General features: G+C 47.4%; 2 protein-coding genes and 1 pseudogene across 19 annotated transcripts; 1 reads left to right on the top strand and 2 right to left on the bottom strand.

Moving 5' to 3' along the window:
• Positions 1-3,882: 3,882 nt before the first annotated feature.
• On the bottom strand, positions 3,883-43,996 carry TESMIN (testis expressed metallothionein like protein). Of its 15 annotated transcripts, none has more exons than XM_081531778.1 (12): positions 43,622-43,996; positions 42,828-43,343; positions 36,057-36,215; positions 33,710-33,830; positions 31,513-31,589; positions 29,386-29,421; positions 28,598-28,692; positions 23,892-23,963; positions 11,265-11,367; positions 8,583-8,759; positions 6,666-6,841; positions 3,883-4,917 (listed from the first exon to the last, which is right to left on the bottom strand). In XM_081531778.1, the coding sequence occupies exons 2-12, from the start codon at positions 43,302-43,304 to the stop codon at positions 4,725-4,727; spliced, it is 1,686 nt and encodes a 561-aa protein (XP_081387904.1). In that variant the 5' UTR covers positions 43,305-43,343; positions 43,622-43,996; the 3' UTR covers positions 3,883-4,724. The 15 variants fall into 15 exon arrangements, with proteins under 15 accessions (XP_081387904.1, XP_081387903.1, XP_081387906.1 ...); XM_081531777.1 differs by having other exon boundaries at positions 43,939-43,996; XM_081531780.1 differs by having other exon boundaries at positions 8,622-8,759; positions 43,939-43,996.
• Positions 43,997-45,224: 1,228 nt separating this feature from the next.
• On the top strand, positions 45,225-45,570 carry LOC145522809 (cytochrome c oxidase subunit 7B, mitochondrial pseudogene; annotated as a pseudogene).
• A 1,630-nt stretch (positions 45,571-47,200) lies between these two features.
• Positions 47,201-106,581, bottom strand: CPT1A (carnitine palmitoyltransferase 1A). 4 transcript variants are annotated; one of them, XM_081531774.1, is made up of 19 exons: positions 106,531-106,581; positions 87,981-88,134; positions 84,804-84,943; positions 79,976-80,147; positions 77,095-77,196; positions 76,000-76,137; positions 74,660-74,737; positions 72,527-72,634; positions 70,681-70,768; positions 69,719-69,914; positions 67,082-67,270; positions 65,492-65,597; positions 62,303-62,419; positions 60,483-60,647; positions 54,174-54,308; positions 53,263-53,415; positions 51,628-51,741; positions 51,204-51,296; positions 47,201-49,297 (listed from the first exon to the last, which is right to left on the bottom strand). In XM_081531774.1, the coding sequence occupies exons 2-19, from the start codon at positions 88,119-88,121 to the stop codon at positions 49,211-49,213; spliced, it is 2,322 nt and encodes a 773-aa protein (XP_081387900.1). In that variant the 5' UTR covers positions 88,122-88,134; positions 106,531-106,581; the 3' UTR covers positions 47,201-49,210. The 4 variants fall into 4 exon arrangements, 3 of the variants coding, with proteins under 3 accessions (XP_081387900.1, XP_081387901.1, XP_081387902.1); XM_081531775.1 differs by having other exon boundaries at positions 60,483-60,641; XR_014066175.1 differs by having other exon boundaries at positions 48,725-49,297; positions 62,303-62,440; positions 65,415-65,597.
• Positions 106,582-121,896: the final 15,315 nt, after the last annotated feature.

Raw genomic sequence — 121,896 nt, 5'->3', positions numbered from 1 at the left:
CCTGTAGATGATTAAAAAAAATAAGCCTTCGGTAAACAATGAATAGATAAAGAATATCTACAACTTGATAAAGAATATCTAACAAAATCCCTACATGCATGCATGCTAAGTCGCTTCAGCCATGTCCGACTCTTTGCAACGCTATGGACTGTAGCCTGCCAGGCTCCTCAGGCAAGAAAACTGGAGTGGATTGCGATGACCTCCTCTAAGGATCAAACCTGCATCTCTTAAGTCTCCTGCACTGGCAGGCTTGTTCTTTACCACATTATACTTAACAGTGAGAAACTAGAAATTTTCCCACTAAGATGAGGAACAAGACAAGGATGTCCCTTCTCGTTACCACCTTTCAACACCATACTGGAAGTTCCAGCCAACGTGAAAAGACAAGGAAATCAAAAATATACAGATTGAGATGGAAGAAATAAAACTTCCTTTGTTCAAAGATGACACAATTGACCATGTTAAAAATCAGTCCCCAAACTCCTCAGACAGAAAGACAATTATAGCAAGGTTGCAGGATACAAGGTTAATATATAGAAGTTAATCTCTTTCTCATATAGCACTAATGAACAAGCGGAATTTGAAATTAAAAACACAATACCATTTATGTTATCACTCCCAAAATAAAATACTTAGGTATAAATCTAACAAAACATGTACAAGATCCACATGAGAGGCTTCTGTGGTGGTCCAGTGGTTAAGAATCCTCCTTGCAATACATGGGACACTGGTTCTATCTCTAGCCCCGGAAGATCCCACATGTGGTTCAGTTTGGTTCAGTCGCTCAGTTGTGTCCGATTCTTTGTGACCACATGGACTGCAGCACGCCAGGCTTCCCTGTCCATCACCAACTCCTGGAGTTTCCTCAAACTCATGTCCATTGAGTTCGTGATGCTATCCAACCATCTCATCCTCTGTCGTCCCCTTCTCCTCTTTCCCAGCATCAGGGTCTTTTCAAATGAGTCAGTTCTTTACATCAGGTGGCCAAAATATTGGAGTTTCAGCTTCAGCATCAGTCCTTCCAATGAATATTCAGGACTGATTTCCTTTAGGATGGACTGGTTGGATCTCCTTGCAGTCCAAGGGACTCTCAAGAGTCTTCTCCAGTACCACAGTGCAAAACCATCAATTCTTCGGCGCTGAGCTTTCTTTATAGTCCAACTCTCACATCCATACGTGACTACTGGAAAAACCATAGCTTTGACTAGACGGACCTTTGTTGGCAAAGTAATGTCTCTGCTTTTTAATATGCTGTCTAGGCTGGTCATAACTTTTCTTCCAAGGAGTAAGTGTCTTTTAATTTCATGGCTGCAGTCACCATCTGCAGTGATTTTGGAGACCCCCCAAAATAAAGTCTGTCACTGTTTCCACTGTTTCTCCATCTATTAGCCATGAAGTTATGGGACCAGATGCCCTAATCTTAGTTTTCTAAATGTTGAGTTTTAAGCCAACTTTTTCACTCTGCTCTTTCACTTTCATCAAGAGACTCTTTAGTTCCTCTTCACTTTCTGCCATAAGGGTGGTGTCATCTGCATATCTGAGGTTATTGATACTTCTCCCAGCAATCTTGATTCCAGCTTGTGCTTCATCCACCCAGCGTTTCTCATGATGTACTCTGCATATAAGTTAAATAAGCAGGGTGACAATATACAGCCTTGACGTACTCCTTTTCCTATTTGGAACCAGTCTGTTGTTCCATGTCCAGTTCTAACTGTTGCTTCCTGACCTGCATACAGGTTTCTCAAGGGGCAGGTCAGGTGGTCTGGTATTCCCGTCTCTTGAAGAATTTCCCACAGTTTGTTGTGATCCACACAGTCAAAGGCTTTAGTGTAGTCAATAAAGCAGAAGTAGGAGCAACTAAACGTCTGCAGCACAACTATTGAGCCTGTGCTCTAGAGCCCGGAGCAGCAACTACTGAGGCTCGAGTGCCCTAGAGTCCATGCTCTGAAACAAGAAAAACCACTGCAATGAGAAGCCCACACACCATAACTAAAGAGCAGCCGTGCTCTCCACAATTAGAGAAAAGCCTGTGCAGCCAGAAAGACCCAGCACAGTCAAATATGTAAACAGTCAAAGAAACATTTTAAAAAAGCAAAGAACTAGATAGATATTCATGTTCATGGAGAGAAAGACTCAGTATTTCCAAGATGTCAGTTCTTCTCAACTTGATCTATAGAATCAACACAATCTCAATCAAAATCTCAGCAGGTTATTTCGTGGATGTCAAAAAACTGATTCTAAAGTGACATGAAGAGGCAAAAGACCTAGAATGGCCAACACGATATTGAAGAAGAACAAAGTTTGAAGACTGACAGCACCCGACTTTAGGCCTTACTGTAAAGCTATAGCCATCAAGACAGCGTGATATTTGTGGAAAAATTAACAGATCAATGGAACAGAACAGAGAGACAGAAACATACCCACATGAATACAGTCAACTGATAGGAATTCCCTGGTGGCCCAGTGGTTGGGACTCGGTGCTTTCACTGCCAGGGCCTGGGGTTTGATCCCTGGTCAGGCGACTAAGGTCCCACAAGCTGTGTGCTATGGCCAAAAGACAAACAAGCAAACAAAAAAGGAAAAAAAAAAACCAAAGAAAGAAAAACTATATATAGTCAACTGATCTGTGTCAAAGGAGCAAAGGCAATACAATAAAGAAAAAGTAGTCTTTTCAGCAAATGGTGCCAGAACAACTGGACATCTGCATGCAGAAAAATGAATCTAGACACAGACCATATATTCTCCACAAAAATTAACTCAAAGTGGATCACAGACATAAGTGTAATGCGAAATGCAGGGCTAGGTGAAGCTCAAACTGGAATCAAGATTGCCGGGAGAAATATCAATAACCTCAGATATGCAGATGACACCACCCTAATGGCAGAAAGCAAAGAGGAATTGAAGTAAAGAGCCTCTTGATGAAGATGAAAGAGGAGACTGAAAAAGCTGGCTTAAAACTCAGCATTCAAAAAACTAAGATCATGGTATCCAGTCCCATCACTTCATGGCAAATAGATGGTGAAACAATGGAAACAGTGACAGACTTTATTTTCTTGGGCTCCAAAATCACTGTGGACAGTGACTGCAGCCATGAAATTATAAGACACTTGCTCCTTGGAAGAAAAGCTATGACAAACCTAGACAGTGTATTAAAAAAAAGAGATATCACTTTGCCGACAAAGGTTCATATAGTCAAAGCTATGGTTTTCCAGTAGTCATATATGGATGTGAGAGTTGAACCATAAAGAAGGCTGAGTGCCAAAGAATTGATGCTTTTGAACAGTGGTGCTGGAGAAGACTCTTGAGAGTCCCTTGGATTGCAAGGAGATCAAACCAGTCAGTTGTAAGGGAAATTAATCCTGAATATTCATTGGAAGTACTGATGTTGAAGCTGAAGCTCCAATACTTTGGCTACCTGATGCGAAGAGCTGACTCATTAGAAAAGACCCTGATGCTGGGAAATATTGAAGGCAGGAAGAGAAGGGGTGACAGAGGATGAGATGGTTGGATGGCATCATCGACTCAGTGGACATGAGTTTGAGCAAACTCAGGGAGATGGTGAAAGACAGGGAAGCCTGGCTTGCTGCAGTTCCTGGGGTCACAAACTAGTCAGACACAACTAAGTGACTGAACAACAACAAATTCCCCCTTTGGTTCCCCATCAGAGCTAGGCTGTTCCAAACACAGCTCTACAAATCTCAACTTACTCCTCGGCTTCTTGCTCACTGATGTGCCCAGTGACCAGATCCTAGGACCCCACTTTTTTAAGTGATGTGTTTGTAAGTGAGCTTTTTAAACATTCTCCAAGGGGCCAACACGCTTAATGAACACAGAAACATAACAAATATATGTTGAGTTATTAAGTTAATTACAATAATGGAAGACATTTGAAATTTTTATTCCTCTTTGCTTTTACAATAGAACCAAAAGAGAGTCAACTTAATAACTTATCTTTCCTGCTGACTTCTGCACATTAGTTATTTTAACCATATTTTACAAACAATAGTAATATTATAACAGTAATTATGGAGAAGTTAATTGGATAATAGAGCTTTTCCACAATTTAAATGGAAACGTATAAGAAACTAGATAATTTCCGCCCCACAACTCAACATGCTACTGATCAAAGCAACCCCACTGTGTGCACTTCATGGTGACCCGAGAGGAGACTAGTAATTTCTGAGACTCCAGGGGAATATTTACACTCAGAAATTCTCCAAGGTATTTAGTAGTTCTCTACAGATTTTACGTTGTACGTTAGCAGCCTATCTGGGGAATTTATTTCTAAACAATTTAGAGGAAAAATCATTATGGCTTTTCATACAGAGAAGCCTCCAGAGGAGGACAATTCCCTGGAGAGGGTGAAGTCAATAGGAAAGGACTTGTATTTCTCTCCAGGGCCTGCTCCCACCCTCCATTACTCAATGTTAGTGCAGACCATTCTCCCAGGATTACAGGAACCCACGCTGTCTCCTTGGGTCCAGACAACAACAGTAGGGTCATGCACGTCCTCAGAAAGTGGGGGAGGATTTTAGTGGCCAGATCCCTTAGAGACTCTGAGTAGCCCCTCAGTGTCCTGATGCAGAGAGAAAATTTGTTCCTAATGATGAAGCTATTGGTGCAGACCTAGCCTCATGTTCCTTAAAACAACCTTTCAAACTAGAGATTTCCTTCAGAATATGGAGGCAAAACCTACATGCATGTGTATTTCACCATGCTGCACTCTACTCCGTTTTCAGGCCTTTGGATTTAAACTCAATATGGAGAATCTGTGACAAGCATCTCCCGAACTCCTCTAGGATCATTTGCTCTGCCAGGCACTCGGAGCAGTGCTCCTTCTCGGCCTCTTCGCCCTGGGCCAGCAGGCAGGCGCACGTGGCTTCCACCACCTCCCAGGAGATGCACGAGGTCGACCGCCTGTCGGAGCAAACCGGGTGAAGGCCACGATCAGTCACTCCACTCTTTTAAACACCTTCCACAGTCCAGAGGACATGCTTGTTATAGCACTTTAAAGACTGCCACTGGTAAAATCTGATGTTTTCTTAATACTGGAAATTGCATGACCTGTGACCATATGAAGGACTGCTCTCAGAAGAAGAATGCAGAGCACAGGTGAGTGTCAGCTCCTAGACATCCTTTTCCCTGAAGATTCTAAATTTTCTCAAACTTAGATCCACAAAGGAGCCCAGAGATCTGAGCTGCAGCATCGAGCCTGCAGGCTGGGCAGGGGTTGAAGCAGCAGGAGTCTTGGCTAAGACAAGCCGGGGTCTGGGCTCCGTGCACAGGTCTGTCTGCCTGAGGAAAGCGGCCACAGCCCAGCGGGCTCTGGGCACTGGCGCCTCCTCCCCAGGGGCCCAGTGGCTCTGAGGACTCGCCTCCTGGAGGGTATACTGTCAGCTCGCCTCTCAACAGCCCCTGGATCCCTGAAGCAGTTCTGAAAGTCAGCTGAACCACGTCATACAGGACCAGTCACTTCCTCACTGGGCTTCAGGGGCAACTGTGACTTAGCTAGATAGTTGCCCAAGTCATGCTCAAACTGAAAAAATTTAGCAAAACTATAGATTATGAAAATATAGACGTTGGGATTGGTTTAAATCTGTCAAGGCAATACACAATGACTTTTGTCACAGATGAATAAACAGGGCTGGCCTCAGGTCGAGAGTCTTAACATTCTGAGACCAGACCCCCGGGTATGGAGTCCCTGTCACATTCCCTCAGACACTCAGCACCACCATGTCAGGCAATAATGTTTCCACATGTAATTTCACAGAAGATGCAGCCACGTTTCAGTAAATTTTTACCAATAAAGACCTCTGCAGGTCACAGTGATGAGTATTTCTGATATCTCTAACCAACAAAGCATGAGTGTGTCTTTTCTACATGCTATCAATTAATTAATGACATCTGGTAGTTTATCATGAGATGACCCATCCCATCAAACTCAAGGAAATTTTTTAAAATGGGTGAATCTAGTCTGATATCTAATAAAATTATTACTCAACCTTTGAGACTTCCTAGGAGTATAATAATTACAAATATTTTTTGTAATTATTACAAAATATAAAAAAATGGCCTCAACATAATTACATGGGAAGACACCCCCCTAAAGTGGACTCCGTAAGCCCTTTAGTGAGGCGCCCAACACGCTGAGAGCACTTCTCCGAAGTCACTTCCTGTGGTGAAGAGCGGTTCAGGCCTTTGCTGTCTAGGGATCAGGCCTTTGCCACCTGAGGCCCTGGAGGCCCTCTGCTCTTGTACCAAACAGGGGTAACTCAGGCAGTGAAGACTGAAAGGGTGAGCTAAGAGGACAAATAGGACCAAGGGGTTTCGGCAGCAGGGGCACCTCTGGGGTAACACAGTGTGGGATCAAGGGCTGGTCACGACAGAGAAGCCGGAGTCTCCCTTCCCTATCCCTCATCTCCTGCCCTCCCGCAGACAAAAATGCTTTCCTTCCAGTGTGGAAACTATTTTAACTCTCCTCTTAAATTGTTTCTTGGCCGTGAGGTGAGGCTTACAGGATCTTAGTCTCCCCAACCAGGGACTGAACCCATGCCTCCTGCAGTGGAAGGGCTTAGTCCTAAGCCCTGTTTCACCAGGAAGTCTCAACTCCCCTCTCAAGTTAACCTTGAATTCCCTTATTAGGAGGCTGAGTTCAGAGTACCTACCTATCTTTTCTGAATTTTGGCGGTCCTGAAAATTTCGTTGGTGACAAATGATGGCCGCCTTCAAAACCTCCAATTTCCGTGTAGTTTGGCATGTTCATTAGTGTTTTTCGTTCTGGGCTTTCTTCATAATTTTTGCAACCAATGCATTTGCAAATAGAAGAACACATAATTTTGGCCTGGTAACATAAAATGCTTTAATAAAATTAGGTTGCCCTACAATTCATCAAAAACTGACAAAAACTATTTTGGACCTTAAATAATGTTTTATATTTGTGTGTGCACACATGTAGTAATCGCAGTACTCATACCAGAAAAAAAGGGGGTGGGGAGAAGTGAGGATGGATGAGTGACGGTGATGTAAAGAGAAAGGCACATTTCCATCCATGTCGCTGCCACCAGGGGTGAGGTAGGGAGGGGGCTCCTGAAGGCTGGTGGGTGGGTGTGGGCATGAGCCCTGAGCAGAGAGCCAGGTCTCTCCCTCGCCCAGGGGACACACAGTGAAGACTCTACTTGAGCCCTGTTCTGAAGGAAGCGTGCCCTGACCGATTCTAGAACTCCAGCCGCCCAACCACCCTTCTCCTTCAGCACTGAGAGTGTGGTGCTGGCCCTGTGGTCGCAGAGAACGTGCTCATGGGTAAAACATGAAACCCACCCGAGGCCAGGCCTGTGGTGGGCGTTCTAGAGGGAGGGCCTTCTTTCTTCCTCGTGGGGGGGGGGCATTGTTTCTTGTCACATGGTTGTGTGACACTCAGGGCCGGGGGCCCACCTCTTGTGCCAGCCGGACCTGGGGACAGTGGGAAGACTAGCTCGTTTCTGGCCTCCTGGTTGTTTCAGCCGGGGGTTTCCCTTTGTCTTTTCCAACTCAGACCTGCGTCTAAAGGGGTATGCTTTCTTTTGCACCTCTGCGAGTTTTGAGCAGGAGGTTTTTCGGAATTCCTAGTCTGCTGTAATATCAGGCGCTGCAGGACCTCTGCTCGGCTGAGGAAAGCGGGCTGACACATTGCCTCGGGGCAGCAGTGAGGACGCTGAGAAGAGCAGAGACACTGTGAGGATGTTTGAAAGCAGCTCCACTGGGGTGAAGCCACTGCCTTCCTGTATCTCCAGCTCTGCAGTACTTTTTACTCTATTTTCAAAATGTGAGCTAGGGGGTTGCTAGGTCTGCTGGATCTCCAGAATCAGGAAGACTTTACTGAAGCCTGACCTTCTATGACAGTCTTCTAAAAATAAAGTTCACAGGAACATCCCCAAGAGACCTCAAGCAAATCAAAGAGAGCCTTTGCAGGAGGGGCCTCTCGGCTGCTTCATTGACAGGGCCTGAGGGTTCCCTTCCTCTCTCTTTCTTCCTTTCCCTTCAACACAAAGAAAGACAGAGAGAGACAGAAAAGGGAGGTGAGTGAGGGATGAACCTAAAGGAGGAAACCAGTCCCTCTACTGCCTTTAAATCTTTTGAGGAAGAAAACAAAGTTCTGTCTGAGAACTGGTCAGCATCTCTCCAGCAGCAAAGGCAACTGTGCATTCTGGTCTCTGTCCACTCAGAAGTTGCCCCCTCAAAGCACCCAGGGGAAGGCTCATCTGGGGACAAGGCTTCCCTCACTGCCCCTCCCAGAGCATCTCTGCTCTGCTCAGCGGGGCAGAAGCCCACCTCAGGGAGCCAACAGACTGCTAGCCCCTGAGGGTGGCTCCAGCATCAGATCAGCAGCCGTCGAGCGGGCAAGGCTGCGGCACTGGGCACCCTCCCGGGACACTTGGGGCGAGCTCAGCGGGGACAACATGCTCCCAAAGGAGCCCATGCTTCATAAAGTGAAATTTATATTTAAGACATTAAGGTAGATTGATGAGTGCTCTTTAGAAGCCCTGGAAGGAAGAAAATTAAATCTTAATTAAATTTTTAACCACAAAGTTACTTAGGCCGTTTACCTGGCTTTTAAAAATCATGCTCGGCAATTGTTGACTGACCTCATAGCACTCACAGTAGTTCTTAAGGCAGCCCGACCTCTTGCAATTACATCCTTTGTTATGGCGAGGCTTCACATCACCCAGTTTTCCTTTCCCAATTTTTGGCTGGAAAGCTTCTGGATTTCTATCAAGACATGCCTAAGACAGAAAATGCAGAACTCCATCAAGATATATTTTATTACTGAAAACAATGCTTAGTGCCAGGTATCTGGCTTGCCCATGACTGGGTCTAGCTGTTACTTCAGAAGGGGCCACAGTGAGCAGCGGGCCTCTACCCCCACCCTGTTCCATTTTCATTCACTTGAATACTTCAAGGTGGAAAAGTAATGGATGGTAAAGATGCAAAGAAAATCACTGTGTCCATGTGAACACAGCTCCTTCCCGGCTCCTGTGGACACTGTTTCCTCAGATATTAATAGTTGGAGTCACGGCACTCTGCTACCAGCTCACATTTATTAAACATGCACCGCGTTCCAGGCATCTTTCTGTGTGATGTAAGCGTTCTCTCACTGAATCCTCACACAACCTGTGGAGCAAACACCACCTCTCCTCTTGGTGTCTGATGGGTGAAGAAGCTGAGGCGCCGAGGGTCAGAAGATTGTGGCCCAGGGATGGCATCTGGTCTCTGAGGTCGACCGCAGTCAGCCCTAGTCTCAGCCACCTCTCTTTATTAAGCTGGGTTGGGGCAATGTGGACGTCACAGCAGCAGCCCCATGCTCCCTCTCTCCTCACCATGAGCGGGGTGGCCTGGCTCTGCAGAAAGGCCTTTGCAGTGAGGACGCTTTGGGGTGTGTTCTACTTTTTACTAAAGCAGAAGAGATGGTGGAATATGATGAACTTGGGCATTTGTTATCCCCGTGTGACCCCCACCCAGGCCAGGTCAGAGGACAGTCCAGCTCCCCACCCCGAGGTCCCTCATGTCTCCTCCCCATCAACATACCCCCAGTGGGAACCCATCTTCTGACTTGGGCCGCTTTAGTTTTGCTGTTCTGGAACTTCAGCTCAGTGGAACCACTCAGCGTGTACTCTTGCTCATCTGACTTCTTTCATCAGCACAGTGTCTGTGAGGCTCTCTGGGCCGTGGCACAGAGCTGGAGGTCTTTCTTTTCCTCTGATGTGTGTAACCCATTATACTATACACTGCAGACCTATCCAGTCCACCACAGAGAGGCACACGGCTTGTTTCCAGTTTGGGGATATTAAGAACACAGCTGCAGTGAACATTTTTGTACAAGCCCCTGGTGGGCATGTCCACTCATTTCTAGGGGTTGTATTTTCAGGAGTGAAACTGCCGGGTTACAGCACACACAGAGGTTTAGCTTTAGTAACTATTGCCAAACAGTTTTCCAAAGTGCTTGCACCAATTTACATTGCTACCAGCAGTGTGCATCAGACTTTCCATGATTTTTAAATAAAACTTTTTATACTTTTAATTGCAGATAGTCTTCTTTACCCCTAAAGAAAATACAACTATGTTGAGCTTCAGATGAATCGCTATTTTTTTCTGTCCTGTGGATCTGCCGGTATCAAAACTGATTTCCAATTGATTTATCTATAAATCGAGGCAAATTAAATTATTTTAGGAAAAACCAACAGACTAACCATGGCACAGTATGAGAGCCTCAAGTCCAAGTTTCCTCTGGTAAGTGAGAGGGCGCCAAGACATGCCCTGGGCAGGTGGGCTGTGCTCCCTTCTCTGCTGGTCTTTCGTCACTGGGGGTCTGGGGGGGCAGTTCACCTCTCTCCTGCATTTAGTCTTTAGCAGGTGGCCCAGGGGCTCCCCAAGGTGCTGTTCACCTCTAGATGCTCCTTTTCGCCCAAAAGCCAAGGAGAACAAATATCAGCCAAAACTGACAATGGCTGAGCGCTTTCATCAAGGTTTCTTCACACAGTGAACCATCTACACCTTTTCAGACTATCCTCTTTGAACTTAGGCTTATCTGCTACAGAACACAATCTAAGTTTCTAAACCCCAGATCAAGACAAAGTGAGTATCCACATGTCCTTAAACCGGAAGCCTCTGGGACCCTGCTGCCCTCTGAGCCTCCTGACACCGGTTGGAGAATCAAGGTCTTTCTCTGGCTGCCCCTCTCACAGCAGCTTCTGGTCATGGCCAGTACCCCCACCTTCATGACTAGAGTCCTATTGAATGCATACTCTTCAACACTTTTGGGTTTCCCCAATATTGAAGTGAGAAACCTGTAGAGATTGTTTTGTGAATATTCCTGGAACTTTTAAATGCATTTTTTTACTGGAGTCTAATCGCTTTACAATGTTGTGTTAGTTTCTGCTTCACAGCAAAGTGAATCAGCCATATGCAGACACATATCCGCTCCCTCCTGGGCCTCCCTCCCACTCCCACTCCCCGTCCCACCCTGCTAGGTCATCACAGAGCACAAAGCTGAGCCCCTTGTGCTATACAGCAGGTTCCTGCTAGCTACGTGTTTCATACATGGTAGTGTATATACGTCAAGCCTAATCTCTCAGTCTGTCCCGCCCTCCCCTTCCCACATTCCCCGTGTCCACGTGTCCACTCCCTGCATCTGTATCTCTATTCTGGCCCTGCAAGTAAGTTCATCTGTACCATTTTTCTAGATTCCACATATATGTGTCAACATGAGTGTATTTAAAGGAAATTTTTACCTTAATGGCCTTAAACCGTTCGATTTCATGACGTAAATTGTTGCAACAATTATTACAATTGCAGTTGTTGCAAAAGTCCCCACTAGCAAAGCAATCGCAGTACCTGTGGATAAAACAACACAGCATGTCAAAGGCACCCAGCGAGGAGATGAAGACGAGCGTGCAGGTACCTATAGGGAGCGGGCTGGCCGGCACGCTGGGTCAAACATGACCTTTAGTTACCTGATTCTCCTCTTTATGTGAAAATAGATCCACTGGGATGATGTTCTCCAGTGACCAACACAGAAGAGAAAGACTAGTGAAAATCACTGGTTTCATAACACGGCAGTTGGCAGAATAAACAACTTCCCAGTCAATGTCCACTGGCATCCATTACCTCCTTCCCCTAATGCCCAACGCCCTTGTTCCAGGAGAGCTGTAAGTTGGTGAGCACAGAGCCATTTTCCCATCAACCATCCCAAACCAGCCAACACCACTGAATGCCAGTTCACTTCTCAGCCAGACCTCGCCTATGAGAAAAACCTAAGGGACCTGGAGGGGGACCCAGGCTTTGTCGCACTTTCACTCCACGTCAGCGTGTGCAGGAGGGAGACACGACTGCGGCAGAAACACAGGTGAGCGCTGTCACACGTGACAGCACAGGTCTTCCGTGTGCTCAGCATGTAGACCTGTCTGAGCATCACCTCCCACCCTGAGGTCCTGGAGCAGACAGGCAGTACCCTGTGGCTCAAGGGCAGTGGCCAGCACCTTCTCTGTGCTGATGACCATGAACCGCTTCACGTGCTCCTGGAGGAGCTTGCTCTCGTGCCCCACGACTGAGGCATTTACAGGCCTGAGGTTTTTCCAGGGGAAGAGGGAAAGGACACGTTTCAACTCATGTAAGAACTCAGTGTCTGGACAAAGACTTCTAACCACCTACCTGTAATCTGCACCCCCGAGAGGCTTTGGGAGGCCCATCAGCCACCCCATGGCTTCAGCTTGTGGCTAGAGAGGACCCATAGTGTTCTCTTCCTGAGCGCAGTTCATGGAAAACAGCTTCACATGCAGGTTTAATATCAGCTCTGCTACGAGTTTCCCATGTTACCTGATCCAGGTTATTTATGTCAGCGTCTAGAGCCAGGACATGGGAATTCTGCCACTTGACTGCCTGGTCTCTGCTGAGGGAAGGCCTGAAGCCCTGGTGTGCTTCCTCCGACAGAGTACTGCATGAAGACTAGATGCTTGCAGAAACCTTCCTGTTATAGAATTCCTAAGTACACTTATTTTAACATTTATTATTTTAATATTTTAAATAACGTGTCAAAATTCATGCCAAACAAAGAGGAAAGTAAAGGAGATTGTTGGATGTGAAAAGATAAGAAACTATGACCCAGAGGGGTGAGTTCTATAGCTGCCAAGTGTTGTCCTGGGCCCTCTGCCAGTCCCTAGTGGCCCGGAGCTTGGGTTCAAACTGGCCACTCCTGCAGGAGACAGCGTCAGAGCTACAAAAGGTGGGAGTTGGATCAAAAAACCCCTTATAAAGGGTAAGTCCTTGAAAGGCAATCTTCCCACAAATCTACTTCATGGAGATTTCAGAGCACAGGGACCAAAAAGAAGATCCCAGAAGGTTCTAGAAAGAATAACACAGGTTTCGTACAAAAGGTGAGAAAAAAATTCATAACAACACCAGAAACTAGAAGAAAATGCAGCAAAGCCCTCCAAACCCTAAAGGAAAACTTAATTAATTAAAGTTGAAAATCCTACCATCCATCCAAAGTGATCATCTCAGTGTGAGGACAGACATCACACTTTCAGACAAGCACAGTCTGAAAACATTCTCTCCCATCACTCTTGGTTGGCAAGCTGCTGGAGGACATGCTGCCTGAAAACAATGCAGCGAATCAAGAATGAGGAAGATAATGCTGTCCAGGCGCCAGGGGGTCAGATATGAGGAAGAAGCAAAGGAAACCCTGGGACCGATCCACATCTTTCATGGCACAAAAACAAGAGATCATGCCGAAACTGAAAAGCCAAGAAGCAGCAATACAGGCACGTTATTTAGATTTTTGGAGGCAAATACTAAAAGATTTGGTTAAGGGCTGAAAGCATCTGGAGATCAGAAAATGAGGAACAATTATCAGGAACTACATTTTTTGTCATAAACCTTGTATAATTATTAGCCTTTTTTTTTTTTTTGACTGAGCCACAGAGCTTTCAGGATCTTAGTTCCCTGACCAGGGCTCAAACCCAGGCCCTCGGCAGTGCACATGCAGTGTCCTAACCGCTGGACAGTCAGGGAACTCCCTATTTGGCTCTTTAAACTATGTACATATGACATGGATAAAAGCAACAATTAAGAGTCAGAAAGGGTAAACTGAAAGATAAAGGAGTTCGATGCAGATTCAGCATAAAATGACAAAGAAGTTAGAAACATGGAGAGATGAAGAGAAATGGCCCCTCACTGGGGGGTCACGTGTGTCTGATAAGCTTACAGGACAGAAGAGAGAAACAGGAGGGAGTGATACTTGGAGTAAGGATACCTGTGTTTTCCAGTCGTGGGTCCTCAGATTTCAGAAAACTAATGAACCTCAAAAAAGCAAATAAAGAGAAAAATCAAAGATAAAAAGAAAATTGTAAAAACATCAGAGAGAAAAGACATCACCTAACTGACCACTGACTTTGTGTTAGAAATAATGGAAAAGAGTAGAACAATATTTTTAAAGCATGGAGAGGAAAAACTGACAATCTAGAATTTTATACCTAGTCAAGCTATGTTTAGTCACTGACATCCAAGCTAGGCATACTTCTTTTCTCGCTCTACACACTTTGCTGCGTTATTTTATTTATTGACTACTTTTTAAAACTTTGGGCTTCCCTGGTAGCTCAGTTGGTAAAGAATCTGCCTGCTATGCAGGAGGCCCCAGTTCGATTCCTGGTATAAGAAGATCCACTGGAGAAGGGGTAGGCTACCCACTCCAGTATTCTTGGGCTTCCCTGGTGGCTCAGCTGGTAAAGAATCCACCTGCAGTGCAGGAGACCTGGGTTCAATCCCTGGCTTGGGAAGATCCCCTGGAGAGGGGAATGGCCACCCACTTCTTCTGGTCTGGAGAATAGGCCTGCAAAGAGTCAGACATGACTGAGTGGCTTTCACTTTCTTTTTAAAAAACTTTTATGTATAAGATTTGTAAATCTGTGTCACCAAAGTCTCATTTTCTTCTTTCACAAACATCAGGAAAGGGTTTCCACACTTGCCGCTCATCCTTCCTCATCCCCATTCATTCTTTAACCTACTGCTCTCAGACCATCTTCTTGCCTCCCTCTAACTCTCAAAGGGGGTCAACAGCCTCCTTAGACACTATTAGGCTCCAGAACCATTTCCCCACTGCCTATCAGACATTTCCACCTTCAGCTCAGGGTGTCCACACCTTAACTTCTGACCTTCACCTTCAGCCTTCACCCTGCTCTTGCTGTAGTCTCTCTGCATTTGTGGTGTCATCACCCACCCAGTGACATGACCCTGAGTCACTTCTGATGACTACCTTTCTCTCTTTTCTCATATCCAAGGGGTTACCAAGTCTTCTGATTCTGGCTCAGAAATGTCTTTGCTAATTGTATTCTTGATACAAGAAAATAACATTTGTTGTAGTTTTTTAGAATATAGGTAAAAAGAAAAAATTAAAATAATTCACCATCCTGCTCCCTAGAGATGACCATTTGGTGAATATATTTCAGAGTTTTTCTGTGAAACTATGCATGTTATCAATAACTATATGTTGTTTGGTTACATATAATACATAAATAAAAACAATTCTATACACTTTTTCAATGTGATTTTACTATGTATCAAAGTCAGTAATCAATATGATAGCTTGCTTTTATTACTTATCAATATGAGAGTTAATATTACATGTAAATAGATTTATGTCACTGTAACGACTGCACTGTATCCCACTCTATAGTAACATCACTATAGAGTGATCAATAATTCCCCTTAAACTGAACATTCAGATTATTTTGTACACTCTGGTATAATGAACAATACTATGCAAATGGCACTGGTCTCCTTTCTGTTCCCAGAACCCTGTGCCCTCTCTCTTTTGCCACATGGCCTTTGTACCTGTTATTTCCTCTGCCTCATTAACTCCTGATTAACTCCTCCTCATCCAAAACCCCTCCCTTCCTCAGGAAAGCCTTCCTGGCTCTCACACTTGGTCAGTTCCCCCGTTGCCCTCTGCCCATTGCTGTTCCTTTGCCACATGTCCACCATGATCTCTGTGTATGTGACTGTTCTATTCACATCTGTCTCCCCAGCTGGACTGTGAATGTTGAGAGGGCAGGGACCATAACTTATCTTGTTAATTTCTGTTTTCTCTATCCCTGAAATCACAGGAATCAAAAATATTTGTGGAATGAATAAATAAAAGTGAAAAATGTATATGTCTCTTTACATACATTTGAAATGTCTCTTAAATCTGTGGGTTTTCCTCATCCTGCATCTCTGCCCTAGTTCAGGTCATCATCATTTTTGTCTATGCTGTTGTGATAGTCTCCTAACCTTCAACTTCCTCCGTTTTGCCATTAGTTTTTTAAAACATATATCAGGCAAAAGCAAGCAAGGAAAAAGCAGTAATCAGAAAACACAAAAGTGGTACTCTGTATTTCTGGTGGGAATATAAAATGGTGTAGTCACTGTGAAAACCGGTAATGTGTTTCCTCAAAAAGTTAAATAAAAAATTACCAAATAATTCAGCAATTCCACTTCTAGGTATATACCCAAAAGAAATGAAAGCAAGAACTCAGACAGACATTGCACACCCACGTTCGTGGCTGCATTGTGCACAATAGTCAAAGGCAGAAACAACCCAAGTGTCTATCAACAGATGATGGACAAACAATCAACAGATAAACAAATGTGGTCTATGATACAGTGGAATATTAATCAACCTGGAAAAAGAATAAAGTACTAATACATGCTACAACATGGATGAACCCTGAAAATATTATGTTAGTGAAAAAAGCCAGACACAAAAGCACAATACTGTATGAATCCACCTATATGAGGTGCCTGGAACAGGAAAACTAAGAGACAGAAGGTAGAACAGAGGTTTGCAGGGGTTGGGGGTAACAGAAACATATTTAACGGGTACAGACTTTCTGAGATGACAAAAGGGTTCCAGAAATGAGCAACGGTGATGGTTGTACAACATCATGAGTACAGTTAATGCCACCGAATTGTGTATTTAAAAATGGTTAAAATGGTAAATTTTATGCTTTGCATATTTTACCATGATTAAAAAAAAAACAAGGTGCAGATTGCACATATGAAATGCTGCCATTTTGGGAAAGAAAAGAGCTTAAATAAATTTTAAGACTTCAAAAAAAATTTATGAAAACTTTTTGTGATACAAATAAGTCCACATATGTCAATAATGAGACAAAGAATGCAAATAGATTTTAAAGCCTATTGAAACATGGATTATTAGATTTGCTTTTTAAAAACCCAACTATAGGACTTCTCTGGCAGTCCAATGGCTAAGAGTCTGTACTTCCACTGCAGGAGGGTTCGAACCCTGGTCAAACCCTGGTCACTGGTGGGTTCGAACCCTGGTCACTGCTTGGCATGGCCGAAAGAACAATAGTCATACAATAAGTAAATAAAACAAAATAAAAACTCAAATATATTTAGATGACAGAAGACACACCTAAAACACTACCACACAAAGTATGAACATATAAGGATGTTAGGAGCACAATTTGCTAATACTAACCAAAGAAAATATGGTGTAGTAACAGTAATATAAAAAAAAGATTATAAAGCAAAAAGCACTAGGATACAGAGTCACATTTAACAGTTGATGGAATAATTCACAAAAAAAGATACAACAATCATGAATTTGTACACCTTTCACTATAGACTCCAAGTATATAAACCACAATGGAATTATAAGGAAAAAAATTAGCAAATTCACAATCATAATGAGACATCTTAATGTACTTTTATCAAAAACAGATAAATCACACAAAATTTAATAAGCATTTAGCAAATTTAAAAAACAAAACTAACAAACTTGAACTAGTGGATAGCAAATGCATCTAACAAATAGAGGATATACATTTTTAAGTTAATATAGAATATATTAAAAATTGACCAAACATTGTCATAAGGCAGTCTTCATTAATTTCAAAGTATTGCCATCATACAAACCATATTATCTCACCACATTATAATTAAACATAAAAATTGACAATAAAATGTTGCTTAAAAATATATATACACAGATACATGCACATATATGCATACATATATATATGGATACTTTGAAATGTACACCTAAACAATTCACGCAGTGAAGAGAATATTACAATGAAAATTACAAAATATTTTGAGTGAATGACAGTGAAAGTAGCACATAACTCTTGGAGGATGCAGTAAAGCAGTACACAGAGCAATTTCTAGCATTTCCTAAAAAAAAAAAAAAAAATTGTAAATAAATAAGTATTTAACACAAAAAAGCTATTAAAACCAGGGAAAAAAATGATAAAGGTATGAGGGAGAAAATGGGCTTCCCAGGTGGCACAGTTGTAAAGAACCCACTTATTGATGCAGGAGACGCAAGAGACTCAGGTTAGATCCCTGGGTCAGCAAGATCCCCTGGAGAAGGAACTGGCAACCCACACCAGTATTCTTGCCTGGAAAATTCCATGGACAGAGGAGCCTGGCAGTTTAGTCCATGGGGTCACAGAGTCAGACATGACTGGGCATGCAGGCATGCATTGTAATAATTATTATATGAGGGAGAAAAGAGTAAAGAGTAAGAAGTAATGTTTTTAAAACAGGAATACAAGCAAGAAAATCAATAAAACCAAAAGCTGCTGCTCTGAAATGACTGACAAAACAGACAAATCTCTCATGAGACTGATCAAGGAGAAGAAAAGATACAACAAACAATAGTAGGAATTAAAATTAGAAAAGTTTACAGGCTCTAACTGCAGACATTACTTTGCCCACAAAGGTCCATCTAGTCAAGGCTATGTTTTTTCCAGTAGTCATGTATGGATGTGAGAGTTGGACGGTGAAGAAAGCTGAGCGCCTAAGAATTGATGCTTTTGAACTGTGGTGTTGGAGAAGACTCTTGAGAGTCCCTTGGACTGCAAGGAGATCCAACCAGTCCATCCTAAAGGAGATCAGCCCTGGGTGTTCATTGGAAGGACTGATGTTGAAGCTGAAATTCCACCTCATGTGAAGAGCTGACTCATTGGAAAAGACCCTGATGCTGGGGAGGATTGGGGGCAGGAGGAGAAGGGGATGATAGAGGATGAGATGGCTGGATGGCATCACCGACTCGATGGACATGGGTTTGGGTGGACTCCGGGAGTTGGTGATAGACAGGGAGGCCTGGCGTGCTGTGATTCATGGGGTTGCAAAGAGTCGGACACGACTGAGTGACTGAACTGAACTGAATTACAGATAGATAATTTTTTAAAATAACAAAAGAGTATATGAACAGAGATATACTGAGACTTGAAAATCTAAAGAAATCAATAATCTTCAAGAAAATATAAAATAAAATGGACTCGAGAGGAAACACAAACTTAGATACGGCAACAACTTGTAAAGAAAGTGAATGAGTACTCCATCTCTTACCCCCTCTCCAAATCCCAGACATCAAATCAGACAGCTTTATGCACAAAGTTTAATCAAACTTCAAAGAACTAATAAATCCTATCTTGCCCAACTTTTCCAGAGGCTAGAGAAAAAGAGGGTCCAGTGGGAATGGGGAAGACTGCTAATGCATTTTATTAGGCAATTCAGCACTAACAGCAATTTCAAACAAAGAAAATATGAGAAAGGAAAATTACAGATCTATCTCACTCATGAAAAAGATACAAAGATCCTAACAAAATATTGAAAACTAAATCTAGCAGTGCACACGAAAGATAAAATCAATATATCGTGATCAAATTGGGTTTAATCTCTGGCCTACGAGGGTGGGTGAGCATTAGAAAATGTTGTCATACATCAAACTGTAAGATTAAAAGAGGAAAACAATCTGATCATTTAAAAGAATGCAGGCAAAAAGGCTTTGATAAAATTTGTTTATATTAAGAATTAAAAAAGAAAACCACTTAGGAAACCAGGTATTCATAGAAGGACACTTCCTGAGTCCAAGGTGGGCATGCAGCAGAAAACAGCCCACACGCCCCTCACTCTGCCCCTTGCCACAACTCTAGTTGAGAATGTGGTTGACTCTGCTTCACTTCCCAGCTTCCTACACTACATGGTCTGACCACACAACTAGGTTCTGGCCAAGGCAAGCTGTGTGGAAGTGGCTGTGGCAATTACTGGTTATGCCTTAGAAGGTAAGGAGTGTGCCATTGCCCTGCTCTTCTCTCTCCCCCAGTGGCTGGAATGCGAATGTGAGGGTGGCAGCTGGGGCAGCCCTCTTAGCCAGAAAATGGAATCACTCACTGGAGGATGGCAGAACATGTGATGAAGGAGGCGGAGACGCTAATACCCATCGGCCACCACAGGAGCCCTGGCTGCCGTTTAGAGTCTTGGTTGCAGCGTCTAAGCATATCCTCTACCTACTATAGAGCATTTCTCAAAAACCTACAGCAAATATCTTATTTAGGGAATAAAATTTAGGTAAGGGAATTTTAGAAGTGTTCCTATGAAAATCAAGAGCAAGGCAGTGCCCAGCACCAGCATTCCGTCATCACAGCAGTAGAGGTCCTGGCTAAGACCATAAGGCAAGGAAAAGGAAAGGATGGGAAAGGCACCATCAAAGACTCTTTGCAGACAAGACGATCGCTTAAATGCAAAGATGAAGGAAGTTCACAGTCCAGTCATTACAACTAAGAAGTGGGACCCAGGCAAGGAGCAGGAATAAGAACCCAGAACCAGACCCACATGTGTGCTTCAAACTCTGATAGCTGACAGGGAATGCACTGCAGATTATGGGTGACCATATTAGGGTTTTGCAATAAATGGTGCTAGAAAATTAACTGTACATATTAAAAGAAAATTTAGATTCCTACCTAATGGCATTCACAACAATCAATTCCAAGTGCATTAAGGCCTCAATGACAAAAAGCAAACCTTTAAACTTTTATAAATAGTCTAATGGCATGTCTATTTAACCTTGGGGTATGGCCAGATTTCTTAAACAAGGCACACAAAGGCAGTAACAATAAAGACACTCGATAATCTTGACTATATTAAATTGAAAACTTCTGTTTAGCAAAAGTCCCTACTCATTTTGTGCCATCTGTATTAAGTGCCCAGTAGACATCAACCTTGCACTGGGCACTGGAGGTAGATTAAATAGGAAACAGACCTCCTCAGCATGAGACCTACGGTCGTGCACGCGTGCTCTCTTTCAGGGTTAGAATGAGGGTCAGACAGGGTCAAAAACCCACGTCTAGGGCCAGGATATACAACTTGGCCCCCAACCCAAATTCCACTCCCTTCTGTTACCTCTGTGGGCCCCCCTCTGAGCAGAATCGCTTTCCTCTCCTAGGAAGCTCAGACTGATCTGCCCCATTGGTAACAGCTGTAGTGGCAGCCGCAAGATGAGAGTTGGAAAAGCATCGCCCTCTCTGGTCTCAGGCTCTTGCACTTGCTGGGTCAGTTGGGACAGACATAAGGGTTCCAGTCTTCAGTGGAAGAGAATCCAGCTGCCTGCAGGTTGATGGGTGGGAGTGGGTGGTGGTGTTTCAGGGCGTGCCGCACTCCTGAGGGCTCATGCTGTGTCACCAGCGCCGTCCGCAGTCTAGCTATTCTCGTATGAGGTGTTTGCATTGTCCTCCTTCAGTCCACCCTCACCACTGCCCAGGAAACCATGTCTATAGCCCTCGCTTGGGGTTTGTGGCCCCTCTCTTGGCTGTGAAACACCAGTGCATCATCTGTTAGAGATACTGTCGCGGTACAGACTGCTTCAGTGCTGGCAAGTAGCAACATTCCAACCCTCTGTGGGTAGTCTTACTCTGTCAGTTAACGAGAAAGTGACAATACTGTTCAAGAAAATACCCATGATGCTCTGTGGTATGTTCACTTCCCGCAGGCACATTATATCCTAGAATTTTAGTTGTAGTGCTTGAAAAGACTTGAGATGATATATATTCTAAACTCATTCTTTGTTCATTGGCATCCTGGCAAATCCCTGGCTGCAAACACTTTAAAACTTTGGAACAACAATAAAAACAAAAGTTTGAAGCATACGATTTTGAGTTTCAAGGGTGAACAGCAAAGGAACTAAAAATGGTGGCTCTAGCCAAGGGGGTTGAGTGTAGAGTGTCCCCTCCTCTCCCACAGCAAGATGGCAGAAGATGATCTTTCCTGACATGGAAACAAAGTTCGGAAAGCCTGAAAACAGGTCACTGAAGTGGTGGCTTCTAGGGAGAAGTCGGGAGAGTGGGGAGGGACGGGGATTATGACGGATTTCTCTCCATTGTAATCAGATACAGCTACTGATTTTTCCCCACGTGTATGCATCACTTTGATTTTTAAAAAAATACAATAATGTGGTTTTCTCTTTATTAATGGCCAGTTAGTAGTAACCCCTCTTAACATTTATCCAAGAGAGATTCTCAAGAATGTAGGACAAATGGACTCCAAGAAAATTTGATTCCATTGCTTTGAACATGACTTAGCTGCAGGGAGTAAAAAGCTAAAGGAAGCTAAGAGCTATGACTGGTGCTGGTGCCATGCTTGCTAGTGAAGCCACAGTGGTGAATCCACCCCTGATTGGCATCAGAATGGGTACCTGTGGCACATGGAGACACAGAGTGGTGTTGCCATCAGCACAAGGGCACAGATCTCACCAAGAAGGTCCACTGGGTTGAATATGCCCATTTCTAGCCTTTCCAAAAGCAGTATTTCTGGAGATAATTGGTTTCCCAGTGGTAGATTGATACCAGCCAAACAATGATGCACTGTTCAGAGTGCTATGTGTTAATTTTTGGTGGAAATAGCATCCCCTCCGATGCCTATAATGCTCACAGCCTTTATTCAGGGCCCCCTGCTTCTCAGGATGCTGCTACTGAGAAATCACTGGTGATGAGTGTGAATTTAGAGGTGCAGAGGCACAGGGCACACAGGGAGGGCTACACATCCCCTGGACATGGTACCCACACTTCCCTGGGGTAGACGGCCCCCGCAGCCCCCAGACACAGTGTCTCCCTTCCCGGGACAGCACCCCAGACACTCTGAACCTCCTTTTCATTTGTTCCAACGCTGACCAAGCCCCCTTGTGATGATAAAATCTTTCTTTAGCACGTTAGTCACCGATAAATCTGGAAAGCTGCTTCTAGGCAAGAAGCTATTTCTTGGGCCTTTCCACTATGAGGTAATCAGTAAGTCACCCTTCTTAGAGACAGCTTATTTCCAAGTCCTTAGGAGCCGCCTCACTCTGTCCCCAGCCATCGTGTACACCTCGTTCTAGGCTTCATGGGTTGTTCACGGGCAACCCAGTCACCGACCCAGCCAGCAGCGTGGCAGCCCTTGTCCACAGGAACCCCTTCACCCCCCGCTCTGTCCACTCTAGTCTCTACCACCTCGTCCTCCACCGCATCAGAAGTTTCCATCTGGGCTGGCCAGTCTGCCTTGACAATGTCACATGGTCCAGGCTTTTCCCTCTCTTCTCCTTCCTCCTCACCCAGCTGCATTTTTAGAGTTCCTGATCAGTAGTCTCATGGCGTGTCCAATGTCCAGAGAGGTATAGGACTTGCATTCACAGACTAAACCAACGACAACTCAGTATTTACATACAGTCAACCCTAGATTTTAACATTAACTTAAAAAATCAATTTGTTCAGTTTTGTTTTGTGAACTAAGTTTCACAGACTTCTGGATTTTCACCCACTTCTGCACCCCCACATCACTGTCCCATCAATGGAGCTCTCAGTGACTTCAGCGGGGGCTCTGCAATGGAAAAATCATGTGGAGATCGTGGTTAGGGTTGTTAGACATCGGCACACAGCGGTATTCTCCCTTTCCATCACGTAACTTAAAGCTAGGCAGGCACTCAGGGCAGAAGCTGAGAGCAGACAGATCGCACGAATGAATCTCCACATGACAGGTGGGGATGGGAGCTCAAGGGCATGGTGCCACCAGTCATGGTGACCGGTCCACCTCCTATTTCAGCCACACAGTCCACCCCAGCCTGGAATTCTGCTTCACAACCTGCCCTACCACCCCCCTGACTGAGCCTCCCAGGAGCTGGCATCCCTGGGGGAGAATTGCTCTGAGAAGAATTCAATATAGAGTAAACCAATTCATCCAGCTTTTAAAAACTGAGATGTGGAAACGTTACAGTTAATGCTCAACAAGGATGCTGTGTTTAGCACTTGTTGCAGGGGCTGGAGAACATAAACCAAAATCCAAGAAAATCACACCACTTGAGGCACAGGCAGAGTCTTTTACTAAGTTAGTTGGTCAAGATAATACTGAAAGATCCCAACCAGGCTTATGCAGAAAGTGCTATTTCTTGTCGCTCTGGTTTACGAGGAACGTGAGGACATAGCTGTTGAGTCTTAACTGTAGCATATACACTACTAGCCGTTCATGTTTGTCTGGACCCTGCTCCACTTACTGACTTCTAAACAACCTTATTTCTATTTAATAATGAAGGATTTGCGATTACTTACAATTTCAGACACTGGGATTTGGTACAGTTACATGGCTTTTTAGACTTTGTGTCCAATGAACTAAGAGTTACTCTATAAAGATTAAAAAAGAAAATGTATTCAGATCATTACTCTTCAAAAAGAGAATTAGCTAAGCAGCTGGTGTGTTTGAACAAAGACTGAAAATCTCAACACCAGAGAGTTATAGGTATCATTTATCAGTGCCAGATCATAAGATGGAGCAGCATGCACATTCATGATGTGAGGAGCAAGCCTGGCCAGGTCCAGCTGCACGCCCAGGGACCCTATCGCTGCCCCCTCCCCAAGCCTGCACACACAGTCTCGGGGAGCAGATGGCCGAAGTCGAGGGCACAGGCCCCTGGAAAAGTGAAAGTGAAAGCATTGGTCACTCAGTCATGTCCGACTCTTCACGATCACATGAACTGTAGCCCACCAGGATCCTTTGTCCATGGGATTCTCCAGGCAAGGATACTGGAGTGGGTTGCCATGCTCTTCTCCGGGGGATCGTCCCAGTTCAGAGATTGAACCTGTGTCTCTTATGTCTCCTGCACTGGCAGGCAGGCTCTTTACGACTATGACACACACAGTCTTGGGGAGCAGAGCAGGGAGAGATATTTCATATCACTGCGGCCTTGGACCTTCCCCAAGTTTCTTTCATTGATCTGTTTAAACCTCTATTGTGTGTGGCTCCCCACACCAAATAGATTTTTATTTTTGTATTTTCCAGATCGGAACACTAATGAAAAGGATAAGTTAAAGAACAGATAAACCGTCGTCCGCTGTGTTAGAGCTGACCAGTATTACCACTAGTATCAAATGTGTTTTGAATGTTATCATGTGGGTGTTGGGGACTGCCCTCCTAACTGTTCCTTTGGGGATTAGCCCAGAAGCCATCTTCAGGGGCATCAGAAGGGGAGAGGTGAATGTGTGCTGGATACTGCTAAACCTGAGGGTCACTGCGGATTAAGAAACTGGGACAAGTTCCCAAGCGCTGCTCAGAGGCACTGCTGCCTGAGGGGACTTGGGATGCTGGCACTGTGAGATGTGGGCAGACCCTGGGATTGAGGAGGGGCACACATGCCCGAACCCCAGCTGTGATTGGGGCTCCCCCTCCCTGGGGCCTGTGGCCCTCGGGTTCAGCCTCTCGCTCCCCGAGATTGTGTGTACGGGCTTTGCCTCTGTAGCACTGGCTGCTCCTAAGACCGCATCTTGGTCTTGGTCTCCCCAGGAGCTACAACAGTGCTTGGCACATACAGTCTTGCTGACAGCCTCCCAGTATCCTGCAGAGCACGGGAACCAGCCTCTGCCTGTGCTCTGTGCCCTCACACACACAGCTGTCTTCAGTCAGGGGGGGTCATCTAACCTCAGCTCGGGCCCCCGCCCCACGCTCCGGAAGCTCCCCTCATCAGGCCTCCACCTCTCTTCTGTCTGTCTGTCTCAGGAGCCCCGCCCTCTCTCACTGGAGACCATAAACGGTCACCGACTCCGGCTGAGTGACCGTGTGTTGCTTCTTCTGGACATGTCCCCCGTTTTTAAGATCATATCCCCCCACACTATGTTGCTGAATCTTTATTAACTCATTCTTCATCTAGTCTAGTTTTCCCCTTCATAGAGAGGAGAGTGGCAGCCTTCTATCCTCATGGGTGCCTGCAGGTGGCAGATCTGGCTACACTGCCCCTGGTCCCCCAACCTGGATCAGATGTGGGCTGTTAAGAGAAGGGGGACATGGGCACCCATTTCACCACTCTTGCCCTCGGCCTTGCCTCTAAAATGGGGCATGGTGGGGCCTGGCACTACCTGTCCAGAGGAACCAAAACTCTTCCCTTTAAGAATGGGGTAGGGGCCCACGGAGACACTCCAATGGTGACCTGCCATGATTGTGGAAGGAGAGAGTACAATTCACTGAGCGTCTATGGTACAGGGAGGCGCCAACAGGCACCAACTATGAGGTCACTTTGTGGCTAGACTGTCAGAGCGCTTCAGGGGAAGACCGAAATATACACATATACACATATATTTCAATGTACATTGCCTGTTCTAGAGGAATCCACCAAATAATTTGGGACATGAGCTATATACAACTGAAAAATTAGAGAACAAAAGATATTATATAATCAACTATCAAATTATATGATATAGATTATAAATGATATAAAATTCGAGGGCAGTTTAATAGAGATGAAAAAACAAAACAAACTACTCCTGAAAGAAGTAGAACTTGACATTGACTTTCGAGGGTGTGAAGTTTTTTTGCTATTCATCAAAAGGATGTTTCAGTTGAAATAACAGCACAAGCAAAGATACCACATCAGGGATGAGCAAAGAGTGCCTGAAAGGACAGTAAAGGGACAAGTTCATTGCAGTGGATTAAACTGGAAAAAAACTTCCATGGCTCTAATATTAATAATATTTGTCTACTCTTCTATGCCAACCTGAAAATTAAAGGGCTAGAGGAGATCTGGACAACTCTGCCTCAGAAAAGCTTTATAAATAAACTGTACCACAGTGAGATATGACCTCATCTTTAAGAAAAAATTTCCAGAGAAGCAGACTCTTGAATTTTACAATGTTCATTATGTTACCAAAAATAAAGACATCAAGGACATATCAGAATTGACAGTAATGTCTGATTGATAATTTGATTATTAAAGGTACGCAGAATGACAGGACATGAATTTTTATTCATATGATGAGCTAGTTAACAAGTCAGCCAGTTCACCACCTGTATCTAAAGAATGGTGACTGGGTGAATTCACCCGTATGGACTGCTCGCTGTAAGGCCCAAGCTGGCCTGCATCTAAGTCATCTATCTCAGAACGTTTAAACCATATGGGCTGACAGAATGTCCTTTCTCATGTCTTCACACCTATTTTAACCTCGTTGTCTGGTGAAAGTTAAAAAAAAAAACCTAACAAAGCATCTAAATAAAGAGGTCTAGCAAATTAGTCGTGGTTGGGAACTCATACAGAATGAAACAGCCAGCAAACGGTTTTCTGACAGCTCCCTCACCACAAATAACAAGTTGGTAGAGATTCCAGTATGCCATCAGTACTGTGGATGTAGAGATAATAATCATCTGGCTGATTCAGTGGCATGACATCAAATCAAGTAATTATTTGCAGCAAAAAATACAAAAACAAAGCTCATGTTGTTCCTGGCAAACCTTCCTGGTACATCACTTATAATAGAAAAATATTTTATGGCCTGCATAACTACATCACAATAGAGAAAGCCTTGTAGAGACTGGGAAGAAGGCAGGGGGAGGGTGGGAATAAGGGAAAACGCACTGAATGAAAATTTCCTCATTGCTGCTCCTCAGTGGAAAAGTGTATCAGCTGCAACACAGAGAAACTTCAAACGGCACTCTAGCTCTGAGAGCACACACTTGAAATAAAGTATTAGAAGCACCAACTGCCCTTGGATGTGGCAGACATGCTAAAGCACATAGTGTGCAATACTATGGGCTGGATGCTCCCGGATTACAAGCAAGGTAAAGTATGTATCCTTAGAATCTGAAAATCCTGGGTCGTATGGGGTAACCAAAGATGTAATACCATCGGCAAATCTAGAAGTTGCTCACAGAGTTGTTTTGTCCACAGACGTTATGAGCCATGATTACGGAACCAGTTACAACAGCAACCACTGGTCCATCATGCCGAGATAGGGAAGCCAGGAGAATGGCCCCCACAGTCTTAGTCAGTCAAATTAAACGAGAGTCAACAACTGAGGTGGCACAGAATTACAACCCGCTCCGCCACCAGCTGCTGAGACTGAAGTAGCAAATCACGTGAGCAGCTGACACTCTGCAGTGACGACGCAGACGTGTGTGTTGACTGAATCCCACCAGGTCACCAGAGCGTCACCAAGCAGCTCGTCTAAGCCTCTCACACTTCCCCGATGACTCTCCTCACCCTCATCAAGGTCACAGTGAAGATGTGCCTGAAATCAGACACTTCAGGAGGCTGGGGGCACTAGAGACCAGCCTAAATGTCCTAAATTGCTGGCCTGATTTCTTTCAGGCCCTCAGATGTACTTTTTCATTAGGCTGTGCGCCCCAACTTCTGGAGGCAGGAAGAGATTGCCCTCCATAACCAACTAGATGGCTCCATGAACCAAGAGGGCTGCTCTATTCACTGACAGCACATGAGTGTGAACTCAAGAAAGTTTCAACCAGCTTGGTTAGTTTAATTGGTTACAATTATAGACATGATTTTAAAATGGCAAGACAAGGTCCCAGATAAGCGCAGCCATGTCCACCTGCAGACCATGTGCCTTGGACCCTGCCATTGAACGTGAGCAAAGGCAGGGGGCAGAAGCTGCCATAAAGGCACAGAGACTGCGGTCAACACTAAGTGACTGCCACACCATTACCTGTGTTGATAACAGCAAAAAAGAAACAGAGCAGCCAAGTTTAAACCAATGTGCTCTCAAGATAGCCAGGATTGGCAGCAAGCCTCTGAAACACTGACACGGGACAGCAGGCAGAGAGTGGAAGCGAATGAAGGTTACAGACCAGTCTTTCAAGCAACCACAAACCGGATACTCACAGCAATACTGTTAGTGCACTGCTGAATGTAAAAATCATATTTTAGAAGTCATGAAGGTTTGCAGGTAAAACTAACTTTAAAACTAAGAAGAAAATCACAAATGTACCCAAGAGCCTCTTAAACTTTTACATTAAAGTCACAATTGCTTTTAATTCTTACCCAGCCAAAGTTATTTTTGGTGGTGGTCCTGGAAGAGTTGATCCTGAGGGGAAAGCAGACTCGTTGATTGAAGATGGTAAGGCTCCACTCTCAAGCTGTGTAAAGTCAAAGGCAAGCATAATTTGAATTAGTATACATTTTAAAAGTTTATCATACCTCCCCCCCAGGAATAGACAAAAATGATTTTCTTCTGGAGGTTTATACCACGATCCCTTTACAGCAACATCCAGGCCGTGTTATCACCATGGTTCTGTTAACACCTGAGCAGGTTCCAGCCAAGGTTTTCAGTAGAAGTGCGAGGAGTCCAGCCCCAATCACCTCACCCACCAGACCACAGGATGCCCTGGGGTGAGAAAGCCTGACTGTAGACAAAGACTGAAACAGGGCAAGGATTCAGGGCCAAGCCATCTACAAGCTGACAAGCAGATCACACAGCTGTCAGTTGGTTGCCCAGTGTTACTGCAACGGACATCTTTTTCACTTTTATGAACTACAAATTCGGAAATAAATTCAATAACATATTTCTATAAACTAAACATGTTCTTTAATTATTATTATGTTCTTAGTATAACACAAGAGATCTTGACATTTGAAATCTCATTGGCAACCATTACTTTTTCATCTAACCATAAAAAATTGTGTAATCAATTTTAACAAATTCAAAACCAGTGTCCTAATCTCTGCATCATCCATGTCCTTTGCTTTCTTGGTTCTCATGTTCTTTTATTGTCTATTATCCATTCACACAGCTTACAGGGAAAAGAAAGGGTAGCAAAATCAACACTGACCTTTATTTTCTCATAAGAAGCTTGAAGAAATTTCAACTGTTGAATAAGTTTAGATTTTGAAATTATTTGTGTATATCACAAACATCCTATCCTTGTCCCTTCCTCCCTGAAAACTTGAAATTTAAAAATAAGCTTTATTTAAGAAATACAGTTTTGGAATTTCCTGGCAGTCTGGTGGTTAGGACTCTGTATTTTCACTGCTGAAGACCTGGGTTTGATTCCTGGTCAGGGAACTTCCCTGGTGGCTCAGATGGTAAAGCGTCTGCCTACAATGTGGGAGACCCGAGTTTGATCCCTAGGTTGGGAAGATCCCGGAGAAGGAAATGGCACCCCACTCCAGTACTCTTGCCTGGAAAATCCCATGGATGGAGGAACCTGGTAGGCTACAGTCCGTGGAGTCGCAAAGAGTCAGACACGACTGAGCGACTTCACTTTAAGGGAACTAAAATCCCACAAGCCACTCAGTGCAGCCAAAAAAAAAAAAAAGAAGAAGCATGATTTTGGGAAAACACAATTTATCTATCTTCCTTTTCTCTCTTCTGCTTCTTTTATCATTGTGTGTAATCATTCCCTGGTGGGGCCTGAAGACACTGAGAAACCACCCAAGGTCCAACTCCTTCATCACAAATCCCCCACCACAGTCTCACAGGGGAGTCACCACCAGAACCACCCTCGTGGGTCTTGTAAGAGCTGGGAGGCTCTCCGTCCCTCTCCCGTGCTTTGCTAGAGGGACGTGTTCACCAGCGACTGCAACTGTTTCCTTTACAGTCACCCAGACACCCAGTTATTGGGCCCACATCTCCTCATGGCAGTCCACGGGGAGTAGACTTCTCTGGACTTTTGCCTTCTTTTGAGGAAATGATTTCACAGTTCTTGAGGTTGAAACGATTCTCTGAATAAACCAGATATAATTTCTTTCTCTTTTGCTTATTTAGCCCCGAAGTAAAGCAGAGAAAAAGAGATGTCTTTTAAGTAAGATGTCTTCTGTCATATTCCACTTTCTCCTGCTCTCTCCCTCTCACTTGCTCCATCCCTGCCCCATCAGCCTCCTGACTGTCTCCACAGCCCGCTGAACCCATACTGCGCTCTTCCCCATGCCCGAAAGGCTCTTCCATGTGACAGTCACATGGTTCACCTCTTCCTCTCTCTCAAGACTTTGCTAAAGTGTCACCTTTTCAGTGGCGCCAACACTGACCGCTTTGCTTAAACTTGCCGCCTGCCTTCCTGCTCCCCAAGCCCCCACCTCCAGTGCCCCTCCTCTGCTCTCCTAGCGTACAGTATCATTTATTTATGTATTAGGTTTGCTTATTGTCTGTCTCCCACACTGAAATGTAAGCTGCGGAAGGGCAGAGTCACCTGTTCTGCTTTGATTTGTTTTGGGGGGTTCACTTAACATTGGCTCACTGATGTAACCCGATTGCTCGGGCTTGCTGCCCTATTGAAGGCCACCCTCTACGAAGGCCTGATACATGTTAGCTTTGCTCCAGCCCTCAGTCCACAGATACAACCAAGAATCGCAAGATCTCTGTTCTATGGAGCTTGTATTCCTGTGGGTGGATACAGGCAAACAAACAAACTGAAGAACACAAGACAGTGACAGTGTGTGCAGAGACTCAAACAGGTACTGTGACAGTGAGTGGCCGTCTACACTGGGGATGTACGGAAGGCTCTTCTGGAGAGGGGACAGTTTACGTCAAGACTTAAGGAAAAGAGTACATTTGTCTTATATTTAATCTATGCACATTATGGTGTAACCATAAAAGCATTTTAAACTGAAGAGCGTTTTCCTGATGTGGACGAAGGTGGGAAATAAATATTATAGACCAAGTGAGGGGTACGTGCTGATGGGTGTCAGGACCACAAAGGTCACATTCAGCAAATGGGGCAGAACCGGGGCCATAGGAAGGGCCAGGTCACCTCACAGAGTCGGCAGAGAAGGGGGTCTCAGACTCACTCTGCTACTCCCAGTGCCTGACATGGGGTGAAGGTGTTGGGTATTTGGTTTAACCACTGATTGTAAAACAGAGGATAAATATACTTTCTGAATAAATCAAACTTCAACAATCGAAATTTCAAGAGACAAAAATACCCTATTGTATTTTTTTTTTTATTAAAGCAATAACTCACTTGTTGTGTAATGAGATTTACTTTTGCTGGTACTGGCAAAAATCTTCCTACTAAAGTAGTCATGGGTTTAGGGACATCTGTAAGGAAGACAATTACAATTAATTGATAGCATATACTGTTCCTTTTCCACTTGCACACGGAAGAAAGTACAAAAATGATAATGTATCATGAGTTTAACCTGTGAAAAGTCATTTACACTTCTCTCGATCCTAGTTATGTTTCCTATAAAACCTTTCTGGTCAATGTTTTCAGCTTGGGTTTTTTTGTTTGTTTGTTTGTGTTTACTTATTACACCTTTTTTCTTTGTCATAATGCTACTTAACTTGAGCAACCAGGGATGTTATGCTAAAAAATGTTGTCAGTGCCCAGGTTCCTAAGCTCCATGCCCAGGTGCCCTGAGTGCTGCAGCACTCACCAGGGAGGCACAAGATGCGTCACATTTTCAAAGAAAGCTCAGCACCACCTGCAGGATGACACGTGAGCTACTTCCAGTTTACGCGTATTCCTCTTCAGATACCAATTTAATAGGACGTAAATACTTACTCTGAGAAGGCAATGGCACCCCACTCCAGTACTCTTGCCTAGAAAATCCCACGGATGGAGGAGCCTGGTAGGCTACAGTCCATGGGGTCGCTACGAGTCGGACACGACTGAGCAACTTCACTTTCACTTTTCCCTTTCATGCACTGGAGAAGGAAATGGCAACCCACTCCAGTATTCTTGCCTGGAGAATCCTAGGGACGGCGGAGCCTGGTGAGCTGCCGATCATGGGGTCGCACAGAGTCGGACACGACTGAAGCGACTTAGCAGCAGCAGCAGCAGCAAATACTTACTAGGCTACTCGGAGCAAACTACTTACGACTGAAAGCGATACGTGTTTCTTTGGCCTAAGAGCGCCATGAAGAACACCCGTGAGACGCTACAGTCCCTGTGAAATGCCATGTTTGAATTGGAGTGACAGGAGAAGTCTCCTGATGGCCCACCTGCTGAAGGCTTGTGCCTCCTTTGAGTGGTGTTTCCTTGAGATTAACGTAACTGAATGCGTCTATTTCATGGTGATGTTTAATGTGTACACAGCGACAAAGGAAACTAGGCTGGGGGCTGAGCAGTTATGACGGTGTGACAAGGAAATAGATGAGGAGAGCATTATGTAAATCTTCCTTCTGGGGATGACCTAAGGCATTAGGATTTTGTCGAGTTCCAGAAGGAAGGGAATTGGGAAAGAAGCCTTCTCTGCCTGTGTAGAGGATCAGAGGCAGCTCTGACCCACAGGGACTGGAGCCAGAAAACCCATGGCTGGAGTGCAGCAAAGTGCTCCTGGAGGCGCTTTGCATCATAGAAAAGTAAATGCCTTAGAGGCATGTTATCTGTCCCTGGATAAGGAGACTATCAGGATGGAATAGGAGTCACATTCTGTCTTTTTGCCCTGGGCTCCAAAGGCTCACTGAAATGGCATCAGGACTTAATATTGACTTAAATTATGACAAGGTCAGTGAATCATATGATAATGAAATATTCTGGTTAATTCAAGCTTTAGGGTAACACAATTATGTACATAGTACACACAGATGCCCAGTTTTTGAGTGTTAGTATCTAACTTTTGCAAACACAATCTTAAAACTATGTCATTTGACCTTCCTTTAATCTTTCATAAGTCATTTTATGGTAATCAAGTAGTTATAGATTATTTATTATTATTGCACCATTTTAAAGAAGTTTCTGAATAAATCAATGGCAGATAAGTTGGCATTTGATAGTTATTTCAGAACTCATGATGATTAAAGCAGAGTGGTGGGTCTCATTGATTGCATGAAAACATTTACATTAAAAGGTGTATAATTTTTGCCACATCTGAACAGTCAACCCACTGCTTAGTCTGGGAAAGTTTGTTTCAACTCAAGTACCTCTGGCCACACCACTCATGGGTACGAGTAGTTGCCTGTTAGGATCACAAAGCTCTCTACAGCTAGCGGAGGAAGAGGATAGCTATCTAAGAATTTGAGAGAGTCATAACAACGTCCATAAATTAACCTATAAAGATATATTTTTCTATTCTTAACTCACTAATATGGGCTGTAGGGGTTGCCAAATTGCCTAACTGCCTATTTCACTTTCACTCTATATACAAAGCCAAACATATTCACTTACCAACTTCCATGTGATATACGACATATTTTTCTATTAATTTACTTTGTACCTGATTGTAGATAATTATTTTGGTCTTGATATTGAGGAACCAAATGAAGTGCTTTTAGTTCTCTTGTGCCAGAATTGTCTATACACAGCATTTGTGTACCCCCTTTCAACTGACATATCACCTAAAATGAAAAATAATAATCAGGTTTCATTTTTAAAAAGATATCCAGTAATATGAATCTAAGTAAGCTTAAATCCTAGAACACAGTTTTAATCCACAATTTAAGTTTTAATGGAAAATGGTAAACTATAGATATAGTCTCGCTTTTTTACTCTACAATAACATGCTCTCTGGAGGGACCACAGGGCAAAAAAATCCCGGGGAAATGTCTTGTGAGCTGTGTTCTGTGTGTTAAGAGAAGCTCCTGCTCACGCCTTTCTCTACAGGCACAGGCTCAGGGTAGGGAACAGGCGACTGTGAGCCGGAGCTTCCGTCACCTCTCCATGTACTCCAGCGTCTTCAGGAATGGAGAGTGTGCTGATCTGCCCGACCTGGCCCCACTGAAATCCAGGTAACTATATGAAGGGCTTTGTCCCCCTGACTCCATCTCTGTAGGTGGTCAACTATTTAGAATAATCTTTAATGTTATGACAGTTGTTCTTTCCTGCCACATGCACATGTTATTATTTAACATCTAATGTGTTTTTAAGATACCCATTTATTTCATTTCCTACAAGTACAGTTTAGAAAGTTTAATCCAAGTACTGGAAAATTCCGAGAAGCCATGTCAATCTTTCTGGGCCTGACCAGCACCCTCAGATCATCTAGTTGGATTCTGACCACATATAAATCCTCAGCAAGCCTGGTGAGTCGGCCAGTCCACCTCACCAGTCAAGCCAAGCATGGACTCAGCCCTCCCTGTGTGCAGCCCTGTCCATGACAATGTAGAATGAACATGAAGGTAAGAGAAGTCACTATTTCTGACTGCACATAGCTTCTAATTCTGATGGTAAGACCACAAATACCCAGAGAAACTATGGTTTTTGTTGTTAGGTTGCCTTTGGGTTTCCTAGACAGGAAAACCCAAATAAGCTTAAAGGATCAATGTTACCAAAATAACACACATACAGCCTATATTAATGAGGTGTTGACCACCAGCTCAAACCTTCAGATCATCCTGACACTGGATAAGAGGCCAGTATTCATGTTCCATTGGAATTTTATTTGTACTTAGAGGATAATTATAGCCACACACGCACAGGTGCACAGACTGGGGCTGAGTGGACTGTCCAGGCCTCTGCCTATTGCACAGTTCTGGACTCCCGAGGGACACAGTCCTGTCCCTCCTGTGAGCATTCTAACTTTACTCAGGAGTCTGGTGTAATTGGAAGAGTTCTCATCCTGTTCACCTGATCTAAGTGACCTAGAAGAGCTCTGCTCATTCTCAAGTATTTTCCAGTTAAAGTACACACCTTAGGTTTAAGGTCTCCTTTCTTGGAATAGCGAGCTGAGGGTGGGGACAGCAATTGGTTCTTTGGACCTTTTGCCGAATGAATGCTTGGGGCTGGATTCCCTGGTTTCCCTCCCTTTTTGGTCCTCAACACACCACTTACAAGCAGACTGTGCAACATCTCTGTTTTCTGATCCATAAAGTGTAGATAAAAATAATGTCTACCCTACAGAGTTTGTGTGTATTAGTAGCTCAGTTGTGTCTGACTCTTTGTGACCCCATGGACTGTATCCCGCCAGGCTCTTCTGTCCATGGGATTCTCCAGGCAAGAATACTGGAGTGGGTTGCCATTTCCTTCTCCAGAGGCTCTTCCCAACCCAAGGACAGAACCCAGATCTCCTGCATTGTAGGCAGACTCTTTACTGTCTGAGCCACTAGGGCAGAGTTGATAGATTAAATAAACTGACAAACATGCAAACCTATCACACAAACCACAAATGTTACTGATTCCTATCTTACTTGAGTGTTAGTTGGTAGGAGGGATTTGGAGGCAGGCAGGGAGGAAAGCAGCTTCTGCCCTGCAGCCACAGAACCGCAGCTGCCCCCTCCCACCAGCATGCCGAACCACACAGGTCAGCAGTTGCTCCTTTCCTGGGCCAACCCTGGGTCTGCCTGGACTGAGGTGACTTATGGCTTCTCTCCTTAATGAATACAGCAGTGTCCTAATCTTTGATTTGCTAAGATCGAGTAGAAATGAGAATCTGAGATGTGAAAGAAACATTAGAAAGACTCTAATTATATCCCTCTTTTCATAGGTAAGACAACCAAAAATGCTGACTCGACAAGTAAACAGAACGCAAAACAATGACTGAAAATAGTTTACCGTGGACTTAGTAATGATAAGGGTTAAACATTTAACATAATGTTAGTCAGACACATTTTCTTTGGCATAATTACCATTGGGTTAGAGTCTTTCTTAAGAGAGCAGCCAGAGGCATCCTCTGCTCCTTGAGATGATGGGAACTTGCAACATGACTCCTGGGCCAGAGGATGCTGAAAAGTTGCTTCCTCCAGATTGTTACTTGTGATAGAACCACCTGCTTCCTTGATTTCAACCTGAAAAAGTAAACATGATCTTAGAAATCACATTGTGGACACTGCACTTTACAGCTGCATAATATAGAAAATTCTTTGTAGAAGTTACATTTTTAAAGTAAAGAACATCCTTATGCTTAGCGTCCTCTCTTCCCCACTATTAATTTGTCCTCTGAGGTGACAAGTCATCTGACCATCCTGGCTGGGGATAGAGAACATCCAGAGGATCAGGACTATCTGCCCATGAGGTGTGGGGATGTGACTTCGATGTAACTCTCTTGCTGTTTGAAAAACATGGTGTGGGTAATTTGAGAAGATTCTGTGATGGGTCAGCTCCCCCTTGAGCTTCTAGACAACCCCCTACTACAAAAGAGCTGGCTGCCTCCTGGGACCTTCCTTAAAATTGCCTAAAATGCTTCTCCTTAATCATCGTTCTCAGAGTACACTCATTAAGTTGTATTAATGTTCTAGTCTGTTTTGCTTTTTCCTCAAGAACCCAGACATCTTTGCTGATGTTTTAGTGATATTTATATTGTGACTTAGAGCTTCCCAGGTGGTGTTAGTGGTAAAGAATCCTCCTGCCAATGCAGGAGACATAAGAGATGTGGGTTTCCCTGAGTTGGGAAGATCCCCTGGAGGAGAGCATGGCAACCCATTCCAGTATTCTTGCCTGGAGAACCCATGTGTGCGACTTAGCATATATGCATATTGTAACTTACAATGTATTTATAGTTATGTTTACAATTAAACAGTAGAGCTTGCCTCACTGAACGGTAGAACGATAATTAACATGGAAACAGTGAGGGTAGAGAATAACTGCCAGCTTTGTTTAAGCTATCCTCTGCAACAACTCAGCGACACACCAGCAAAAGTACCGAAACTAAAGAGAAACACCAGTGATGTCATTGACAATCAACAGAATTTAGAAAACTAGGTAGTCTCGATGGTTTAAAAAAAAATTACCATTTAAAGTGTTTCAAAATTATACTTAATATAATATCTAGAGTATACATAATATATTATACACATATATAATATATATACTGTAATATATATAATATATATGCTCAACTAGCCAACTTCAACTAGCAGACTTCTATATATAATATATATAACATAGTGATATATAATTATAATTATAAATGGTATCTATAGTATATTATTATATATATATAACATATATATAATTTATATATAACATAAATAGAAATATATTATAAATAAATTATATATGTTATATATATAATATTATTATATATTATATTATTATTATATATAATATATTTATATAAAAGTGTTATACATATTTATTTATATATAATATTACATACATATTATATAGTATTAATATATTATAATATATAATATTATACATTAATATTACATATTAGTTTAAATATATATAGCACTTAATAATATATAATATATTAATATAACAATACATATTATACTATATATATTATATTATATATAATATAATAGTATAATTTTATAATATATCATATAATCTATATATAAAAATATATAAATATATATAATATATATTAAAATACATAAATATATATTAAATAATATGATATATTATACATAATATATATTAATTATGTATAATATATTAATTTAAATATATAGCACTTAAAATATATAATAATATATTAATATAAAATATAAAATATATATTATATATTAATATTATTATATATTGTAATATATACATATAATATATAATATAGCAAAATTATATATAATATATATTATATAATATATAATAGCATAATTATATATAATTATATGTGATATATATATTAATTATATATATTATATATTATATTTATATGTTACAATATATAATAATATTAATATATAATATATATTTTATATTTTATATTAATATATTATTATATATTTTAAGTGCTATATATTTAAATTAATATATTATACATAATATATTATATATTATATATCATATGTATAATATATCATATTATTTAATATATTTATATATTTTAATATATATTATATATTTATATATTTTTATATATAGATTATATGATATATTATAAAATTATATATATTATACATATAATATATATAATATATGTATAATATATATTATATATAATATACATATAAATAATATATATTATATATATAATACATAATATATATAATACATAATATATATAATATAATATATTATATATAATATATTAATATATATAATATATATAATATAATATATTTTATATATAAAATATTATATATATTTTATATAATATACCTTATATAAAATGTATTATATGTATTATATATAATATAATAATATTATATATAATATAACAGCATATATAAATATAATATATATCTATTTATTATATATATTATATTACATTACATTATATTATTATATATATTATATGATATTACATAATAACATTATATAATATATTACATTATTTATATATTATATAAAATGCATCAATATAAAATATGTATTATATAATAATATATATAATATGTAATGTATATAATATATAAAATACTATATTATATTACATATTATGTATCTAATATATATAATACATATAATATAATGTATATCATAATGATATTATATATTATATAATATTATATGTATATTAAATATAATATATACAATATATAAATAATATTACATATGTTATATAATATATAATATAACATATTTATTCTAATATATTACATTATATATTATATTATATATGTAATATTTATAATTATATTGTATATATAATATATATAAAATATATAAAATCTACATATTATATAAAATGTATATAATAATATAATATGATATAATATATAATACATATAATTTTTAAAAGAAGCACTTTAAAACTATATAATAATATATATAATAATATTTATTATGATATAATATATAATATATATTGTTATATTAATATATTATTATATGTTTTTAAAGTGCTTATTTTTAAAATGTGATAATGTAAGGAGATCATGAAATAGCAGTCAACCCGCTATTTACATGGTCTCTCCCCCTCCTTATCCTCCACGTGCACAGACTGCCTGTTAGAGAGTACCTGTGAATTTTCCCAAAGGCTAGGACACAGATCATAAAGTCCTTCAAAGAAGATGGTGGTTCTAAGGTAACATTCTGAAGACCTTCTGTAAAATCACAACAGAGACAACTATCTTTCAAAGTGTGGGGATTGACTCAGACTTGAAGATCATATAACTTAAAATCTGGGACCCAAACAATTAATTATTTTCATGGACTGGCAAATCCCCTAGCACAGCAGACTAATATCTAGGTATAAATCTTTTAAAAGATATAGGAAAGTTTAGCAATATTTCAAGTTATAGCTTTTTTTAGACATTTCAAATTTTACAGAGATGCAGAATTTTTCAATTTTCTTCTGCTTTCTACTTTGGGGAATTTGTCATGTACACGTCATCAAAGTTTAGAGTTTGGTTTTTAGGGAAGAATAATTTTATTTTTTAAATTTATCAAAGTTTAGATTTAACTTATCTCCCTGTAATTAACAGATACTTCTATAGTAAATACATCAGTTCCTCAACCCCATGCAACTGATACCTGGACTACTTATAGTATAGTAAAACCCTATTTTTACAGAACAGAGGCCAATACGTGGAAATGAATTTCTAGAAAAAGGAAACTGGCAACTGACCCTGAATATTTACTGAAAGATAATTCCATTCTGTTTAAATGATAAACATGTTTGTGTTAAATCTTTTACATTTTATTAATAAATTTGGAAACTTTCAAAATAGAATCACGTGACTCAGATGGTAAAGAATCTGCCTTCAGTGTGGGAGACCTGGGTTCGATCCCTGGGTTGAGAAGATCCCCTGGAGAAAGGCAGGGCAACCCACTTCAGTATTTCTGCCTGGAGAATCCCATGGACAGAGGAGCCTGGTGGGCTACAGTCCAAGGGATCGCAGAATCAGACACAACTGAGTGACTAACATTTGGAATAATTTGTCAATAAAATTTTTAAAAAAAGAAACACCATCCAAGTAGTCCCTCCTTTATTTTGCTAAAGTTGAATTACATTAAAAGAGAATTCACTATTTTGATGAGCTAATTCCCTTCCCGTTCTGGTGAACACTGAGTCCACCTGGCAAAGGAAGGGAACTGTGCTTGGACCAACAGGCAAAAGGTGCTGGGACACAAGTTTGGCCCGGGAGCAAGATGGAATGTCTGACACTTTACGCCATCTGAAAAAGATTCCGAGAAAGACCTCTGCACCGAGTGAAGTCTGGAGGAACAAGGTGTGCTCTCTGGTTTCTCCAGGCCTCAGCCTCTCTTCCCCAACTTTCCTGTGCACTAAGGAGCAGTGATTACACTAAAAGAAAACCAGAAAACAGGAATCTAAGCTCCTGCTGCTATGGTTTATGATATACAAACAAAGGCAGGTTCTAGCCATCTTAATACCAACTTAAAAATGTTCCACACTGGCTTAATTTATAACTTACTAAAATTAGTTAGTGGTTGAATAATCTAATTTTCCAAACTAGATCCTTTTGGGGGGCCAGTACACATTTCCTTGGAAATCCTTTTCTTCCTTTAAAAATTGTTTTTTAGTTTCAGCAAAAACAAAACAGAAAAGGGGAATTCCCTGGTGGTCCTGTGGTTAGGACTCTGTGCTTTCACTACCCAAAGCCCAGGTTCAAAATAAATAGAAAAGAACAAAGCAGAAAATTACCAATGGTTATCCACAGCAAAATAGGGTAGCTGGCTGATAATCAGCATGAATTCATGTAGACTCTGATTTATATTACATACACTTGAGGAACAGCTACTTACTAGCAGAGGGAAGCTCTAACATCATGATTTCACGGCTCACCAAACACAAGTACTAAGTCCTACCTAGCAGTGAGTCCTAGCTGTGGAAATTTCTTAAAGAGATGGGAATACCAAACCACCTTACCTGCCTCCTGAGACATCTGTACGCAGGTCAAGAAGCAACAGAACTGGACATGGAGCAAAAGACTGGTTCCAAATTGGAAAAGGAGTATGTCAAGGCTGTATACTGTCACCCTGCTTATTTAACTTATATAATGTATCATGCGACATGCCAGGCTGGATGAAGCACAAGCTGGGATCAAGACTGCCAGGAGAAATATCAATAACCTCAGATATAGAGATGACACCACCCTTATGGCAGAAAGTGAAGAAGAACTAAAGAGTCTCTTGATGAAAGTGAAAGAGGAGAGTGAAAGAGTTGGCTTAAAGCTCAACATTCAGAAAACTAAGATCATGACATTCAGTCCCATCACTTCAAGGCAAATAGATAAGGAAACAATGGAAACGGTGAGAGACTGTATTTTTTGGACTCCAAAATCACTGCAGATGGTGACTGCAGCCATGAAATTAAAAGACACTTGCTCCTTGGAAGAAAAGCTATGACCAACCTAGACAGCATATTAAAAGGCAAAAAGACATTGCCAACAAAGGTCCATCTAATCAAAGCTATGGTTTTTCCAGTAGTCATGTATAGATGTGAGAGTTGGACTATAAAGAAAGCTCAGCGCTGAAGAATTGATGGTTTTGAACTGTGGTGTTGGAGAAGACTTTTCAGAGTCCCCTGGACTGCAAGGAGATCCAACCAGTCCATCCTAAAGGAAATCAGTCCTGAATATTCATTGGAAGGACTGATGCTGAAGCTGAAACTCCAATACTTTGGCCACCTGATGCAAAGAACTGACTCATTGGAAAAGACCCTGATGCTGGGAAAGATTGAAGGCAGGAGGAGAAGGGGACGAGAGAGAATGAGATGGTTGGATGACATCACCAACTCGATGGACATAAGTTTGAGCAAGCTCCAGGAGTTGATGATGGACAGGGAACCCTGGCGTGCTGCAGTTCATGAGGTCGCAAAGAGCTGGACACGACTGAGTGACTGCTCTGAGCTATGAATTGCAAACCTTATAAATCTAAAGGGGAAAATATGTAAAAGGCCAGTGCATGAAAACTCACACTGCACTTGTTTTCACAGACACTAGGGCTTCTTTCCTAAAGCTGCTTTTAAAACTTTCTAGGGACTTCTCTGGTGATCCAGTGGTTAGGACTCCCACTTCCATAGCAAGGGGCACAGTTTGATTCCTGCCTGCAGAGCTAAAAAAAAAAAAAAATTCTAATTGTGTCCCTCCTCTTTTGTTTTTTAATCCCTGCTGGGTTAGGCCGTGTATTTTTTGTTTTTTAAATATTTATTTGGCTGCACGAGTTCTTAGTTGATGCACGTGGGATCTTCGATCTTCCTTGCAGCATGTGGGATCTTGGGATCTTTGTGGCATGTGGGATCTAGTTCCCTGGCCAACGATTGAACCAAGGTCCCCTGGATTGGGAGTGTGAAGTCTTAGCCACTAGACCACCAGGGAAGTCCCTGAGTCGGGCCAGATCTGACCTAGGGACGAAGGACCTAATTCACCATTAGGGAGGATGCTTGGCTGGCTGATGCATCTCGCTTTAGCAAGGGATGCGCTTTGTTGGGAATGGTGAGTCCAATAGCGATGCTACTGACACAGGAAAAATCGAGGTAAAACCCGGAAGTCCTCTGTCTCTCCTGGGGAAGGGGAGCAGGGGGCCTTGCGCGATGTGGATCTTACTGGAATCACGCGGACACCGGGGTGGGCGGTTCCTTCCCTGGCCCAAGCGCCCAGGGGCACGACGGCAGAGCTCCTGTGCGGGGTGAGCAGGGAGGACAGGAAGTGGACGTTGTAGGCCTGCGGCTGCGGGGCGGCAGGGAGAACGGCATCTTCCAGGGTGTTGAGCTCGGGGAGGTTCGGGTACTCCCCCAGGAGTCCTTCATCTTCGTTCTCATCCACCAGCAGCTCCACTTTGACTTTGCTCTGGCAGTCGCCGCCGAGCGCGGGGTTGAACGCGTGCAGCAGGGGCTCTCTGGGATCCGCGGGGCCCAGGTACGCGTCGTTGAAGACGTGGAAATCGTCTTCCTCGTGCTTTACCACCATGGGAGTTTTCAGCGGAAGGTTTTCGGGAACAAACTGACTCTCGGCGCTGAAGAGGTCTGTCACCATCTCGTCTTCGGGGCTGGACATGCTGCCCAGCAGAGGGGCGTCTTCCATGGCCACTGGGGACGCCGAGGCCCGGGCAACGCCCCGCACCTGCAACGACGCGGCCCGGTCAGCGGCGGCCCCCAAAGGGCCCTGCAGCCATTCCGGGGGGCCCGCGGCTCCTAGCATCTGATCCGGTCGCCCGCCACTCCCAGGATCTGGTCTGGGGGTACCCCTGCCCCCAGGATCTGACCGCCCCCGAGATCTGATCCGGAGGGCCCGCCGCTCCCAGGGGCTAACAAGGAAAGGGTCTTGCGGGATGGCAGGGGCAGGCTCCGCCGTTCCCGAGGGGCCAGCGGGGTCGGGGCCCGCCGCTTCGAGGGACTGGCCTGGGGGTCCCACCGTCCCAGGCGAGGACGACCGGAGAAGGGCTCCCTGCTGGCCCGACGGGCTGATAGGAGCGGTATCCCGCCGCTCCCGGAGGAATCGGAGGCAGGGTCCCGCCGTTCCCCAAGCGGCTGACTTGGAGGTCCCGCCGTCCCTGACAGGGACGCAAGGAGAGGGGCTCCCTCCGGCCCTTCGGGGCTGACTAGGGGCCCACGGTCCCCCTCCCGTCTGCAAGCCCGAGGCCGGGCCCGGGACCGCGGGAAAAGCCGGCGACGGCGCTGGAGGGGTTCCCCGTCAGGTCTCCCCTCAGACGACGCACCTGGGCCCGCGGGAGCTGTCAGAGCACCTAGCGCCAAATGTGAGGGCAGCGCGGGGGCAAGCCTTTGGCCGTTGGGAGGAGGCGGGGCCAGTGAGGGTGGGGCGGGGCCAGTGAGGGTGGGGCGGGGCCAGGGAGGGTGGGGCGGGGCCAGGGAGGGTGGGGCGGGGCCAGGGAGGGTGGGGCGGGGCCAGGGATGGGCGTGGCTCGCAGTGGTGGGCGTGGCCGTGGCGGGACAAGTGGCCTTAGGTGGGGCTGGGTGAGAGGGTGGGGCTGGGTGAGAGGGTGGGGCTGGGTGAGAGGGTGGGGCGGGGAGGGGCCGGGAGGGGCGGGGAGAGGCCCGGGAGGGGGCAGGGAGGGGAGGGGAGGGGCCAGAGGGCGGGGCGGGGTCAGGGAGGGGCGGGGCTCGCGGTGGTGGGCGTGGCCGTGGCTGGACAAGTGGCCTAAGGTGGGGCTGGGTGAGAGGGTGGGACGCGCTGGGGGTGAGGTGTGAAGGCGGGGAGCAGAAGTGAGCGAGGCGGGGCCGGTCAGTGCGAGGGAATAAGCCGGGACTGTGGAAGGGCACGTGGAGGGCTGGAGTGCGGTGTTGGGCTGCGGCCCGGGACCCGCCAGTTGAGGTGGACCAGCAGCTCTAGGCTCGGGTGGGGAAACTGAGGCCAGTCCGGGGCAGTGACTTCAGACCCCTAGACTTCACCACATACCTTTCCGCCCGGCCATAGAACACCGCAAGTGGGTGGAAGGCCAGGGGTCCGCACAGGCAGGTAGGTTCCCGCCCCAGCGTGCACTTGAGGTCCGTGGTGCCGGAGCTCCAGACGAAGACTAGGCGTCCCTCGTGGACATAAGCAACCCAGCATTGATGATGTTCTGGGGAAGAGGGAGGTGGTCAAGACCTACAGCTAACAAACGCAACCACACTAACACAACGCAAACTTAGGGTGGGTGGTGAGCTAACTACGCCTTCTTCATCAAGAAACGAGGTTGCAGGGCGGAGGGCGGGGCGGGGAGAGGAAGGAGAGGGTGGATATACGGAGAGAGTAACATGGAAACATACACGACCGTATGTAAAACAGCCAATGGGAATTTGCCGTAGGCTCAGGGAACTCAAACTGGGCCTGGGTAACAACCTAGAGGGGTGGGATAGGGAGGGATGTCCAAGTGGGAGGCGACACGGGTAAAAACCTGTGGCTGACTCATGTTGATGTCTGGCTGAATTGCACTTTACACAATACTGTAAAGCAATTATCTTTCAATTAAAAATAAATGAATTTATTTTGTTTTTCAGGACTCTGCAAGGGTACTAGACGAGGAATTGCTAGACCAGCAGCTGTAGTTGCCACTCTTTTGTGTTCAACCTCAGGATGTTTCCCGTGGCCAGAAACGCACTAAGTCATCTCAGAGCTCAAAGCATTCAGCAAGCAGTGGCAAGGCAGATCCACCAGAAACGGGCACCTGGTTTCCATGACAAGTATGGCAATGCTGTATTAGCTAGTGGAGCCACTTTCTGTGTTGCTCTATGGGTATATATGGCAACACAAATTGGAATAGAGTAGAACCCATCGCCTGTTGGCAGAGTCACCCCAAAGGAATGTGGAGAACGGTAATCATCCTAGCTGGTTTAATCCTGAATTGTTTCAAAATCAACTCATGATTGATGCCAAGTAAAAGTACTATGTACCCATTAAAGTATGGCATGTTTGAAGAAATAACGTATACTTGAAACCTTCAAAAAAAGTGAATAAATTTAAAAATAATAATAATTTAAAGAAAGGTGAAAGCTTGTCATTTAGGCCTCAGTTCTTTTTTTTTTTTAATGATGAAGTACTTTTATTTATTTTTTAATAAATTTATTTATTTTAGTTGGGGGCTAATTACTTTACAATATTGTAGTAGTTTTTGCCATACATTGACATGAATCAGCCATAGGTTTACATGCGTTCCCCGTCCTGAACTCCCCTCCCACCTCCCTCCCCGTCCCATCCCTCTGCGTCATCCCATTGCCCCAGCCCTGAGCATTTGTCTCATGCATTGAACCTGGAATGGTGTTCTGTTTCACATATGATAATATACATGTTTCAATGCTATTCTCTCAGAACATCCCACCCTCACCTTCTCCCTCAGAGTCCATAAGACTGTTCTATGCATCTGTGTCTCTTATTCTGTCTCGCATATAGGGTTATCATTACCATCTTTCAAATTCCATATATATGCATTAGTATATTGTATTGGTGTTTTTCTTTCTGGCTTACTTCACTCTGTATAATGGGCTCCAGTTTCACCCATCTCAATAGAACTGATTCAAATGTATTCTTTTTAATGGCTGAATAATATTCCATTGTGTATATGTACCACAGCTTCCTTATCCATTCATCTGATGATGGACATCTAGGTTGCTTCCATGTCCTGGCTATTGTAAACAGTGCTGCGATGAACATTGGGGTACAAGTTCTAAATCAGCATCCTTCGCAAGCCAGGTATTCTCACCGCCCACACACACACACACACACACACACACACATCTAGGAACCCCTAAGATCCTTTGAGAGGGTCTCTTGGTTCTTGACTTCCTCCCACTGGAATATGTTTTTAATTGGAGTACAGCTGCTTTACAATGTTGTGTTAGTTTCTGCTGTATAGTGAGAGTGAATCAGCTACTTGTACACATCTATCCCCTTCCTCTCGGACCTTCCTCCCACCCCTACCCCCATCTCACCCGTTCCAGGTCGTCACAGAGCACCCAGCTGAGCTCCCCACACCATTCAGCAGTTCCCACTAGCTGCTTTGCACGTGGCAGTGCACATGCCCATCCCAATCTCCTAATTCATCCCACCCCCCACCCCGTGTCCAAATGTCCCTTCTCTATGTCTGTGTCTCTATTTCTGCAGGCAAGTTCGTCTGTACCATTTCCCATGACAGCCAGAACCTGGCGGGGTTCCCGCTGTATTCCCAGTGCCTAGAACAGAGCTTAGCATACAGTAGGTGCTCAATAAGAGCCTTGGAAAAAATGGAAATTCATTTATTGAGCACCTACTCACTATGTGTCGTGCTGCTCCAGGCCCCGAGGCATGGGAGAAGATGCAAAACGAACACAGAGCGAAACCCACAGCCCTTCTGAGCAGCAGCCCTTCTCCGACACATGCATGAATCTAATGAGGTCCACTCTGCCCAACCCGAGGCCTTTTCTGCATATCTTGGCTGGTCACCTTTGTCCCAAGTGCCTGACCTTTAGCCTCCTTATCAGTATAGCAAAAGAGACAGAAAGCAGTCCTGTGGTTAATATTTTTATTAATGGTAACATTCATACTGCATATCTAAGATTTACATCCAAAAGGGCATCTTCTATTTACATGCAATGGCCAGTCCAAGATAACAAATTCAGACCACAGCTCCGTTAAGACTATGGCTTGTTCCAAATTAAATTAAATACATAATATTCTTACTTCCTGCTTTCAACACGTACAGTACAAACCCAGGCTTCTTCCTTTTAAGGAATATAAAATTGCATTGATGACTGCATGGATTAGTGATGATTACATCTGAAATATTTAAAACCTGAGAGACAAGCCCAAATAGGTTTGAGTGCTAACACGTCTGCCCTTGAATTCACTTGTGAATCATAATACAGACTGGTCAGTGGTCAACAGTGGATGATTTGGGGGCCCTGGCTTCAACTGGAAGCCACACCTGGCTGAGGTGGGGGGGGCTCCCGTATCCCCCGACGCCCCCCTGACTACATACCACAGATGAACAGGGTCTTTTGTTGCTATGGTGGTTAAATGTCCTTTTTTGCTTTTTCGTCTGTTCCCATGTCTGCTTGCTTTTAACAGAAAGAGTCTTTGGCCCATTTAGGTGGGGTTTTACATCACAACATGTACACGAATAAAATATGCTCGTACTCTGCGGCCAGCGCCTTGCTCCTGCTCCATTGGTTCAGCCTCATCACCATATCGGTGGAGTACAGGACTCTTAGAGACACGAGCCCCACCAGAACAGAGTGGTCAGAAAAATAAATACATGATTTAAAAAATGGACAGCTAAGCCTGTCATGACAGCCCAGAGGCAGTGGGTCTATTTCACTCCATGATTCTTTCTGCATTAAATACTGAAGATGATACAGCGTATCATCACGTTTTGGTCAATCACTCGAGCCAGGCACACGCATCGGAAGGGTAGGCTGTGTTAAACTCAGCAGCCCCGTCACCTGCGACATTCTAGGTCACTGAGCTGACCCACCTCCGTCTCCCTGGAAACGGGGTGATCTCCACTCTCACCAGGTGGGATGGCCAACCCGACAGCCTGAGGTTCGCTCTTCTCAAGTTTGTTGCTTCCTCAGTGGCAAGTGCTGTGTTCTCCCTGCTGACGGTTGGGTAAGCGGGAATCTGGAAGCATCTAGGATGTGGGTTCTCCAGACACGCTATCTTCAACCATCACATCCCTTGCTCCCCATTTCTGACACACGCCCACATCTTCTTTCGTAGCTGAACATTCGTGAAGCTTGAGGAAGGCAGTCTGACGGAAGGGAATCCGGCTTACAGCTGCCCTTGTAAGGGGACTGGTCCTTCTGGGACATGGGGGCACCACAGGAAAATTCCTACATAGGGAAATCCACCCAGTAAATTGAGACAGGAGTGAGACACCCACAACTCCACCTAAAGACTTAAACCTCTTATTGGTCTCCCTTACACTTAGGGCCTTCTGTTTTTAAGGCACTGGGTTTTGAAGACTTCGAACACGGAGAGGCAAATGCAGACGACCGAACTACAGTGATAGAGGGACCACAGGACAGAACAGATTCCAAAGCACAAAACTTTTCTTGGTTAGTGCATTGCATGTGCGTCGGCTATTAACTGCTAACATCTGCAACTTAAAAGATGCTTTTCTCTCGGAAGGAAACAATGTGTACACTGCTCTGATAAAATTAAATGCCCGTAAGTACCAGGTGTCCAGTGGCAGCCAAGGAAGTGTGCCGGTCTGTTTCCAGCGAGTATGAAGCCACAACCCCACTCATTCCAAAAATTGTTTGTCCCTTAAGAAATGTAAGGTGATGGGAAGACTTTAGGGGGGACTTCATCCAATGTCCCCCAGGTTAGGAGCTGCTTAGAAGGAGCAGGGTTATACTTCACGGCGTGGAGCCTGCTGTCCTAGAAAAGCAAAAACACCAAACCTTCGCTGGAAGGAAACAAATTTTCATCCTGAAATACAGTCAGGATACAGAGCTATTTTTCATTTGGTTTTTCATCAGAAGAACTTCTTTTCCTTCCTGGAACTGCTAAGAGATTTACTTTTTGGAATTGGGGCTGAACCCAAACAAACTGATGATGTCGGTCATCGCTTCTCTCAGGTTCTTCCCGAAGCGATGTGAATCCTTTCATTTAAGAACAAACAAACAAACAAAAAGAAACAGATTACAACGTGGAATTTTTCACATCTCAAGCCTTTTCACTTGTAATCTGACTCAAAGAACTAACATTCCTTTTTGCCAGTTCTCTAAGCTTTGACTCTGTGATTGAATCATTAAATTACAGAGTCTGCTGAGATGTTAAGGGTTCATAAAGATAACAGCTTACGTGTTTGTGTGGGTGTGTTTTTTTCCTTTTCCATGCTAGGTTATTATTACGAGACACTGACTATAGCTCCCTGTGCTATATAGTATGACCTTGTTGTTTACCTATTTCACATGTGGTTGTATTTGTTGTGAGATCTAAGATGCTTTATTTTTTAAAAAACAATTTATTAAGGGTAGTTTGAACAATACTTGTCTTATTCTTGTCACATAACATTACACAGAGCAAATATAATTTCTATGCCTCTGCTAATTGTCACACACCTTTTGAAGTTTCCATTAGCTTCCAACACCTTATCTTTCATAGTAAAACAGCTTTAACAGTTATTTTTTTAATTTAGTTCTTATTTTATATTGGAGTATAGTTGATTTATAATATTGTGTTAATTCCAGGTGTACAGCAAAGCGATTCAGTTATACATATACATATATATTCATTCTTTTTCAGATTCTTTTCTATATAGGTTATTACACAGTATTGAGTAGAGTTCCCTGTGCTATACAGCAGGTCCTTGTTGATTACCTATTTTATATATAATAGTGTGTATCTGTTAATCCCAAACTCCTAATTTATCCCTCCCCACTCCCTTTCCCCTTTGGTAACCATAAATTTGTTTTCTATGTGAGTCTCTTTCTGTTTTGTAAATAAGTCCACTTGTATCATTTTATTTCTACATATAACCGATAACCATATGATATTTGCCTTTCTCTTGCTTCATCTAGTATGATAATCTCTAGGTCTATCCATGTTGCTGCAAATGGCATTATTTCGTTATTTTTGTGGTTGAGTAATATTCTAGTGGTGTGTATATGTGTGTATGTGTATGTGTGTGTGTGTACGTATATATATCACCTCTTCATCCATTCATCAGTTGATAAACATTCAGGTTGCTTCCATGTCTTGGCTGCTATAAATAGTGCTGCTATGAACACTGGGACGTATGTTATCTTTTTTCCCTAATGTCAATGCATTAGGTAAAACATAATAAGCAAGTGAATGCCAAACGTCTCTGTTAACGGTGAACCTGGCACTGTCAGGCGACGTACAATGTGGAAAGGTGAGAATATAAATAAGGATTACATGTGCCGTGCTAGGAAGGAGGTCACGGGTTCCATTCAGAGAACACCACAGACCACTGCTGCATTACGTGTATGAATTTCTTAGCTCATGCACACAGATCTTGAGTCTACTCTTCAGTGTTTCCCTGTAAGTGACCCTGCTCAGTCACTTCAGTCGTGTCCGACTCTGCGATCCCATGGACTGTAGCCCGCTAGGCTCCTCTGTCCATGGGATTCTCCAGGCAAGAACAATGGAGTGGGTTGCCATTTCCTCCTCCAGGGGATCTTCCCAACCCAGAGATCTAACCAACGTCTCTTACATCTCCTGCATTGGCAGGCGGCTTCCTTACCACTAGCGCCACTGGTGGGAAGCCAACCATTCAATGTTACAGAGAGTCTAAAAGTTGTAGAAGCACTCCAACATTAAGATTTGAAACCACGGCTACCAGCAAAGATGAAGACTTGCAACCAAATAAGATGGATCCCTTTAAAACTGTTAAAAGCCTTGTTTTGAAAACATCCCAACCAAGGAAGAGTATATAACTGAATTGAAATTTTCTGTCAAATCAGGGATGTGCCCCCCACCCACCCCCTTCAAAAGAAAATTGTACAAATACTCCATCCTGGAAGGGGGGACTTTTGTACTTACCGTCTCAGGACAGGAGAACTTGGAGGATATATGGAAACTGATGAGGTCCTCACCGACGAGAATATACGACACCCCATAGCCGTCATCAGCAACCTATAGAAGAGCACGTTCAAACTGAACTTGGGGGGAATTCCCTGGCGGTCCAGTGTTTAGGGCTCCGCACATCCACTGCAGGGGACATGGGTTCGATCCCTGGCCGGGGAACTAAGATCTCACATACCATGTGACATGGTGAATGAATGAATCAACAGAACGGTGGAAATGTGGCCACAGGCAAAGGGGATTTGGACCTTAATGAGATTGCCACTCATACTGGCATGAATAACCAGTAGAAGCTCCTTCAGGGCGGGGCAGTTATAGCTGAGACAGGCCCGTCCTGCCCCAGCGCTTGCTGCTTTGTGAACTCAGATGCCCGGCCACTTACCGGCCCAAAGCCCCCTCCGCTCGACACGTAGTCTGGATTCCTATCCAAATTGAACAGCTCCACCTGCTGTGGAGGGGTCTGGCTGGTGGATAACCTCCAAGGCTCAGATAGGACCTGGGGAGTTAAACAAGGCGATGTTCTAATGACACTTCCCAGCTCCATCCTCTTCCGTCCCCAAGGAGCCCAGGAGATGAGGAAAGGTTTGCTTGGTGTTTGGACTGTTTCAGACACCAGAAGGCTATGTCCCTGGGGGCCTTGCTGACTCTCGGGGCAGGGCTTCCTTGGAGAGGGATGGAGCAGATGAGGACACCTGGACTAGAGAGGCAGACACTGGCTGACGACGGGGTCTTGGGCAGAAAAGGTGGCAGATACACGGAGTAAGATTTGGAATGGAGCGGCTGTGGTCTGGAGCAGACTGGTACCAGGTCCCCTAAGCTGAGGGTCAAACTTCCAGGAATTTTCCAAGCTGCCTGTTAAACACAGCCACTGTTAAAAAAGTAAATTTTATAAACATAAAACTAAAGCCACTATATTAAAAATGGAAGAAGTAAATACTCAGAGCTCAGGACTTCCCTGGCTGTACAATGGTTATGACCCTGGGCTCCCACTGCAGGAAGCACAGGTTTCAATTCCTGGACAGAGCACTACATCCCACATGCTCTGCAGGGTGGTCAAAAAAAAGAAAAAAAAAAACCCTCAGAGCTCATCAGTTCAGTTCAGTTCAGTCGCTCAGTCATGTCCAACTCTTTGTGACCCCATGGACAGCAGCACACCAGGCCTTCTTGTCCATCAGCTCCTGGAGCTTATTCAAACTCATGTCCATTGAGTCGGTGATGCCATCCAACCATCTCATCTTCTGTCGTCCCCTTCTCCTCCTGCCTTCAATCATTCCCAGCATCAGGGTCTTTACAAATGAGGTCAGTTCTTTGCATCAGGTGGCCAAAGTGTTGGAGTTTCAGCTTTAGCATCAGTCCTTCAGAGCTCATCACTTGATAATTATTTTAGTATAAGCATGATTTTTCCAGTAGTCATGTACAGATGTGAGAGCTAGACCTTAAAGAAGACTTTGCACTGAAGAATTGATGCTTTCGAACTGTGGTGTTGGAGAAGACTTTTGAGAGTCCCCTGGACTGCAAGGAGATCAAACCAGTCAATCCTAAAGGAAATCAACCCTGAATATTCACTGGAGGGACTGATGCTGAAGTTCCAATACTTTGGCTACCTAGTGTGAAAAGCTGACTCAATCAATGAAGGAGACCCTGATGCTGGGAAAGATTGAGGGCAGGAGGAAAAGGGGGCAACAGAGGACGAGATGGTTGGATGGCATCAGCTACTCAATGGACGTGAGTTTGAGCAAGCTCTGGGACACAGTGGAGGACAGAGGAGCCTGGTGTGCTGTAGTCCACGGGGTTGCAAGGAGTCAGACGTGACTTTGCGACTAAACAACAATGGCACGTCAGGCGTTGAAGAAATGTGGCTCAGATTTTCTAGCGTGAGGACCGCTAAGCCCTGGAACCCATCAATAGGCCAGTTCTGACTGGCAAAGCTGCACTAAGTTTTACTAAGTTTTCTCCTAAGATTGACTAAGTTTGGTTTAGCCAAGAAAGCCAAGTGGGCTGCACAGAAGGGCCTCACCTCCTTCAGGAAAGGGGAGTCGACTGCGAGGTACTTGGACACCACGTAGAGGCAGAAGAGGTGGCGGTCGATCCCCGCGCCGGTCATCGCCAGGCGGTACAGATGCTGATGCTTCTCAGACGCGATCTTGAACAACTTGAGCTTCTGTTCAACCTGAAACAACAGAGGACGGGCGGTTTCAAGTCGTGCAGCACCGTCTAAGCTCCAAGACGACGGTCACAGGCGCTTCTCCCCAGTGGTCCGACAGGGTGCTGGGACAGCAGGTCGCTGGTGGGGCGGGCAGGTGGTCTGGGTGGTTGCCAAGGCAACCTGACCAGAAACGCCCCTGCCCCAGATTCCCGCTGCGAGGCTGTGGAGGGGACAGGGTGTTGGAGAGGCAGTTTGGGGATCCTGTGTGCAGCCCTCTTCTGCCTCTCCGTGGTGTCCAAGGACCTCGCAGTCGACTCCAGCTGTGCGCCGCTCTGATTTAAAGACTCTGAGGGGGCCCTCCCTGGGGGTCCAGTGGCTATGAGTTTCCCATGCATAGAGCCCAGGTTTGATCCCTGGTCCGGGAAGTAGATCCCACATGCCACAAATAAAGATCTCGCATGATTCAACTAAGACCTGGCACAGCCAAATAATAAATAAATATTAAAAGACTCCTATGAAGTATAACCTCACCGGCAGAGGTTACAGAATAACAGGATGGATGCACGCATGGACCTTTGTGTCTGTCTAGATGGTTGCCTTTAATACTCTCTGTCCTCCCGAGACGGGTGGAGGGAAGGAAGCAGATGCTGGACATGGACTCGGTGGAGAAGTATGCATGGGATTTAATCAGGGAAGCCTGCATGTCAACCTTGGGTGTCATCCTCTGAACAGCAGAGACGGCCCCTTGGGGGCTGTTCTCCTCCTGGCCCGGCAAAACCTACCGTCTGTGTGGGGTCCACCATGGCCAGCACGAAGTTGCAGGACTCAGTAGTGCAGGAACGCACGGTCTCTGTTCTGCCCTCTCGGAAGAGCCGGGTCATGGAGGCCTCGTAGGTGAGGGAAAATTTACCCATGTCCTGGGAAAGGAGAAATATTTTAACACAAGGCTGGGTGTGTTGACAAAGACATAAGAGGGGAATGGTTCAAGTCAGCCGAGAAAAGCAGACATCATCATCAGAGGCAATTTTTAGTCACTGTCAGTTTTTACACGGGCTTATGCAGCACGCAGGTGGAAACGTTACTAGCCTTGAAAGGGGTGGGAGGGTCCAGGTTACCGGGTCCAGATGCGGCTGGTGCCATGACCCAGTTTCCGGATCTCACACACCTGCCCGAGTGCAGACGTGGTTTTAGGAAAAATACGGTACAGGACCGGTAGGGCACGCAGGAGCTGGGAATTACTTAACTCTAGGTCAGGAAGGTCCTCCTCCGAGGGGGCGGGAAGTGGGTGGGTGGCTAGTGCCTGCAGCACAGAGAGTCCCCCACCCCCACCATTAGACAAGAGGGAGAGAAAGCAGGAGGGAACGGCTGTGCAGGGCTGGCAGACGCTGAGGGGAGCAGACGGGGGTCTTTTTACAACATCCCCTTTCTTGGTGAAATAAGGAAGTTCACCTCCTAAGAGGGAGAGTATGAAGGGGAGGTGCCGGGAGTCAGCAAAGGGGTGTGACACAGGCTCTGGGGGCGTAGAGAGTGGGTGGTCTGGGACCCCCGGAGTCAGGGCTCACGTGTTAAGAAAGACGAGCTGCGGTTTGGGGGGGTTTTCTCAGGCCGTGTCGGCTTCTCAGTGCAGCATCAAAGCAGGTAGACGCTGGACTGACCCGGGGGTGTGTCCGCTGTGCTTGGGGCTCTAGGGCAGAGTTCGGGGTGATAGCAACAGGCTGTGGAGTCTAAGCCCGAGAGGCAAAAAGGGAGGCGAGATGATGGGTAGAGGGCAGGGTGGGATGGAGACTGCGATGAGGAATGCTGGTGTCAGGGACCAGAAGGGAGACGGGGTGATGGGAAGAGCTGGGACCCTGCAGGTGACGTGTGGACGGTTGAGCAAGGGCCTGAGACAGCGGCCGGGCATGACAAGGAGAGGAACAGGTCCACGGGAGCTCGGGGCGGCCCACCACCTGTGCTGCGGGCGGAGACCACCTGCAAAGCCCCAGCTCGAAGACGACCAGGTTCCCCGTGCGGACGGGAAAGTGCGGACGGGCAGCAGAATGTGGACCCGGGTTATTTCTGACCAGACAACGTCCCTCTGGGCATTTGGGTCCTGGTGGCCCCAGGGTGACAGGGGACACCTGCAATAGGCCGATACTGTTCATTTAGGAGCTGGCAAGGCTGAACTTCTGGGGTGCAGTCCAGACCCACGAGCAGCCTGCTGGGTGGGCTCTTTACCCCCAAGGCTGGCCGGCTGACTTAACACTGGCCGTCCCCACCACCCTGCGTGGTCAGGGAGGAAGCCAGCTGGCCATGGGTTCTGAGTGCCATCCCAGCCTCTGGTGGGCACCCCCCGCCCCCAGCACAAAGACCTGCCAGCTCCTAATCTACTCATCCTTTACCACACTGGCTATTAAATTTCCCTTGGATGGGGTCTGAGAGGTTCTAACCCTCATCTGGCCTACAGAGCCTATCTAAGGTCATTTTATCAAATATGCCTCTCAGAGAATTCCCTATAGGAGGGGAGCTTACTACGGGGAGCTTTCCCAGGGTCTTATCATAAAGCACTGGGGAGCCTGGAAGGAAGGAGGGGATGAGGAGAAAGTATAAACGTGCTATTTTAGTCATTTAATACAGGTTAACTTGGGGTATATGATGCAACGATTTATTTGAAGTCAACTTTCCAACATCAAACTTTAACCGTGTAAGTGGTCAGTGCAATCATGCATTACACCCACAATTTTTTAATGATCATCTAAAAACCTTATGGTCGATGAACTGAATATTAGTGTACTCAGACCCCAAGCCGGGTTATGGCTACACCCACTTAACCTGCTATGACCAGCCACCATCTCACCATCGGGAGAGCGGCCATCGCCAAAACATCTCCAGTGTCTAACCAGCAGGATCAAAAGACAAAGTCTATAAAGATATTAACACACACGGCGTGAGAACACAAACCTTTTGCATACTTGGATCGCTGCCCTGGAGCTAACTGTTGGGATTGGTGGCATTTGGGGGGATCTTTCACCTCTGTTTTCCAAGTGAGAAATAAATATGACCCCAAAACAGGAAGCCAGTAGCTATAGCCTAGAATTATGACTACGGCCCAAGGTCTTCATTAAATCAATTGCTCAGCATGTATTTACTGATGCCTCTTCCGCAGCGGCTATCACGTCCCTGGCACGGGGATGCAGTGGCGAAGGAGACAGATCACATCCCTGCCCATCTCCGACGTTCTAGTGGGAGAGACGGACACACACCTGACGTCGTGGAGTGACAGGTGCAATGCACAGAAGGAACACACAGTCGGGGAAGGGGGTGATGGGGAGGAGGGTTATTTATTTGTTTTTAACTTTTTTTAGTTTTTGGCCGTGCTGCACAGCATGTGGGATCTTTCTTCCCAGACCAGGGCTCAAACCCGAGCCGCTTGCTTTGGAAGTACAGTCTTAATCGCTGCATCACCAGGGAAATCCCAGTAGGGCTCTTTTAAATAGGAGATCTAAGCAACCCCACCTTGACCTGGGAGGTAGTGAGGACTTCCCTGGCAGCCCAGAAGTTAAGACTCAGTGCTTCCAATGCAGGGCATGCAGGTTATGTCCCTGGTCAGAGAACTAAGATCCCATATGATGCAATGCCAAAAAACTATTAAAAAAAAAAATCTGGGAGTTATTAATTGCCAGTGCAGAGCAAGTGCAAATGTCCTGTGGTAGAAACGAGCCCAGCACATTCAAAGGCAGCAAAAGGAGAGAACAAGGCCCAGAGCAGCACCGGAGAAGGTCAGTATAAGGACCAGATCAAGGGTGACTAACCCTGGGGATGTGTAAACTTGGATGGAAAATACGCACACTTTTTAAATTTCACATAGTGAAATTAAACCACAAAGTGAAATACAGCACTTAGAAGCACAGGCAACAAATCACAGGAGGTTTGAGCAGTGCCTGTGATGCTGAATAGAAAAAAATCATAGCTATTTACACATCAAATTATGGTGGCTCAGTGGTAAAGAATCTGCCTGCACTGTGGCAGACCTGGGTTCAATCTTGCGTTGGGAAGATCCCGTGGAGGAGGGCATGGCAACCCACTCCAGTTTCTCGCCTGGAGACAGAGTCCCCATGGACAGAGGAACCTGGAGGGCTACAGTCCAAAGGGTCACAAAGAGTCGGACACGACTGGGCGACTAAGCACGCAGCATGTGGTTATTACAGATATCCCTAAACAGCATCTAAGCTTATCACTGCTTCAGAGTTAAAGGCACTTATCAGACCTGCTGCTTGAAAGTCAGTGCATGAAGAATTACATCTAGGGCTTCCCTGGTGACTCAGTGGTAAAGAATCCCCCTGCCAGTGCAGGAGACACGGGTTCGATCCCCGATCCAGGAAGATCCCACATGCTGTGGAGCCACTAAGCCCGTGCGTCACAACTACTGAGCTTGTGCTCTAGAGCTTGTGAGTCACAACTACTGCGCCTACATGTGGCAACTACTGAAGCCCTGGTGCCCTGGAGGCCACGCTACCAGCTAGAGAGCAGCCTCCGCTTGCTATAACTAGAGAAGAGCCCACGCAGCAAAGACTCAGCACAGCCAAAAATAATAAAAGAAATAACATTGTATCTAAAAAAAGAATCACATCTCCTATACCACAAAAGGACGCTTACTATTTTGACACCTGAATGTTAATTAACTGGTTACTTTTGTAACCCTGTGTATTTCATCTTATGCTTTCTAAACATTACTCAGAGAAGGGATCCCCAAGGCTTTCTCCAACTGCCCAATGGGTCCAGGGCACAAAGAAGGTTAAGTGGCTGGAGCAGAACTGCCCCCCCCAGGGCCACCCAGAACATCTGGATTTGTGCAGGAGCCCCCATGAGGCCCTCTAGCCCAGAGCTGGGCAGAGACGGGTCTGATTGTGAGTGCCACAGAGAAGTCTGTTCCTAATAGAGCTGGCCTTCCAACAAGCATGCAAGAAAGAACTTTTGAACAGAGGAGTCTGCTTTAAACTATTAATAGACTTCAGTCGTTCATTTTTAATAGACTGAGTGCCACGTGAAGAACTGATAGAGAGGTGGGGGCCAAGAATGAAATTCTGGCTGTTTCTAGCCAGAACGCAAAGAATAAATATAACTGATTGGGCTATTACAACAAATAATCAGTGTCAAATAAACAAATCAGTTACATGATTCCATGGAACTATTCTGGCACCAAAACTCTACTGTGTTAATTACTATAAGCTTCCGATTTCTATATTTTCAGCTTCGAAAGAGCAAGTCTCCACCTCACCCTGCCCCATCTCCACCTGACAACCTTTCCTTTTCAAAATATTACTGGTTATTCTCAAACCTTACCCCTCCATTTGAACTTGAAGGTAAACCAGCCCAGCCCTTCTCCTAAAACCTTCTGCAGACCTCTGACGATGCTCACAGTGCTTGTGTGAACCAGGAATACTCATCTCGAAGGTGCTGAGCCCTTCTGTCCAAAATCACAGACTTCCCTCCCTCTCCAAGGGCCCATTCCTTCTCCTAGGCTCCGGGTCTTTTTCCCAAAGGTCCTGTCTGCTTTATAAACAGAGGCTTGGGGAATCCTAGGTTTTTGCTTCTAGTTTGTATCACATTTTCATACCATGTTTCCTGCTTGACTATCACAGCTATAAGACAAAGATGCTGGCCTTTGTATAATTCAGACCTCCTTACTGAGCACGCTTCCTAACCATAAAAGCTTTCTCATCTGTTCCATCTTCTGAGCAGATGTGCGAATATTTCTTCTGCCTGGTGATCCTGTTGACTGCACTCAGGCCCTTTCATGCAAAGACATTCAAGAACAGCCCCTGGAGGTAGCTTCATCCTTCCTGCTTTAATGGGGCTGCCTCCACACTCCACTTTTAAGAGGAAGACCCTGGCTGCTGGCACATGATGTGACTGTGTGAAGGAGATAGCCCCTATGCTAAGAGTTACTGCGTAGGGATGCTCCAATATGAATGCCTTGTCAGCATCTGTCAAAATGACTGGCTTCTTCTCTGAGCTTGTAACATGATTAAATCTATTATTTTATTAAAGCAAACCATCCTCCTGCCACTGGTGTTAGCTATTGCTGGCTGCTGTATTTTCCCTACACTGATTGATGCTATTTGCTATTACCTTACTTAGACTTTTTGCATTTGCATTTGTGAGCAAAACTGGTCTGTGGCTGTCTTTTTCCGTGCATCCGTCAGCTGTATTCGAGTCGATTTGAAGTACGGTTGTGGCCCATCAGTTGTCATTTATCTGACACTAACACTGCCTCTTGTGCTGCTCTGCATCTGTTGATCCTCCTGGCCTGAGTTACAGAGGAGTTGAAGCTACAGGCTTCCCCCGGGACCCACTCCCGACTCCAGGATCACCTTGGCAGCTGGTCAGCTCGCCTCTTGGAGTGAACCCTGATTTTCTCAACCAGTAAAATGGCCAACTATAGAGACTTCCTAGTGGGGAGACTGTGAGAGCTATGTGTGTAGAGCACTGAGACCAGTGAGTGGCACAAAGCAAAATTCACATAGCAGAACCACTATCCAGAAATGCTGCCCTGCATCTGTGCACAACCCTCAAGCTTTGAAGATAGAAATTCTCCATTAAAACCAGGACATATCTTGACCCAATGCCACAAGGACTTCCACTGCCCCTGGAAACCAGGGCCACTCTTTCAGGGTGGAATGCTCCTTCCAATGGAAAAAGAGTCCCACTGAGGTCCTCCAGGGCCCTGGAAACACCACAAGCTTCTGCGCGTACAGGGACCCCACCCATCCCAGAATACCTCCCATGAGGCTGGTGTATCCCCTCCTATGGAAGAGGATGTCAATGGTCAGAGACCCCTAGTCACCTGCCCTAAGTAGTTCTGCTTTTCCAAATCCTAGGATTGGGAGCTTACATGTCTAATTCCTGCTTTGTAGAATGAGATCTCACTTGCCTTCCACACATCCCCACATTCTCCCTCTCCTCCTGTGTGAAGCGGGAACCCACTGCTGTCCCAGGCACGTCTAGGTCCCATGACGGGTCTTCCTCTACTCACTGGGTGGGCATCCTTGGGCCTGCGCTCAGGGCCCCCAGGAGTGCTCAGGACAAAAAGCCCAGCTGGGGGGTCTCACCTTGTAATGAGCCAGCTGGAGGGAGAGCTGCACGAAGGCGTCCGGGCTGGTTCTACATTTCTTGATCAGCCCTTTACCGAAAGTGCGGAATGGGAAGGAGTGGAAATCCACGTCGTTGGCCAGGAGGTTGGCGCTGCTCAGTGAAGTCTCAATGACCTCCTGACACTTGGGGGAAAAAGGAGAAAAGCCTTCACTTAATGGGAGGGGAAGTTCTGACAAATACTCTGAAGAAAACGCAAGCTGGCTTTCAGCACAGCTAACAGACAGGCTTGTTTGGAAATACATACATCACGTTTACTTCTTGGTTTTTTCCAATCTTTCTAACCCAAGAGTCTCAGTAAGTTGGTAACTTGGCACTACCCCTCACCCCCCAAACAGCAATGGGGTGGCCCACACAGGAGGAACTCCTGGTCCCAATGGGACTCCCAGAGGGCATTTCAAAGAGTCACAGGTTTTGTTTCATGAGATCCACTCTTGTTATATGCTAGCCATTGAGGGACCAGTTTAAAAAAAAAAATGGACTGGGACTTCCCTGGTGGTGCAGTGGTTAAGACTCTGTGCCTCCACCGTAGGGGGTGCAAGCTTGATTCCTGGTTGGGGAACTAGGATCCCACATACTGCTTGGCACAGCCAAAGAAAGGAAAAATAAACATGAAATGAAAAAAGAAAAGGACATGGACTGTGGGACAACTGTACAACAGAAGTGAGTCTGGAGCCGTGAAGTCATACAAGGAATCTTAAATGCACATGACTAAGTGAAAGAAGTCAGTGAAACAGCTCCACACCTTTCGATTTCAGCTGTATGACATTCAGGGAAAGGCGACATGATAGAGACGGTGAGATCTGTGTGCCAGGAGCAAGGCGGGAGAGAGGGACGAGCCGACAGAGGAGAGGTTTTCGGGCAGGGACACTGCTGTGCGTGTCTTTACGTCTTTGTCCACACCACAGATGCACAGCACCAAGCGTGAACCCTAATGTGAGCTGCGAACTTTAGTGACACTGACATGTCAGTGTAACTTCATCGCCTGTAACACACGGCCCAACTGGTAGGGATGTTGGTAGTGGGGGTGGCTGTGTGTGTGTGTGAGGACAGGGAGAGTGTGGGAAACCTCTGCACCTTCCACTCAGATTCTGCTGCGAACCTAAAACCGCTCTAAAAACTAAAATCCATCAAAAAAAAATCTTTTTAATAAATGGTAAGTGACTTGGTCAGCTAGAAGGACTCTGTCACACACTTCAGCAGAAGTCATGCCTCTCTGAGGACCACAGACCAGCCACAGGGATGCAGCCTGGACAAAAAGATGCAGACGGATAAGACCTGTAGTACGGATCCAATATTTTCTCCGTCAAAAATGACTTCAAAAAAGAAAAAGACTTCTCAGGCCCTGGGAATTCCTGCTTGGCTTTGACTTGGTATTTCCAGCCGTAAAATTCCTTCCCCAAAGGGCTTCCATGGAGTGAACTGCATTGGAGAACACTCAGAGGGACGAAAATGACAAATTAGTGATCTAGCATACTTCAACTCCAAAGGAAATGACTTCGATTTTCACTTTTTCATTGTGATGTCCAGCTAAGTTTGAGCTAGGAATTTCACTGACAATCTTAGCCACAAGCTTTCAGTGAAAGAACTACTGACTGGGGCTCCCAAGGCAATAGGAGCTGTAGATCAGCTTCGAGGTCCCAGGAAGAAACGCCCAGGCAGACAGATTTCAACCGAGCTCGTGAGCACTCAGGAAGGACCACTGGAAAATTCGACTGTGCGAGTTTAGACTCGTCTCCCGTCCGAGGTAACTGACAGGCGTCTGAGGAGTGGGACTTACTTCCTCCGGGATGTCCCACTGCAGCCGGGTGGGGTATGGAATGTTCGGGTTGGGGTCCCCTTTACAGTGTCCATCCTCTGTGTAACCCAGCTGGAAGCTGTCCGTGGCCATGACGTACTGTCAAAAATAAAGACACATCTGTTAAGTCAGAGATCATCACAGGTAACAGTGTTACATACAAGTCATCTGACCTCTCAAAGCGCAACCTCGTTCTTTCTAGAAATGCAATCAAGACTTAACCATAACTACTTGCTTACGGTCTGCTGAGCATCTGACATCCTGTGAACAGCCACCTCACGAGACAGTCTGATCTCTACTTCAGGGGCAAGAAAGATGGACCTGGAGAGGTTCCACAGTGTTGGGACAGGTAAGGAGCACAGCCAGGATTCAAGCTGAGTGTATGATGCACAGAAAGTAGCTCAGAGCCTGCTTCTAGGTCCTGGCTGAGAGCAAGTACCCTCTGGGTATTACCCTGATGAATACTGACACCTCGCTTGTAAGGCAGTAACTGCTGTTCTCACTTGTATAAATGAGAAGACCGCCTCAGCGAGGTGAAGAGTCTGTCCGAGTTCACACTTCCCAGGGAGCCGGGATGTAGGCCCAGGTCTGGATGCTTTCTGCTCACTGGCAGGTAATCTTAAGCCAGTTTATTCAATGGTATTTACTGAGCACCAATTATGAGTCAACCCTGAATAGTCACTGGAAGGACTGATGCTGAAACTGAACCTCCAATACTTTGGCCATCTGATTCGAAGAGCCAACTCATTGGAGAAGACCCTGATGCTGGGAAAGATTGAGGGCAGGAAGAGAAGGGGACAACAGAGGATGAGATGGTTGGATGGCATCACCGACTCAACGGACATGAGTTAGAGCAAACTCCAGGAGATGGTGAAGGACAGGGAAGCCTGGCGTGCTGGAGTCCACGGGGTAGCAAAAAAATGAGACACGACTTAGCGACTGAACAACAGCTGAGTCAGCAATGCTTCTGAGCACCAGTGAACAAAGCAGACAGGAACTTCTGCCTTTCCACAAAAGTCTAAAGATGGCCATGACCAAGCAATTCCACTCAGGTATGTACTCAAAAGAAATGAAAACACATGTTCACATAAAACTCGTACACTGACGTTCACAGAAGCAATATTTATAGTAGTTAAAAAGTGAAAAGAACCCAAATGTCCATCAAGTTATGAACAGATAAAATATGGTATTATCATGCGAAGGTATACTATTCAGCCATCAAAAGGAATGAAGCCCTAGTGGTTAGGATTCTGGACTTTCACTGCTGTGGGTTGGGGAACTGAGATCCCAAAAAAAATTTAAAGAAAGGAATGAAGCCCTATAGAACAATATAGATGAATCCTGAAAACATTAGCCAGACACAGAAGACCATGTACTGTGTTGATTCCATTTCTATGAAATGGCTAGAATAGGCAGAGACAGAAAGGAGATTAGTGGTTACCAAGGGTTGGGTGGGTGGGGGTGGGGGAAGGTGTTTTCTTTTGGGATTGATGAAAGTGTCCTGGAATGAGACAGTGGTGATGGAAAGAACAACCACACTGAATTGTACACTTAAAGAGGTGAACTGTATGCTTTGTGAATTACATCTGAATTTTAAAAAATAATAAAAATATTTTTTTAAAGATATTTCTGCCCTCAGGGAGCTTACATTCCAGTAGGGGAAGCAAAATGAACCAACAAAAATGAGCTGAAGGTCAGATGGTGACACTGTCAGATGGTGGGGGGGGAGGGCAGCGGCTCAGGGATGGGGAAGTGTAACGGGGGGCCTCATCTCATGCACGTGCGGTGAGCGCCCCTGTGAGCTGAGCCTGTGAAGGGGCCCAGCCTAGCTGTGTCTGCTCTGCATCAGAGCCCCTGAGTCGAACACAAACACCAGAAATACACAGACAGCCAACAGGACTCAGCTTGGACCAGATTTGTTTTTTTTTGTTTTTTTTTCAGATTTGTTTTTAATTGGCACAGGTGGCATCTTTATACCAGCCCATTAACTGGCCCTGGTGTGGGCCTCCATGACAAGACGGTGGGTCAGTTCTCATCCACACAGGTAGCATCTGGGCTCCTGTCTGACCCCTGGAGTCACGGGCCGCTATGTCCACTGGGCAGTTAACAGTTAAACACCATCGCATCCAACTGGTCACCCTGATGTAAGACTAAATCCTTTTACCCTCATCTTATCCAGAGTACTGAAAAAATAAGCCTGGCCTTGTCCGTATCCTGTAGATTTCTCTACTTGGTAAGTGTATTTAATGTGATCCAGACTGCCTATGACTCAGAGATTTTTCTTTCACCAAAGTACTGCTCTGACGCTTATTACCGGGAGAGTCCTTGGAACAGGGTGTAATAGGAGTGGACCATTACGAAGTGCAAAGAGACTTAGAGTGTCTCATTTCAACATTCAGCAGTGAAGGGGGTTTGATCTAAGACAGATCTTTAGTTGAAAGGATCTCTCAGCCTTTGTCGGCATCAGCAAAGACAAGGGTGATGAAGAGCCTTTTTGACAACTTGGCTCCTTTTATCACGTGTTAATGTCTTAGGACCATGCTGCTGTCTTACAGACTGGAGCAATTTTTTCTTTCCTTTTTACAGGTTTCCCGGACAGGGGAGCTTGGCGTGCTGCCGTCCATGGGGTCGAAAAGAGCTTGAGCGACTGAACGCCAGCAATGAACAGTGGTGAGGCTCCACACTTCCACTGCAGAGGGCTTGGCTTTGATCCCTGATTGGGGAACTACGATCGCACATTTTACGGCACAGCCAAAAAATACATAAACGTAACATGTTAGGTGGAGGGAGAGGATGACAGGCTTTGGTGGGTTTTTCAGTAACTTTGGTAATTCTAAGAATTAAGTCCGAAGTGGTAAAAGGCACACTGCACTTTCATAAACCAAGATTTCAATACCCTTGCTTTTATTTGGCCTAAAACTTGGCAGCTTTCAAAATAACTTCAGTTCCGCCCTGAAGTCACTGCGTCAGCGCCAAAGCCGTCTCATTATTTTGGCTCCATCAGGATGTGACATTAAATGTTTCCATTTAAGGAACCTCAGCCATAACTTGACAGTGCCAACACCTGCTGAAAACATTATAACTGGACGGATACTATGAAATTTAATTCAGTCTGGGGTTTGGTTTTGCAACAGCAATTTCCACATTCAAGTTAAACTTTCAGACACTCACCTCCCAAAGGTGACCCATGATGGGCGCGTCGGCCCAGGAGTGCTCTGCGTTCATGCCCATCTTGCCGTTTTTAAAGACGATAAACGTGAATGATTTATCAAACCACCTGCACGACACAAAAATGTTTATGCAACTGACACATTTACAAAGACAAAAGCAAATCCAGATGATGTGTTTGTTTTCTTCTGGATGGCCTCAACTGATTGTATCCACCCCTCCTATGGTTGGTAGAGGTGAACGACTCTCCATAAGTGATAATAAAAGTATGGACAGGAGGGCTTCCCTGGTGGCTCAGTGGTAAAGAATTCTCCTGCCAATGCGGGAGATACAGGTTCGATCCCTGGTCTGGGAAGGTCCCACGTGCCTCGGAGGAAATAAACCCGTGGGCCACAACTATTGACCTGTGCTCTAGAGCCCTGGAGCTGCAACTACTGAGGGTTGCGCCCTCTAGAGCCTGTGCTCCACAGCAAGAAGCCACCGCAGGGACTTCCCTGGTGGTCCAGTGGCTAAGACTCCGCACTCCCGATGCAGGGGCCCTGGGTTCGATACTTGGTCAGGGAACAAGATCCCACATGCCACAACTAAGGTTCTGCATGTCGCAACTAAGGATCCCACGTGTTGCAACTAAAAACCAGCACAGCCAAATGAATAAATACATCTAAAAAAAAAAGAGAGAGAGAGAAGCCACTCCAGTGAGATGCCCAAGCACTGTAACTAGTGCTTGTTGCAACTAGAGAGAAGCCTGCACGGCAACAAAAATCCAGCACAACCAAAAATAAATACATTTTTTTTAAAAAGTTAAAAAAAAAAAAGGTACACATAGAACCTTAACTCATTGGTTTCTCCCCTGCTCCCGACACAGAGATAAGCATTTAGGTGCTGGGGACCAGAAGGAGAACAGGCTGTACTGCTGTAACGAGAAAGGATGCACATGACACGGGCAGAGAGATAAGAAGCCGCGAGGTTGTCCCTGGGTATCTGCTGAGGGCACGGCTCCGGGACCTGCTGGCCAATAAGGAAACCTGCGGCTGCTCCGGCCCCAGAGTCGGCCCTCTGCAGCCACAGGCTCCACAACCGAGGCTCTGAAACACGGTCCCTCACCTGCAGTTGGCGGAACCCCGCGGACATGGAGGATCAACTGTGCCTGCCCCCCCCCCACCTCGGCCAACCCTCACCCCCAACCTGACGGGCCGTTGGACCTCCCTTCACAGGGAAGGGGAAGGAGGCTCCAGGAGGTGGAGCAGCCTCACCCAGTCACGTGACCAGCGAGCAGAGCCAAAGCCAACATCCAGGTCAGGCCCCGGGCACCACCTTCTCCCACCTGCCGCAGATCACGGGCAGCCCCTTCTCACGGGCATCTCCAAATGGAGGAGGTCGTGCAGAGGGGAAAGATCTCAAGGCTGCTGCTTATGTGTGCATGCGTGCGCACGCGCGTGTGTGTGATAGTTTTGGTGGAAAGAAGAAGCTCCCCAGTCATATTTTCACATCCACCTTACTTCAGCGGACGCTTAAGGCTGGGGGTCAGCCACAGGTAACGTTTCTCCCAGGTTCACAGGCAAAGCACTGTGTTTCAGAAGGTAAGCGCGATACCTGTCGAAACAGCTGCCGTGCAGCAGGGACTTGGCATAGCTGTCCATCGACGTCTCCGGGTCCTCCTCCCTGTATCCCTGCTCGGCCTCGTCCAAAGTCACGAAGAACGCTGCTTTCTCCACGGCATCCAGAGACTGCTTGTTTTTCCCGTGTCCAAAATAGGCCTGGCGACACCTGGCCCAGGGGACCCTGCGGTGAGGATTAAGGACCATTAGACCTGCAGCAATTTGGTGACATTTCCTTCAAGGCACGTGTGAAACGACAATGTTTTTCAGTTCTCGGTGTTTTAGGGGTTTAAGGAAAACTAGGCGTTAAAAGACTTTCTCCATCTGCAACCACTGCCTGCCTGCCGGCTGGGCCGCCTTGTTGAAGGGCCGGGGTCTCACCTTCTTGTACCTGCTCCAGCTATGTCGCAGGCGGGGAACTTCATCCATCACTGCCGAGTGAAGGACAAGAAGGCAGACGGGCCCAGAGCTCTGCCGTTCGGGGCAGGCCCCAGCCAGACAGGGGCCTTCCTCATGCCCTTCTCACCCCGCTCTCTCACCTGCTCCCATGCGACCATCTCTTGGAAATCACAGCAAGGACCAAGCATGGCCCTGGTGCCGGAACCAGCTCAAGCTCACGGACCCCGACACCATCGTCCCATCTTTCAGATGAGGAAACCAAGGCACAGACAGGAGGTCATGGCTCCTTCGTGGTGGGTTGGGACTGCTACCCAGGCCAGCCGGCCCCGAGTCCATACGTCCATGCTACAAACGGCCACATGACACCCCTGTGATGAGGGGTGCCCCCGGGAGCTGAATTCAGGGGTTCTTTTCTATCCTGCCCCATGTGGGGTACACGGAGCTGATGGGACACCCAATTCCCTAGAGTCACCCCAGCTGTGGCCTCCCCAGATAGCTCCTGAGCCCCTTCACTCAGGCCCCCACCCCCCTTCCCTTCCAGGCCAGGGCCATCTGCCTCTGTTTCCCGCCCTCTTCTCCCCACCGAGCACTCAATCCAGACCCCCAGTGGCGCCAAAAAGCCCAGAAACACAACAGGTCCCATCACAGGCCCAGCTCCAACCGCTGTTCTTGACGCCTGGGGAAAATGGTGACCACAAGAATTGCTGGTATGTGCCCTGCACCTAGGTAAGTGAGTTGGGGTGATGCCCCACAGGGGACGCATGGGGGGGTGCTCACTGAGTCTGCACCCCACTCCCCTCTGCCTCACTGACTGCTCCCAGTGATGCTTGGTCAGCACTTGGGACCCAGGGCTCTTCCCCAGGACACGTCACCTCTGTTCCAGCCGAGTCCTTGCCCCCCAGCGACGGCCATGCCCTCCAGCTTCTCGGACTGAGCCTCCTCTTTACTAACACTGCCCATGTCCAGCCCGGGAACCCCCCAGACCAGAACATAAGTCTGGGGCTTCCCAGGTGGTGCTAGTGGTCAAGAGCCTGCCTGCCAATGCAGGAGATGTAAAAGAACGTGGGTTTGATCTCTGGGTGGGGAAGATCCCCTGGAGGAAGGCAGGGTGAACCGCTCCAGTATTCTTGCCTGGAGAATCCCACGGACAGAGGAGCCTGGTGGGCCACAGTCCATGCGGTCGCACATGGGACACAACCGAGTGACTGAGCATGCGCGCACGTCACTCCAGGCTAATGCGGTCCCTTGATCAGCACCTGGTCAGATTCAAGCCCAAATGTATCCGGGCACACGGGACCCACTCCACAGCTCCCAGCATCTCCCCAGACATCTCTGCTGCCCGTTGGTCACCCCGGCTCGCCACCGCCCTCTGCGTGCCCTCACCTGGGGCTCTTCCTCTTCTCTGCAGGACTGTCACTCAGCATCTTGCTCCCAGCACGACCCTAACAGCAGCCACACTGCCAGCCCCAGGGGTGCTCATCAGGGACCACACCGCCCCAGCAGCCCTGGGCAAAGCCTGAAGATAGACTTGCTTGTCCCCCAGGTGCTCCCCTCCCTCACCCCAAACAGACCAGCCCAGCCCCAGAGGTATCAGAGCCCAGGCTGCACAGGCCAGGCCCTCGAGCTTTAGACGGGGCAGGAAAGTAACCCTGACACAGAGGCCTTGGCTAAACTTGTCTGTTTCCTAGGTCAAACATGCCCAAGGGATTCCCTGGCGGCTCAGCGTTAAAGAATTCACCTGCCAACGCAGGGGACACGGGTTCGATCCTTGGTCCGGGAAGATCCCACGTGACGTGGAGCAGCTAAGCCCGTGCGCCACAGCTACCTAGCCCGGGTGCCCTAGAGTCTGTGCTCCGCAGCAAACCGAGTCAAAGCAGCGAGAAGGACGTGCACCGCGACTACAGAGCAGCCTCCAGTCTCTGAAACCAGAGAAAGCCCTCCTGCGGCAACAAAGACCCGGCACAGACAAACTATATAAAATTTAAAAACAAAACAACAACAACAAAATGTGCCGCAGCCCCCACGACAACGCCTACTTCCTTCCTTCGGTCACGCGTCCCAAGATCCACGCACGCCTGCCTGTCACACAGACGGCCAAGGGGGCCCGGGGACAAAGCTGAGCCCAGCGCTGCAGGCCGGGGACCTGCCTCCCCGCCAAGGGGGGGACCCTGGTGAGGAGAGAACCCCGAGGCCCCCTGACAGCCCCCCCCGGCGTCTCGGAGGGGCCGCACACCTGTCCGCGGCCGTGAGCGCCGCCAGCTTGGCCTCCCCGGGCTGCGGCTCCGACGGGTCCTCCAGGATCCGCTGCATCTGCTGCTCAATCTCCCGGGGCCTCAGCAGGCGGCCGTCGTGGTAGAGCCAGACCTTGAAGTAGCGGCCCCGGTGGAAGACGACGATGTGCTTGCTGTCCCTCAGGTGCTGGATGGTGTCTGCGGGGGCAGGGGCAGGCATCCAGGGGCACGTGGTTAGAAGAGGCGAGAACACCCCCTCGATGGCACCACCTCCGGTCCCCGCGTCACCCGGCTCCGCTCACGAGTCCACTTCCCACAAGCCTGCAGCACCCGAGTCAAGAGCTCTGGGCTGGGACAGGCCTGGGCGCTAGCTCCACTTGGCCACCCCCTGGACGTGTCACCCAGGCCAAGGGGCCAACGGGGGGTGGTCCTAAGTGGCACCGTTCCGGCCCCTTGCATTCTCGAGGGCGTCCTGGCTGGAACAGATGAGGCCCCCCTACACTGGGTGGTGAGGAAGCCAGGGGTCAGGGGTCCCAGGTCAGGCTGCTGGACCACAAATCTGGCTCCCCCGAACACAATAAACGCTGCATGGAGGACTTCCTTGGTGGTCCAGTGGTTAGGAATCTGCGCTTTCACTGCAGGGGGTGTGGGTTCAATCCCTGGTCAGGGAACTAAGATCCCTCATGCCGCACTGTGTGGACAAGAAAAAAAAATTCCTAATCTAATCTGGAAAAAAACTACTATAAGACAGCCTCCAATTGAAGAGAAACGGAGTCAGTTAAATCAATTAACTGTCCAGGCCTGAGAAAGACAAAGGCAGTTCAACAGAAGGAAGGTTCTTGAGCCTGAAATGTCTGAAATCTTAGGAGAGGCCAGGAGCCACTGGTGTGGTCTTCTCTGACATCTCCTGAGCACAAGGATGGGAAGTTCTGATTTTCAGAGGAGCCCTGAGCGGGTTACCCACCTGTTTCCTCTCCTGGGATCCGAGAAGTGTTAAACATGCGTTCCCACTGGGCGGAGCAGAGCGGAATCGTAGACCCCAAAAGAAGAATCTGTAACAGAAATATGTCTCAAGCAAAATTCAAGGAGCAAATTAAGTCTACATATGTAAATGCTGGATTTGTTTTCTGTGCCCATAGCATGGCTGGACCTAATCTTCTCCAAACTCTGTAAGAACGGGGGTTCCCTGGGACACCATGCACCCTGGGGTTTGCTGAAACAGACCAGAACCCAGAACCCTGCATCTTATTCTTAAAGAACATGTTCTCAGCAGGCTCCACGCTTCCACTGCAGGGGGCACGTTTTCAACCCCTGGTTTTGGAACTGAGATGAGATCCCGAGTGCTGCATAGTGTAAGTTAAAAAAAAAAAGAAACTGACACTTAAGTCAAAGGAGTAGCTTAAAAAAAAAAAGGCCTCAAGACTTCCTTCCTGGCCTACTGGTTAAGAATCCGCCTGTCAATGCAGGGGACACGGGTTCGATCCCTGGTCTGGGAAGATCCCACATGCCACAGAGAAACAGCTGAGTCCGTGTGCTGCATCCACCGAAGCCCATGCGCCCTAGAGCCTGTGTCTTGCAACAAGAAAAGCTGCTGTGATACGAGAAGCCCGTCACGGCAACCAAGAGTAGCCCCCGCTCACCACATCTAGAGAAAGTCCCTGTGTGGCAATGAAGACTCAGCACGGTCAAAAATATAAATAAATAAATAAACAAAAAGAATGTTTTTAAAGGCCTGACATCTATGTTATTTCCTTCACAAGCAAGAGAGGGTTTCCTCAAAGGACAAATTACAGAATTAAAGTGCATCAGACATATATCCATTTAGGACACTACAGGAGAGAATTAAATCTCAAAATAATTATGTTAAGCGAAAGAGGCCAAGACAAAAAAAAAAAGGTGAATGGGGATTCCCTGGTGGTCCAGTGGTTAAGAAGCCATCTTTCAATGCAAGGGATATGGGTTGGATCCCTGGTCAGGGAACTAACAGCCCACTAGCTGCAGGGCAACTAATCCCAAGCGCCGCAACCAGAGAGTCCGTGCTCTGCAACTGAATATCCTATATGTCACAACAAGCATCCTGCATGCTGCAAATGAGACCCGACACAGCCAAATAAATACTGGGTGGTTCAGTCGCTCCGTCATGTCTGACTCTGCGACCCCACGGATTGGAGCCCACCAACCTCCTCTGCCCATGGGATTCTCCAGGCAAGAATACTGGAGCGGGTTGCCATTTCCTTCTCCAGGGGATCTTCCCAAACCCAGAGATTGAACCCAGGTCTCCTACACTGCAGGTGGATTTTTTACTGACTAAACTACCAGGGAAGCCCCAAAATAAAGAACGTTAAAAAAAAAAAAAAGCAAGCAAGCAAGCACATGCTGTAAGAATCCATTTACAGAAAATGCGAGCTAATCTCGAGTGACAGAAAGCAGATCAGGGTGGTGGTGGGGAGCAGAGAGGGACACAGAGGCACACAAAGGAACCCAGGGGGGGCAGGTGGGCGGGGGTCTCACTCACTTAACTGTGATGGTTTCACACGTACAGATACATATCAAAACATCAGAACTTATTACAGTGGGTGCTTTGAAGGTGGATAACGCTGTTCTAAAGAATTTTTTAAGAGGCAGTTTGGGACCTCCCCGATGGTCCAGAGGTTAAGAACCCGCCTTGCAGTGGAGGTTGTGTGGGTTCCATCTCTGGTCAGGGAACCAAGATCCCACGTGTCACGGAGCAACTAAGCCACAACAAAGACCCAAACAGCCAAATAAATAATTTTTTTTTCTTTTAAGAAAAAAGCAGCTTGTGTGCATACCGGTTTGATTTCCTCCCGGTCCAGTTTGCGTCTGTAAAGCAGGATGGCGTGGATCCCGTTGCCAGCTCTTGCCGCCTGGATGTGAGTCGGTTTGATGTACAGCAAGTCCTGACACAAAACACGTAGCATTAGGGGGAATGTTCACAGGAAAGACCAGCTGCCTGCTCTGCTGTTTCAAGCCTCCAAGCAATTCTCGGGCTACGAAAGGTAACAGGATATTTTAATATTAAATGGTAAATAAATATAATTCAAGTCTAAAAAAAGATAACAGTACTACATCCTAAATATCCTCATATAATGCATAAAAAGGAAAGCGGAAATTAAAAGCAGCAATGAGATAATTAGGACGTTTTCTGAGTGAGAAGTAACCAAAGGTCAAAATAATCTTTTATATAGAGTAGTGCTGGCAACTTTTTAGAAACACATTTCTAAGTGTTTATGTTTTTCAAGTCCAAGGGTTGCTTGTCTCAAGTGTACTTTGAGAGAAGTGATATGTGCGGGGTTGCCCCCCGATTACGTGGGAAATAGACACCGAAGTCTGGGGAACAAAACGGGGTCAGGTGGACAGTTCGCTCCAGAAAGTATTTTTCTGGGCCATGTCAACAGTTTTTCTCTAAGTCTGACCTTGTTTCCAAAGGACAAGAACAATTATTATTATTATTTTTTTTAATTACAAATTCATTCTAACCCCTTTACCCAAGTCACAAATAGATACAAAATTTTAGCTAGCAGGAAACCAGAGCGATGAGCCATCCTCTGGTCCTGTGCGTTTTGGGGGGGGATTCTTTCCCCTCACATGTGCTGACCCCACCCGCACGCAGGGAGTGAAGTGGCTATATCCCACAAAGTCTCGCCGCATGCGAGTACATGTCAGGGCTGAGTTCTGAGTCCGAGATGCGAGAGCAGCACTACGTCAGGGTCAGGGTGGCGCAGGGGGTAGGGGCTCCAACCCAGACTGCCGGTCTTCTCATCCCACCTCTGCTTCTTCCCCTCCTGTGTGACCCTGGGTAGGTGACGTTCCCTCTCTGTGCCTCGGTTTCCTCATCAATGAAACAAAGAAAATAATGTTATGTTGACTATGTGAAGCACTTAGAACAGTGCCCCGTGCCTAACTGGAACTCAGTAATTAATTCCACCAGAGGCTTCCCTTGTAGCTCAGTTGGTAAAGAATCTGCCTGCAGTGCAGGAGACCCAGGTTCGATTCCTGGGGCAGGAAGATCTCCTGGAGAAGGAAATGGCAACCCACTCCAAGGAACAATTATTTTTAAAGCAAAGAAATTTTAAAGGAGAAAAACAGAAAAAGCAAACAATAAGATAGATATAAGGAGAAGGCAAAAAATATAAAAGAAAGCAAAGAGGAGAAAGAAAGGGAAAGACAGATTCAGCAGTTATTTAAGGCCAGTTGTCAGACAGCAGTGGTGGTGGTTAGTTGCTCACTTACGTCCGACTCCTTTGCGACCCTATGGACAATAGCCCTTCAGGCTCCTCTGTCCATGGATTTCCCAGGCAAGAATACTGGAGTGGGTTACCATGCCCTCCTACAAGGGATCTTCCCAACCCAGGGATCCAACGCACGTCTCCTGCATTGCAGGCAGATTCTTTACCTGCTGAGTCATCAGGGAAGCCCAATGAGGTGCTTCTAACAAGACAATGGGGTGTGCTCTCCAGACCACCCATGTCTCAAAAGGCAAGAAAGACCAAAGAGACGTGAAAATGACACTCAGGGTGGGACCCATGTCACCCCAGGGCCCAGAAGGACAGGCTCAGAACGTGGACGAGCTCTCAGCTGATCCACAGGTCAGGAGCGGGCAGGGATGAGGGCCTTCAGCATTACTCAGGCTCAGTTAGGAAAACAGAGGGAGAGGTTTGCTGCATGAGGAGCCCTGCTCGCCACGAGACCATTTCTGCAATCCAAATTCCTCTGCAGCAGCTCTGTGAGTGCCCTTGAACCACGTTGGAAATACAAAACGACCTCCACGGGGCCCTCCGCTGTGGACGACAGGTCCTGGGCTCCCTGATGGGGGCGTGAGGCCTTGGGTGGGGGAAGCAGGGCCAGGGGAGGCCCAGTGTGTCCCCAGGCAGCCCATGGGGCCGGCACGGGCCACTCTGGGGCCCGGTCTCCACCGGACTCACCATCGCGAAGTAGTTGCTGTTCACCATCAGCGGCCCTCGTCCCCGGAGGTAGATGTATTCCTCCCACCAGTCGCTCACCTGTCAGGTACAAGCAGGAGAGACCAAGGACAGGCTTAGCCAGGCTGCCCAGGGTGGGGGTGGGCATGGAGGGGAGGGGGAGGGAGCATTTACAGCATTTCTCTCTCTCCTGGGGCCAAGTCAGCCCCAGTGAGACCGAATGCAAAACGGTGGGCTTTGTTCAAGTCAAGACTCAGCTACAGGCTTCATCACCTTCATTTCATAGATGGTTTAGAAAAAAAAAAAAGAAACACCAAATGGGAAAGAAATGATGACTGGCTGGCTGCTCTAACGTTTCTTAACAGTCAGCACCACCAGTAACTGTGCACAGACTGCCTCTCCCCTTCTGCTCCCACGGTTTCCGCTCTGCTTGCAGCCAGCCCGGGACCACGTGTCCTGTCTTCCCAGCCTCCCCCAGGAGGCCAGCAGTCTTGTGCTAACCACACTCACAGCCTTCGGGACCCGAGGATCACCATTCTTCCACTTTGTGTAAGAAAGTACATAGACACACAGAACGGTGCCCACCTAAGAATCTAAGTACCTGTGAGAACTTTTGCAAACTCAAAACGCCCATGTAGCCAGTGCAGGATCAAACCCTGACGTGACCCGCCCCCCCCCGACTCTGACTGCTCTCTCCGGTCACGACTCGCCCACGGCCGTGCCCCTGCTGTGCCCCACCCACCAGTTCTGTCTGGGTCACACCTTCTCTTCACCCTGTTGTTGTTCAGTCACTAAGTCATGTCCGAATCTCTGTGACCCCATGGACTGCAACCTGCCAGGCTTCCCTGTCCTCCACTCTCTCCTAGAGCTTGCTCAAACTCATGTCCATTGAGTCGGTGATGCCATCCAACCATCTCATCCTCCGTCACCCACCCTCTTCTCCTCCTGCCTTCAATCTTGCCCAATATCAGTCTTTTCCAATCAATTGGCTCTTTGCATCAAGTGGCCAAAGTATTAGAGCGTCAGCAGCATCAGTCCTTCCGATGAATATTCAGGGCTGACTTCCTTTAGGATTGACTGGCTTGATCTCCTTGCTGCCCAAGAGACTCTCAAGAGTCTTCTCCAGCACCACAATTCGAAAGCATCAATTTTTTGGCACTTAGCCTTCTATACGGTCCAAGTCTTCCACACTAGCTGTTTCTTAAACCGCAACTCCTCTGCCTGTTTCATCCACCACTTGTCTCCTTCCACTCGCCATACGTAGGGAAGCTCAACTGGCTCAGGAACAAATTATATTCCTACACAAAATTCCACCAAGTAAAATAGCATGTTTGTATACTCACGTAATTGGTAGCCCACCAGGATTTTAACTTCAAATACCACTGCAATCTCGGTCCCAGATTGACAGCAAAATCTTGTGCCAGAGCCGTCATCCGTGTAAAGTCTCCCTCCTTCATAAGAGGCTTCACAGATTCCAAGTACTGGGGTTAAGGGAAAAAACATAAGCCCAGCTAAGATAGAAGGTTTCTTTCCTTATGCCTTAGAAAAAGGCTAGTCTTCACTCAAGTTAGCAAACTTCAATACTAAAGGACGTTTTACATCAGGGATAACTCAACAATTAAACTTTTGGGGGGACATCACCAGTGGTCTAGTGGCTAAGGCTCCGAGCTCCCAGTGCAAGGGCCTGGGTTCGATCCCTCGTTAGGGAACTAGGTGTCACCTACTGCAACTAAGAGGTCACATGTTACAACTATAAGACCCCGCATGCTGCAATTAAGGCCTGGAGCAGCCAAATTAATTAATATTATATTTTAAAAAGATGAACTTTTTTGTTCTTTTACTGGCATGCATGCTCCTCACATCTTGAATCAGCACAAAATCACCAAAGTGGACTCTAGACTGACAAGATCAAGATTTGGTCACCAATGAGCTTTTAATGTGTGGGGTTTTTTTCTCCATCATCTGGTCCTTCATAAGAGCACTGCTCTCACCTAGGCTATGATGGTGCCAATGAGATGGGTGGGGAGGCTCTGACAGCCTAGGGTGGTACTAAAGGCTGGTGCTTAGGACCCCAGGACGGGAAGGAGGAGCCGGGAAAACAACAGGGACAGGGAAGGTCACACCACCAGGCTAAGGCCAGGCCACCAGTTCAGAATTTTCAGGGCCCCCACTTTGATTCGCTGTGGTCCTTGCAGGTAGGAGGAGGCAGGTAGCAGTTCATGGCACTCAACAGTATCAACAGTGTATTTTCTGGCTGCACCAGGGGACATGAGGGATCTTAGTTCCCTGAGCAGGGATAGAACCCAAACCCCTTGTCGTGGAAACTCGGAGTCTTAACCACTGGACCACCAGGGAAGTCGCATCAAGTCATAAGCCTTGATCGCAAAGATGCTGGTGTTCAGAGCAGGTGTTCCGGAGGGAGCATGAAGTTGACCTACCCTGTTGACGGTGTCCTGGACAGCTGGGACGGGCAGGCGCGGCAGAGACGTCTGGAAGCTGTACAACATGGGTTTTCGGCCTGAGAAGATCTTGACCATAAACTAAAAAAAAAAGAAAAAAGGTACGTTCTGAAAGATGAGATTGTGTCAAAGACCCAAAACCAGTTTTTCAGTGTATGTGACTTGCCAGCTGTTGACGGGTTCTCCACGGCAGTTCATCTCCTGCAGTCCATTTTCTGCCCCAACCCCCGCAGGCCTCAGCAAACAGCAAACCCCAAACAAAGCCCAGGGCGAATGAAGCCCTGTGTCCACGACACGTCCTGCCCTGTCCAGGAGGTGCCATTCCCTGGTCACTTTGACACAGGGTCTGATTGCACTGCTGCACAAGGGGATTAAGTTCCACACGCCTACTTCTGCAAGGCCCTCAGTTTCTGGATTGACACCAGGGGCTGGGCGAGGGGCCTGGACCCAGAAGCAAGCTCAGGAGAAGCAGTGGGACCCTCTGGTCATCGACAAGTCCGATGGAGGGCACACACTTGCCCCTGCTTTAGTCTGGAATGATCTAAACATGGTCTAGTAATTGGACACCTCATGCTGACCTGACGTCAGAGAATTTCTGGGGCTCATGGCCGGGGCGGGGGGTGGGGGGTGGGGGCGGAGTACTGTGATTCTTGATGCTGAAGAGCAGGTGGGACTCAACTGGACACCAGCTATGAAGGCCACCCTGGGGCAGGTCATTTCTCTTGCTTAATAATGTGTGGACACCACCTCAGAATCTCTCCTGGGAGTTAAATTCTATTTCTCTGGAAATCAGAAACTTACATGCAAGCAACAGCTGGAAGTCTGTTTGGGAAAGAGGCAAGGTGTGGTGTGGTGGGCATGGGGATGCCCACCCCTTTCAGAAGGAGCCCCAGGGGGCGGCATTCAGCCACAGATGGAGGTATCGCTGGGTGAGATGAGGACAAACATCCATGGACACAGCAGGTAAGTGACTGCTGGACCAAGGGCCAAGGTGAGCTGGTGAAATGTACTAGAAGCTAAGGGTGAGTCAGGGTGTCCTGGTCTCAGCTAGGGAAACCATTTCCTGCCTGAATGAGTCAGAAAGGCTACAAAGAAGTAGACGGAAGGTACTTTTGTTTGATGGGTGACCGTGATGACAAACCCAGCAGGCATCAACACCAGATATTCAGGACACAGTAATTAAAGGAAAAGAGTCCCCGGCCCAAGCTCATGAGTCACAGTGGGTCAGACTTCTCTGGCAATTACAGGGCGACACTCAAGCCACCAAGGGGACTGTATAGCACAGGGAACTCGACGCAATACTCTGTAGTGACCTATTTGGGAACAGAACCTAAAAAAAGAGTGGATATATGGATATGCACAGGCTTTCCAGGTGGCTCAGTGGGTAAAGAATACACCTGCAATGCAGGAGATGCAGGTTCAATCCCTGGGTCGGGAAGATCCCCTGGAGGAGGAGATGGCAACCCACTCTAGTAACTATTCTTGTCTGGAGAATCCCATGGACAGAGGAGCCTGGTGGGCTATGGTCCATAAAGTTGCAAGGAGTCAGACATGACTGAAATGACTGAGCACACACACAAACACGTGTATGCATAAATGATTCACTTTGCTATACACCTGAAACTAACGCAGCCGTGTAAATCAACTAGACTTCAGTAAAAATCAATTGTTAAAAAGTCACCAAGGGGAAAAGGCCCAGTGAGGACTCTTCTTACAGAAGAGAAAGTCTCCCACACCAGACAACAGGCTGAGTGGGTGAACAAGACTCAGAAGGACATATCCTGGGTGGTCTCAGGGGTCCGTGGAACCACAGAAGCAGCAAGGAGGGAGGGGGGCTGCCAGAGGCTGGGGGACACAGGGTGGGGATTGTAAATCAAGTTGACTTACACTGCTGTGTTAGTTTCAGGTGTATAACATAGTGAATCAGTTATGCATATACATGTGTGGGTGTGTCCCTTAAAAGGGACAAGGTTGCAGTTACAAGACGTAACTATGTTCTATACGGTTGGGGGGCTTTGCTTTTGTTTTTCTGTTTTCCTTTTCTGGCCATACCACTGGGCATGTGGGGTCTCAGTTCCCTGACCAGGGATGGAAGCCTTTGCAGTGGAAGTGTGGAATCTCAACCACTGGACTGTCCAGGGAACTCCTGAAAAAAGTATGTGCTGGACACTGGGCCTGGAACAAACAATCCTACGTCAGACCTTACAAATCTGCTAAGAGGGTGAATCTTAGGTTAAATGCTCTTACGTTCAAAGGCAAAAGGCGTGGGTGGGGCCCAGGTTTCAAGGAGGGCGGGGTGGATATATTAGTGACCTTGGCAGAGATGAGGGTTTCACAAGTGTATGCTGCTGCTGCTGCTAAGTCGCTTCAGTCGTGTCCGACTATGTGCGACCCCATAGACGGCAGCCCACCAGGCTCCAGCGTCCCTGGGATTCTCCAGGCAGGAATACTGGAGTGGGTTGCCATTTCCTTCTCCAGTGCATGAAAGGGAAAAGTGAAAGTGAAGTTGCTCAGTCGTGTTCGACTCTTAGCAACTCCATGAACTGCAGCCCACCAGGCTCCTCCGTCCATGGGATTTTCCAGGCAAGAGTACTGGAGTGGGGTGCCACTGCCTTCTCCGTCACAAGTGTATACTTATCTCCAAACACATCAAGCTGTGAAACAGCCACGGCTTTGAGGATGTCAGGAAGTGATGAATCATCTACAGGGAACTCCCTGGCAGTCCCGCGGTGAAGATGTAGGCTTTCCACTGCATGGACTCAGGTTCGACCCCTGATTGGGAACTAAGGTCCTACAAGCTCCAGGCACGGCAGAAAGAAACCAAACCCTCCCCACCAGCTGCGCGCCAGGGCAGCATTACCATCCAGATCTTGGTGGTGCGGCTCAATCTGCCGTGTTGGGTGAACATCCAGCCGTGGTAGGACAGCAGCACCTTCAGGGAGTAGCGCATGGTGACGATGAGGGCCACCCACAGCCCCGTGCCGAAGATGACGCCGCTCACCACCTTCTTGGTCTGGCTGGACATGCAGCCACTGCCGAGACAAGACCAGACAAGCCACGGGTTCATCAGCAAAGGAAGCCACGGGCCACGGCGCCGAGAGACGCCACGTGCTCCCAGGCGGGGCGACCTCCTGGGGCCACAGCGGAGGCCGCGGACCCCAGGCCCGATCAGAGAGAGGGGGCCACCCGCGTTAACCTGATTCTCCCAAGACTCAGCCATCTTTCTTCTGGATGTGAGATGAAGCAGCCCCATCTGCTTTGCTGGTCCTCAAAACAAACCCAGGCTAACGGGCATAATCAGGGAAAACAGACAGCTTCCTCCAGGTCCAGGCAGGATGAGAAGGTCATGGGTGAGGCACTGGCTGGACCACAATGGGAGCTATGCCCCAGACTGACGACTGACCTGCGTTCTCCTCAGCTGGGAGCCAGCTGCAATTCTGCACCTTCTGTTCCTACTACTCAAGATGTTTTTCTCTTAAACATACCTTTGCATTTCACCGTGACTCATAAGAAATGCAGGTCACTTGACAAAACTATTACTTCAACTATTTATATCAAAAGAGCTTGTTTTTGATCTGGGCAGGAACGTTTATCATGAATACACGTAGAAATTGATGCTGTAAAATGATCACTTAAAAACTTAGAAAGTATTTTCATTTGCTAGGGAAAGTGATATAGACAGGAAAGTGATCTGATAAAGATGGGACTTAAAAAATGAGAAGAAATGCAGTTACTCATACACCTTTGTGGGCTGCAGTTTTAGTTGTTTTGAAAAAACACAAAATATTCACAGAATAAAAATAATTTAAATAACAAATGTTGGTGAGGATGTGGAGAAAAAAGGGAACATTTATGCACTGTTGGTGGGAATGTAAACTGATGCAGTCACTATGGAAAACAATATGGAGATTCCTCAAAAAAATTAAAAATAGAACTACCATATGATCCAACAGTTTCACTTTTTGAGTATTTATCTGAAGGAAATGAAATCACTCCATGTTCACTACAGCATTATTTACAACAGACCAGACATGGAAACTTAAGTATCCATGGACAAATGAATGGATAAAGAAGAGATGGTATTAATATGTATCGATACAATGGAATATTAATCAGCAAAAAAAAAGAATAAACCCTGCCATTTGTGACAACATGGATGGACCTTAAGGACATTATACCAAGTGGAATAAGTTAGACAGAGAAAGACAAATACCAGATGCTATCACTTACATGTGGAATTTAAAATATGACACAATGAACTTTTTAAAAAATGAAACAGGAACAGACTCACAGACATAGAAAACTAACATGTATACACACATTCCTGAATCATTTTGCGGCACACCAGAAACTAACACAACACGGAATAGTAACTATACTTCAAGTTTTTAAAAAAAAGTTAAAAAAAGAAACACATATACTGTAGAGTCTCACATGTGAAATCTAAAAAAATTTTTAGATTTTTAGATTTTTTTAAAAATTTTTAACTATATTGGGTGATGGATGTTAACAAAACTCGTGGTAATCATTTTGCAGAATATATATATAAAATCATTATGTTGTACAGCTAAGAACTGATGTTTTCAAACTGTGGTGCTGGAGAAGACTCTTGAGGGTCTCTTGGACTGCGAGGAAATCAAACCAGTCCATCCTAAAGGAAATCAGTCCTGAATATTCATTGGAAGGACTGATGGTGAAGCCGAAGCTCCAATGCTTTGGCCACCTGATGCGAAGAACTGACTCACTGGAAAAGACCCTGATGCTGGGAAAGACTGAAGGCCAGAAGAGAAGGGGGCAGCAGAGAATGAGATGGTTGGATGGCATCAATGACTCAGTAGACATGAGTATGAGCAAACTCCGGGAAACAGTGAAGGACAGGGAAGCCTGGACATGACTGGGCAACTGAACAGCAATGAACAAATGATGCATTTGGCATTTTCTCTCTATACCTATAGGCACTTCAACTGAAAGCATTAGCAAAAAAAAGCTTTCTGTTATATTTGTGCCCCTTCTAAGGCTGCAGGGGATGGGCTCCCCAGAGCTCAGGGGGAGGCCGTGACTTCAGGGTATTGGGGATCCTCTCCAGCAAAAATGTGCAGTACAGCCCTTGACCCTTGACCCTGGAAGCTGGTGGCCCCTTAACCTGGTCTTTCTAAATCTGGGCCAAGGATGGCCCAGTTTACTGCAATTGGTTTAGAGGGATGAAGAGACAGATCTTATAAAGACTCAGATTAGAAAGGGCTTTAAATAGCTGATGCTTCTAAATATAATCCAGTGCAAAGAGACAGCCCGTGGTCCAGAGTAAATTAAAAAGTGTGTTAAACCCAAGCAGGCAGGGATGCAGAGATGAGCTGTTTATAGGGCAGCAAGCCTGTGGCTCTCCGGAAATAGAGTGTGGAGACTTGGGCAGGGTGATGAGAGAAAGACAGAGTCCCTGCTCGGGGACCCTGCCTGGACTCCCGGCCCCCAGGCAGACCAAGGAGTCCGGCAGGTGCGAGGCGCAGGTGTGTGTTCCCCGCAGGGACGGGTTTGTACCCAGGGCCTCGCAGACGCTGATAAAGGCGTGAGCCGGGGTTCCGAGGCAGCTGGGGGCTGCGAGTGACTCAGCGTGTCACACTGGCTGCCAAGCATCCCAGGGCCTGGCAAACAAGGAGCAGCTGTTGGCAGCGAGGGACACCGGCCCAGACAAGGGCCGTGAAAAGCGCTTAATCCTTTCTTTACTGTGATCAGAATCAAACTTGGCCCTGAGCTGTGAGCTGTCTTTTATGTCACATTTTGCCACTTTATTTTCCTGTCCTTTTCTAAAGGCAATACTGAAAGCCAAATAACCGACTTAGTAAAGGGCCCAGAAATTCATCTGTTTATCTCCAGCCCAACCCCAACACTGCAGCTACAGTGTACAGACACCCGGGGGACACACCTGGGCTACAATCCGTCCCCCACCTTCCTCACAAAACTCCTGGCCCCAAAAGCAAAGCTCAGGAATTCCCTGGTGGTCCAGGGGTTAACACTCTGCCCTTCCACTGCAGGGGGTGTGGGTTCGATCCCTGGTCGGGGAACTAAGATCCCACCTGCTCCGAGGCACGGTCAAAAAATGAAGAAAATTAAAAAAAAAATAAAAACAGAAAGCAAAGCCCAAACGTGGGACGAGAACTTGGGGATTATCATTTCTCCAGTCCTAGACCGAAATGTTCACGGATGTAAAGAAGCGACATGTGAACAGGATCAAAGGTCTGGCTTGGGACAAGCCACAGCCAAGGCAGAGGCACTAGACCTTTTAAGCCAGAAAATAGAAACAGGTATCCCATGGGAATTCCTTTGTGGACCAGTGGTTAGGATTCAGCACTTTTACTGCTGAGGGCCTGGGTTCCGTCCCTGGTCGGGGAACTAAGATCCCACGAGTCTTACGGCACGGCCGAAAAAATAAAAATGTGTCTTTCAGAGCCAGAGCTGCAATCACAAGCAGTGTAATGGAGGAAGGGTGGGGTATGCTTAGCCCCGTGTAGGTCCCCTCCCTGGGCCCCTCAAACGCCAAGGAGGCAGAGGTGCTGTTCCTGCCTTTGTCTGGCAGGAAGGTTCTCCGCGGGGAGGTTCAGGACCTGCTGAAGGGAGCACAGGGGTCCGAGGTACCGCACAGAGCTGGGTCTGGAGCCCAACCTCCCCACTTCCTCTCCGTGACTCTGGGCAGGAATCCACATCTTTTTTTTCTCTGTATTTATTTGTGAATTTATTTGGCTGCACCTGGTCTTAGTTGCAGCAATCGGGATCTTCGACCTTTGTTGCGGCCTGCGGGATCTTTACTTGTAGCATGCGAACACTTAGTTGCGACATGTGGGATCTAGTTCCCTGACCGGGGATTGAACCTGGGCCCCCTGCATTGAGTCTTAGCCACTGGACACCCAGGGAAATCCCAGGAGTCTGCAAGTTTGAGCATTTCCTCACTTTACATCAGAGAGCCCAGTGAGAGAGGTCACTGCAGTGCAGGGGCCAGCGGGCAGGAGATCATCACAGGATCCAGGGCCACCCCCGGGACTGGAGGGAAGAAGGGACATCGGAGGGGCTCCACAAAGACCCTCGAGGGCACGGCCAGCATTCTCGCACGAAACCCTAGGCGCCGTACACCTTGAAGGAAAAGTATCAACCAAAGGCTTCTCCAGGCCAAATCTCACGACATTAAAAAAAAAAGTCTATTTTCAAGCTCTTAGAAAAATCTACAGTCACTAGGATATTGTGTTGGGGTCATCTCCCAGATTCTAAGTCATTAAGACAAGGAGCTGGGCAGCTGAAGCCTCCCCAGAACCCCCCACAGCAGTCAGCTCTCGGAGTCCCAGAACTCCAGGCTGGCCCCCCATATAAGGAAGACACCATGTCCGGAACCAGTGCCTGGGACAAAATTCATTCTGAGGATCCCCCTGGCCAGGCTAAGTGGACTGGCAGGTACCCCAGGACAGAGGCTGCTCTTCACACACCTGGGCTTCAGAGAAAGAGTGACTAGGGACCCCAAACTCCCCAGGGGACCCTCATACCAGTCCAGGACACGGGGAGAAAGTTGTCGTGAGAATTGTAGCAAAAGCCTCAAAGAGAATATCCAGAACAGACCGTCATGACGTTTGACAAGACAGAAAAACGGCAGCAACAAAAAAGAAAGTCACTCCCTAGACCGTTTGAGATTTGAGAGGCTTACTCACGTCGTGTCCAGGGTCCGATTGATCTTAGCAATTATTCCCAAAGAGGGGTCGATCTTGGCGTACATTGTTGACATCACGCCCACAACCACGATGAGCCAACTGGAGGGACTTGCCGGGTACACGCCGGTGATGATGCCATTCTAGAAGCAGACACGAGCGCCGTGAGCAGTGCCCCTCCTGGTGGGGGGATGTGAGCTGGCAGGCGGTGGAGTTGGGGTTGCACACATGGACGGCTAACAATCACCCTGTCGGTACTGGAAACGCTTCCCAGAGCCTCCAGGTTCAGCTGTTCAACTTCTGTCCAGCTCCTTCCCTTCCTCTACCTCTTAGCCAAAACTCTCCCTAAAACAGTCTCCCTGGAGAGTGACCCCAGGACAACAGAATCACCAGAAGCAAAGCGTTAGTCACTCAGTTGTGTCTGACTCTGCGACCCCATGCACTGTAGCCCGCCAAGCTCCTCTGTCCATGGAATTCTTCTGGCAAGAATACTGGAGTGGGTAGCCATTCCCTTTGCCAGGAGATCATCCTGACCCGGGGTCAAACTCAGCTCTCCTGCATTGGCAGGCAGATTCTTTACCACTGAGCTACCAGGGAAGCACGTGAGTCAAAACCTTCTCTAAAACCGTCTCCCTGGAGAGTGAACCCAGGACATTAGAATCACTCTAAGTTGGAAGCCTTAAGTTAACATACGGATTCCTTAGCTCCCCTAAGACTGACTCAGGACACTGCCCACCATGACATCCTCTCCCCAACCTGCTGCAGACAGGATGCCCCGAGACCCTCACTCTCAGATCACACACCTTGCTGCTCCTGAATCAGACACTGCTTAACTTGAGGTATAAATATCTATAGGAGACCTCACTCCATGGCCAGAATCTCCCATAAGATGCTTTAGCCAAAGCCCTGCAGCAACTCCTTAAAAAAAAAAATGTAGCAGGGGAGGAGGGTTAGGAAGAAATAAGACCCCCAAATCGGCACAATGATGATAGTTGTGGAAATGAGCGATGTGACTTCATTATAGCGGTGTGACTTTATTCTTTTCTTTACTTTTGTGTATGTTTCAAGACTTCCAATTTACAAAAAAATTCATACTGAAGTCATGTTAATAAGAGATTGATTTGACCAAGACAACAGATTAAAAAAATTCTCAAAGCTTTACTGAATTCTGTTAGGAGAGACTACCATGTTATTCTCATTATCGAGAGGTATGGAAGATTTTAAACAAAGTGGTTGCGGGTGAGGGGCGGGGGGGTGCCTTCTGGTGTTCTCTGAAGTTCTCTGAAATGTTCTTATAAAATAAACAGACACATTAAATGATAATGGGGGAAAGAAGGTTCTAGATAAACAGCCTCCACTCACCACCCCCGCCCTGCAGCAGCTCTGCCAGCCTTGCCCCCCACCCCCCACCCCTGCCCCCAGCATCAGACGGTCCCCTAGGAAACCGCGTGGTTAGGAAGGTAACAAGGAGGCTCCCAAGGAGGTCAGGAGCGCAGAGGGCGCTTCTCCCTGCAGGTGGCGCCCTCCTCCACTTTGTGTGGGTCACAGCAGCTGGGGCCTCAGGCAACAGACTATGTACCTGATGCAAAGAACTGACTCATTTGAAGAGACCCTGATACTGGGAAAGAGTGAAGGCAGGAGAAGGGGACAACAGACGATGAGATGGTTGGATGGCATCACCGACTCAATGGACATGAGTTTGAGCAAGCTCCGAGAGTTGGCAATGGACAGGGAGGCCTGGCGGGCTGCAGTCCATGGGGTCGCAAAGAGTCGGACACGACTGAGCGATGGAACTGAACTGAACTGAACCTGAGCCCCAGGACCCTCCAACAGAGCCAGGGGACACCTGTCCAGCCAGGCCAGGTCCCCCTGGTCACTGCTCCCACACACTCCAGCTCCGGGGCCTCTGAAAGGAAAACTGGACAACAAACCAGGGAATGGGGAGCGGACACTTTTGATACACTTTCAACTTGTTTGAATTTTTTTAAACATGCATTTGTCCTTCTGTGATTTTCATTTTTTCAGGACAAGGAGGGATCTACTATTACTGGCCGTGAGAAAACAGAACCCTGGGGACTTTTCCCAGCACTGTTTCCCCAAACAGCAAAACTGAGGAAGTTTCAAGCGGAGAGTATGTGCATATTCATGACTTCTGTGATTTTTAAAATAAAATGAATTAAAAACAAGACACATTGGACCTCCCCGGCCATCCAATGGTTAAGACTTCGCCTTCCAATGCAGAAGGCGTGGGTTTCATCCCCGGTCAGGGAATTAAGATCCCCCAGATGCCGCCAGCCAAAAACCCAAAGACATAAAACAGAAGCAATGCTGTAACAAGTTATTTCAATAAAGACTTTAAAAAAATGTCACTCTGCTGGCCTATATGGGAAAGCAATCTTAAAAAGAGTGGATATTTGTATGTGTATAACTGACTCACTTTGCTATATACCTGAAACGAACACAACACAATAAATCAACTATACTCCAGTAAAATTTAAAAAAACAAGACACATGGTTAAAAACAGTGAATAAATGTCCACTCTTGCCGGTAAACAGAACTGAGAACTTTGCATTTGCTCAGCCACTCAGTTGTGTCCTGTCCAACTCTTTGTGACCCCCTGGACTGTAGCCTGCCAGGCTCCTCTACCTATGGGATTTTCCAGACAGGAATACTGGAGTGGGTAGCCAATTCCCTTCTCCAGGGGATTTTCCAGACACAGGAAACGAACCCGCATCTCCTGCCCTGGCAGGCAGATTCTCTACCACTGGGAATCTACCACCTGGGAAGTCCATATCTGCATTTACGTGCATCTTTTTCAATGGCGGACTATTTCATCGGTGAGATAATCTGTTAAATAAACTGTCAGTGGTTTCACACGGATGGAAAACAATCCTTTTCTTGTGAAGTGTAGAGGGGCCCAGACTCGGAGCTAGAGACATTTATTCTCCTTCTACCGCAAAGGTCTCTTACACTCTCTGAACAATTCACCCTGCCTGCCTTACAGAATTTCTCCAGGAATTCAGTGAGCCAATACATGTAAAATTGTCTCACAGGCCTTACGGACCAGGAAACTATACATAAGGTGCCAATGATCATGGACACACTGAAACTTCAATAGAAACCGGAGTTCTCAAATAGGAAAGCGAATATTGTACAGATTGAAGCAAGTATCTGGAAACCTTGAATCTGATGAACTTCTTCTTCCAGGAATGAAGTCCAGACAGATAGATCTGCCTGAGGGCCTCATGGCTCATTCGGAGGTCGATGCCATCCGGAGTGACTGTGAACTGGAAGGCCACGGCTTGGTGGGCCTCCGCCATGGTCAGCGAGCTCCTGGAAAGACAAGGGTGAACAGAACATGGTGAGTGTTGACCAGACATTAGAAAACGCCTCGTTGTCATTGCTGTTGAGTCACTAAGTCGTGTCCCGACTCTTTGCGACCCCAAGGACTGTGGCCGGCCCGCCTCCTCTGTCCACAGGATTCCCAGGCAAGAATACTGGAGTGGGTTGCCATTTCCTTCGACAGGGAATCTTCCCGGCTGATGGATCAAACTGGTACCTCTTGCATTGGCAGGCGGGTTCTTTACCGATGAGCCACTGGGGAAGCCCCTATATAGACGTGTGATCCATTCTGAATTTGACCATTTCCTCCCACTTGATAAATTGAACATTACTCATTAACACACCTGGTTGTGGTTGCCCATCGCCTCTCCCCCTCTGCTCCAGCGGGATACAGACAACCCATCGCTGCCTCTGCTTGGAGGCGCTGGGTGGTCAGCAGAGTCCAGGAGCTGGAACCCCTCACCCCCAGGCCCTTGGCCATCCCACCAACCCTGCCTCCAGGCGATAGGCAGTCAGAGCCTCACCCGATCAGAATCCCGAATCCCAGGGCAGTTTAGCAACTTGCTGTGCCAGGTCAAATCCCATCCCTACCCACCAGGCAGCCTAGAGGCTGGCACAGAAAGTCCTCAAACACACCCATAACAGCCCTGATCCTTTATCTCAGGTGGGAACTGGGGTCAACACCACACACCTTGGCTACGCGGTAGCCACTCCACAAACCACTTTAGGTTCCAGAAGACTCCAGGAAAACCCAATGCACAGAACCCTGGGGCAGCGGGGCGGGCCTCCCTCCTGGAGACTTGGGAAATCAGACAGCTGCCACACTCATCCCCTGCAGGCCTGGCCCTCCCGGCTGGTTTCCAGCCTCTCCCAGGCAAGCGTATTTCATTTTCTTGCTGTAAATATTTGTCTCCTTTCACCTTCTTCCTTGACCAACTCCTGACTCACCTCTTCCCCCTTGGCCTCCCCGACATCAGCCCTCCCCCTACCTGCTGAAAGTGCGTGATGGCACCACCTCCTCCTAAACCCTGTGCCAACAAGCACACCTGCATCAATTCAGTTCAGTTCAGTTCAGTCGCTCAGTCGTGTCCGACTCTTTGGGACCCCATGAACCACAGCACCTCAGGCCTCCCTGTCCATCAACAACTCCCGGAGGCCACCCAAACCCATGTCCATCGAGTCGGTGATGCCATCCAGCCATCTCTTCCTCTGTCGTCCCCTTCTCCTCCTGCCCTCAATCTTTCCCAGCATCAGGGTCTTTTCCAATGAGTCAGCTCTTCGCATCAGGTGGCCCAAGTATTGGAGTTTCAGCTTCAACATCAGTCCTTCCAATGAACACCCAGGATTGATATCCTTTAGGATGGACTGGTTGGATCTCCTTGCAGTCCAAGGGACTCTCAAGAGTCTTCTCCAACACCACAGTTCAAAAGCATCAATTCTTCGACACTCAGCTTTCTTCACAGTCCATCTCTCACATCCATACATGACCACTAGAAAAACCATAGCCTTGACCAGACGGACCTTTGTTGGCAAAGTAATGTCTCTGCTTTTTAATATGCTGTCTAGGTTGGTCATAACCTTCCTTCCAAGGAGTAAGCGTCTTTTAATTTCATGGCTGCAGTCACCATCTGCAGTGATTTTGGAGCCCAGAAAAATAAAGTCAGCCACTGTTTCCACTGTTTCCCCATCTATCTGCCATGAAGTGATGGGACCGGATGCCATGATCTTAGTTTTCTGAATGTTGAGCTTTAAGCCAACTTTTTCACTCTCCACTTTCACTTTCATCAAGAGGCTCTTTAGTTCTTCTTCACTTTCTGCCATAAGGGTGGTGTCATCTGCACATATGAGGTTATTGATATTTTGTATGCACACCTGCATACAAACGAGGTAAAAGCTCATCAGTTCAGTTCAGTTGCTCAGTCGTGTCCAACTCTTTGCGACCCCATTGACTGCAGCATGCCAGGCTTCCCTGTCCATCAGCAACTCCCGGAGCTTCCTCAAACTCATGTTCATCAAGTCAGTGATGCCAAAGTTCGTAGTAAACCAGAATAAAACCCCAGAACTGTGAGTGTGTGTATCCCTAGCTCATGCTATTTTTCCTTTTCTCACCATGCAAGCCTCTTGGGCGCAGACATCAAACCCATCAAAATCAAGGGTAATGCGGTTTCAAAGATTTGTTGTTGTTCAGTCGCTAAGTCGTGTCCGACTCTTTGCGACCCCATGGACTGCAGCACGCCAGGCTTCGTCTCCTTCAGTATCTCCCAGAGTTTGCTCAAATTCATGTCCATTGAGTCTGTGAGGCCATCTACCATCTCATCCTCTGCCCCTCCCTTCTCCTTCTGCCTTCAATCTTTCCCAGCATCAGGGTCTTTTCCAACTGAGTTGGCCCTTTGCATCAGGTGGCCAAAGTATTGGAGCTTCAATTTCAGCGACAGTCCTTCCATGAATATTCAGGAGTGATTTCCTTTAGGATTGACTGGTTGGATCTCATTGCAGTCCAAGGGACTCTCAAGAGTCTTCTCCAACACCACAGTTCAAAAGCATGAATTCTTCAGTGCTCAGCCTTCTTTGTGGTCCAACTCTCACATTGGTACATGACTGGAAAAACCATAGCTTTGACTATACGGACCTTTGTTGGCAAAGTGATGTCTCTGCTTTTTAATACCCTGTCTGGGTTTGTCATAGCCTTTCTTCCAAGGAGCAAGCATCTTTTAATTTCATGGCTGCAGTCACCATCCGTAGTGATTTTGGAGCCCAAGAAAATGAAATCTGTCACTGTTTCCATTTTCTTTCCATCTATTTGCCATGAAGTGATGGGACTGAATGCCATGATCTTAATTTTTTGAATGTTGAGTTTTAAGCCAGCTTTTTCACTCTCCTCTTTCACTTTCATCAAGAGGCTCTTCAGTTTCTCTTCACTTTCTGCTATTAGGGTGGTGTCATCTGCATATCTGAGGTTATTGATATTTCTCCCAAAATCTTGATTCCAGCTTGCGTTTCATCCAGCCTGGCATTTAGAATGAGTTATTCTGCACAGAAGTTAAATAAGCAGGGTGACAATATACAGCCTTGTCACACTCCTTTACCAATCCTGAACCAGTTTCTTGTTCTGTGTCTGGTTCTAACCGATGTTTCTTGGCCCACATACAAGTTTCTCAGGAGGCAGGTAAGGTGGTCTGGGATTCCCATCTCTTTAAGAATTTTCCACAGTTTGTTGTGATCCACACAGCCAAAGGCTTTAGTGTAGTCCATAAAGCAGAAGTAGATGTTTTTCTGGAATTCCCTTGCTTTTTCTTCAGGAAATCAGAACAAGTGATCCCGGCTGTCACTCACTTGTCTGTTCAACAAGTGTGTGTTGACTGTCTCCTGCGTGCCAGCCAGCTGTCGAGAGGATGGAGATGCTGGCAGGAAAGGTCACCCTGCAGCTCAGACAGGGGGCAGGAAGAAGGGGGAGTGACAGAGAGGACCTCCCAAGTGACACGGAAGCCCAGAGGAAGGATCGGACAGAAGGCAAGATTTTGAGGATCGAAAGCAGACCTGTGAAACGGCTGGAGGTGCAGGCTGGCTGGGGTCAGGGCAGGGCTGAATTCAGAGGAAGGCTCAGAGGCAGCCGGGTTTCACGATTAGGGTGACGGGAAAGTATCAAGGGCCATGATTTGGGGGTGTCAGTTCCTGTGTCTGTTCCAAAGAAGACACAGGTATGTATGCCAAGTTGCTCAGTCGTGTCTGACTTTGCAATCCTATGGACTGTAGCCTGCCAGGCTCCTCTGTCCGAGAGATTCTCTGGGCAAGAACACCAGAGTGGGTTGCTGGGCCCTCCTCCAGGGGATATTCCCAACTCAGGGATCAAACCCAGGGTCTATGAATGTCTACTTGCATTGGCAAGCGGGGGGTCTTCACCACTAGTGCCACCTGGGAAGCCCAAAGAAGAACACGCTGGCTGCTGTATGGAGAGCCAGTGGACTGGGCGGGGCAGTGAAACCAGTAAGAAGCTGGGGCAGGTTTCCAAGGAGAGCATGGCTCACAGAGGGAATGGAGGGAGGACTCCCTGCAGACAGGTCTCAGAGGACCCTGGGGCCGGAGCCAGGACTGTGTGGGCTCCACCAGCCTCCCCAACACCGGGGAGCCACAGAGCAGGCTGGGCGAGGTGGGGGCTGGGAGTGGAGCATTCACCCCGGGGGCGGTGGATGGGGGGCACCCAGGCGGGGACGGTGGGGCCGAGGGAGAGGCTGGGATGGGCGGCCGAGAGCTCTGCTTGGATGGCCTTGAAAGAAAAGAGCAAGTCAGTAAAACTGCATCCACGCACGTGACCTTAGCCCAGTGCCACCTGCACAGCATTCAGGGACATTTACACGTGGGGATTCCCTGGCCGTCCAGTGGTTAGGACTCCGGGCCTTCACTGCTGAGGGTTCAATCCCTGGTTGGGGAACTAAGATCCCACAAGCCACATGGCGCAGCCAGGAAAAACAAAACCCTTTGCACACCGTTTACCTGGCATGGAGCAAACGTCCACAGCCCGGCCAATTTTGAAGACATAAATCCCATTTTTGAAAGCACCAAGATCTCTAAGCAAAAGCTTGCTACAAGCCAATTTAAACAGTTCAAGAGGGCACTCCAACCAACAGCTCGAATCCGTTTCTCAAAAAGCTACCCAAGGGGGCTCGAAGATTCTTCCAGAGCCTGAAGGTTAACTTAGCCTCTCCACTCATCAAAGCCTTGGAGTGAACACAAGTCTTACAAGAGATAAGAATTCTACATGGCATGCATCACAGCAAATACAATTGTGGCTACCCTTTCAATGATTTATCGGATCTTTCAAGGGCTTTACACAGAACAAGAAGGGATTATTAAAGGCAGTAGATTAAATATAGTGTCTAGTGTTTGTAGTCAATTCTCCCCAAAGATGTGTGCCCAGTGTTTGTTCACGGATCTAACCCCTGCTAGACAGGGGCAGACAGACTGAGTGTATTTGCAGCCTCCTTTTCTGAAGTCAGTGGCCTTAGCAGAACTCTCTGAAAACAGGTAACTAATAAGGACCTACTGGGGGCTTCCCTGGCAGTCCAGTAGCTAAGACTTCGCACTCCCGATGTGGGTGGCCCAGGTTCCAAGTACTGCAACTAAGAGTTCGCACAACTCAGTTAAGACCCAGCGCAGCCGAATAAATAAATGAATAAAAATAACTTTTTTTAAAAGGACCTACTATATAGTACAGGGAACTCTACTCAATACTCTGTTATAATGGCCTACATGGGAAAAGAATCTAAAAAAAGTGGACATGTGTATGTGTACAACTGACTCTGCCGTACACCTGAAGCTAACATTGTAAATCAACTATATTCTAAAACAAAATTATTAAAAAAAAAAAAAACAAAAAAAAACCACCTCCCTGAATTTAACTAGAGATTTGCTTGGTTCAGACTAAAAACTCTGTGTCTTAGGTGCCAAGCAGGAATTAGTGAATTGGATGACAAGGACTTAAGACGTTTCCTCTACAAATCTAATGAGTGAAAAATCCATCCTGGATCCTGGCATTCACAGCCTCGAACTTGGAGACATTTAGAATCGTAATACTGCCCCCTGAAGCCGCGAGGGTAATGCAAAGCAGAGATGCAGCAAAGGACCACTTCACACCCACCAGGATGGCAGCCATTAAGATGCAGAGAAATCGGGACCCTCGTGCATGGCTGGGGGGAATGCCAGTCTGGCAGCTCCTCGAACGGCCAAACGTAGTCACCATGTGACCCAGCAATTCCGCTCTCAGGCACATGCCCAGAAAACTGAAAACGTGTGTCCATACCCAAACCTGTACATGGATGTTCACAGTAGCGTTATTCATAATAACCAAAAAGTGGGAGCAACTCAAGCATCCTTCCACTGACGATGGGTAAAGAAAACGCGCTCTATCCATACAACAGGATGCTATTCACAGGCAATACAAAGGGATGAAGGATGAACCTTGAAAACCTGATGCCCAGTGAAAGCAGCCGGACACAGGAGACCACACGTTGCTGTTGTTCAGTCGCTCATTTGTGTCCGACTCTTTGCAACCCCATGGACTGCGGCAGGACAGACCACATGTTGAATGATTCCTGCTATGCTAAATGTCCAGAACAGGCAAAATCTACAGAGACAGAAAGCAGTGGCCGCCTAGGGCCAGGGGAAAGTGTGGCGGGGGAGGCTTAAAGGAGTGGAGGGCTTCTTTTGGGGGTGATGAAATGTTCCCAAATTGAGTGGGGTCACAGCTGCACACATTTGTGAATATACTAAAAATCACTGATGTGTACATGTTAGATGGGATGGGAATTATCTCCTATAAAGACTTGGGAATTCCCAGGTGGTCCAGTGGTTAGGAGGGGCTTCCCTTGTGGCTCAGTGGTAAAGAATCTGCCTGCCAATGCAGGAGACGTGAGTTCAATCCCTGGGTCAGGAGGATCCCCTGGAGAAGGAAATGGCAACCCACTCCAATATTCTTGCCTGGGAAATCCCATGGACAGAGAGGAGCCTGGCGGGGCTACAGTTTACAGGGTTGCAAAGAGTTGGACACAACTTAGCAACCAAACAAGGACACGTGAGAGTGGTGGGGACCTTGCCGACGGGTCACCGAGCTACCCCTCGGGATGTTTGCCTGGAGTCAATCATGGGCAGCCCCGCCGGAGCGGAACCAGGAAAGGGCCACCTAGGAGTGTCCCCCCCACACTGGTGACTCCACTTGGGAGCAAAGTGCCTCCAGGTGAGGCTGGGTGGGGGTGGGGAGGCGAGCCCAGGGCAAGGAGGCAGGCCAAAACAAACTCTTGGACACTCAGGAAATATGAGGAGCCCCAGTGAACAGGAAACGAAGGGGACAACAGAGGATGACTCTATGGATATGAGTTTGAGCAAGCTCTGGGAGTTGGTGATGGACAGGGAAGCGTGGCGTGCTGCAGTCCATGGGGTCGCAAAGAGTCAGAGGAGACTGAGCGACTGAACTGAACTGAACCAGCAACTTTACTATATTAATACAGCAGGATGTTTTCTATCTTGAATCAGCAGAGACTGCCAACACAGTAGAGCAAGGAATCGCCCCTACACACCCTTTTCCTGGAAGGAACAGATACTAATACTTCGCCGTGCTGACCAGAGGCTGCCTTGTCCCCAACCCTCCCTTCCTGGTCCACCTCCCTGGAGCCCTAAGGCACCCCTGCCCCGCTGGCACGGCCCTGGCTGTCTCTGTGAGCACAGCTGGGAACCCCAACACGCCGCGAGAGGAAGGGCCCTGGGGCCAGCTGGCAAGCTGGGCCTGTGTCTGGATCCGGGCCACTTATGCTGGACAGCTTCTTCTCTGGATCCCTTCAACCTTCCAGGATGAAGTCAAAAGGCACTTCAGGGTCCCAGGGTCAGGCGAGCAGGCATACATGGTGTGCAGCCTACGCCATGTGCCAGCCCAACCTCCAGCTTCCTCTCCCTTCTGGGCAAGATCACCAGGCACGCAGACTGTCTTACCGGTTCATCCCCTGGGGGTCCTCTTCCAGCCCCCTTGCACCAGGAGTTGGTCACCCACAGGGCCCTGCCCGGGGCCTGGACTTGTATCAGTGCAGATGACTCGCTTCAAGCCCCGCTGGTGCCAGAACAAGTCAACTGAAAACCCATCTTGCATCCTTCCCACACCCTCCCGCCATCACTCCTTGAAACACCTCCACCACCTGTCATGCCTGGACACGAACGGGTTGGGGTGGTCCTCACTCCATGCCCCACCTACTGATTTGGGGGTGGTACGATGCCCCTCCCCCCAAGGATCACTCCCACCTCCACCCCCACCCCTGGGTGGAGAGAGGTGGCTTCCCTGGGGACAAGGTATACTCCGGCATGACCGCTGGGACCCACCCACAGAATGTGCACCTGTGCCCCAGGGTCTTGAGAGGCTGGAGGAGAGGAGAAGACATGTCATTCTCTTGTTCCTGCAAACAATCACTGGGCAAAGATTGGAGGCCCTCTGACAAGAACCCTGAGCTGGAGGGAACGGAGGGACAGCAGGAGCACCTCCTGGGAGCATTGGCTGGCCGCTCCTCCCCCCAAGGTCTGGCTGGGTGATGGGAGAAGACCCTTGGGGACTATTCCTGATGCGAGGTCACCTCTTGCCGTCCGTGCCCAGATAGCTCAGGGGTAAACCGGAGGTGGCAGCTGATGGCAGCAAGCCCTCAGCTGCAGGGAGACATCCAGTGATTGATCCGACGCACTGAAAGCAAAGCCCTCTCTGTGTGTGCGTGTCTGCAGTGGGGCTGTCCATGAGTGTGTGCTAAGTCACTTCAGTCGTGTCCGACGCTCTTGTGACCCCATGGACTGTAGCCCACCAGGCTCCTCTGTCCATGGGATTCTCCAGGCAAGGATACTGGAGTGGGTTGCCATGCCCTCCTCCAGGGGGTCTTCCTGACCCAGGGATAGAACCCAGGTCTCCTGCATTGCAGGTGGATTCTTTACCACCAGCGCCTCGTGGGGAGCCCCTGCAGTGGGGCTACAGACCCATTTATTCTCCCTGGCAGGACAGAAATCGCTTCCAGGTGCATCACGCGGAGAGCGCCCACCTGGAGCCCCACCTGCTGGTGCCCGTGCACAAAGAGCTCCACCTGGGACACACCTGGGTGCCACTGCCAGCCCCGCCCATCTTGGCTGAACGTGAACCCTGGGACGGTGCCACCTTGGAAACCAGGAGGGCCACTAGAGGAGAGAGACTGTCACGAAGGTCTGTTCCAGGGCACTTAAGCACCTTATGCTAATCTGCTCCAGGAAAACACCAAGATCCAGAATAAGATGCCCCGGTTGAGCATAACAACCTATTTATTGCCATTTTAAAAATTCACACCTCTGGTCTTAAATTCCTTCCCAAGCTCAGGCCCCCCGGCCACCTCCTCTCTGGCCAGGTCCACCCACCGGTCCTGCTCTGTTGCCAGGGAACTCTGATTCACAGCTGGGGTGCCTTCCACCCATTTTTTAAAATTTCTTTCTCTGCTTCACACCTGGCTCACAGCTCCCTCTCCCCGGTGCCTGCCTTGGAATCCACATTCTGGAAGCACAGGAAATCTATCAGTTACATCCAGCAATTTCAGCTGTACTTGCTGTGAAAATGACTTTCACTTGGCAATTGTTCATTTAATCTCTCATCATAAGCTGTAAAGCTCCCCAGGACACAAATCCTTGTTGAATTCTCTGAACAAACCACAAGTCCACAGACAGTTCTCCAATCTGGGGGAAAATGCTGCACGCATCAATCGATTTTGGTAAAATTACCTTCATTTTAACAGTGTTGCCCAAAGCCAGCCCCAAAATTCTTAGCCAATGAACTGGTCTGTACTTTGTTTTTCAAATGTGTCACCGCAGCCAATCCTTCAAACAAAAGCCTTTCACCTTGGAAGCCGGTGGCCTGCAAATCCTAACACTGGTCTTGTAATCAAGAAGTCATTCACAAGACTTTCTGTTTCCCTCAAGGATATCTGGCTTCCTTCAAAGCCAGTCCCGTCCCCCCCCCCCCCCCCACTGTGGTTCTGCAACAGGCAGCAGGAAAGGAGGTGAAAGGTCATCCAATGCAAAGTGCAGGTCAACACTTCAAAAAGGCCTGGGGGGAAACTGAGATGTGAAGTCACCTCTATAATACAAAGTAAACAATAAAAATTTGCCATGTGACAGCAGACTTTCAAGAAAACTTCATAGCAATGGAAATGCACAATAAATTACGTGTTGTCAGAAGTTTTTCAATACAGTCTTGAAATTAACAGATGCTGAAGCTCCAATCCTTTGGCCACCTGATGCAAAGAGCTGACTCATTGGAAAAGACCCACATGCTGGAAAAGATTGAGGGCAAGAGGAGAACAGGGTGACAGAGGATGAGATGGTTGGATGGCATCACCGATTCAATGGACATGAGTTTGAGCAAACTCCGGGAGACAGTGAAGGTCAGGGAAGATTGGTGTGCTGCAGTCCATGGGGTCACAAAGAGTTGGACACGACTTAGCGACTGAACAACAAAGAAGTCTTTCAATATAGTCTTGAAACCAACAACTAAGGAGAGAGGTAGCTCACAGGTAGAGAGATAGATAAATAGGGCATACAGACTAATTTTTTGCTATTAACAATGAAGATACAAAACATTCTTTCTACTGAAGTGTTTGGCATATGCCAGACAATGTGATGCATATTTTATTTGCATTAACCCATTTAACCCCCACTAGAATTCTAGGATTTACTGATGCTGTCTCATTTACTAAGACCAAGGCTTGCATGTCAAGAAACTTGCCCAAGGTCACAGCAAAGCTGGGAATCAGGCCCAGGTCCAACTCCAAGTTAAGTGGTAAGCATTCCGTACAAAGTTCCACTTAAGATTTCTAAAGTTACGACACAGAAAAATTAGGTCACTCTATCGTAAGCAAAATGAGGTGACTGCAACCAGCAGTAAAAGGACAGAAACTGCAAACTCGGCAGGGGCCAACTCTCAAATTATTCCCATGCTCCAGTCTTCCCGCTAGAATTGCACAATTCACAAGCCCAAAGAAGCAGGCCTTGCCTTCTGTTAAAACCCATCTCATCCAGCAGCAAACAACTGAGCTGGAAATCCTCTGAGAAGAGGTCACCCCCAGGAAGTGATAGCTGAGCGCAGCACGAATACCAGGCAGGGTCTCCAGGGGCACAGCGGCACAGCCGGTATCCCTCACCAGGGGGAGGCTGAAGGACATCCCAGCCCCTTTTTACAAAAAGCAACAAAATTTATGCCCTGGCTTCCCTGGTGGCTCAGTGGTCAAGAATTCGCCTGCCAGTGGGTTCGATTCCTGGGTTGGCAAGATACCCTGGAAAAGGAAATGGCAACCTACTCCAACATTCTTGGCTGGGAAACCTCATGGACAGAAAAGTTTGATGTGCTACAGTCCGTGGGGTCGCAAAGAGTAGGACATGACTTTGTGACTAAACAACATTTATGGCTGCCTTGGGTCTTAGTTTTGACATGTGGGACCTAAGTTCCCCAATAAGGAGTCAAACCTGTGTCTCCTGCAGTGGAAGGCAGATTCTTAACCACTGGATCACCAGGGAAGTCCCTGGAAACCCTCTTGAGAGAAGCTACTGCAGGCGGAGAATGTGTAGCATCATCTTTGGCTGAAAGCAGAGCAATTATTTTATCATCAACAACATATATTCTTCTATTGTCTGGTAACCAGTGCCTGGGAGGGTTCTACTTGGCTACACAAAGCTGGTTCTGCCCTCCAGGACTGGCACCAACTTGGGGAAACTGTATTCCTGCCATGGTTGATGGCCAAGGCGGTCTCCAGGCTGACCTCAGCACTGCTCCCCAGAGCACTTCAAGGAAAGCACCAGGAAGGCTCAGGAAGGCTTCTCCAGCCTAGGAGGTTCATGACTCTTGTTCCGTTCTTGCTGACTTACTCTCTAGTATTTAGTATTCAGCCTTTCGGCTGATGATAAGAGTGAGAGGTTAGGTGCGGGCAAAAATTATCAGTAACGGGAAGACAACGTGAAAGGGCTCCTCTGTACTTGAGTGTAGGCGCTCAGTCCCCGTGCACTCACGAGCCACGTGCTTATTCCCCTGCAGACGTGACTCACTGTAGTTGTGCTCTTGTGCTTTTTCAGTAAGTGTGTACACAAACAAATTACTCTTTCCCTAATCTGATGGAGGTAAGAATGAGACTCAGGGCGAGTCCCAGATGGCTCAGAGGCAAAGAATCCACTTGCCAGTGCAGGAGACAAGGGTTCGAGCCCTGATCTGGGAAGATCCCACACGCCGTGGAGCCACTAAGCCCCTGCTCTGCAACAAGGGGTGCCGCCGCAGCACGGAGCCTGCATACCAACAGCTAGAGAGCAGCCCCTGCCAACCACCACTAGAGAAAAGCCCAGGCAGCAACGAAGACCCAGCACAGCCATAAATAGATAAATAAGATTATTTAAAAAAGAATGTGGGACTCAGGACGCAGAATCCCCCTGTAAATTCTGGGGAGGGCTCTGTGCACAGGAAAGGGGCAGGCATTTTCGTTCATGAAGGGCTGCATCTTGAATTCATGACTGAGCGCGCAATAACCGCATTATTTAATAACCACCTTATTTAAACTGGCCCCATGTTTCATTCCTCACAGTGAAGTATATCATAATAAACTATTCACATTTACAGGGTAAAGATGCTGAGTCAAGGCAGATTACAGGGGAATTCTGCATTATTATCGTTTTTTCTATGGCTCTTGATAAACAACAGCTTTTGCCTACAGAGCTGCTGTAAAAATAAAGCAAATTCAAATGTAAGCCTTATACTGTGCCATATCCACAAGTGATGATTAATCAGATAAATCTTTGCCAGGAAAAAAATTGAGGAAAGGTCATCGAGGGCCATATCTTTATAAGGAAAATACCGAATGTCTTGGGGACTCCCTGGTGGCCCAGGGGTTAAGACTCTGTGCTTCCACTGCAGGGGGCACAGGTTGGATCCCTGGTCTGGGAACTGTTGGGTGGCACTAGTGGTAAAGAACCCGCCTGTGAATTCAGGAGACAAAAGAGACTCGGGAAGATCCCCTGGAGTAGAAAATGGTAATCTACTCCAGTATTCTTGCCTGGAGAATCCCCATGGACAGAAGAGCCTGGCGGGCTACAGTCCATAGGGTCGCACAGGGTCAGGCACGACCGAAGTGACTTAGCATGCATGCAGGCACTGGAATAATGTCCTAGAAGTCCTTCACTGGAAGGACTGATGCTCAAACGGAAACTCCAATCCTTTGGCTACCCTGATTCGAAAAGCCGACTCACTGGAAAAGACCCTGATGTTGGGAAAGATAGACAGCAGGAGGAAAGGGGGACGACAGAGGATGAGATACGTTTGGATGGCATCACCGACTCAATGGACACAAGTTTGACCAAACTCAGGGAGACAGAAGGACAGGGAAGCCTGGCATGCCACAGTCCACGGGGTCACAAAGAGTCAGATGCAACTGAGGGACTGAACAATGACAACAAGGCATGAGGCGTGGCCAATAGAAAAGAAAAAAAGAAAATACAGAATTTGGCAGGCCCCAATTAACTGCGCTACCTATTCAGGTGTTTTTCTCTGGATGCCCACCCAGAAGGACCCCCTCCAGACTGGCCGATATCAACACAATGGTCTGAGGAGCTGGGTGGGGCACGCATCCACCCAAGAGAGTTTGCAGAACCTCTCCTCCCCACCAGGGAGTAGTTCCCTCCAAAACCTTGGCGGGGGGAGGAGTGCCCTGTATTTGCCACCCATGTGCTTCTCCTTTGCACCCAAAAGTGCAACTGAACTGGTCAAACCACGTGTTCCAATCTGGGGACTGTAGAAGGCAGCTGTACCCATAAAACCTGCCTACAGCCAAGGGATTCACACCCTGGAAACTACTCTCACATCTGGCCCTTTTGGGACCCACATAAAACTCCCATGAGACAAGATGACAGGTGTCAGAGGCACCGCCTTAGAGAGGAGGAAATGGAGACCCAGAAACACACACAGCTGATTTGGCATCATGTCCAGCAGGCCCGTGGGTGGGGGAGCACCAACGCCCAGGCCCTCGGCCTGCACAGTGGTCTGGGAAGCAGCCTGTTAGAGGAGGGGGCAGAGCTTCGGAGAACACAGATGGAGGCTCAGATTCCAGCTCTGCCACGCACTCAGATGTGTGTGTGTGTGGCCCAGAGCAAATGTCACCGCCATTCATAAGATCTGTTTCCTGGCAAATTAAGTATGCACATTGCCCATAGCTCACATCAGGCCTTCAGCGCAGGAACACACTCTGTACCTTCCCAACTGTAGCCACAGGCCAGCAGCAGTCCTCCAAGAATGTAGGTTGCCATGTGGGTCCCATCCCGCCTCTTGCCACTGTGCTTGATACCTCCACTAAACATCTTTGACATTTAACAGCATCATTGCTATACTTCACTCTGCACAACAATGTATGCTGGCGACAGTTGAAAGAAACCAAAATTCTGAGCATCACCGACTCAATGGACCTGAGTTTGAGTAAGCTCCAAGAGTTGGTGATGGACAGGGAGGCCTGGCGTGCTGCAGTCCATGGGGTCGCAAAGAGTCGGACACGACTGAGCGACTGAACTGAACTGAAATCTTTTAAAAAGGGCACAGATGAGCTGACACTTGGGGAAAAATCGGTGATACAGGTATAATCTTACAAATGAAGTATTTCAGAAAAAGCAAAGTCCAAGTTACGGTATATGACAATATTTTTAAAGGCAAGGTTATTTTGTGTTTGCTTTTAGTACAAACATGTACTACTTGTTTAACTGTGTGGGAGGGAGTGACTCCTTAGAAAGTCACTGTCTGTCTTTAAGGAGCTTACTCCCCTCCCCACCAGGGTGTTGGAACACAACCTAACATATCGTGCTGAATGCTGCGTGTGTGCTGGGGGTCAAGGGCCTTGGGACCCCAGAGGAAGCCAGTATACTGGTGGGAGAGGAGGATCCTGACCCCTTGATGTAGGGAAGGGCAGGGCTGGCGGGAGTCCCTGACCCCAGTAATAACAAGGTGAAGCAAGGCTCCCCAAGGAGACTCAACTGCCCCCAAAGGTCCCTCACCACCTTAGGAGAGTGTAGCAATGCAGGGGAGGGACTTCCCTGGTGGTCCAGTGGCTAAGACATTGAGTGCTTCAAATGCAGGGGGCCCAGGTTCGATCCCTGGTTAAGGAACTAGATCCCACATGACGCAACTAAGAGTTCACAGGCTGCAACGAAAGATCCCGCATTACGCAAAGGAAACCGAAGCTCCCGAGTGTCAAACTAAGACCCGGTGCAGCCAAAAAAATATTTAAAAAAAAAAAAAGAAAGAAAGAAAAGAAAACCCCACAACAATCCAGGGAAGAAAGGGACTCAAACTTTACCTCGCTCATTCAACAAATACCTGAATGCCTGCTCTGGCTCATGGAAATGGGGAGGAAGGCAAGTTCAAGAGCCATCTAGGAAGCAGAAGCCGCAGTGCAGCTTAGGGGCCAGTTGGGAAGAATCTAGGAGGACCCTGACCTCCTGGGACATGTGAGTGAACCACCACATCCAGGGTAGGAACAATTCCTTTCCTTTCTACCTAGAGAACTTGGTGTCCAACAATCAGCTGATAAGCCCTCAGAAGTTGAGCCTGGCTGCCCTGCTTCCCACCCCTCCATGGGGCCATTGCCCTACTGTAGCGCAACTACTTTCAATTATTAACTTCCCGAAACATTGTTGGACATCAAAACAACTCACATGCAAAAAAAAAAAAAGTAAAGGGCATTCCACAGTCACCTTACCCAAGAAGGTCAAGTTGGCCTCAGTCCAGGGCCTGCTGGGAATGCAGTGTCCACCTAATATTTGCTTGGGGCAAAAGGTGAAGTTCACAAAAGGCAGCAAAATAATAAGAAATCAACAAGCAGAAAATATTCCTTATCTGTGTTAACTAGCAGATTTTCTTTTAAATGCCCTGTACAGCCTAGACTATCTCTGCAGTTGTCAAAGAAACAATAGGGGTAGCTTCTGGAGAGGGGCACGAGAGAGGCAGCCAGTTCTGTGCTGAATTCCCATTGGTACCCACTTTGTTTTGCATCCTGGGCTTGTATTACCTATTTTTTTAAACAGAAAAGTCCTCGTAGGCAAAGCTCAAAAGAGGGGCTCGAGCAGAGGCCTCGTTGAAGCTAGGAGACAGAGAATCTCCGAAACACACTAGAAACAGACCAGCTGGAACAATAATTTTATTCTTAAAAGCAGCAATTTTTTCCGGAATTCAAAGTGCAGGCTTCCAGCGGCAGCAGCACCCGGTCGGGTCTGCCAACAACAACCATGCACAGTGACTAAACACTTTTTTCCAACAAAGGAAAAAATGCATCCGATCAAAGTGCAGAAGCCCCGGAGCGGGAGCGCGTTTCCGCCTCCCACCTTCCCACCGCCTTCAGACTCCAGGCTGCGACTTTAATTGCTCGCTTGGAAGGAGTCCTCGCCGCCGCCGCCGGCAACTGCGGTCGGCGCGCCCCGCCCCTCCCGCGGGCGTCACGTGACGGCTGAGAAAAGTAGGGGAAAGGTTACGGCGAGCCCCGCCCCCGGCCTGGCGCGTCCCGGGCGCGCAGATCCTGTTCCACCGGCCCGGCCCACAGAGACGTTCCGCAGCGAGCTGGCGCGCGTCGCCAGCGCTGTCACCCCGGAGGCAGCAGGCGACAGAAAGCGCCTTTGGGTGGGAAGGCCTGCGTGGTCAACCTTGGGGGCAGCGAAGAGCCTGGTGTCCCCGAAGACAACCCACGTCAGAAGGGCGGCACCGCGCCCCGCGAGCGCACGGCGCCTCCGGAAGGGGCTCACCGCGAAGCCTGAGAACAATTAACGGTGCTTCCATGAACCGGCGCGCGGGGCCAGGGTTGCGTAAGTCCGCGCCCTCGCCCCAGGACTCCTCGGACACCCAGGCTTGACCGCTCGGTGACCACGGGCCCGGGGCTAAGGGCGGCAGCGACGGCAGGTGCATTTCCTTCACCTCTTGTTTTCAGTACAAACTCGAAAGGTTATTTGGGCCGGTGCCGGACGCCCAATTTCTGCCAGTCTGATAGAGTACGTGCACGCCTCAAGGAGGCCCTTTTTCCGATTCTCACAGCTGTTCAGATGGAGTTCAGCATTCAAGATCAGATCTCGCCACACATCTTAGGAAGGAAACTGTCATTTACATACGCAAAGGAGCCCTGGGGCCCGCAGAGGCAGAACCACCCCAAACTCGGCAAGAATGCAGCCTCCAGTTCCTATCACAACTAAACACTCCCCTGCCTCCACGATAAACAGTATCACCTTAAATAATTTGGAAGGGTGGGGGGGCTGATGCTTGCTGGCATTAAAAAAAAAAAAAAGGCCAGTGTGCTCGACCCTTTTTTATTCATTTGGCTTGGGGTTTAGAAGGAAGTAAACCTGCTTGAATATCTGGAATGGCCAGAAACCGGACTCCTGTGTGAGAAAATGGTATAACAACAGCGAAAGGTGTAACAAAATACACGTTTCCAGAGGTAACTTCATTTTATTAGGTAACTTACAAAGTTAACAGTTCCCTACTAAAATCTGCCCTTCAATATTTTAATATCACATGGAGCGCAGAGGAGCCGAGAGTAATTACGAGTTGGGAATATTAAATTTGCTCTGTATTCTACCTGATGACTCGAGATTTTTAACTCTTGGAGTGAAAAGAGTACTATCATCCTTCTCTTTGGCTTTAACGGAAGTCAACCACCGATTTACAATATAAAGACGCAGACCCACGGTCTTTTCAAACAAAACGAAAGGGACTGGCTGTCGGCTCGCCTAGGGAGTTGGGGTTAGGGACGGACGGAGCCCGGGATGCTCCACCGCCCTGACCACGCCGTCCGGGCTCGCAGGCCAAGTTCGCCCAGGCCTGGTCACGTGAGGCCCCCCACACCCTCCCACCGCCCGCGAGTCAGTTCTCTGCCCCGGCACGACCTTGGGCAGCCTCCGCGCCCACCTGCCCTAGACCGCGCGCCGCACGCGGGGATGGAGGACACTCGCGAGCGGGGACCCAGGCCCGGCGCCCCGTTTCGAATGCACCTAGGACGCTCGGACTGCGCCTGAGTCCCAGCGCCAAGGGCGTGTCCCCACGGCTGCACTGCGGGGGCGGACGCCTGGAGGGGGGTCGCGGCGTCCTTCTGAGTCCCTGGCGTCCCTCTGGCTCCCGCTTGGGACCGGCCCGCGATCCGGCGACGGCACCCCAGACCCAATCCACCCCAGGAGGGGGAGGGATGGGGCGAGATCGAGAAAGGATCCGCAGCGCCCTGCTCAAGTCCCCTGCCAGGTCCGGAGGGCTGAGCATCACTCCCGCTGCCCTACTGCGGATCCCCAGACCCAAACCACTTCGGCAAGGGGAGTAGGGTACAGGAAGGGGAGAGGGAGGCGGCGGTCCTGGTGGTCCCCGGCCGGGGACATCGTGCCAAGTCCGGAGAGTCAGGCACCCCGCCAGCTCCCGCACGGTACCTGTCCCCAGGCCGACCGACCCTAGGACTGACCCCCAGACCCAAACTACCCACTCCTTGAAAGTGAGGGTGAGATAGGAAGGGAAAAGGAGCCGGTGGCCTTAAAGGCCCCCGGCCGGAGACGTCCTGCTAAATTCGAAGGGCTGAGCATCCCTAACCTGCAGCCGCACCGGATTGCTCTCCTACACCGCGACCCTGGCACGGACCCCCTAGACCTGGTCCACTGCGGGGGATGTGGAGTCCCTCCTCGCTCCAGTTTCGAGCTCTCCACGAACCCCGCGTCCCTCGGCAGCCCCAGCCCAAGAAGTGACCCCGGCCCGCCTCGATCGGGGACCCTGCCGTCCCCGTCCGCCCCCGGCCCCGGGGCCCGCTGCAGCCAGTGCTCGGCGCCCGCCCGCCCTCCCCGCGGCGCGCGGACTCAGCCCGGCCTTACCGAGTCTGCGGACAGAGGTGCAGCGGCAGCGACAGCAGCGGCCGAGTGAGCGAGCGGCGAGCTGGAGCCGGGGGCGGGAGGACAGCGGGCGAGGCTGAATGCACCCGGAGCCGGCAGAGGCCGATTGGCTGAGGCGCGCGGGGCTGCGGCCGGGCGGGCGGCGACTCCCGGCGCCCGGCGGCCGGGGGCGGGGCCTGGACGGGGCGGGGCATCCGCAGGGGCGGGGCGCCCTGGGCAGCTGGGCCCGCGAGGAAACTGAGGCTGGCGAGGGGGTGGGGTCACACCACCTCCTCTTCTGCAAGCCTGGGACCTAGGGGGAGATTTCTCGTCCTGCGAACCTCAGTTTCCTCATCTGAAAAATGGGCCAGCTCATTAGGGCCATGCCCATAAATGCGCTTAGCACAGTGCCTAGCTCGTGCTCGACCTTTATAGGCATTGCCCCATATAATCCTCAGGGCACTCCTATAAATAGCTGATCCTAGCCCGGGCTGGAGAAAGGATCACTAACCTGCCCACTAAGATCACACTAAGAAGATGGATCCGACTGTAGGCCCGGGTCTGATGCTAGAGCCCACACCTCAAATTGGACCCTATACCCGGAGTGAGAGCTGAGAGGATCTTTGGGCCGCGTGACTCCTGGCGTCGAAACCTTAATGCTTATTCCAGTGAGCCTTCTGAGCCTCCTCTTCATATAACTGGGATAAAAATTCCTCCCCTGCGAGGCTTTGGTAAGATTTAGGAAACTATTCAGATGCCGAAAGCATAGTAGGTACCAGGAAAGAACTGGCTGGAGGTGGAGACGAAGTGACCCGTATACTTTGTATGGGTCCTGAGCTCGCACTGGCCGGTCTCAGGGTCTAAATCTAGGCCGACGGCAGCTGCCACCGGGCAGCTACATCGTGGGATCCGCGCTTCCCGCGGGGTCAGCTGCCCCTTCCCTGTCTTTGTCGGAACTGTTCCCCAGGCCCCAGCTCGTGGTCCCGCATACAGCAGGTGATCCGTCAAAAACCCGTTTAATGAACAAAGACCGGGCTTTCCTAAAGGTCAACCACTTCTTTGGGCGGTGAAAACCCCATGCTGACTTCTGTCTTTCGGTCTGCAGTATTTTGGTCGGCACCGCAGATGGATTTAGAAGAGAAAATGAAAGTCCTCTCTAGTTCCCGCCCCCATCACCGCCGCTACTACTGAGCACCGTGGGCGCACACTCTCCAGGCTGCTTTGAATGAAGTGGTAGGATAACTGCCGTTTATAACACTCCTTTGTTTTCACTTGGCTTAGGTCGTGGACCGGTCACCGAGATAACCAAGGCTTTCACTGTTTCTAACGCGCCCCAGGGACACTTAGCCCTTCCCTAGTGGCTCAGACTGTAAAGAATCTGCCTGCAACGTTGGAGACTGGGGTTCGATCCCTGGGTCGGGAAGATCCCTTGGAGAAGGAAATGGCAACCCACTCCAGTATCCCTGCCTGGAGAATCCCATGGACAGAGGCGCCTGGTGGGCTACAGTCCATGGGGTCGCAAAGAGTCAGACACGACTGAGTGACTAACATGGACACTTAGGCTCCCCCTTTTCACTTCCACAGGCATAAATGAAGCTGCTTGGGCGGTCAGTGTGTGTCTTTGAAAGACTGTATCTCCCTGTAGATCACTAGAAGTGAATCGACAAGGTCAAAGGACAGGCATGTGAGACGTCTTGGTGACATTTTGGTGCCACTTGCAGAGCTGAGCTGCCCTCTGGGAAAGCGTCCACTCCCACCAGTGCCTGGGAGGGCAGCCTCATCCCCAGAAGCTCACCACCACTGACCCTCAGTCCTAAAGAGGGTGGGAGGGGATGGGTATCTCTCCTTATTTCAATTTGCATTTCTTTGAAGTTAGAAGATTTCATTCCCCTGCTGGCTCCTGTCTGGCTGGTGAGCGATCCCAGGCTGAGAAGCCTGGAAGATCTCCTGGCCCGAGGGCAGGTGGGATGGACCAGGGTGCACGTGGCAGAGTCTGGGCTGCTCCGCACCAGCCCTGGTCACTCCAGCGTCCGCCAGCACGCATCTACCTGCCTGTGGGCCTTCCAGGCTTGTGCCTCGCAAGTTGGACTGTCTCCCTACCTCACACGCCCTTTCCTCCGATGCTTGGAACCCCAGCTGTCGGCAGGCCCCGCCCCAGGCTCACTTTCTCCCTCATTCCTGGCCCTCACCAGTGCCCCTCGGCGCATGGGGGCTGGGGGATTGGCCCTGCGCAGGGCTGTTTCCAGGGCTCTGCGGCCTTGACTGTGCAGCCCTCCCTGCGAGCTGCCTTGGTGTCACCGGCAGGCCGGGAGGGACAGGGCAGGGGTGGTCACCTCCCCGCTCACCTGTGCCCCAGAGGCTGGACTCTCTCCAGGACCTTAAAGAGCCCACACCCGCGAGCAGCTGCGGCAGGGGGGCGGCGGAGGCCTTACTCCCTTCTCAGCTCTGCTCCCCAGACTGCAGCTCCCTGGGGACTGCAGTTGCCTGGAGCGACTATTAATAAAGAACAGAGGATCTAGCTCCCCGGGGAGCTCCGGCCTGATCGGACCCTGAGTTTCCTCGGGACCAAAAATAGCCTAGAGTCTGCTTCAGAAAGTAACCTTTCTCCTTCTCTGTTTTCCCCAAATTCTTTCCCAGTTTGATTCAAACACACTGTAGCAGCCGCCTGTTGTGTCTATAAGGAACCCTTTAAAAAAAAAAATGCATGTAATGTTTTCATTATTACTCAAACATTGTCCCTCTGTTCTTCTGATTTCTTTAAAGCAAATCCAGAACTCTTATCATCTTGTCCACGAGTTCTTGAGTACCAATCACTGAAAGATAAAGATTTTTTGGCAATGGCACATGGCTTGTGGGATCTTAGTTCCCGACCAGGGATGGACCCGTGCCCTCGGCAATGAGAGGGCAGAGTCCTAACCACTGGACAGCCAGGGAGATTCCCAAAAGATAGAGGCTCTTTTAATAAAAACATAAGGGCAATGCCATTGTCCAACCTAAAATAGAGAAACAATTGTAATACAAAGCTTGTAAGGCCTTCCTGGCCTGCCAAGAGCACAGTTGAGTCCCATTCACTCTTGCCAGCCACATTTCTTGCTGGCAGCTCCCAGCGGGTTCTGATCCAAAAGTGTGTGAGATTTTTTGAAACTCAGTTTCCATTTCCCAATGGAAGAATTTTGTAATCTCTGGGTTCTGCACTTCTGAACTTGAACTTTGAATCCTGTAGGCAGTGAGTAAACAGTGATAGTTTCACGTCAGGGTAGTGACGGTGTTTGCTTGGCCAGCATCACTGGGGTTTGGGGAGGACAAAATGAGGTAATGCGGATGCAAGCAAAGGAGGAAGGCAGCTAGACCATGTGCTGGTGAAAGCCACTCAGAGCGACAGCATATTCTTCATTGAATGGGCTCAGCTTATGACCCAGTAACCCTACTCCTGCTTGTGCGACAAAAAAGAAATGAGAACCCATGTCCTCGAAAAGACGCGTGCAAGAAGGTTTACGGAAGATTCGCCTCAGGTGACAAAAATCCAGGAACAACCCAGATGCCCGGCAGCAACAGCATGGGTAAATTAATCATGGTTTCACCATACAGTGTAATACTACTCAGAAAAAAGTAAACTACTGACACACGCAACGTGGGCAGATCTTACAGATGTTATGCTGAGCAAAAGGAAGCCAAACAAACACATGAAAGTAAATATACTGCATGATTTCAATAACAGAAGTGAGACCTATTGATGGCAATGATGGTAATCACTAGAAATACACAAAGAAGCCCCCGATGTGGGTGTGTGTGTGAAGATGCATCGCTCTGTATGCTTAAGATTATACTCTAACAATCTTTGCTCCCTGCGTGTTAAGCCTCAGTTTTAGAAATCAAAACTTAAAAAAGATCCTTGAGGTCGAGATCTTGACAGGCCTGCCTGGACACTGGGACCTCAAAGACCAGAAAGAAGTGACTGTCCTGCAGCACATATTAGCAGATGCCTGAATATGCAAATGAGAGCACTGACGAAAGACTTGGTGCTTTAATCTGTGTGGGTCAGGAGTTGGTACAAGAGAGGTCAATTCTTCCCCTTTGGAGAAGGAGATGGGGAGGTCAATAGCTTTTGAGTGGATAGTTTTTAAACTTGGGGGAGGCTGGTTCCCTGACCCTTTGAAAACCTGATGACAGCTACAAACCTTTTTTTCCAGAAAAATGCACACACACATGAAGAGTGGTAAAGAATATCAGTCTTGGAGCTTCCTAAGCCCCTGTACCAACTCCTGACCCACACAGATTAACAAAAATGTATCCGCAATTTTGAAACAAGGTAAAAGGATATCTGAAATGTCCTTTCACTGGCTCACTGTCTTTACAGGCCACCCAGGGATTAGCTCTTTCTCTAGGGGATTGTGTCTGGAGTAAGCCCTAGACGCTACAAAGTTACATGTAACTGGTAAATTTTTGTCCAACAAAAATGCCAGGGTTAAAACAGATCACTAATAAGGACCTACTATATAGCACAGGGAACTCTACTCAGTGCTCTGTAATGGCCTATGGGGGAAAGAATCTAAAAAAGAGTGGCTATATGTATATGTATAACTGATTCACTTGGCTGCATACCTGAAATTAACACACCATTGTAAATCAGCTATATGCCAATAAAATTTTTAAAAAAGGAAAAGAAATGCAAGGATTTCTATCGGTTGAAAAAAGGAATTTTCCCCAAAGTTGTGGTTTTGTTGGCCGGTAGAATATTAACCACTTTTATATCTATTTAGGAAAATCAGATTTTGTCTACCTTCCCATGCAGGGAAATCCCCAGCTCTTCCCCATTGTGTATTTCTTCCCTGTTTTTTTTTTCTTTACTGTTCACGAGAAACATTTCACTTTCTTTTGGAAAGAATTTTCTTGTCTAAAATTTTATTTATTTATTTGCCACACTGCATGACACTTGGGGTCTTAGTTCTTTGACCAGGGATCGAACCCCTGCCCCCTGTATTGGGAGCTCTGATTCCTAACCACTGGACCACCAGGGATTCCCCAACACTTCACTCCTGACAGTTTCTGGTCACCCAGTGTGTGGAGGTTTTCCCCACACCAACAAGCAATTCATGGACACCAGCAGGGTGTCCAGGAATCAACTCCAGTCTGACACCCTCTGTTCATTGACAGTATCGGATTTCACAGGTTAAGGGCTCAGACCCACAAGACTATCTCCCCTCTTCCCCTTCATGTCAGGTGCAAGCCCAGATTATCATCTGTGCTTCTGACCACCTGCTACAGATCAGAGGTTCCTAAGAGCCCCCCTTACTTGAGTTCGATTGATCACAGAACTCAAGGAAACACATTCACAAGTAAAGGGTATGATCAAGGATGCAGATGAACAGCTGGACAAAGGCATACGCAGGGCTCACCCGTGACTGCGTGCACTTGCCCCTTCCCCGGGTCCCACCCTGTTGAGACCCTCTGCTCCATTTCACTGTTGCCCCATCTCCCCCCAGGAGACTGCTTCTTCTGTAACCTGTGAGTCACCCCTGCCCCTGTTCCCCCTCCCCTGGGACCTGTTCTGAGATGCTTTCCCTGGCTCCCTTCCATCTGTTCTTGCCCCAGCCTAGATGAGGTTCCCAGCTTCTTGCCTTGGCCCTACCTCTGCTTGCCAGCCTTGCTCCCCTGCGAGATTCCACCTTGCCACACTGGCACCTCCATTCTGACCCTCCCAAATCCCCAACAGAGGGGCCCGCTCCAAGAGAAATGACTCAACCTCCTTGCTCTCTAGGGCTGAGTGACCCACCAGAAGAAGTCAAACTTCAGGTGCCAGCAAAGCAGGGCCACAAGGAAAAGAAAATGGAGAAGTGTTATATTTTCTATGTTAAAGAAAGCAGCAAATAGCCTTCGAGGGAAAAATGAGACCCTTGCTGGATTTTCTTACACTTATTTTAGTAATATATCTTTTAAATGACATGTGAAGAGGTTACCCTAATCATTTCAGCAAGTAGGGTGTTTTTGGTTTGTTTTTGGCCGCACCATGCAGCAGGTAGGATCTTAATTTCCCAACCGGGGATGGAACCCACGCCCCCTGCAGTGGAACTGCAACTGGACCATCAGGGGAGTCCCAGGTAGGACTTTCAAATGATCTGAATACAGCCCTGGTCTTACCTGTATTCATTCACTTGTCCATTCATTCATTCACTTGGGAAATACGTACTGAGCAACTCAGCAGTGACAGAGCCTTTAGATCAAGGCCTGTCCTCAGGAGTCCACATTCTGGTGGGAAAGGCAGGCAAGTAACAAGCACTCTCTCATGTAAAAAGAAAGGGGAAATGAGGAAACAAAGTAGAAAGTGGGAGAGAGGGTGTGTCGCCCAGGACAAGGTGGGTGGGGACTGGTATTCAGTGGACCACAAGCTCCAAAGAATGGGAACCCTGTAACCAGAACCTAATTTATCACAGAGCCTTAGAAATGTTAGCTGCATGATTAACTGATGAATGGGTGGGTGGATGGGTGGTGAAAGGGTGGGTGGGTGGGTGAGTGGTGTATGCATGGAGGACCCTGCAGGCTTTGGCTTCCTGGTGCCTCTCCATTTGGCCCTTCCTTTCCAGGCCCTCATCCCATCTCAAAGTCCCCCTGCAGGAACATCTAAACTGTCCTGCACCTGAAGTCACCTTCTGCATCTCAACACCTTCGCTGCATCCTGTGACCTCAGGCAGATCTAGCTATTCACACATAATTTGCCTGCACAACACAAAGTGAAAATGCAGACCCTTATTTAAAAGTTACCAAAAATTTCAAGACAGTGGTAAGAGCATTAAACCAACCAGCACAGGGCTCTTCTGCCTGCTGACCCCACAGGTGGGACACTCATGCGAGCCGCCCTGTCTCCGGGGCAGGCCCAGAAGGCCTCCCCAGACCTGCACCCAGGGGACCTTGATGATTCCTGTGCTCCTTCCGCTCAAGTCCTCACCCCACTTCCTGCCTCTGGGCATCTATTCTTACTGTCTCTGCTGCCCAGGGAGCTGTCCCACACCATGGGCTAGGTGCCAGGGAGGGAGAGGGGGAAACCACACCCAGTCCCGACTCCCCAGAGAAGATGGGTTCTGGCGCAGCTGCCGCCCTGCCCAGCAGTGAGGCCTAGAGCGGGTAAACTTTCCTTTGTTGCAAAATGGGAGCAAGGAGGACCATGCTGGGTCGGTCCTTTAGAGGGAGGAGGGCTACAAGGTTGTGCTCACCATAGTCCTCCCTCTAAAAAATCCTGCTAAGACAAGAAGTGTTCCCTGTGGCTCAGACAGTAAAGAATCTGCCTGCAATGCAGGAGATGTGGGTTTGATCCCTGGGTCAGGAGGATCCCCTGGAGAAGGGAATGACAACTCGCTCCAGTGTCCTTGCTTGGAGAATCCCATGGACAGAGGAGCCTGGCAGGCTACAGTCCATGGGGTGGCGAAGAGTCCAACACGACTGCGTCTGACTGAGTGACTAACACACACTTGATGGATGCCCTCAGCTGTTTCACAAATAAGCTTGATGGATGCCCACCAGCTCCCAACGCGCCTGTGGGGGTGGGGTGCAGCCTCCACTCTGACCTAGATCCTGAAATACTAGCCACTGGCCACCTCCATTTTCACTTGAAAAATTCCCACTTAACCTTCAAAGTCCAGCTCAGACACTATCAGCCCTAGAAGCCGGCCTCAGATGACCCCAGACAGACTGATAACTGCCCCCTCCCACCCGGCCGGTTCCAGGACACCGGCCTTTTCTGAGATCTGAGGCGTCTCCCAGCCTCACTGCTGGTCCGGAACCGCAGTCCGGTCCCATTTCTGAAGGCTCTGGGCTTGGACTCAGCCAACTCTCCAAACCTTTTGTAGACAGGAAAAGAGGGAGATTGGCTGGGCGCTAACTGGCCGCCTGATACAAGAATCCTTTCCCAGAGATCTCTTGCGTTTGGTGCGAGGAGGAAGACCCGGATTTCGGGGGTGGGGGGGGGGTGCGGAGGAGGAAGTGACAGCCCCAGCAGAGGGGAGCCGCGGGGGGGGGGGATGTTGGAGGCGGGAGCGGCCGACCGGTGGTTACTGGCAGCTGCAGGATGCAGTTTCAGTTGAAAAAAAAAAAAAGCCCAATTGTCCTGCTCCCTCGAATCTGTGTGTTTCTCGCAGGAACGATCCCGAAGCTGCAGCCCCCTCCCCTGCCCGCCCGGGGTACCCGCCTGGGTACCCGCCGCAGGCCCGGGGAAGGTCAAGGCCCCGCGGGTCCAGCCGGCTGGGGAGGCGCTGGTGGTGGGTAGGGAGGGGCCCGGGATGCCCCCCCTCCCACCCGGGCTTCCTCCTCCCCGCCTCCTTTCGACGCGCACAGACTGCCTCTTTTGCGTCCCGGGGTCGCCCGGGGTCGCCCCGTTACGCAGGGGGAGGAGCTGGAGGTTGGGTCCGGGAGGCGGCCTCTGCAGCGCGCGAGCTGCCCGCGCTCCCGCCGGGGTCAGCCGGGGTCAGCCGGCGGGCGGGACTGGGTGCTCCCGGCGCTCGCGGCGGGCACTCCGGGTCAGAGCAGACTTCGGGAGGTGACGGTGGGGCGCGGGGCCGCGCGGGGGTACGAAATCCACCCTCCTCGACGATTTCAGGCCGCAGAGGGGAGGCTGGAGGGGGGCGGCGCGCGTGCCCTCCAGGCTGGACACCCCCCCGGCGGCAATCGGAGCGCGCCCGCCCTGCGCCCCCTCTGAGCGCGGGGCTGCCTCGTCGCCGCGCGCTTCCTGCTGGGGTGCCCTCGTCTATGCAACCCCGGGCGGATCCGCCTACGCCGCGGCCCGTGGCCGCAGGGGCTGAAGCGGGAGGTGGCTTCCAGGGCTGGCACCCCTTTCTTAAGCTTTTAAATGACGCAGTTGAGGTGTTCAACAGGAAACACTTTAACAGTAATCCAAAAGCTTTAAAATTGCCTGGAATCTCACGCCCTGATAACACGCGGGTGCATTTCCTTTCCGACTTTGGTCAGCGCTATCTTTAGGTATCGTTTCACTCTCATTTCCTGCGTGTTTACAAAACAGAAGTCGTAAGGTACCTAGGTCAGTTCAGTTCTGTCGCTCAGTCGTGTCCGACTCTTTGCGACCCCATGGACTGCAGCACGCCTGGCTCCTCTGTCCATCACCAACTCCCGGAGCTTGCTCAAGCTCATGTCCATTGAGTCGGTGATGCCATCCAACCATCTCATCCTCTGTCACCCCCTTCTCCTCCTGCCTTCAATCTTTCCCAGCATCGGGGTCTTTTCAGATGAGTCAGTTCTTCGCATCAGAAGGTACCTAAGCGTTCCTATTGGTGTTTTGATTTGATGCCTTTCATTTTCATCAAGTGCTAGATGGATTCTCTTGGAAGACGTGGCAGCTGCACAGATGCCCCCTGGTCACCTCCCTCCCCACCCCATCCAACTCCCCTGTCTGGTAGTAACCTCGATTGTTAGTCTACTGGATATTCTTCCAGATTTTTCCACAGTTTACATCTTCCTAAGTATATATGCTTTTATTTAGGGGTCTCTTTTACATAAGTCAGATTGGGTTGTATGGAATACCCCCACCTCCCACTTAACAGTATGTTTTTGGAAATCACTTGGTCCAGACACACCTCTTTCTTAACTACCGTGTCATTATAGTCTACAGTTTGAAGGCACCTTCCTTCATTTCGAGCATTCTCGGTTGTCTGTTGTTAGTGTGTTTCTCTCTAACCATTCACCCCAAATGTGTTTGCTGGGCTCCTGCTGTGTGCTAGACCCCTCCTAGGTTCAGGAGGTATAAGGATGAACAAAATGGACACCACCCTCCTGGACCTGACCTTCTACATGGGCACTGCAGGTGCGTGAGGAGGGGGTATTTATGTTTTAAATAGAGAGTATGTTCCAATCATTCATTTGGCTCAAATATCAAATCAATACAAGAAGTGTCTAGAAAAACACTGGACACACTCATTGGTTTCTTATGCTTCCTTTCAGAATTTCCCCATGAAAATACAAGCAAAAATGAGTTGTATGTACATTTCCCTCCTCACTGGTGTAAAATGAAGCTTGCTATAGCCCCCTGCTCTGTGCTTGCTTTTGATAGATTAAAAAAATGTACTTACATGTCTTGGCACTGTTTCCCTGTCCTCACGGGACAGAGCTTCCTGTTTAACTTTATTTGTGGATGATTTCAGGGTGCCCAGTGTACCCTGTCATAGGGTTTATTCTGCCCCAGTATATTTGTGCCCTGTGACATTTGGGCGTTTCCTGTCTTTGCCGTATAATGTCGTAGCAGTGAATAACTGTACAAAGGTCAGTTCTTCCACCTGGAAGTCAGTCCATAGAGTGGATTTTCAGAGCTGTGGTTGCTGGGTCAAGGCCTTGTGTGTACACAGTGTTGGTGTATGTCACTGTTTGGCTGCTGTATTAGTCAGGGTTCTCCAGAGAAGCAGATGGGTGGAGGAGATTATTATATACAATACACATATAATTTTATATATAGCATAATATAAAATAATAGTTACAAGGAATTGGCTCACCACTATGGAAAAACAATACAGAGGTTCCTCAAAAAACTAAAAACAGAGTTGGCATATGATCCAGCAATTTCACTCCTGAGCATATACCCAGACAAAACTCTAATTTGAAAACATACATGCGCCCCTATGTTCATAGCAGCACTGTTTACAATAGGCAAGACATGGAAACAGCCTAAATGTCTACTGACAGATGAAAGGATAAAAATATGATACATATATACAGTGGAATACTATTCAACCATAAAAACAATGAAATAATGCCATTTGCAGCAACATGGGTGGACCTAGAGATTGTCATTTAGTCAGTCAGAAAGAAAAAGAAAAATGCCATATGATCTCATTTACATGCGGAATCTAAAATATGGGACAAATGTATATACCCTGAAAACAGACTCACACATATAGAAAACAGACTTGTGGTTGCCAAGGGGGTGGGGGGTCGGGGAGGGAAGTAATGGGAGTTTGGGATTAGCAGAGGCAAACTATTATATATAGGGTGAATAAACAAGGTTATACTGTATAGCATAGGGAACTACATTCAAAATTCCATGACAAACCATAATGAAAAAGAATATGAAAAGGAGACTGAGTTACACTGCTATTCAGAAGAAATGAACACAACATTGTAATCAACTGTACTTCCATAAAATTAAAAAGAATTGACTCACCTAATTATGATTTGCAGTCTTCACGTTGGTGAGCTGGTGGTGTAGTTCCAATCTGCAGGACCCAGGAAGAGCCAATGTTTCAGTCTGAGTCCGAAGGCAGGATAAAAACCTTCCAAGGCAGAGCTGCCTCGTACTCAGGGGGAGACCAGCCTTTTCTATTCAGGCCTTCAACTGATTAGATGAGGCCCACCCAAACTTAGGGTGAGCAGTCTGCTTTCCTCAGTCTACTGATTCAAACGTCAGAGTCATCAAGAAACACCTTCACAGACAGACCTAGAATAATGTTTGACCAAGTTTCAGGGCCTCCTGTGGCCCAGTCAAGTTGACATGTAAAATTATTCCTCATACCTTCACCAGTGTGTCTTTTTTTTTTTTTTTGGCAGCCTGTTGCAATTTAAATGTGTTATATGCGGGGTAAAAGAAAACTGCATCTAACATTATTATAAATAAAAGAGATCAGTCATCAAGGGCTCCAGAGTGAACAGCATCTTCAGAACCTCCATGCTTATGTCTTTGCTTTCTGGGTGTAGTTTAATAAGATCATCAACTCAAAGAATGGTAATTGCAGCTTCAGTTGCAAATTTCAGACTCTTAACTTAAACCATGGTTGATTCAAACATCCCTGCTTGTGTGTTGTCGTGGGGTTTACCATTGACCAAGTCAAGGCCAACCCATTTTAGATTTTTGCCTTCTGGGTTAACTTGAGCGTCATTATGAAAAGCTCTTAATTTTGCAACCAGATCTGTGGAGTCTTGGGCAGCATTAACTGCCAGAGTATTAAGAATACCAAGAAGAAATCTTGCAAACTCCGCAATAGCGAGCACCAGTGTGTCTTTAAAAAAAATTTTTTATTTATTTATTTCGGGCCGTGCTGGGTCTTTGTTGCTGTGTGGGCTTTTTCTCTGGCTGTGGCGAGCGGGGGCTACTCTCCAGTTGCAGTGTGCGGGCTTCTCATTGCAGCGGCTTCTCTTGTTGTGGATGCACAGGTTTCAGTAGTGGACGATGTGGGTTCAGAAGCTGTGGCTCCCAGGCTCTAGAGCACAGACTCAGTAGTTGTGGTGCATGGACTTGGTTGCTCAGAGACAAGTGGGATCTTCCCGGACCAGGGATGGAAGCCATGTCTCCTGCATTGGCAGGCAGATTCTTTACCACTGAACCACCAGAGAAGCCCTCGCCCACCCCGCCAAGTGTGTCTTTTAATTATATTGGATGAACCTAGCACTTACTATACAGAGTGAAGTGAATCAGAAAGAGAAAGATAAATATTATATTCTAACGCATATACACGGACTCCAGAAAAATGGTACTGAAGGATTTATATTCAGGGCAACAATGGAGAAACAGACATAGAGAATAGACTTATGGACATGGAGAAAGGGGAGGAGAGGGTGAGGTGTATGGAAAGAGTAACATGGAAACTTACATTACCATATATAAAATAGATAGCCAATGGGGATTTGCTGTATGGCTCAGGAAACTCAAAAGGGGGCTCTGTATCAGCCTCTCTAGGGTGGGAATGGGTAGGGAGATGGGAGGGAGGTTCAAAAGGGAGGGGATATATGTATACCTATGGCTGATTCATGTTGAGGTTTGACAGCAAACAGCAAAATTCTGTAAAGCAATTATCCTTCAATAAAAAAAGAAACAAATTAAAAAAACCCACAGCATTATCAAAATATAATTCACAGCAGTTCCCTGGTGGCTTAGTGGTTAGGATTCCAGGCTTTCACTTCTGTGGGCTGAGTTCAGTCCCTGGTTGGGAAACTGAGATCCCATAAGCCACGCAGTGTGGCCAAAATACACAAATAAAATATAAGATATAGATGTTACATATATATAATTCACATATAAGACATAGTTCATCCAGCTGTAATGTATTCTCAATGGTTCTTAGTCTATTTACAGAGTTGTGCAATGATCACCATGATCAATTTTGGCAATTTGCATTATTCCCCAAAGAAACCTCCTACAGTTAGCAGTCACTTCCCATTCGACCCTATCTCTCTCAGGCTTAAGCAACCATTAATCTGCTTCAGGTCTGTATGGATTTGGCTGTTCTGGACATTTCACATGCATGGAATCAACTTTGTGTAGGCTTTGGGGCCAGCTTCTTTCACTGAGCATAGTGTTTTTGAGGTTCATCCGTGTGGTAGTATATGTCAGCATTTAATTCTTTTCTATGACTGAATACTGTCTCACTGTATGTATATACCACATTTCAGAAATCCATTCGTCTGGTGATGGGTATTTGGCTTCTTCCCACTTCTGGGCTATGCACCATTTTATACTCCCATCAGCAGCATAGGAAGTTTACACTTTCTCCACGTCCTCAGCAATACCTGTTATTACCTGTAGCTTTGATTACAGCCATCCTTGTGGGCATGAAGGAGTCTCTCATTTTGGTTTTGACTTGCTAAACAGTTCATCTTTCGACTGATTTTTTTGAAGAAGATTTTTTTCTATACATTTATTATCCTTTTATGGCTTCTGAATGTTGACTTAAAGAAAAAAATTGTCCCTACTCTAGGATCATAAAGAAGATTTCCTATATTCCCTTCTGGTACTTCTATGTTTTCAAGTTTTACATTTAAAACTTGGATCCATTTGGATTTTATTCTGCCATGTGCAGTGAAGTATGCATCAACTTCTTTCTCTTTTCCAGAAGTTATACTGTGTCTTGGCACCTGTAGGGGGTGGAGAGAGGATTTTGATCGGGAGGCTGGGAAGCCCAGTGTGAGGAGGTGACGCTGCATGGAGACCTGGATGAAGTGAGGAGCAGCGAGACCAGGGTGGCTGCAGGTGGGGAGGCCACAGGTACGAAGATGGCCAGGTCACCTAGGGCCTTATAGGTAACCATGTGGAATAGGATTTCATTTGGAGTTTAATAATACTGAAGAGCTGAAGGTAAGATCTTTATAGCTGTTTACTTGATTAAAATAACAGCTGGAAAGGGAACTTCTGTGTCCAAGGTTGTGTGCGTGCCTGCTCAGTCATGTCTGACTCTTTTCAACCCCATGGACTGTAGCCCAGCAGGCTCCTCTGTCCGTGGGACTTCCCAGGCAAGAATACTGGAGTGGGGTGCCATCCCCTTCTCCGGGGGATCTTCCTGACCCAGGGATTGAGTCAAGTGGGCCTTAGAAAGCATCACTACGAACAAAGCTAGTGGAGGTGATGGAATTCCAGTTGAGCTATTTCAAATCCTGAAAGACGATGCTGTGAAAGTGCTGCACTCAATATGCCAGCAAATATGGAAAACTCAGCAGTGGCCACAGGACTGGAAAAGGTCGGTTTTCATTCCAATCCCGAAGAAAGGCAATGCCAAAGAATGCTTGAACTACCGCACAATTGCACTCATCTCACATGCTAGTAAAGTAATGCTCAAAATTCTCCAAGCCAGGCTTCAGCAATACATGAACTGTGAACTTCCAGATGTTCAAGCTGGTTTTAGAAAAGGCAGAGGAACCAGAGGTCAAATTGCCAACATCTGCTGGATCATCGAAAAAGCAAGAGACTTCCAGAAAAACATCTATTTCTGCTTTATTGACTATGCCAAAGCCTTTGACTGTGTGGATAACAATAAACTGTGGAAAATTCTGAAAGAGATGGGAATACCAGACCATCTGACCTGTCTCTTGAGAAACCTGTATGCAGGTCAGGAAGCAACAGTTAGAACTGGACATGGAACAACAGACTGGTTCCAAATAGGAAAAGGAGTACGTCAAGGCTGTATATTGTCACCCTGCTTATTTAACTTATATGCAGAGTACATCATGAGAAACGCTGGGCTGGAAGAAACACAAGCTGGAATCAAGATTGCCGGGAGAAGTATCAATAACCTCAGATATGCAGATGACACCACCCTTATGGAAGAAAGTGAAGAAGAACTAAAGAGCCTCATGATGAAAGTGAAAGAGGAGAGTGAAAAAGTTGGCTTAAAGGTCAACATTCAGAAAACTAAGATCATGGCATCTGGTCCCATCACTTCATGGGAAATAGATGGGGAAACAGTGGAAACAGTGTCAGACTTCATTTTTCTGGGCTCCAAAATCACTGCAGATGGTGACTGCAGCCATGAAATTAAAAGATGCTTACTCCTTGGAAAGAGAGTTATGACCAACCTAGATAGCATATTTAAAAGCAGAGACATTACTTTGCCAACAAAGGTCCATCTGGTCAAGGCTATGGTTTTTCCATTAGTCATGTATGGATGTGAG

The sequence above is a fragment of the Giraffa tippelskirchi genome, chromosome 10 (assembly GCF_054371585.1).
Source record: "Giraffa tippelskirchi isolate mGirTip1 chromosome 10, T2T-mGirTip1v1.2.pri, whole genome shotgun sequence".
NCBI classification, from domain to species: Eukaryota; Metazoa; Chordata; class Mammalia; order Artiodactyla; family Giraffidae; genus Giraffa; species Giraffa tippelskirchi.
This window is presented reverse-complemented; position numbering and strand designations above follow the sequence as displayed.

Coding starts and splice junctions, on each gene's coding strand:
- TESMIN (XM_081531778.1), bottom strand. CDS start 43,304: ATGGAAGACGCCCCTCTGCTGGGCAGCATGTCCAGCCCCGAAGACGAG. Junction 23,964..28,597: donor CCAAAAATAACTTTGGCTGG/GTAAGAATTAAA, acceptor TAATCTTTATAG/AGTAACTCTTAGTTCATTGG. Junction 4,918..6,665: donor CCAAAATTCAGAAAAGATAG/GTAGGTACTCTG, acceptor TTGCTCCGACAG/GCGGTCGACCTCGTGCATCT.
- CPT1A (XM_081531774.1), bottom strand. CDS start 88,121: ATGGCGGAGGCCCACCAAGCCGTGGCCTTCCAGTTCACAGTCACTCCG. Junction 51,742..53,262: donor ACTCCCCTTTCCTGAAGGAG/GTGAGGCCCTTC, acceptor TTAACTCCCCAG/GTCCTATCTGAGCCTTGGAG. Junction 49,298..51,203: donor AGTTCTCCTGTCCTGAGACG/GTAAGTACAAAA, acceptor CTTAAATGAAAG/GATTCACATCGCTTCGGGAA.